Genomic DNA, 144,179 nt, shown 5'->3' with positions numbered 1-144,179 from the left:
AGCAGCCCCCACTGGCTCTTCATTCAGCTTCTCCACAAGGATTCTGGTCAGCAAGTAAGTATGTTTAATGTTTATGCTCCTGTATTGCCAAGCGAGAAAAAAATCTGTTGGAACTCGCTTCATTCATTTCTTTTAGAGCAAAATCCCGGGAATATCATCATTGCAGGTGACCTGAATGTCACCCTTGCTCTTGATGAGAAAAAGGGAGGCTCCATTGTCAGGGATCCTGCCAGAGAATGGGTTGAAGATATAATGTTGGGCTGGGACCTGGAGGACATTAAACCTTCTTCAGGTAAATTCACCTGGTCCAACAAAAGAATAGCCCCCAATCACATTGTTGCCCGTTTGGATAGATTCCTTGTCCACTCTTCTTTCCTAACTTGCGGTCTTATGGCAACCTCTAAAATTCTTCCAAATCTCACCTCTGATCATAAGCCCATTCTTCTCGAGCTTTCCCTGGATAGCAATCTAGGCCCCATTCCATTTCGGTTCAGCCCTCTTTGGATCCAGCAAGAAGGCTTTCAAGAGGTGGTCTCTGAATCTTGGAATAGGCCCGTCCATGGTTCTCCATTCTTTGTGTGGGAAGAGAAAATCAGGGTTCTAAAAAGAAACCTTAAAGATTGGGCTAAAAGACTGCAATCCCCCACAGCCAAAAGAAAAGAAACTCTAAACAGGCTCGCTGCTCATCAGTTAGATATGGAGCATAGTCCTGTTTCTCAAAGCCTGCTCCTAAAAGAAGTCGAGCTTCAAAAAGAGGTTCATAGATCTAGCAGGGAGGAGGAAGAATTTTGGCGACAGAAGTCTAGGAATCTTTGGCTGCAGTCCGGAGATAAGAACACCAGCTTCTTTCATAAGCAAGCCGAAGCCCGAAAGAATTTCAAATCAGTCTCAGAGATTCATTACCAAAATACTGTGATTAAGGATTTCGAAGGCATTAAGAGAGCTGCATATTCCTTCTATCAAGATCTTTATTCGGCTCCTGAAGAACCAGCTATTGATCCCCATTCCTATCCGATCGATTTAATTCCCAAATGCGTCCAGGATTCGGACAATGCCATGCTGACAGCTCCGATTAGTATGGAAGAGCTAAAGGATGTTCTGAACAGCATGGAGCCTGATAAAGCCCCAGGCCCAGATGGGTTCTCTGTCAGGTTTCTTTTGACTTGCTGGTCAACAATTAAAAAAGACCTATTGAGAATGGTCAGAAAATCCCAGAATTGTGTAAAGCTGGGCGGTGGCATCAACTCAGCCTTTCTCGCCTTGATCCCAAAAGAGAAAGGCGCCTCAGACTTCAGCAGATTTAGGCCAATATCCTTGTGCAATTCCAGTTATAAGTTGGTCTCCAAAATAATAGCCAACAGGCTTAAAAACATTTTGCCAGACATCATCCCTGAAAATCAAGGCGGATTCATAAAAGGAAGAAAGATATTGGACAACATTGTGCTGGTCCAAGAAGCAGTTCACTCTAGCTGCCAAAGAAAAGAGAAAGGTATGGTGATTAAGCTCGATCTGGCTAACGCATTTGATAGGGTGAGACATGAATTTTTGTTCGCTGTGATGAAGAAGCTAGGCTTCTCAACAGACTTCATAAACTGGGTGAAAGCCTGTATTGCCTCACCATGGATCGCGCCTTTGGTCAATGGCCGTTCTACTGACTTCTTCCAAGCTTCTAGGGGCCTGAGACAAGGATGTCCTTTGTCTCCGCTCCTATATGCTGTCCAGGCCTCGGTGCTTAGTTTCCAACTAGATCATAACCAGCAAAATCAAACTCTGCCTGGCCTCAGAACTACTCACAAGGTGAAAGACATTAATCATGCCCAGTTCGCCGACGACACCTTGCTGCTCGGAGGAGCCAGCATAATCTTTGCCAGACATTTCAAGAGGGAGCTGGACATTTACAGGGAGATCTCGGGCAGCAAAATCAATTATCGAAAATGCTCAATCTATGGCTGGAACTGCTCGATCAAAGAGCTGTCTGATATTGCAAGACTTTTACAAATGGATGGAATTCGAAACTGGGAGTCATTTAAATACCTCGGGATCCCAATCTTCAAATCTAAGCCTAAAGTTGCTCACTGGCTGCCTCTTCTCGATAAGATAAAGAATAGAATTCATGCTTGGGGTGCCTCTTGGCTGAATAATGCAGGGAAAGTCACCCTTATGGAATCGGTCCTAATAAGTATGCCCCTATACCAAAACTCTATTCTCCTTGCCCCCAAAACCTTTCTCAACAAATTGGACAGCCTGTTGAGAAGATTTCTGTGGGAAGGTGGGAATAACAATGATAGAAGGATCCATTTAGTGAACTGGGAAACTCTCAAGAGACCATTTCTGGAAGGAGGCCTCCATCTGCGTAACTTGGCTGCCCAAAATCTTGCTTTGGGATCCAAGATTCTGTGGAATTTAGTCTCTGGAAATACTAGCTGGAGTAAAAGAGTCATTTGGAAGAAATACTTCCAAGGGCAGCGCTTGAGATGCCTGGATAAGCCTCCAAGAATTCTAAAAGGATCTCCGATCTTCAATCTTTGCAATGCTGCTAGGGAGCAATTCAGCCATTACCTTTATTGGATCCCTGGTAATGGAAGAAAAATCAAAATCTGGGATGATTCGATCTTGGGTGACCAACCAATGAACCATGTGGAAGGTCTTGCAAACATCAAAGATTGGCTTCAGTCTTGCAATCTGCACACATTGTGGGATATTTCGAATTGGAAGGAAGCTCCTGATAGAACCTGGGATGGTTGGAACCTGGGGGAGGTCCCCATTATGCGGCAGGGGGAAGCTTCTACACTATTAGATCTGCTCCAAGGTAAATCTCCGTCAAAGGCCACTGCTAAAGACAAAAGAGGTTGGGGATCCATCTCTGGCCATTACACTGTTTCCGAAGGTTATAAAAGAACTATGGCTGTCCCATATGCTCCACCCAATCCAGCCCAATGGAAATTTATATGGGATTTCCCATCTCTTCCCAAAATCGACTTTTTCTGTTGGACCGTTGCACACCAAAGCATTCTTACCAGAGATAACTTGCGAAGACGAGGGATGGAAGGACCTTCCAGATGTCCTCTCTGCTGGTCTGATGAAGAAACTATCAATCACCTGTTCCTGCTCTGCCCCTTTGCTCAAGAAGTCTGGAGGGGAGTTCTGCTGTTAGATCCAGCTAACCTTGATTTTCCAGACAATACCCCTGCCCTGTTCAGAAATTGGGCCAGCTTATCTCCATTCTGCCTTAAAAATAAAAGTCTTCTTAAAACCAGTTGGATGTGGATCCCTAAATTCATTTGCTGGAAACTGTGGTTGGAAAGGAATAACAGAATTTTTCGAGAAGAAAGTTGCACTGCTATAAGAGTTATCTCAAAAATAAAAGCTTTACTGGGCGAGGCTTTGGAAGCCAATACTTCCTCAAGGAACGAAATGAGTCTGATCAAAGAGGAGGAGCAATGGTTCAAAGATCTGGTTCCAAATCTAAAAGAAAAGCCCCGTCCTCCTGTTTCCGTCCATGCCAACTGGGAGATAAGGCTGGAAGAACTAGAGTTCATCAAGTGGAGATCGGCCCTGGATGATCATTGTTTATTCTTCGACGGGGCCTCTAAAGGAAACCCTGGGGTTGCTGGCACTGGTGGAGTTCTACTAAGTCCTGGAGGTTCTCCGGAACTGAGATTCCATTGGGGACTGGGAATTGAAACCAACAACAGAGCGGAGGCTCTTCCACTGTGGCAGGGGCTGACTCTGGCGATTAACAGAAATATCCTTTCGCTCTCTGTCTTTGGAGATTCAAGACTTATCATCCAGGCAATGCTACACCCTAAGACCTCCCATCAGGTTCATTTAGCCACCATTATCAGAAAAATCTGGCTATTACTGCCCAAATTCAATAAAATCTCCTTCTTTCATATTTTAAGGAACCTCAATTCTCAAGCTGATATGGAGGCCAATCTTGGCTCCCTCTGTTCTCGGAGATCCCTGGTGGTCAACTCAACTGAATCTTCTTGTTCCATCCCTTAATATTCCTGTTGATCGATCCTCCTATCCTTCTTGATCTAAGGGCTTCCTATTCCCCCCTCATTCCTGCTCTTCGGGACCTCTTCTCAAATCAAACTAAGTAATCCGATGATTTCAAGCCTGATATCAGCTTCCGTTTTATTGACCTCTGTTTCCTGTTGAGTTCCTGCTTTCCAAGAGCCCTCAAAGGACCCTCAAGGGCGCATCTCAGTTTCAGACTCGATCTTCACTCCATTCTCATTCCTGAAGGCAGTGATCAGCACAAACAGAGCTTCGCACTCCCGGAAAGCAGCATCCACTGTACTACGCAAAAACTTGTGTTGGAGCCTCCCGCTGCAGAAGCAATCTCTCCAAAGCGTGGTCATTTAGGTTCCTAAGCCACTCTATAGCATTGATGCTCTTTGGCACAACAAGATCCGGCTCCGTAGGAAGTCCTCTGGAACTGTGCGTTGTTCCAACTACTCCAACAGCCAACTCTACGAGATCCCATGTCAATGCCGAAGAAGCTCAATTATCTGACTCCGAACACCGGATGGACCTGCAAATCTCCGGATTAGAGGCGATCAATCCTAATCTCATCAAGACTTCCCCAGATCTCTGTCTCTGACTTCGCAGAACTGTAAAAGCACGCGGTAGCTTGTTTGCCGCCCAAATAAAACTAACCGTTACTGTTGCAAAAAAAAAAAACAAAGTCAATGGGACATTACTATGCAACAGATGTACAATGAATTTTAGGTGATTATCCTCAGCAAACCCACATAATCAAGCTTCAATTTTATCACTATTCAACAAAAAACCTACAAACTGATATAGACTTCTAAATAAGGATTTTTAATTTAGAGGTCCAAAATCCAAAATCAGGAGTGTTAAAACAACGAATGGACAGGTCCAAAAATTGAACAACACTTGTTCAAGCTATAAATTTGTAACCTCTGTAGGTTTTAACCCCGTACAGAAATTACTTGCATACGAATTCTAAAACACAGAAAATAAACAATGCTAGATCAGAACACATAAAACACATATACATAGAGATTTTCCCCTGGATCCCAAAACCAGGACTACCAGCTTGATTTTTCATTATTTTCCTTTCAATGTTACAATACATATTTATACATACCGAAGCATCTAATACCATGGACCGAAAACCATCGCATCCAATACCATGGATCGAAAAACCATCGCGTCCAAAAAAACATGTGCGAAAATCATGCAGAAAACCATAGGTGGGTTCGCCCAACCTAACATAGGGTCCAAAACCAAAATTTTCCAAGGCGTTGCCCCGAACCCCATAAAGTGGGGTTACGGGTGCCCCTCAAACCCCCTGTGACCTCCCCCCCTCTAACCGCCAGTCAACTACGTGGGCTAGCCGTGGAAAGAATATAACACAACCCAACAACCTCCCCTCCCACATTTACCGAATTTCATTAGCCTGTTAAGGTAAACATGAGACGAAGAGTTACTATGACATGACCCAACCTCCAAGCTTCAGTTATGGAAGTGGGGATGACAACTAACAACTCACAGTAATTCCTTAAGGCTTACAGGATACTCAGGAACCAAAGAACCACCCCAAGTGACTAACCATAAGTTGGGGCTACTTTTCAGTGACCTAGACTCCCAACTACACCCTTAACACTACCTGCAAGTAGTTGAAGGCCTCCAAGTTCACCTACAAGCTTTTCTCCATGCGGTTGTGACCTAAATTTCTCAGTTCAATGATTGTGGTCCCGAGATCTGAGCCACAATTCCAACCAGCCTCCAGACCGCTTCCCAGAACTTCATGAGACTTCTCAGAATGATAAATAACATAATGATGATACTAAACATACAAAACTTGAACAAGAACATGACCTAACTAGGCGTAACTATGATAATCATTTTGTTAAACATATAGCGAATTTGTAAGCTACAGGTCATGAATGCATATCTGATCATAGGAGTCTGAAACTTATCTAAGAATCACCAAGAAGATCTAATTCCCTCTCGTAATAATTGCAATAACATTTGTTGGTCCATGCATTCATCAACCATTCACACATTCATCAAAACATATCAAGGGCCATAACTAATATACATCACATAACTAGCATGTAACGCATAGAAACAACGGCAACTCAGCCATAATATCGCAAACATAACCACTACAAATATACATGAATCACAATAGAATAATAGCTCTTATTAACATATGAAAATACCAACCAAGTCAGGACTTCCATGTACCACTCAACCATAGATTGGGTTAAACCAAATATCTCTTTCAACTAATCACCCACGCGCCATATTCCAAGCATGAATGCAGGATCTTATGGAATAAACCAAAACAAAACCAAACTAGGGCTTCCATAGACCAAACCACCTTAAACCTCAACCACAATGATTCCACCTCCACGGTTGGACATCACTAACACCAATTAGATTAGTCTCTACCTAATTTGTTCAGGGCTCCAGGAACTAGTAACTCAACCCACAACCTTCCAGGGCTCCAAAGTGTTTGTCCAACTGAGATCCAGGGACTAGTAACTCAACTCACCAAGGGCTCCATAGCGTTTGTCCCAACCTAGGCTCCAAGACTAGTAACTCAACCCAAGTTGTTCCAGGGCTTCCAAAGCGTTTTTTCCAACCCACAACCATAAGGAATTAGGAGCACCAACTAGAAAAATATCAAGTGGAAAAAACCCACAACACCATGGTTATCTAAGAAATGGAAAGGAAAAGATAAAACCATTGTCAATCCAAGAAAATCACCATGCCAATGACAACACATAACCAAAAAATCACATGCATATACCATGCATCCATAAACCAACAAGGAAATCATATATGCAACCTGTTACCTCCAAAGCAACCCAGTTGTAGTTGTTGATCCACCTGTTCCCTTGCACTTTCCTTTTGCCTTCTTTCTCCAATCCGAGTAAAAACTAGAGTGCTCCAAGAATGCTCTAAGTGTGCAAGAGTGTGAGAGAATGAAAGAATAGAAGAGAGCTCCACCCAAAAACTATCAAAAGGCTAGAAACTGATCTACAGAAGCCTTTTTATCATTAATGTCTCTATTCTCTTCACTTTCCTTCATTTTTCCTTCAATTTCCCTCTCATGCAAATATGTGTCTCTTCACTTTCCTTTTCTCCTATTTTCCTTTATTTTATAAATAAAATGCCAATTATTGCCACTTTGCCTTTGCCAATTTCCATATCCATTAATTAATCACCAGTGATACCTATCACCATGTTTTACCCGACATTATGCTTGGAATACATGTCCTATGACCTTGGTCTTATTTTTATTTACATAGGAAATCAACCAGGGGCTATAAAAACCCCTCCCCCTTACGGAACACTATCCTTGGCGTTCAATGGCTCTGCGGCTTCACACTCTGCGGCTTTTCACATCAGGCTGAGATCTACGGCTTCACGCTATTCAGCGGCAGCGGCTGCGGCTTCACGCTCTGCACCTCAGGTTGAGATCTGCGAGTGATGAGTGACTGGTTCTGCAGGGTATTTCCACTAATGTGAATCCTCTCTACCATTTGTGTGAGTGATCGACGCGCGTACTTTGCTTCATTGCGTGATCCATCGCCCTGCTTGGGTATTTCGCGGAGCACAAAGATCGTTGGATCGGCGAAGAATGATTCAGAGACAACACGTTGTCCCTTTGGCGGCCTGCTCCTGAGAATTACAGTGGAGATTTTCAGAGTTGTGAACGGCTTGTGGGCATCCCCGATCCATTAAGTAGGCATCTGGTTCTTAATAATTTTGATCTGCACTCGTTGTTTAGGTGAGATATGGTTAGCCATAGGCATCTGAAATTTTGAGTGAATAAGTTTGTTTGCACATTTTGTGTTCTAGATCTAATCTTTTGCGGCTAGATCTAGATCTAGGCGGATAAGTTCTAGATCTAATCTTCTGCAGCTAGATATAGATCTAATCTTATCTTCTGCCTTATTTATTTGTGGCTGGGGTCTACGAGCAAGTAAAATATGGCTCTCATCTTCGCGAAAATAGCTGCTGGCTCATCCGCTTCTGGAGGGCAAGCTCCTGCCCATATCGTCAATGAAGCCCCAACGCCAACTGTCCAGGTGGTCCAAGCCTCGCTCGATGAGGCTTTGAAGTTTTTCGAAAGTGCCCTAATCTACCGGTTCAATGGTTTTTGGCTGCGGCTGACAGCTCTCCACAATTGGATCTCAAAGGTATGGAAGCTTGTCATTTCTGATGAAATTAATATCGACCCCTGTGCTAGGGGTTTCTTTATAGTAGATTTTGAAAATCCTGAAAGCAGACAATGTATTCTAGACTCCGGCCCTTGGTTTTGGGAAAAATCAGGCCTATTCATGAAACCATGGAACCCATCATTCGATCCCTCTACAGCAGTCATAACCTCAGCACCAGTTTGGGTGAGATTGCCAAGCCTACCCTTGCATCTCTGGAATCTCTCCTCGCTAAAAGCCATTGGAAATGCAATTGGAAAATTTTACTGTAGGTGCCCAGAAACAGAGGAATATGCCAGAACCACCTATGCACGCATTTGTGTGGAAATGGAATTCAGCGTTGGATTCCCAGCTGAAATAAACCTAACAAAGTAAAGACTATGTGTGGAACCAGAAACTCGATTATGAAAGTGTCCTCTTCAGATGTCGATCTTGCTTTGAGACGGGCCATCTAGCCAAAAATTGCCCAAAAACCTCCCAGAAAAATTCTACTAGAAAAAACCACCACAAATCTACATGGTGGGAAGGAGCACAAAAAGAACACTACATTGTCATCAAAGAATAATACTCTGGAGAAAACTCTGAATCACAAGAAATCAGGTAAGAAAGAAACAACTCTTAAGACAAGCAGGGAGAAAGCCCCACCCAACAAATCAACAGCTATGAGGATTCGGATACCGCACAAAATAAATCTTCATTTAATTGCAAAGCAGATCTCCTAGACCAAACTTCTTCTCCGACTATCTTCAGAAGGATGAACACAATAGATCACGAAGCTAAGACACCAATGTCCCAAGAACCAGAAGAGATGAAGGAGATGCAAGATAAAGGAAGTTGGAAGACTGTAGAGAAAAAAAAGAAAGCTACAGCACCAATCTCGCCAAGAAATATGAGGAGCCAGATAATTAAAAACTAAGAAAATTGTAGGTCCGATAGACCAATTTGGTCTCAGTGGACGTTAACCACCACCATCATCATAAACTAGAAAAACACATGTTTCCCATGGAGCTTTATAACACAGCTCAATGCAACTCGTACCATACCACTAAAACCATGACCATCATACCATGAAGACCATACCCCTTATTGGAGCTTTATAACACATCTCGATGCAGTATTTACAACATACATATGCATATGTAGAGACATAACCAAAACACAACATTAAACACATATATAAGAATACATTCGCTCAACCAACAAATAAAGAAGGGTACATATCCCGCATCTTATCAACTATCTACCATGTAGCTTCATCGGGCCTAAAGTGCTTCCACTGCACTTTAACTTGCTTGATTACTCATTTCCAGAGCATGAGCATCTTTCACTGCAAAATGCACTGAGGTTTCGGCTAAAATTCTCCTTCCGGTACCACCTGTAATACAAACCAGTCAATCACATGATCAACATCCTTCGTGGATTTTTTAAGCAATGAAACATGGAAAACATCTTGGACTTTCACTATCTGAGGTAGTGCAGGTTGGTAGGCCACTGGTCTAATCCTCTAAAGGATCTCGAAAGGCCCGCAATACTGAGGTACCATCTTTGCACATGATCCAACCCTCAAGGAGCTCCTCCTGGGCTTGATGTGCAAGTACATGTGCTCCCCAACCTGAAACTCCTTAAATTCTCTATGCTAATCCACATAACTCTTCTGCATGCCTCATGTTGCCTTCAAATTCATTTTTATAACTTGCATTTCCTGTTTCATCTTAGAAAACATATCCAGTCCAATTAATACCATGTTCATTGGATCACTCTAACTGATGGGAGTATTACAACTCTACCCATAAAGTACCTCAAATGAACTCATCCTCAAGGACTCTTGATACCCATTATTAAGCAAACTCTACTAGTGGATGATGCTCTTCCCACTTCCTCTGTTGGTGCATAACATACATCCTCAACATTTCCTCAAGAATCTTGTTAACCCTCTCTATTTGTCCATATGTCTGCAGATGATAAGTTGTACTAGAAGCTAACTCTGTCCCCAAACCTGCAAAAAAATCTTTCTGAAACCTGGAAGTGAACTCGACATCTCTCTCTGACACAATATTTATAGGAATACCATGTAACCTCACTATCTCCCTGATGGAAATTTGATCTATGTCACTAGTTGAGTTCGTGGACTTAAATACAATGAAATGAACTACCTTGGTCAACCTACGAACCACAACCATGATGGAATCATGTTGTCTAGATGTCTTCGGAAAACTTGTGATGAAATACATGGAAATGACCTCCCATTTCCACTCAAGAATCAGAATCGGATGCAATAAACCACCTGGATGCTTACACTCATCTTTTACCTGTTGACAATCCAAACGTTTTGCAACATACTCGGTCACCTCTTTCTTCAAGTTCACCCATTGATAAAGCTTCTTAACTGTTGTCAACGTCTTTTGATATCCCGGGTGCCATGAATATGGCTTGACCTGAAATTCCCCCAAGATAAGGTTCTTGAGCTCGTCGTTGTCTGACACATAGATCTTGTCCCTAAATCTGACCAAACCATCGATCGTGAGATGATAATCCACATCTTAATCACTTGTGCCCTGTTGCTGTAACATGGGCTTAAGCTGCTGGTACATGTTATCCTCTTATCTTGCCTGTGAGATCTGCTCCTGTAAGTTTGTCCCATATGAACTCATAATTGCAATGTAATTTTCATGTACTCTTCTAATAAGAGCATCTTCAACCATATTCTTCTTTCACTTAATGTACTTGATCTCAAAGTCAAACTCACTGAGCGTAGCCAACCAACAAGCTCATCTGACTTTTAGATTAGGTTGGTCAAATAAGTACTTCAACCCACTATGATCACTCGTCAAAATGAACCTCCTTCCAAGAATATAATGCCTCCACATCTTCAATGCATGACTAAATGCTACCAAATCAAGATCATGAGTCACATAATTATGCTCGTGCTCATTCAGCTTCTTTGACTCATAACATACAACTTGTCCATCCTACATCATAACTCCACCAAGTCCTCTTTTACAAGCATATGTACATACCACAAACTCTTTATCTGGAACTGTGATCTTTAAAAATGGAGCATTTGTAAGTAACTACTTCATCTGCTCAAAATTAGCCGCACATTCCTCTCTCCATTCAAATTTCTTTCCTTTCCTCTACAAAGATGTAATAGGATAGGAAATCTGTGAGAATTTCCTGATGAACCACCTATAATAACCTACTAATCCTATGAACTATCTGACCTCATCCACATTCCTAGGAGTTTCCCACTCCACGGTAACTCTGATTTTTTCTGGGTCCACTGCTATACCTTCCTTGAAAGCCACATGCCCCAAATAGTGAACTTCTGTCTAAAAGAAATTGTACTTACTAAGTTTGGCATACAATTTATGCTCTCTTAGAAATCACAACATTGCTTCTAGATGTTCTATATGCTCTTCCTCATTCTTAGAATATATCAATATGTCATCAATGAATACTATCACAAACTTGTCGAGATAGGGACGGAACACACTACTCATCAAACACATGAAAGTAGTTGAAGCATTAGTCAAACCAAAAGGAACCACAACAAATTCATAATGCCCATACCTGGTCGAGAAAGTAGTCTTGTAGATGTCCTCTTCTTTGTTGAGTACCTGATGATACCATGATCTCAAATCAATCTTCGAAAACATTGTTTCTCCCTTCAACTGATAGAACAAGTCATCAACCCACAACAAAGGGTACTTATTATTAATCATCACCTTGTTCAACTGCATGTAATCAATATACAACCTGAGAGTACCATCCTTCTTCACAAACAATACTGGTGCACCCCAAGGTGACACAATTGGCCGAATGTATCCCTTGTCAAGCATTTCCTTAAGTTGCAACTTCAATTCCACCAACTATGGAGTGCTCATTGTGTACAGTGCCTTCAATGTTGGTGTTTCTCCCAACATCAACTCAATATAAAAGTCCTCTTCCCTATGAGGTAGTAACTCTGAGACCCCTACTGGAAATACATCCCAAAATTGCTGCAAAACCGGATACCTCTTCAAGACTTCAACATCCTCAACATTCTTCCCTTTGTCACTGGAAATATGAACTATAAAAAATACACATGATTTTATGCTACTATGCTTTGCCTACATAGTTGTAACCATTCTCACTGATGTAGGCTTCTTCTTACCCCGCAAGATTCTCTTGTCTCCATCATCATCCAAACACTCATTAGCGTTATCATATCAATCTACTTTAGTCCTGTGTATGTACAACAATCCATACCCAACAACATATTGTATGATCCCAATGGATGCACATTTAGATGCATTAATGTATACATACCACTCAACTCAAATGCACAAGATCTCACCCAATGATGAACTATTTTCTTAGTACCTGTAGCCAACTGCACCAATCAAGACTTTGCATGCACTTCTTTATTAAAGCAACACTTATCCACTAGGTCAGGACTAATATAACTATATTTAGATCCATGGTCAATCAAAATATAAATAACTTAATCACAAATCTTACCTTCCATCTCAATAAAATATGCTTGATGATCAACTTGCCTATTATCCAATGTTGCATAAGTCCGAGGAACACTCTGTCTAACATCCCCAAATTTTTGTGCTTCCTGAGCACTGTAAATATGTGGTCTGCCACCCTGATGTTGTGGGCAATCTCTCTTGCGATGATCCTTGCCACAAGTCCAACACTGCAAAGGCTTCCTTCCATCACTTTTGTTCTTCTCCTCAGACTGTAATCCCTGTCCTATGTCAGTTGCATTAAACTTCTTGTGCAAAACTACATTCTCCTTGTCATATGTATCCTAAGGTTTTCCTCTCTTCTTAGCCCACTTTCCTTTATTCTTCTCATTACCTTTCTGTTGACAGTCCTCGACACGCCAACATTCAGGTGATCTCCCTGATATGAAGTCCCAACTATACTTCACACCGTTTGAGGTAGGAGTCCGAGTATTGGGTGGTAATGTTATGCCATGACTGTGAAAATGCGTAGAGTGAAGTATGGTAACTTTGGGTCAGATAAAGTGTGTGACCCTACGGAAAGTCAAGTGTGACGCATGAAGGTTCCAACACATGAAGTGAAAAGGAAGTGCGTCCATTGGAAGCCTGTAATAGTACACAGCTTGAAAGGAACACATGAGCATAATGACATCACAAGCTAAGATGCGAAAGAGTCCACAAGTTAATACAACAACACACATTCAACAAGATTCATACAAATGAAAATGAAATAGTTCATAAGAATAAGCGTAAGTTAAATAACATGCATTGCAAATACAACAAGAATAGTCCTAATATATTCATAACATATGCATGAAAGCATGCCAGCTTTTATTTTATTATAAGTGAAAATTCAATTCATACATACACTATTGATAGACCATTAGCCCCAATAGTGGAACATTAAGGTCAAGAACACATGCTCCTCCAAAGAAGTATACTTGCTCTATGCTACTGAGAAGCCAAGGCTCTTCACAATACTCCTAAGCTCCTTTTAAGCCTAAGCCTATCCAAAATCTTGGCTCCCAAAATCCCTTTACATGAGTTATGAGGTTCTATTTATAACAAGAGGGGGTGACTCTTCAACTTCCCTTTGTCACCTTTAGACTATCTTAACGACCCTTCAACTTCTTTACAAAATAATTCATTGCATTACATCATGACTCTTCAAATTCCAATATTGACACTTGGAATTTCACTTACAACGTAATTACAAATAATCTTACATTTTACACTTGTACCCATATAAGATAAAATAGGGCAGAGACAACTTGACATCCCAACAAGACAAAACATTGTGATATTTGAGTTTGGGCAAACTCTAGCTCAATAACTTCCAGTTAATGCTTCATGGTCACATATTGGTGCCAAGCTTGTTACTGTGTGATAACATCCCCAAACTACGTAATGGTGTCTGGCTAGAATAGGAATCTTGCCTCAATGGCATATGGGTACAGTGATTTGGAACCAGTTTCAACCTCCTTCTGAAGCATGAGAAAAATTGTTCTAATTTAGACAGGACCACCGATGTAGTTCTGCATGTTCTATCTATTCAGCTCCAAATCTTCCTTGGTGGCCATCTGTCTTAGCTTCTCCAAGTACTCTTCGATCCTCTGCCTGACTTGGTTCCTGGGTTTAGCTTCGGTGAGCGAACCAACTTATGGGATCTTGTGTGCATTCACCAAGACATCCAAACTGTTGTATAATTGTACATATGAGGCTTGAATACTACCAATGAAAGACGCAAGTTGCTAGTTGTTCTAAATAAACATTTGAACCTTCACTTTCTCTAGCTCTGCCTGTGGCTTCATTTTATTTCCCAAATTAAGTGGTGCCCCTTTGTATCGCATTGTCCATTCATGTGTGGATGTGATGACAACTTGTATATTCATGATATTTTTGACGAAGTATTTTCTCTGTTATTGCAAGCCATGCAAGCAGAAAAATTCTTTATGTGTGATAATGAGCTCCTCATAGAGGTCCCGCATGGTCTCTCCAAGTGTTGATACTTCAACAAGTATCGTTTTTCTCATCTCCTCCAGGTGGACCCATGCGGAAGCTACATTTTGTGCTGTTGTGTGGAGTTGTTCTGCCTATTGCCTAGCAACATGTAAATACTGTGCAATTTTCTTATTCCCGACCATCAAATACTGAGTGTTTGATATTGTTGCACCTGTGAAGGCCAAGTTGGCTTCAACAATGGCATTTAGATTCTTCCTGGTGTCCGCCACTATCACCTTTTCTCTAATGAATGCAGGCGATGCGAGGCCATCCATAAAATGATTTCTTCGTGTTTTCACAATGTTATTTTGTAATTCATCATATGACAGATTGTGCAAGCCCATTATCAGATCATAATCAAGAGGAAAAATGTCCCCTTCCTCGATTAGATATAATTCTACCACTGGAGGTGGTGGAGACTAAACTGTGACCTACGGTGCGCTTGGCATCAAGTCGACATCTTCATTTTGCAGCTCCAATTCCACCTCCATGTCATCGATCTCAATCAGTTCTTCGATTTTTTGATCAAGCTGCTTGTCCTGCATCTATTTGCACTTCTCCTCTGCTGCCGGCAAGTTCTATTCCTGCTCTTCAGCTCACTTTTACGTTATTTCTACTGCTATTGTGCATTTCCTTTCTTCTTCTTCCTGCTTCTTCTTCTCTTCCTCCATTATGATGTTTTATGCTTCTCTCCTCCCTCGTTCTACTTTTTGCAACCTTTGTTTCCCCTTTGCCTCACTTACTAAAGCCACTTTCATAACAACAAGATTTTCTTTCATCTTGCGCCTTCTTTCCTTCCCTAGATTGTAAGATGATGACACCTACACAAGGGAAGGTTGGATATCTGCATGCAATCATTTATAATCCCAACTACTGAACACTGATGTAAACCGGTCGGTCCTATAGACCTTCTTTGAAGATCCTTTTCTGAAAAGATTCCTTAACATTGTGCCATGTTAGATCTGAATCCTTTTCTACAAACAGTTGAGTGTCTGCATACACCAAAAAGTCCACTGGAGTTTGCTCAACTTCTTCCTCGGTACTGCTCTCAGTGGTATCTTTTGAACCATCTCTCTTGGGTGCCATGGTAACAATGATTGCTGGAGAGAAGTGCTCAACAACTGTGGTACCTATGGGACAGAAAAGGAACTCATGGAAAGCAAACATTAGTTTTTGCAAATCTAACTTCAAAGCATGATCAAGAAGAAACAAGGAAACTAGTGAGAGTGATTGCGTAGTTTCCATGAACAGGTGAGGGGGTCTGGCTATGGGAACTGTGCATTGTGCGGTTCCAGTATCCAAGGGTGCAGCACGAGGCTTGAGACTACGCAAAGCATAGTTCAGCCTGGGAAGAGACTGGGAGAGACTGCGCATTGCACAGTCTCAGTGGCCAAGGGTAGCAGACTAAGCCCTGAAACTGCATAGTCCACAGTTGAGCCAACTTTTACTACGCACAGTGCCGTCTCATAGGCCAAGCTCTCAGTTTGAGCCTTAGTATTACGTAGTGACTAGCTGGGCAAGGTGAAAACTGGCCAAGGAAAGTGTAGATATGCCTGGTGAAGGTGTGGAAAACAAGCATATCTAAGTGATGATGTGAGATTGAGTGCATATTGTACTAAGTATAGATGAATCAATGTAGATCAAGAGAAGAACTGAACAAACAAAAGGAAATTCAAGTACGTGAGGAGAGTCGCTGCAATAGCGACCGGCGGTGCAAAAATAAGAAAACAGATGTGACACTTGTGAAAGGCAAACGACAATTCATAAAAACACTTCTACAGACTAAAATAAGTTGAAACGCCAACAACCATCAAGAGAAACAAGAAAAACAACACTTGCACAAGTGAAACGACAAAAAGTGACAGAAAAAACAACAAAAGGTGATAAAAGCAAAACTCACCCAGAAAAGCGACGACAAATCCATCGAAGGTTCCTTGATCAGCCTTTTATTTTTTTCTATTCTTTCCATGCACACTGTCAGGAAAGATTGCACAATTCTAGGGAACTGGGCAATTTTTCGGCTTAGTGCACTGTGCAGTTTCTGAGCTCAGTGAGGGATTGCGCAGTATTTGAGCTCAAGGCTCACGGTCAGCATTAGGGGAGTTTTGAGGTCTAAAATGGGCCTCCTAAGGAAATTATAAAATAATAGTGGAAATAATAAAATAATATAAGATTACATCATCAAATTTTAGAGGGAAAAAAAGAGAAAACTATTTTTTCAACTTGTATTTTCAACATATCTCCCTATGGATTTACTCAAATTTCGAGTGGTAACACTCGTTGGATGGAAAATTTGATTCCTCATGCAAGGAGTACCCATGTTGCATACTTTTGATGGACCCTACTACACGAAAAATGATAAATACATGAAAAACATGATTGCAATCACGTTTTGTCATGTATTTCTCATTTTTCATGTAGTAGGGTTCATCATAAGTATGCAACATGGGTATTCCTTGCATGAGGAATCAAATTTTTCATCCAACGAATACTCCCGCTCAGAATTTGAGCAAAATCTTAGGGAGATAAGTTGAAAATAAGAGTTGAAAAAGTAGTTTGATTATTTTCTTATTTTTTAATCTTTTTACTTTTTTACTCCAAAAATGATGAATCGTCCCCCATGGTTGACATCATCATCTTGAATCCTATTTGTTCTTATAAAGTTTATTTTGGTTGTACATTTTTCTTAGGAGGCCCATTTTAGACCTCAAAAATCCCCTAATGGTTTGAACTGTGTAATTCCAATCATCAAAGGTTCACTGCCCTCAAGAATTGTGTAGTTTCTGGAGGCAAGCCAAGAATTGTTGTGTGACCAAGTGAGGAGTTTAGATTGTGAATTAGAAAGATCAACTAAGTGTAAAAAGAGCAGACAAAAGCACAAATTAAAAAGATAAGTTTCAGTCAAATCACGGGTACTTGACAACAGTACAAGGTAATCTCCTATGGATAATAAGGAAGGCCCCAAAATCGAAGCATAGGCAATATTTTGGAGGGTGGTTGTAGTGGCTATAAAACTAGAGACGCACTAGTAGAACTCTAGCTCTTTGTATGGTTCTTGTCTCATCCAAAACATGTCTAACTCTTCTGAAAGTATTGTTCAGTTCATTGATTGTCACAACTTTTTCACTTAACTTGAGTTAAAGATAAAGTCCCTACCATTCTCTTCATCTGTAGCACACATACCAAGCCAAGTTAGACTAAGTTTTTTCAATTGGGGATGAGGAGCATATAAATGCACAAGCAAAAGAAAATTCCAGTCTTAGTTTCCATCTTTGGTGTTGCTCTGCTGCTAGCACGCTTGGACAGTACCCCGACGGAGTCACTTCAAGAACACAAGCATTTCTACACTGCCAGTGAGCCTGGACAGTACTTCGACTAAGTTGCTTTCTTCACCTCTTTGCGTAGGAAGCCTTTCTCTTCTTTTGCCCTTTATTTAATTTTTCTTTTTTATTTTTTCAAATAACTGTCCATATGAACTTATTTATTTTGTGGGGGAAGAAGAGGGATCCCGACTTATTGAGAGCAGAAGAGGTTGTCCCTTCAGAGAAGGATCTTTATATACACCTCTAACATACTTGTTAAGGTTTTACTCCCCTCCTTACTCTACTCAACTTAGTTAACAAAGATTAACCAAAAATAGAAGACCGATTAGAGTAGGCAGTAATAGTTAAAAGTGAAAGCATCATGATTTCAACGTGACTTTCTCCGGAAGGAACATATTTTCCATCAGAGTATCATCGACTAAAAGAAATGCAAGATGCCCATAAAGATATGGAATAGACAGATAACCTGTAATATCCCTTCCCTTAATAATACATAATAAATAATAATATAATAATATAATAATAAAGAATAAATAATAAAAATAATAAATAATACAAATAAATAATAATAATATAAATAATAAATAATAAATCACTTAATAATAAATAATAAAAATAATAAATCATAAATAATAAATGAATTTAGAAATAAATAAAAATAAAAATAGTAATAACTATACTAAAACTCTAAATCAGAATAAATAGAAATAAAACAAGAAAACTATCAAAAAGAAGGAAATAAAACAAGAAAGCTAAAAAATCAAAAGAAAAGAAATAAAACAAGAAAGCTAAAAATCAAAAGAAAGTTGCATGTAGACACATGGAGTGTGTGCATGTGGTTCCCCTTCCAATGTTGTTCTATTTAATAGATGGCGAGGAAGATGAGAGGCATTCCTGCATTCCATCTTTCCGAGATTCTGTCTTTCATTCTCTTGGGAGAATGGTATACTAAGACCTAGGAGTCACTGGCAGTAGAACATTGATTGAGGGCTCGGGGGTGGCCAGTGGTAGCAAGACGTTGCACAATTGAGCCTACGGTTGGGTGGAGAGTCGTCCCCAAAACCTTGTTGCAGTAAGCCTACTTCTACCACAGGTAAGTGCCACTCTGATTTAAATTTAATGCTAATTAGGACAGTTAATTAGATATTTATTTTTGGTCTGTTACATATGGTATCAGAGCAGTTTCAACTCTGTGTGACCTTTAAGTAAAACTTTTGAGAAAAATATTAGATTAATTTTTCCAATTATTTTGTTGTGATGATTAAGAAAAAAATCAGTGAAACTAAATTTAGGAGAAATAAATACACATTTAACATTCATGCAAAGATTAATTTCTTATCTTTTTCCTTAAATGCTCTGTTTCTGCATATAAAGGAAATTAAAGGAAAGATTATTTAGAATGGATCGAGCATTAAGAATGATTACTTACCATTTTAAGTAGATTTCTATTGGATGCATGCGGTGATTCTTTTCAAGCGCTATTTTTAATCATATATAAAATCGTAGTTTTCAGTATTTTCTTCGCATCTTTTCTTTTTCTTTTTGCCCAGGGAATTTTATCTCTCGCATGCGAATTTTATCTCTCTTACTGCTAAATTTCTCTTATACCCGGTAATTACTAATAATGCATAAAATCCCATAGATATTATATCCCCTTGGTTGTCCAGCACAATATGTTGTAGGGGTAATCTTGATCACCCAACACTACTTAATGAACAAAATTTACCTAAGAAGAGGAAGGTCACAATTTCGGGACAGAAATGACTGAAACATATGCTATTCAGATATGATAGTTGAGAAAAAGTCAAGTTCTCGATAATGAACAAAATTTACCTAACAAAAGGCAGGTCACAATTTCTGGATAGACAGATAACTCAAATATATGCTATTCAGATATGATGTAAAATATTCAAGTTCTGGATTTTAGCTAGCTTCTCAACACTGAAGAGGGTGAAGAGTCGAAGACTAGGGAAGGAACGGGGATTCATCATTTTTACAAGTAACCATAATGCCATATTTGTATAAGATCTTTGTACAACAGGCATATGGAGATAACTATTTACACAAGGGACCTTCATTATTCCCCGATTTCTAGAGAAGCATCCATCATACCTTGATTTTAACCCATCATCATTAAGGAAGCTAACATAATATGTACCTTGAAAAATTAATAAGAAACACATACACTATACACTATGAGGTGATGCTAATTTCATAAATGAAGATCAAGGAAGTTCACACCTTATACAAATACAAAAATGCACGCTTAGCGGTTTCATTTACTTTGAATGATTGACATACAATTTGTGTTGCTTGATGTAGTCAATCACAGTGTCTGGTGTCAAGTACTTCACTGACAGTCCTCTGGTCAAGTTTTGCCTGTATCAAAAATAAATTACCAAGACGTGCTGTTGAGCTGGGACATATCAAGAACAAACATGAAACTTTTATTTTAACTTCAAGCATAAAAGAAAAATTGAAGTAGTTGGTCTTTCCTTCAGAACTTGGGCATACCATGAGCAAAATTTGCAGCAATATGCGTGTCCCTCTCAAAACAAATCTCTGATAGTGTTCAACTTAACCAACTCTTTAGATTTTTTGACTAAGAGGTACATATTATACCTTAAATTATATGCACAGAAAACTTAACCCCTATGGACATGGTTCATGCTTAAAAAGGGAATCGATATTATGGTAAATATCAAATGGTGATGTGAGAAAACTTCTAGTGAATGGCCTTAATAATGCACAAACTTTAAAAGAGAAGAAAGGATGCAGGGGCTGGAACATCTCCTCTACTTGCCTTAGTTACTTATGGTTGTCTAATATATAATTGTTCATGCATCATGATTTTATTATGCTTGGTTTTGTTCATATTGTTCAATGCCCAGATGGGACTTGGAACTTTGTTACTTTTATAGTTTTGTGTATAGGCTCTGCTTTGTCACCATGCCTCGTAACTGTTTGGAAGATCACCAATCAGTCATGGTGGTCATATTGTGACTGTTTGGATCTGACAGGTAGATTAAGCATAAAATAAGACTTAAATAGGGATGACCTCTTGTATGTGCGTTATTTGGTTAAGAAAAATATGTATAGTGATCATGGAATTTTAACTTGATATTGATGATTTAAATGATTATACAAATGGTAATATCTTAACAATGAATTTCACCAGAATTTCCTTGGGGAAGGAAGAAATATGACGAGAGATTAAGACTCAAGATGATGAGGCTCATTTAGATAATTATACCTATGGTGTAAATGGTCAACTTCTTAGTTGAAAGAAGTGGAAATGATTATTGAAAAACTAATTGGCGTCTTGATGAAAACATCACACTAATAACATTGATGAGATAACATAAGTCCTAGAAGGATGTTGAATAATCTTAGTTCATAGTTGAATGTTTGTAAAGTAAATGAAATTCATTTTTCTAATGAATCATGATAAGAATGCTTATAGAGTATTATTCTATATTTGATAAGTATTGAGATGTTTCTCATATTGATGATGTTTCATGCCCACATGGTTCATATTTATATACTGGTTACAATAGTGATGATGTATACTTATGATGAGGCATTATGATGTTATGTAAAGGAAAATTGACATATTCATTTACTACGTGATGATAGGTATTTAATGTTGAAAACTCATGATGGATATGATATGCATAACGTGGCATAGGAATTATGATACTATAATATGAGGTTTATTGACATGTGGTTCATTTATTATGTGAAGTCATGATATATTTTTATTGCAAATATGTTGATGTTATAACTTATGATGGTATTTCATGAGGTGAAGCAGGCGATACTTCCGTAAAAATTTATGACATGCATGAGCATGTAGTTCGTTATTATTCATAATGTTATGATTAACAATGATGAATGATACATGACGACATGCAAGACTTGGCATGTGGATTATTTTCTATGATACTATGATGGTAGATCTAATGCATTGGTTGCATGTTGAGGTGTGATGATTCACAGGACTCCACAAATGGGCCGAGAAGGCCGGTTTATTTGATGATCTTGTGCGAGCCCATACGCACGAGGGAGAATAAGTAACACCATATGGGCTGGGGACAAACTCAATCAACACTACATATGCCAGTGGTTCCTTTGTCTTGTGTATAGCTCTTGATGGACAGCTCTAGAAGAGCTATGGGACCATCTTGAGGAGGCCAAGTGCCTGATGTTCTAGGCTTGGTGCCTGTTATTGGATTGGGATGCCGAAGTCTGGAAGGGTTGTATAAGACTTCGATGCCTGGGGCTGTGCGCCTTAGTAGTTGTGGAGGGAGTGGGCCAGCCTTGCCAGATGCCCGGGGTCATTGAGTACCGGACCGGATGCCTGCCTTGGGGCAGATGAGGTCTGAGTCAGGCGCGAGCCTTAGGGCCAGCCTTGGACTAGGATACAGACTGGTTCAGGCTTAGCCTGGTGCCGAAAGTGGGAAAAAGGACAGAGATTCCTTGAGATTTCCCGGGGTGTTGGGGACTTTCGATGCCTGCTGGTTATACTAGTTCAGCAGAGGGTGTTGGAAACAGGAAGTAAATAAAATAATAAATAATAAAAACAATACATAATACATAATTCAACATAACTTCGGGATGAAGTTCCTTAAAGGGGGAGAGTATGTAATATCCCTTCCCTTAATAATACATAATAAATAATAATATAATAATAAATAATACAAATAAATAATAATAATATAAATAATAAATAATAAATCACTTAATAATAAATAATAAAAATAATAAATCATAAATAATAAATGAATTTAAAAATAAATAAAAATAAAAATAGTAATAACTATACTAAAACTCTAAATCAGAATAAATAGAAATAAAACAAGAAAACTATCAAAAAGAAGGAAATAAAACAAGAAAGCTAAAAAATCAAAAGAAAAGTAAAGAAATAAAACAAGAAAGCTAAAAAATCAAAAGAAAGTTGCATGTAGACACATGGAGTGTGTGCATGTGGTTCCCCTTCCAATGTTGTTCTATTTAATAGATGGTGAGGAAGATGAGAGGCATTCTTGCATTCCATCTTTCCGAGATTCTGTCTTTCATTCTCTTGGGAGAATGGTATACTAAGACCTAGGAGTCACTAGCAGTAGAACGTTGATTGAGGGCTCGGGGGTGGCCAGTGGTAGCAAGACGTTGCACAATTGAGCCTACGGTTGGGTGGAGAGTCGTCCCCAAAACCTTGTTGCGGTAAGCCTACTTCTACCACAGGTAAGTGCCACTCTGATTTAAATTTAATGCTAATTAGGACAGTTAATTAGATATTTATTTTTGGTCTGTTACATAACCAAAAGTTGATAGCAATACAACTTCCTCTTGGACTTCACCCTACTTCCCTGAGAAGCCAAACACGGTTTCATGCAGAAGCTATCCTATGACTGAAAGAAAACAAACATAAGAAATGTGAGGAGCAAAAAGTAAAATAAAGCAAATCAAATAAATAAAAAATAAAAGCGAACAACTATTCCTACTTCTAATCTAATAGTGAATAGGCCATACTCACATGAATTGATACTTCCAATGCAGCCACTGGCGCATTGGCTAGCCTACGTGCATGAGGGAACGCATGTCAGGAAAGCTATACAAGCATAACAATAAATAAAAAAGACAGGAATATGCAAACCAAAATGTTCGAAGTTTGGAAGTACACGCAAAAAAGTAAGAACAAAACGCACATGGAAGACATTATGCCAGGGAATGGTGGTGTTTAGACATACTACAACCTGAAAACATGCAAGAACAAACTTTCGAACTACGAAAATGGGCGAACATAAAGAAAGAAGAAAATTTCCGTTTTGCAACCATGTTCTCCACGTATGACTCCTCCAATGATTAAGCAATCGGATTGTGTGATAAAGTTGAAGGATGCGAAAATTATAAAGCAGATTGATTTTCAATATGTGCGACAGAGTAATGAAAAGCCTAGAAAGATTCAACACATTTCTTATCGCAGTGGATCTGACCTCAAGACTATGAAAACCTCACATAACCATCAGCTCAGGTTGAATTGCCTCGACAGCTTGGGAAGTTCCAGTTCACCAGAAGATGGACCATTGAAGACCGGTGGCTTAGAAAGATCGACAGTGGAAAAGTCAGAATCGTGATCAAATGAATCAATGAAAAGACCACGAAAACTATGATCAAAAGGTTGAAGATTACAAAGAGAGGCATCCTCATGATTTGAAGAAATGTAAAGAGGAGATGGTGGAAAATGAGAAATTTCACCCTTCATATTCCTAGAAAGATGAGATGAGAGATTGGAACGATCAGGGAAAACAGATTTGTCTTCTCCGACTTCGGATGAAAAAATAACTTTCCACGTGTTCTGAGAATGATCATAAATTGATTCTTCATAATATTTGATAGGGATGACAAGACCATGGAAGATGTCAGGATAATGAGGGAGAGGCGTGCAAGGAGAATCGTCATCCTTCATCACATATTCTTGTTCAACTATGGGCTCCCACACATAGTCATTGTAAAAGATATCGCAAGTTGGATGCTCAACGCTAACTGCATCGACATATTGATCCTCATCAACGTCAAAAGAAGGATTCAAAACAAGTGAACATAACAACTCATCATCTGAAGGATCAAGGGAACCAAAGGATGGAGGATGAGGAGATAACACTTCATCGTAACCATCAAATTCGCAGTCCAAAACTATGATGAAATTCTGAGTATGTGGGGTGGGAGAAGATGGTTGTATATCAACGAATGAATTCTCAACTTCTCCCACCTCAACCTGTGGAACTAGAGTTGTTTGATGAGAAGGGGAAGAAGGGTCACTTTGAACAACAACTTCATCCGTCAAAGATTTAGAAGCTCTAATAGCAAGGTATGTTGGGAGAGGCTCGAAATATCCAAGCTTGTGCGTATTTTCTTAATTTAACAAGATATAGGAATTTGTCAACCAATAAAGACTAATCAACATCATCTTCTGTAAATTCAAAGTACAAATGAATAAACGACCATGAAAATCCTGAACAGATTCATCATGTGATTTTCAAAAATTTGAAATTTTATCGCACAAAGTTTTATGATCATACATATCAAAGGCATGAAACAATGTTGTGACAAGGTGTTCGAAAGAGTGTATAGAGTCATTAGGCAATGTGTTACACCATTCTCGTACATGCTCTTTGAACATGAGAATGAACAACATACAACCAACATCCTCACAATGGATGTTGTGCTTTGTGTAGAAATCAAGAAAATGTGTGGTGTGCTCAAATAAGCTTGTTTCAACATCGCCACTAAATTTCAAATTGGACAAGTCATCAATAATTCTCACCAACACTTTCAGATTTGTGTATCTAGAAAAACATGTTGGGGTTATGATTTGGGGAGAATTCATTAAATGAGTGCAAAAATTCAAAATAGACTTCAAGGGCTCAAATTGTCATCTGTCCCTCCTAGAGCCATAAATTTTGACAGTGTTGGACCTGCCAACATTCAGGGGTTCTCCCCGGTATGAATTCCCAACTAGACCTCACACCATCTGGGGTAGGAGCCACATAATTGGGTGGTAATTTTATGCTTTGACTGTGAAAACACACAAAGGGAAGTACGTAACTTTGGGTGAGAGCAAGTGTGTGACCCTGCAAGAAGTCAAGTGTGATGCATGAAGGTTCCAACACATGAAGGGAAAAGGAAGTGCACCCCTTGAAAGCCTGTAATATTCTTGAAAGGAACACATGAGCGTTATGACATCACAAGCTAAGATGCGGAATAGTCCACAAGTTAAAGTGATGAATTAATACAACAACACACATTTAACAAGATTCATACAAATGCAAATGAAATAGTTCATAAGCATAAGCGTAAGTTAAATAACATACATTGCAAATACAACAAGAATAGTCCTACTATATTCACAACATATGCATGAAAGTGTGTCGGCTCTGGTTTTATTGTAAGTGAAAGTTCCATTCATACATACACCATTTTCACAATACTCCCAATCTCCATATAAGCCTAAGCCTAGCCAAAATCTTGGCTCCTTATGACCTTTACATGAGTAATGAGGTTCTATTTATAACAAGATGGGGTGACTCTTCAACTCCGCTTTGTGACATTTGGGCTACCCTCTTGACTCTTGAAATTTTTTACAAAATGACTCATTACATTATATCATGACTCTTCATATTCCAATATTTACACTTGGAATTTCACTTACAACATTATTATAAATAATATTACATTTTACACTTGTACCCATATAAGACAAAATAGGGTAGAGACAACTTAACAGCCCAACAAGAAAAAACACTATGATGCTTAAGTTTGTGGAAACTCTAGCTCAATTCCACTAGATGATTCTTGGTCACATATTGGTGCCAAGCTCGGTACTGTGAGATAACATCCCCAAACTACATAATGGTGTCTGTATGGAAGTGGACTCTTGCCTCCATGGCATATAGGTACAATGATATGGAACCAATTTCAACCTCCTTCTGAAGCATGAGCAACAATGTTTTAATTTAGACAGGACAACTGATGTAGTTCTACATGTTCTGTCTGTTCACTCCAAATCTTCCTTCATGGCCATCTGTCTCAGCTACTCCAAGTAATCTTTGATCCCCTTCCTGACCTGGTTCCTAGGTTTAGCTTCAGTGAGGGAACCAACTAATGGGATTTTGTGTGCATTAACTTAGACATCCAATCTATTGTATAACCATACGTATGAGACCTAAATACTACTAATGAAAGAGGCAAGTTGCCTATTGTTCTGAATCAACATTCGAACCTTTTTCTTCAGCTCTACCTAGGGCTCCATTTTCTTTCCCAAGTTAAGTGGTGCCCCTTTGTATCTCATTGTCCATTTGTCCATTCATGCACAGGTGTGATAGAAGCTTATATATTCCTAATAGTTTTGATGAATTCTTTGCTCCGATGCTGCAAGCAATGCAAGTGGACAACTGCCTTATGTACGTTAATGAGCTCCTCATAGAGGTCCTGCATGGTCTCTCCAAGTGTTAATACTTCAGGAAGTATTGTTGTTCTCATCTCCTCCAAGTGGACCCGTGCGAAAGCTACATTCTATGTCGTTGGGCAGAGTTGTTCTGCCTCTTGCTTGGTAGCCTGTAAATCCTGTGCCAATTGCTTATTCCCGTCCATCAAATACTGAGTGTTTGATCTTGCTACACCTACAAAGGCCAAGTTGGCTTCGGCAATGGCATTTGGATTCTTCCTGGTGTCTGCCTCTATCACCTTTTCTATACTGAATGCAAATGATGCTAGGTCATCCGGAAAATGCTTTCTCCATGTTTGCATAACCTTCTTATGTATTTCATCATATGACACATTGTACAAGCCCATTACCAGATCATCATCAAGAGGAACAATTTTCCCTTCCTCGGTTGGAGCTAACTCTACTGCTGCAGGTGGTGGATATTGAACTGTGACCTATGGTGCACTTGGCATGAGGTCGACATCTTCATTCTGCGACTCCAATTCTACCTCCATTTCGTCGATCTCAATAAGTTCTTCAATCTGTTGATCAAGCTCCTTGTCCTCCATCTGTTTGATCTTCTCCTCTATTGTTGGTCGATTCTATTCCTACTCTTCAACTTGCTTCTACATTGTTTCTACTGCTATTTTGAATTGCCTTTATTCTTCCTCCTGCTTTTGCTTCTCTTCCTCCATTCTACTCTATTCTACTTCTCTATTCCTTCGTTATGCTTTCTAGAACCTCTTTGCCTCACTTGCTAAAGCCGCTTTCATAACAACATGATCTGATTTCATCTTGTGACTTCTTTCCTTCCCTGGACTGTAAGCTGATGACATATGCACATGGGAAGGATGGATACCTGCATGAAATCCTGTGTAATCCCTACTACTGAACATGTAAACATGTCGGTCCTTTAGATCTTCTTTCAAACTCATTGTTGAAAATATTCCTTAACTTTGTGCCATATTATATCTGAATCTTTTTCTACAAACAATTGAGTGTCTGCATACACTGGAAAGTCCATTGACATTTGCTAAACTGCTTCCCCAGTACTACTCTCAGTGGTATATTTTGAAGAATCTCTCTTGGGTGCCATGGTAACAATGACTTCTAGAGAGAAGTGCTCAACAATGGTGGTACTTGTGGGATAGAAAAGGCACTCATGGCAAGCAAACATTAAATTTTGCAAATCTAACTTCAAAGCATGATCAAGCAGCCAACTGGGAAACTAGTGAGAGTGATTCTATAGTTTCCATGAACAGGTGAGGGGGATTGGCTATGGGCACTAAGCATTGCATAGTTCCAATAGCCAAGGGTGTAGTTTGAGGCTTGACACTGCACAATGCACAATTCTTCCTGGGCAGACAATGGGAGAGACTGCGTAATGTGGTCAAGGGTAGCAGACTGAGCCCTGGAACTGCATAGTGTGCATTTGAGATATCCTATATTGCACAATCTCAAAGGCCAAGCTCTCAACTTGAGCCTTAGGATTTCTTAGTACCCAGTTGGGCAAGGTGAAAATTGGTCAAGGAAAGTGCAGATATGCTCGGTGAAGGTGTGGGAAACAAGCATATTTAAGTGATGATTTGAGCTTGAGTGTGTATCTGACTAAGTATAGATGAATCAATGTGAATCAAGTGTAGAAATGAACAAACAGAAGGAAAATAAAGTGTCTAAGGAGAGTCACCGCAACGACGACCATCGGTGCAAAAATAAGAAAATCGATGCGACACTTGTGAAAGGAAAACGACAACTTATAACAACACTTTTATAGGTTAAAATAAGTTGAAACATCAGATTCCATTAAGAGAAACAAAAAAAATAACACTCTCACAAGCCAAATGACAACAAGCGACAAGAAAATTTGGCAAAAGGTGATAAAAGCAAAACTCACTTGGAAAAATGACGACAACTCCACTGAAGGTTCCTTGGTCTCCTTGGGAATTCTAGAGCTCCAAGAACGAATGCGCAAATGATATTTTGATGCGATGATAAACTAGATTTGTGCAAATTATGGTATATGCCGTGCATACTAAAATCAAGGAAAAAGTGATAGTGGAAACTTCTAAAAATACTTATGTGCCACCTTCTGAAAACTAATAATCGATCCCTATCTTCTAGGGATGATTTTTCGCTTCTAACTTTTTATTTTTCTAGAAATTTTCCATGCCAACTGTCAGGAAAGATTGAGCAATTCTGGGGAACTGGGAAACTTTTTGGCTCAATGCACTGCATGTTGGGTTGTGTTATATTCTTTCCATGACTAGCCCAAATAGTTAACCAGGGGCTTAGAAGGGGGGCGAAGCCCCCCTCCCTCCCCCCCCCCCCCCTCGTTGCGTCAATTACGTAGCAGGGGGGGTCACAGGGGGTTTGAGGGATGTAGGTAACCCCACTCTATGGGGTTCAGGGCAGTGCCTTAGAAAATTTTGTTTTTGGACCCTATATTAGGTTGGGCAGACCTACCTATGGTTTTGTGCATGATTTTTCGCACATGGTTTTGGATGCGATGGCTTTCAGTCCATGGTATTGGATGCTTCAGCATGTATAAATATGTATTGTAACATTGAAAGGAACATAATGAAAAATCAAGCTGGTAGTCCTGGTTTTGGGATCCAAGGGAAAATCTTTGTGTATATGTGTTTTATGTGTTATGCTCTCGCATTTTTTATTTTCTGTGTTTTTAGAATTCGTATGTAGGTAATTTTTGTATGGGGTTAAAACCTACATTTGGTATCAGAGCTAGGTTTGGCTTCAAGGGGACGTCTTTGTTGTTGAGGGGTTTCGCTGGGCCTGTGGTAGACCCTGTTCAGTGGGAGATCTACGGGATCGATTCTGGTGGTGAAAAAAGATGGCAAGCAGTGGAAAGATAGAGATCGATAAATTTAATGGTCAAAGTTTTCAGTTGTGGAAACTCAAGATGGAGGATCTGTTGGTGGATAAAGATCAATGGATCGTGGTATATCCGAGTACTAAACCAACGGGAGTGTCTGATGAAGAATGGAAGAAGTTGGATCGGAAGGCAAAGAGCACAATACGATTGTGTGTCTCAGATTCAGTATTGTTGAATGTATTAGGGGAAGCTACGACGAAGGCTTTGTGGGATAAGTTAGGGACTTTGTACCAATCTATGTCTCTGGTGAATAAACTATTTCTACGAAAAAAGCTATATAACCTGAGGATGAAAGATGGAGACTCGATGACAAAGCATCTGAACGCATTTAATACTGTGGTAAGTCAGTTATTATCTATTGATATTAAAATTTCAGATAAAGATAAGTGCATCAGTTTGTTGTGTTCTCTACCAGATTCATGGGATAGTTTGGTTATTTTAATAGGTAGCAATGCACTTGCCTTGCAATTTGATGAAATAGTCTCATCCTTGCTAACGGAGGAGATGAGACGGAAAAATATGGAGAGCCAGAATGGTGATGCCTTGTCTATACGAGAATGGTCCCAGAAAAAAAAACAAAAATAAGTCATCGAGTGGGAGAACTAAATCTAGAAGGAGATCTAAATCTCCAGGAAAACCTGTAAAGGTGGTTTGTTGGAAATGCAGAAAGGAAGGGCACTACAAAAGGGACTGTAAATCTAAAGCTCCTGATAAAGGAAAGGGATCTGATGATGCTCCTTCTGCAGAGGGGAAAACCACCTCAGATGACGGCGGGGATGTGTACTTGGCTTCCTCAAGTACACATGTAGATCATGAGGCATGGTTGATTGACTCAGGTGCATCCTTTCACTTCACTCCCCATAGAGAGTGGTTTTGCGAGTATGAGAAATACGATGGTGGTGATGTCTTCTTAGGGGATGATAGGAAGGTTGGAATCATTGGTCGTGGAAAAGTAAAGTTGAAGTTGCAAGGTGGAAGGATTAGAACACTTCCAGGTGTTCTGCATATTCCTGCATTGGCTGGAAGTCTGATTTCTATAAGCAAGTTGGATGATGCAGGTGTAAAAATAGTGTTCAAGAAGGATACCTGCAAGATGGTTCGGGGAGCACTGGTATTGATGCGGGGAGTTCAGATTGGAACCTTGTGCACGCTATAAGGTAGCACTGTTGTTGATGGGTGCAACAACTCTGTGGTTCCTGAAAGTGGAGCAGAAAATCTAGTGGTCTTTGGAGAGAAGACCATGTTGTGGCAACAAAGGCTTGGACATATTGGAGAGAAGGGCCTTCGAATACTTCATGGTAAAGGTATTAGTCATAACTCTCTGGATTTTGATTTCTGTGAAAATTGTGTATATGGGAAGCAGAATCGAGTGAGTTTCCCCTCTGGTGGTAAGAGGGCAAAACAGATATTAGAACTTGTGCACAGTGATGTGTTTGGACCTGTGAAGGTTCCATCACTGGGTAAGTCTGTGTACTATGTATCATTTATAGATGACTTCTCAAGGAATACATGGATATATTTCCTTAAGAAGAAATCTGAAGTCTTTGACAGGTTTAAAGAATTTAAGGCTCTGGTGGAAAACTAGACAGAGAAGAAGATAAAGGTGCTAAGGTCAGATAACGGTGGAAAGTTTTGCAGCAAGGAATTTGAAGAATTCTGTAAGAAGTATGGTACAGCACGACAGAAGACTACTCCATACACACCTCAGCAAAATGGAGTTGCAGAAAGAATGAACAAGACGTTGATGGAAAGGGCAAGAAGCATGCTCAGTGGTGCCGGGTTAGGACAGGAATTCTGGGCAGAGGCGGTGGAGACAACATGTTACCTGGTCAACAGATCACCTTCATCAGCGTTGGAGGATAAGACTCCACAAGATGTCTGGACTAGTAAGAAACCCTCTCTTTCACATATGAGGGTATTTGGATGTGATGCATATGTACATGTTCCAAAGGAGAAAAGAACCAAGTTGGATAGTAAATCTGAAAAGTGCATCTTTATTGGGTATAAGGATGGTTTAGAGGGTTATAAGCTTTGGAACCCAATAACACAGAAGGTTTTGTATAGCTGATATGTGGCGTTCAGAGAGGTGAAAGATGTTATTAAACATGAAGTCCAACCATAGGAAGCTGAGAAGATAGAGTTTCAGCTTAAGTAGGAAGAATCAGAACCTACAACAAAAGAGGAATTAGAAGATGAAGAGCCACAAACTCCGGGTGTGAGAAGATCAGTTCGAGAGAGAAGGCAGCCAGAAAGGTATAGTCCATCTGCTTTCTATTCAAATTTTGCTTTATCTATTATTGATGATGATCCCAGAACTGTGAAGGAAGCAGTAGATTCAAAGGATGGAAAACTCTGGAAAGAGGCCATGGTTGATGAAATGGCATCTTTGCACAAAAATGAGGCTTGGGATCTGGTGGAGTTGCCGACTGGAAGGAAACCCATTGGCAGCAAATGAGTGTTCAAGAAGAAGACAAATGCAAAAGGAAAGATGGAGAAATATAAAGCTCGGTTGGTAGCAAAAGGTTATTCCTAGGTGCCAGGAATTGATTTGGTGATATTTTTTCTCATGTTGCCAAGGTAGTTTCTATTAGATTATTCTTATATGTTGTTGTTGCTTTTGATTTTGAAGTAGAACAGATGGATGTGAAGACAATATTTCTTCACGGGGGTCTAGAAGAAGAGATCTACATGAAGAAACCTAAAGGCTTTGTGGTGAAGGGTAAGAAAGAACTGGTATGCAAATTAAAGAAGTCTCTGTATGGGTTAAAAAGTCACCAAGGATGTGGTATCAGAAATTTGATACATTTATACGGGGACTTGGCTTTGTTGGAAATAATACTGGGGGGGGGGGGGGGGGGGGGGGGGGTGAATGAGTATTATCAACTCAATAAAACTTTTTCATTTCCCTATTAAGATTCATATACACTACTTCAGTTAAGGATACCCGCGTATATACACGACTGTGTTTAATGAAACTAGCGTACATACAGTAATCTTATGATTCAGTTAGTTTATCTTCAGTGAATGCATCAGAACATTATTAACCATATTAATAGTAAACGGGAGCAGTATAACAGAACAGATCATCACACATGAGCCACACACATGAACACCATGATATAAGGTGGAAACCCAATGTGGGTGAAAACCACCTGCCGCAATTCGTCTCTATCTTCCTTTAATAAGAAACTTCTTTTTACAATAGTACTGGTGCAGTCTTATACCAGTACGCAGGCTTCTACCTGTAGAAGGCTACAACCTTCTTAGCTCTTGTACTAGCTAATCAATTTACTACCACGTAGGCGTCGGCCTACTGAAGGCTCCAACCTTCACTCGTTTTCCAGCCTCTCCTAGAGGGGAGCTACAATCCCCTTGGCTCTTGTACTGGCCGATATGTTTACTAGCACGTAGGCACCGCCCTACGATCTTCTTTCTTCCTCCAGGGACCACGTTTCATACATTTTCAGACTGGATACTCCTGAAGCACAACATCATAATCTGAATCACCACTTTCTGAATCACCCAATACTGAAACACTGAAATCCTGTCAACAACACAGTCACCAGAATAGACAACAGAACTCTGAACAATAACCAGATCATATCTCATAATGTATACGCTACTATGATGAACCAAACCCACGTACATATGCGCTTTTACCAAAGCCAACCCGCGTACAGATCTGCAAATTTTTACTCATAACATTGCAGTTGTTCCAAACATCAGTCATACCCAGATCATAACATTCATACAATAAACATGCGTCAATAGATCTAGTCTATCCATAATCAAACCATATAATGATAATCATTCCAAGCCTTAAGATCTCGATCCATCGTTCATCATCCTTCACATGAGTGCCTCCTTCGTTCAGATCAAGCAAGGCATCACCAACCCATAACCACCATCTAGATCTCACACTTCATCAGATATTCATCACACACACACACTTCCTATTGGCCTAATGATCTTCTCCTTATATAGGTTTAGGCTTCTCTCAATACCATGGTCTAAAACCATGTAGAACCAATACCTTGGACCCAATACCAGGGGTCGACACTTCGGACCAAATACCATGGACCAAATACCACAGACCAAAACCATGGTTTCCAACATGTACACGCCTTTCCTTCTGCGAACCTACGTGTGTACGTATACGTACATTTTGCTCCGCTAACCCGCGTGTATACGCACTTTCATCACGGTCAACCTGCATATATCTCTTTCTTGACCTGCTGCACTATGATTTGTCATCTGAGTGAGTTGCCATCAAGGACAATACTTGTATCATACCTCTGAGTAAGTTGCCATCAAGGACAACACTTGAATCATAATGCCAACAATCTCCCCCTTTGGACTTGATGGCAACAACCACACCAAGTCACTGTCCCCCTTTGACATCAAGGACAAAGGGCGGACTAAGATATTCTCTTCTTTATCTCCATCTGCTGTCCATACTCCCCCTGAGTACCTGTTGAAATCTTTGATTGGGCTCCCCCTTTGTATATGTCAAGTTGTATCAATCCATTCATGCTCCCCTTGAGCAGATGCAAGTTCAAAGACCAACAATCCATTCAAGACCATGATAGTCATTAGCCACTATCATACATCATATATGATCTGCACCATAAGCATCAGCATCCAAACCTGCAATACCATTCCTTTGATCAAACAGCAAGATGTATCTTTTAGCTTCATAAACTTCATCAACTATTTCTAACCATAATGCCAACAATGCATTATTTGAAGTATATGCTCCCCCTGAGCCTGTGCCAAGCATTACATATCATGACCGAACCATTTCTTGAGTCTGTTCTGCTGCCTTTTCTTCTGAACTCCATATACGTGACTCTGCGGCCTCTAACTCGCGTATATACGCGACTTGTCTTCATGAAATACGCATATGATATTTAGAACACAGAGGTTCCACATTTTCAGCTTCCTCTAAGTCTGTCATGTCTGTGTATTCTGCTATGCCACCTCTTTCTAGTTGTACTTCCTTTTTCTTCCATATCTTCAACTGTAATGATGTTTTCTTCTTTTGGTATGGTGCCCAAAATCTTCTCCTGCATTCCTTTGCTATGTGTCCCAACTTGTTACATGCATAACATCTTACATGTTTCATATTCCTTCTGTAGCAATCAACAGCTTTGTGACCAAACATATTGCAAGAAAAACAATATCCCTTAAAGTACCTGGAACGTGATGATCTTTCTGTGTGATGGTCTTGAACCATTCTTCTTCTGCATCTAGCTGCAACATGTCCAAGATTATGACATACATAACATTCAACATTATTCATCGGAGGAGTAAAAGATTTTCTTTGAAGAATTTCTTTCCTTGGCTGTTGATGGGGTTGTCCTCTCATCTCCTTGTTGATTATTTTAGATTTTACATTAGAGTTCCTTGCCTCTCCTTGTGAGCTAGATTCATCTTCAATAGATTCATAAAAACCAAGGCCAGTTTTGATAGCAGGAGATCGTTGACTACTAAGAATATCATCCAAAATCTTAGTACTATCTTGAAATCGCAATAGTTTATCCTTTTCTTCTAATTTACTTTTCAAAATATTTACCTCAACCTGATGATGTTCTTCCTTTTCCAGACATTGCTTCTTCAAAATTTCTTCAGACTTTCTTCCTTCTTCCACTTGCTGCCTTAGTTTGAGAATCTCATTTTCTTGCTCTTCATTCAGCACCTGCAGCATTTGTCGTACTCTGGAGGCGCATTCCAACTGAGCTTTTAAGCTGATAATTTCTTTTTTGAGGGTACTCTCCCTTTTTCTAGGTAGTTCTTCTTGATCTATTATTTTATCTGATGCTTCATTTGCTTGTCCATCTTCAATCTGAGGTGATTCAGAATCTAAATACTTACTTCCACTCATCGACAGACTGTCATTGTTCTTTTGAGTTGTCTTCTTCTTTTGACGCGCTTTCTTTCCCATTGTTCTACGGATCTCCTTCAAGCGATCAAGCTTCTACCAAAGGACCTGCTCTGATACCAATTGTTGGAAATAATACTGAGAGGGGGGGTGAATCAGTATTATCAACTCAATAAAACTTTTTCATTTCCCTATTAAGATTCACATACGCTACTTTAGTTAAGGATACCCGCGTATATACGTGACTGTGTTAAATGAAACTAGCGTACATACATTAATCTTATGATTCAGTTAGTTTATCTTCAGTGAATGCATCAGAACATTATTAACCATATTAACAGTAAACAGGAGCAGTATAACAGAACAGATCATCACACATAAGCCACACACATGAACACCATGATATAAGGTGGAAACCCAATGTGGGTGAAAACCACCTGCTGCAATTCGTCTCTATCTTCCTTTAATAAGAAACTTCTTTTTACAATAGTATTGGTGCAGTCTTATACCAGTACGCAGGCTTCTACCTGCAGAAGGCTACAACCTTCTTAGCTCTTGTACTAGTTGATCCATTTACTAGCACGTAGGCGCCGGCCTACTGAAGGCTCCAACCTTCACTCGTTTTCCAGCCTCTCCTAGAGGGGAGCTACAACCCCCTTGGCTCTTGTACTGGCCGATATGTTTACCAGTACGTAGGCATCGGCCTACGATCTTCTTTCTTCCTCCAGGGACCACGTTTCATACATTTTCAGACTGGATACTCCTGAAGCACAACATCATAATCTGAATCACCACTTTCTGAATCACCCAATACTGAAACACTAAAATCTTGTCAACAACACAGTCACCAAAATAGACAACAGAACTCTGAACAATAACCAGATCATATCTCATAATGTATACGCTACTATGGTGAACCAAACCCGCATACATACGCGCTTTTCCCAAAGCCAACCCGCGTACAGATCTGCAAATTTTTACTCATAACATTGCAGCTGTTCCAAACATCGGTCATACCCAAATCATAACATTCATACAATAAACATGCGTCAATAGATCTAGTCTATCCATAATCAAACCATATAATGATAATCATTCCAAGCCTTAAGATCCCGATCCATCGTTCATCATCCTTCACATGAGTGCCTCCTTGGTTCAGATCAAGCAAGGCATCACCAACCCATAACCAGCATCTAGATCTCACACTTCATCAGATATTCATCACACACACACACTTCCTCTTGGCCTAATGATCTTCTCCTTATATAGGTTTAGGCTTCTCTCAATACCATGGTCCAAAACCATGTAGAACCAATACCTTGGACCCAATACCAGGGGTCGACACTTCGGACCAAATACCATGGACCAATACCAAAATACCATGGACCAAAACCATGGTTTCCGACATGTACACACCATTCCTTCTGCGAACCTGCGTGTGTACGTATACGCGCATTTTGCTCTGCTAACCCGTGTGTATATGCACTTTCATCACGGTCAACCTGTGTATATCTCTTTCTTGACCTGCTGCACTATGATTTGTCATCTGAGTGAGTTTCCATCAAGGACAATACTTGTATCATACCTCTGAGTAAGTTGCCATCAAGGACAACACTTGAATCATAATGCCAACAGGCTTCACCAGAAGCAACGCAGATCACTTTGTGTATTTTAAATTAATTGGTGACCGTGTTATCTATCTGGTCTTGTATGTGGATGATATGTTGATGGTTGGAAATGACAAAGAAATTATCCAGGATTTGAATACCCAATTGTCCTCCAAATTCGACTTGAAAGATCTTGGTGCTGCAAACTATATGTTGGGCATGGAAATTAAAAGAGACCAGGCAAAGAGGAAGCTCTGGTTAAACCAGAGTAAGTATGTCGAGACATTACTGCAAAGGTTTAATATGCAAGATAGTAAACCGATGAAGGTTCATATTCCTGTAGGTGTGAGGTTATATGTTGAACAGTGTCCCAAGACACAAGAAGAGGAAGAGGACATGTCCCGTGTTCCATATACAAGTGCAATCGGTAGCCTGATGTATGTGATGGTATGTACTAGACCAGACATTGCACATGCAGTGGGAGTATTGAGCAGGCTTATGTCAAAACCAAGGAAGGAGCATTGGACATCAGTGAAGCGGGTCTTGAGGTATTTGCGTGGCACTAGTGATTATGGTTTGTGCTACCAAGGAAGACCAGGATTAGATAGAGTGTTGGATATTCGTGGCTTTGTTGATGCAGACTGGGCTAGAGATCTGATTCAAAGAAGATCTACAAGTGGGTATGTGTTTAACTTATTTGGAGGTGCAGTTAGTTGGATGAGTAAGAAACAATCTGTAGTGGCACTATCAACCACAAAGGCATAATACATGGTAGCCACTCATGCAAGCAAGGAAGCAGTTTGGTTGCAGAGATTGTGTTCACGTATGGGGTTAGTACGGGGAGCTATAAGGATAGATTGTGACAGCCAAAGTGCAATTTTCTTGGCAGAGAACCCTGCATATCATTCAAAGAGAAAGCACATTGATGTTCAGTATCACTTTATGATGGATATGATAGAAGACAAAAAGGTGTTGCTGGTAAAGGTGGACACTTTAAAGAATACTGCGGATGCATTGAAAAAATATATGAGCTCTGAGAAGTTCTCTTGGTGTGGAGGAACAATGGGCGTTGCAAGGCTGGATAAATGACTAAGCTCTCTTGTGGCCCCCTGTGGAAAGAAAACAACAAGTGGGAGAATGTTGGATTGCGTTATATTCTTTCCACGACTAGCCCATGTAGTTAACGGGGGGTTATAAGGGGGGTTGAGCCCCCCCCTTCGTTGCGCTGATTGTGTAGCAGGGGGGGTCACAGGGGGTTTGAGGGCTGCAGTTAACCCCACTCTATGGGGTCTAGGGCAGCACCCCAGAAAAATTTGTTTTTGGACCCTATATTAGGTTGGGCAGAACTACCTACGGTTTGGTGCATGATTTTTCGCACATGGTTTTGGACCCGATGGTTTTCTGTCCATGGTATTGGATGCTTCGGCATGTATAAATATGTATTGTAACATTGAAAGGAACATAATGAAAAATCAAGTTGGTAGACCCGGTTTTGGGATCCAAGGGAAAATCTCTGTGTCTATGTGTTTTATGTGTTATGCTCTCACATTGTTTATTTTCTGTGTTTTTAGAATTCGTATGTAGGTAATTTCTGTACGGGGTTAAAACCTACACTACACAGTTTCTAAGCTCAATGAGGGATTGCAAAGTTTTTGGGCTCAGTGTTGGGATGCCTTGCATGACTCCATAATTTCTAAGCTCGTGGATGACTGCCAATATAAACTACGCAACTCCAATCATCAAGGCTGATTTCCCTCATGGATTGCAAAGTTTCTGGAGGCAAGCCCAGAACTCCTGTGTGACCAAGTCAAGAGGTTAGTTTGTGACTTAGAAAGATTAGATAAGTGTAAAATGAGCAAAAACAAGCACAAATGAAAAATATAAGTCTCATTTAAATCACGAGTACTTGACAATATTACAAGATAAGCTCCTGTGGATAGCAATGAAGGCTCCAAAATCGAAGAATAAGAAAAATATTGGAGGGTGGTTGTAGCTGCTACAACACTGGAGACACATTGGTAGAACTCTAGCTTTCTATATGGATCTTGTCTCATGCAAAACAGGTCTAACTCTTCAGGATGTATTGTTTAGTTCATTAATTGTCGCAACCTCTTTACTTACCTTGAGTTATAGATATAGTACCTACCATTCTCTTCATCGAAAACACACATACCAAGCCAAGTCAAACTAATTTTTTTTTATTGGGGATGAGGAGTATATACATGCACAAGTAAAAGAAAATGTCAGAGACTTAGTTTTCATCTTTGGTGTTGCTCCACTACCAACATGCCTGGATAGTATCCCGGTAGAGTCACTTTAGCAACACAAGCATTACTCTGCTACCAGCGAACCTGGACAGTACCCCGGCGAAGTTGCTTGCTTCACCTCTCTTTGTAGGAAGCTTTTCTCTTCTTTCACCTTTTATTTCATTTTTCATTTTTACTTGTTCAAAGAACTGTGCATAGGCAATTATTTATTTCATAGGGACGAAAAAGGAATCCTGACTTATTGAGAGTAGAAGAGGTTATTCCTTTAGAGAAGGTTGTTTATATACACCTCTAACATACTTATTAAGGTTTTCCTCCTCTACTTACTCTACTTGACTTAGATGAAAAGGATTAACCGAAAATAGAAGACCGATTAGAGTAGGTGGTACTAGTTAAAAGTGTGAGCATCGTGATTTCACTGTGACTTTCTCCGAAAGGACTGTATTTTCCATCAGAGTATCATCGACTAAAATAAATGCAAGATTCACATAAACAAAGGGAATAGACATATAACGTTGATAGCAGTACAACTTCCTCTTGGACTTCACCCTACTTGTCTGAGAAGCCAAACACGATTTCATGCAGAAGTTATCCTATGACTGAAAGAAAATAAACAAAAGAAAAGTGTGGAGTGGAAAGTAAAAGAAAGAAAATAAAAGAAACAAACAATAAAAGAGAAAAATGATTCCTACTCCTAAGATAACAATGAATAGGCCAGACTCACGTGAAATGATACTTCCAATGCAGCCACTGGCGCATTGGTTGGCCTACGTACACGATGGAATGCATGTCAAGAAAGATATACAAGCATAACAATAAACAAAAATGATAGGACAATGCAAACCAAAACATTTGAAGTTTGGAAGTACACACAGAAAAGTAAGAACGAAACGTGCATGGAAGACATGTTGTTGAGGCATGGTGGTGTGTAGACACACTGCGACCTTAAGACATGCAAGAACAAACTTTCGAACTGTAGAAACATGCGAACATAAAGAAAGGAGAAAATTATTGTTTTGCAACTGTGCTCGTCACATATGACTCATCCAATGATTGAGCAATCGGATCTTGTGATACAGATGGAAGATGTGAAAATTGTAAAGCAGATTGATTTTTAATATGTGTGACAGAGTGATGAGGAGCCTAGAAGGATTCAACACATTTTTTAGCGGAAGTGGAATTGACCTCAAGACTACGAAAACCTGACATAACCATCAACTCGGGCTGAAGTGCCTCGACAATTTAGGGAAGTTCCAATTCACCAGAATATGGATCATAGAAGACCAGTGGCTTAGAAAGATCGACAGTGGAAAAATCAGAATCGTGATCAAATGAATCGAAGAAAATATCATGAAATCCATGATCAGAAAGTTCAATATTACAAACAGAGTCATCCTCATGATTTGATGAATCGTAAAGAGGGGATGATGGAAAATGAGAAATTCTGCCCTCTATATTCCTAGAAAGATGAAATGAGAGATTGGAAAGATCAGGGAAAACAGATTTGTCCCTCTCAGACTTCGGATGAAACATTGACATACCACGTGTTCCTAGAATAATTGAAAACTGATTCTTCAGAATATTTGATAGGGATGATAGGACCATGGAAGATGTTAGGATAATGAGGGAGAGATGCGGAAGGAGAAGAATAATCCTTCATCAAAGATTCTTATTCAGCTATGGGCTCCCACACACACACGTAGTCATCGTAAATGATATTGCAAGTTGGTTTCTCAACACTAACTCCATCCACAACTTGATCCTCATGAACATCAAAAGAAGGATTAAAAACAAGTGAACACAACAACTCATCATCTGGAGCATCAAGGGAACCAAAGGATGGAGGACGCGGAGATTACACTTCATCGTAACCATCAAATTCGTAATCCAAACCTGCGTTGAAATTTTGAATATGTGGGGTGGGAGAAGATGGTGGTAGATCAAAGGATGAATTCTCAACTTCTCCAACCTCAACCTACAGAACTAGAGTTGTTTGATGAGAAGGGGACAAAGGGTCACTTGGAACAACAACTTCATCCGTCGTAGATTTAGAAGCTCTAATACTGAGGTATGTTGGAAGAGGTTCGAAAGATTCAAGCTCATGCGGATTTTCTGAAATGTGAACAGGATACATCAACCAAGAAAGACCAATCAAGGTAATCTTCTGGAAATTCAAAGCATAAATGAATAAAAACCATCATGAAAATCCTTAACAGATTCATCAGGTGCTTTTCACAATTTCAAAATTTTCTTGCACAAAGGTTTACAATCATACATATCAAAGGTACGAAACAACACTATGACAAGATGTTTGAAAGAGTGTATAGAGTCATTGGGCAATGTGTTACACCATTCTCATACCCGCCCTTCGAATGTGAGAATGAAAAATGTACAACCAACATCCTCACAATGGATGTTGTGCTTTGTGTAAAAATTAAGAAAATGTGCGGTGTGATCAATTAAGGTTGTTTCATCGTTGCCATTAAATTTCAAATTGGACATGTCAACAATAATTCTCGCCGGCATTTTCAGATTTGTGTCTCTAGAAAAACATGTTGGGGTTATGATTTGGTGGGAAGTCCTAAAATGAGTGCAAAAATTCAAAATAGACTTCAAGGTATCAACTTGTCATCTGACCCTCCATCTAGCGCCAGAAATGTTGACAGTATTGAACCTACCAACATTCAGGGGATCTCCCAGATAGGAAGTCTCAACTAAACCTCACACTGTTTGGGGTAGGAGTCCTGCAAGTGGACCGTAATGTTATGACTTGACTGCAAAAATGCGCAGAATGAAGTACGGTAACTTTGGTTGAGAGCAAGTGTGTGACCCTACGAAAAGTCAAGTGCAATGCATGAATGTTCCAACACATGAAGGGAAAAGGAAGTGTGCCCCTTGGAATCCTGTAATAGCACGCAACTTGAAAGGAACACACAAGCGTAATGAAATCATAAGATAAGATATGAAATAGTCCACAAGTTAAAGTGATGAATTAATACAACACACTCCCTCCCTTCTTTTCACTTAATCTAACCCCTCCATTTCTAACCATGCTTTCTCTCACTCAATGCCTTCCATTTTTTAAATAATCACTAACCCTAATTTTAATTTTAATTTTAATCTTAATCTGAAATTTAATCTAAATTAATTCTAATCAAAATAAAAATATTATTTTTATAATTATTAAGAATTATTAATAACTATCAATTTTAAATTTACTTACAAGTAAGAAATTTGTTAAAACTAATTAATAACTTATCATTAAAACTTTAAATAAATAACCTTTCATTTTAATAAGTATTAATACTTATCATTCCTAATAAGTATTAATAGCCATAATAATGTATTATCAATATTGTATATTTAATTAAAACAAATATTGTAAAAAAGTTTGTATAATTATCATTTAGTAAGAAATTAAAATATTATTAATTTATTTCATATTACTTGAACCTAACTTTCTCTCTCCTTCCTGAGGTCTTGTCGGCTACCCATCATTCTCGTTCTATCACTGTCTCATACCTTTATTTATACACTCCATCGAGATCTGTCTTATACACTTATTGATCTATCCTGATGATGAGCCACGATGGATGGTTCGAAACGTTGATTCAAACAATATTGATGCGATGAATATGGAAGATAACTCTACACATAATACAACACACATTTAACAATATTCATACAAATACAAACATAATAGTTCATAAGCATAAGTGTAAGTTAAATAACATACATTGAAAATACAACAAGAATAGTCCTAATATAGTCACGACATATGCATGAAAGTGTGTCAGCTCTGATTTTATTATAAGTGAAAGTTCCATTCATACATACACCATTGATGGACCACTAGCCCCAATAGTGGAACATCAAAGTAAAGAACACCTGCTCCTCCAAAAAAGTATACTCGCTCTACACTATGGAGAAGCAAAGGTTCTTCACAATAATCCCAAGCTCCTTCTAAGACTAAGCCTAGCCAAATTCTTGGCTCTGAAAAGCCCTTTACATGAGTTATGGGGTGACTCTTTAACTCCGCTTTGTGACCTTTGTAATACCCTCATGACTCTTCAACTTATTTACAAAATGACTCATTACATTATATCATGACTCTTCATGTTCCAATATTGACACTTGGAATTTCACTTACAACATAATTACAAATAATATTACATTTTACACTTGTACCCATATACGAAAAAATAAGGTAGAGATAACTTGACAACCCAACAAGACAAAACACTATGATGCTTGAGTTTGGGGAAACTATAGCTCAATAAATTCCACTTGATGCTTCTTGGTCACATATTGGTGCAAAGATCGGTATTGTGCGATAACATCCAAAAATTGTGTAATGGTGTCTGGCTGGAAGCGAACTCTTCCCTCCATGGCATCTGGGTACAATGATTTGGAACCAGTTTCAACCTCCTTCTGAAGCATGAGCAACATTGTTCTAATTTGCACAGGACCACCGATGTAGTTCTACATGTTCTATCTGTTCAACTCATAATCTTCCTTAGTGTCCATCTATATCAGCTTTTCCAAGTACTCTTCGATCCCCTCCCTGACTTGGTTCTTGGGTTTAGCTTTGGTGATTGAACCAACTAATGGGATCTTGTGTGCATTCATCAAGACATCCAAATTGTTGTATAATCATACATATGAGGCCTGAATACCACCAATAAAAGAGGCAAGCTACGTGTAGTTCTAAATAAACACTCGAACCTTCATTTTTTCCAACTCTTCTCGTGGCTCCATTTTCTTTCCCAAGTTAAGCGGTGCCCCTTTGTATCACATTGTCCATTCATGCGCAGATGTGATGGCAACTTGTATATTTCTAAGAGTTTTGATGAAGTCTCTTCTGCACTGTTGCGATCCATGCAAGCGGACAACTACCTTATGTACGGTAATGAGCTCCTCATAGAGGTCTTGCATGGTCTCTCCAAGTGTTGATACTTCAACAAGTATTGTTGTTCTCATCTCCTCCAAGTGGACCCGTGAGGAAGCTACATTTTGTGTTACCGCGCAAAGCTGTTTTGCCTATTGCCTGGCAGCCTGTAAATCCTGTGCCAATTTCTTATTCCTGACCATCAAATACTAAGTGTTTGATCTTGTTTCACATGCGAAGGCCAAGCTGGCTTCGGCAATGGAATTTTGATTCTTCCTGGTGTCCGCCATTATCACCTTTTTCTCTAATGAATGTAGGAGATGCGAGGCCATCCCGAAAATGCTTTCTTCGTGTTTGCACAATCTTATTTTTTATTTCATCATACGATAGATTGTACAAGCCCATTACCGGATCATCATCAAGAGGAAAATTTTCTACTTCCTCGGTTGGAGCTAACTCTGCTGCTAGAGGTGGTGGAGACTGAACTGTGACTTGCAATGCGCTTGGCATCTGGTCGACATCTTGATTATACGACTCCAATTCTACCTCCATGTCATCGATCTCAATTAGTTCTTCAATCTGTTTATCAAGCTCCTTGTCATGCATTTGTTCACTCTTCTCCTATGCTACTGTCCAATTCTATTCTTGCTCTTCATATTGCTTCTACGTTATTTTTATTGCTATTGCACATTACCTTTCTTCTTCTTCCTCCTTTTTTCTCTGTTGTGCTTCTCTCTTCCTTAGTTTTGCTTTCTACAACCTTTTTTTCCTCTTTGCCTAACTTACTAAAGTCGCTTTCATAACAACATGATACACTTTCATCTTGCGACTTCTTTCCTTCCCTGGACTGTAAGCTGATGACATCTGCACATGGGAAGGTTGGATACCTGCATGCAATCCTGTGTAATCCTGATTGCTGAACACTAATGTAAACTTTTTGGTCCTCTAGATCTTCTTTGAAGCTCCTTGCTGAAAATATTTCTTAACCTTGTGCCATGTTAGATCTAAATGTTTTTCTACAAATAGTTGAGTGTTCGCATACACTAGCAAGTCCACTGGCGTTTTCTCAAATACTTCCCCATCACTTCTCTCATTGGTATCTTTTGAAGTGGCTCTCCTGGGTGCCACGGTAACAATGACTGTTGGAGAGAAGGGCTCAACAATTGTGGTAGCTATGGGACAAAAAAGGCACTCATGGCAAGCAAACATTAGCTTTTGCAAATATAACTTCAAAGCATGATGAAGCAACAAACTAGACAACGAGTGCGAGTGATAATGCAATTTCCATGAACAGGTGAGGGGGACTGGCTATGGGCATTGCGCAGTTCCAGTAGTCAAAGGTGCATCCTCGAGCTTGAGATTGCGCAATACGTAGTTCAACCTAGGCAGAGACTTGGAGAGACTGTGCATTACGAAGTCTTAGTGGCCAAGGGTAGAAGACTGAGCCCTGGAACTGTGCAATGCGTAGTTGGGCCAACCTGTATTACACACTACGCAGTCTTAAGGGCTAATCTCTCAGCTTGATCCTTATGATTTTGCAGTTCCCAACTGGGCAAGGTGAAAATTGGCCAAGGGAAGTGCAGATCTACCCGATTAAGGTGTGGGAAACACGTAGATCTAAGTGATCATGTGAGATTGAGTGTGAATCACACTAAGTATAGATGAATAAAAGTGAATCAAGTGCAGAACTGAACAAACTAAAGGAAAATCAAGTATGTGAGGAGATTCGTCGCAACGACGACCATTGGTGCAAAAACAAGAAAACTGATGTGATACTTGTGAAAGGAAAACAACAACTTACAACAACACTTCTGCATGCTAAAATAAGTTGAAGCTCCAAAAACCATGAAGAGAAATAAACAAAACAATAGTCACACAAGTGAAACAACAAAAAGTGACAAAAGGTGATAAAATCAAAACTCACCCGGAAAAGCGACGACAACTCCGCTGAAGGTTCCTTGATCTTCTTGGGAATGTTAGAGGTCCAAGATAGAATGCACAAATGAGCTCTAGAGGCGTCAATTAACTAGATTTGAGAAAATTAGGGTTTATGACGCGCATGCCTAAAATCAAGGAAAAAGCGTCACTTGGCAGAAACTTCTAAAAACAACGATGTACCACCTTTGGGAAACTAATAATGAATCCCTATTTTCCAAGCATGATTTTTCATTGTTATATTTTTATTTTTTGCTTTTTGGGAATACTTTCCATGCACACTGCCGAGAAATATTGCACAATTTTGGGGAGCCGGGAAACTTTCCGGGTCAGTGCATTGTGAGGTTTCTAAGCTCAATGAGGGATTGCATAATTTCTGGGTTTCCTTCCATGACTGCGCAGTTTATGAGGTCAAGGCTGAATGCCAATCTGAACTGCGCAATTCCAATCATCAAGGTTAATTGCCCTCAAGGATTGCGCAGTTTCTGGAGGCAAGCCCAGAATTGTTGTGTGACTAAGTCAAGAGATTAGCTTGTGACTGAGAAAGATCAACTAAGTGTAAAATGAGCAAACACAAGCACAAATGAAACATATAAGTCTCAGTCAAATAATGAGTACTTGACAATAGTAAAAGATAAGCACCTGTGAATAGGAGGGAAGGCTCCAAAATCGAAGCATAGGAAAAATTTTGGAGGGTGGTTGTAGCCGCTACAACATTGGAGACACACTGGTAGAACTCCAGCTCTCTGTATGGATCTTTTCTCATGCAAAACAGGTCCAACTCTTCCAGAAGTATTGTTCAATTCATTGATTGTCAGAGTTTCTTCATTTATATTGAGTGAACGATATAATCCTTACCTTTCTCTTCATTTGAAACACACATACCAAGCCAAGTCAGACTGAGTTGTTTTGATTGGGGATGAGGAGTATATAAATGAAAAAGTAAAAGAAAATGTCAGAGTCTTAGTTTTCATCTCTGGTGTTGCTCCACTGCCAGAAGACCTGGACAATACCCCGACAGAGTCACTTCAGGAACACAAGCATTGTTCATTTTTCAATTTTTTTTTCATTTTTATTTGTTCAAAGAATTGTGCATAGGCACTTATTTATTTCATGGGGGTGCAAGAGGGATCCTGACTTATTAAGAGCAGAAGAGGTTGTCCATTCAAAGAAGGATGTTTATATACACCTCTGACATACTTGTTAAGGTTTTCCTCCCCTCCTTACTCTACTTGACTTAACTGACAAGGATTAACCGAAAATAGAAAACCAATTAGAGTAGGCAATACTAGTTAAAAGTTCAAGCATCGCGATTTCACTCTAACTTTCTCCAAAATGAACGTAATTTCAATTAGAGTATCATCGACTAAAAGAAATGCAAGATTCACATAAAGAGAGGGAATAGACAGATAACCAAGCGTTGATAGCAGTACAACTTCCTCTTGGACTTCACCTTGCTTTTCTGAGAAGCCAAACACAATTTCATGCAGAAGCTATCCTATGACTAAAAGAAAACAAATAGAAGAAAAGTGCGGGGCAAAAATTAAAAGAAAGCAGATCAAAGAAAAAAAAAAACGAACAATTAGTCCTACTCCTAACCTAACGGTGAATATGGCAGACTCATGTGAAATGATACTTCCAATGCAGCCATCGGTGCATTGGCTGGCCTACGTACGCGAGGGAATGCATGTCAAGAAATATATACAAGCATAAAAAAAAACAAAAAAAACACGACAATGCAAATCAAAATGTTTAAAGTTTGGAAGTAAATGCAGAAAAGTAAGAACGAAACACGCATGGAAGACATTTTGCGGAGGCATGGTGGTGTCTAGACACACCGCAACCTAAAGACATGTAAGTAAAAACTTTCGAATTGCGAAAATGGGTGAACATAAAGAAAGAAGAAAATTTTCACTTTGCAACCGTGCTCACCAGGCATGACTCCTCCAATGATTGAATGATTGGGTTGCGTGATACAAATGGAGGATGCAAAAATTGTAAAGCAGATTGATTTTCAATATGTGTGAAAAAGTGATGAGGAGCCTGGAAAGATTCAACACATTTCTGATAGGAAGTGGATATGACCTCAAGACTATGAGAACCTGAAATAACCATCAGCTCGGGCTAAAGTACCTTGATATCTTGTGGAAGTTGCAGTTCACCAGAAGATGGATCATCAAAGACTGGTGGCTTAGAAATATTGACAGTGGAAAAATAAGAATTGCGGCCAAATGAATCAATGAAAATATCACGACAGCCACGATAAAAAAAGTTCAATATTACAAACAGAGGCATCCTCATGATATGACACATCTTAAAGAGGGGATGATGGAAAATGAGAAATTTCACCCTCTATATTCCTAGAAAGATGATATGAAAGATTGAAAAGATCAGGGAAAGCAAATTTGTCCTCTTCGACTTCGGATGAAAAACTGACATTCCATGTGTTCTAAGAATGATTGGAAAATGATTTTTGAGAAGATTTGACAGGGATGACATGACTGTGGAAGATGTCAGGATAATGAGGGAGAGGTGTGGAAGGAGAAGAATCATCCTTCATCATAGATTCTTGTTCAACTATGGGCTCCCACACATAGTCATCGTAAATGATATCGCAAGTTGGTTGCTCAACACTAACTCCATCCACAACTTGTTCCTCATGAAGATCAAAACAAGGATTCAAAACAAGTGAACACAAAAACTCATCATCCGGAGGATCAAGGGAACCAAATGATGGAGGATGAGGAGATAACACTTCTTTGCAACCATCATATTCACAGTCGAAACATGCACAGAAATTCAGAGCATGTGGGGTGGGAGAAGACGGTGGTAGATCAATAAATGAATTCTCAACTTCTCCAACCTCAACTTCATAACTAGAGCTATTTTATGAGACAGAGGGTCACTTGTAACAACGACTTCATCTATCACAAATTTAGAAGCTCTAATACCAAGGTATGTTATGAGAGGTTCGAAAGATTCAAGCTCGTGCGGATTTTCTGAAATGTGAACAAGATATAAGAATCTGAACCAAGGAAGACCAACCAACAACATCTTTTGGAAATTCAAAGTAGAAATGAATAAAACAATCGTGAAAATCCTGAACATATTCATTAGGTGCTTTTGACAAATTCAAAGTTTTCTTGCACAGAGTTTTACAATCATACATATCAAAGGCATGAAACAACTATGTGACAAGGTGTTTGAAAGAGTGTATAGAGTCATTAGGCAATGTGTTACACCATTCTCATACGCGCCCTTTGAACGTGAGAATGAACAACCTACAACCAACATCCTCACAATGGATGTTGTGCTTTGTGCAAAAATTTAAAAATGTGCAATGTGCTTGAATAAGGTTGTTTCACCCTCACCATTGAATTTCAAATTGGACAAGTCATTAATAATTCTCGCCAACACTTTCATATTTGTGTGTCTAGAAAAACATGTCGGTTTTATGATTTGGGGGGAAGTCCTAAAATGAGTGTAGAAATTCAAAATAGACTTCAAGGGCTCATCTTGTCATCTGACCCTCCTTCTAGCGCCATACATGTTGAAAGTGCTAGACCCGCCAACATTCAAGGGATCTCCTCGATATGAAGTCTCAACTAGACCTCACATTGATTGGGGTAGGAGTCCTAGAAGTGGGTGGTAATATTATGCCTTGGCTGCGAAAACACGCAGAGTGAAGTATGGTAATTTTAGGTGAGAGTAAGTGTGTGACCCTACGGAAATCAAGTGCGATGCATGAAGGTTCCAACATATGAAGGGAAAAGGAAGTTCGCCCCTCGGAAGCCTGTAACAGTATGCAGCTTGAAAGAAACAGACGAGCGTAATGAAATCACAAGCTAAGATGCGAAATAGTCCACAAGTTAAAGTGATGAATTAATACAATAACACACATTCAACAAGATTCATACAAATGTAAATGAAATAGTTCATAAGCATAAACATAAGTTAAATAACATACATTGCAAATACAACAAGAATAGTCCTACTATATTCACAATGCATGAAAGTGTGTCAGCTCTGATTTTATTATAAGTAAAAGTTTCATTCATACATACATCATTGAGAAACCACTAGCCCCAATAGTGGAACATTAAAGTCAAGAACACCTGCTCCTCCAAAGAAGTATACTCGCTCTGTGCAACGGAGAAGCCAAGGATCTTCACAATACTCCCAAGCTCCTTCTAAGCCTAATCCTATCCCATAGCTTATCTCCCAAAAGCCCTTTACATGAGTTATGAGGTTCTATTTATAACAAGAGGGGGTGACTCTTCAACTCCCCTTTATGACCTTTGGACTACCCTCATGAGTCTTCAACTTCTTTACAAAATAACTCATTACATTACATAATGACCCTTCATATTCCAATATTTACATTTGGAATTTCACTTACAACATAATTACAAATAATATTACATTTTACACCTGTACCCATATAAGACAAAATATGGTAGAGACAACTTGACAGACCAACATGACAAAATACTATGATGCTTGAGTTTGGGGAAACTCTATCTCAACAACTTCCACTTGATGCTTTTTGGTCAAATATTGGTGTCAAGTTCGGCACTATGCGACAACATCCCCAAATTGTGTAATGGTGTTTAGCTGGAAGCAGACTCTTGCCTCCATGGCATCTGGGTACAATGATTTGAAACTAGTTTCAACCTCCTTCTAAAGCATGAGCAACATTGTTCTAATTTGGATAGGACCACATATGTAGTTCTACATGTTCTGTCTGTTCAACTCCAAATCTTCCTTGGTGCCCATCTGTCTCAGCTGTTCCAAGTACTCTTTGATTCACTACCTAACTCGGTTCCTGGGTTTAGCTTCAGTGAGCGAACCAACTGATGGGATATTGTGTGCATTCACTAAGACATCCAAACTGTTGTATAACCATACATATGAGGCCTGAATACTACCAATGAAAGAGGCAAGCTTCCTATTGTTCTGAATCAACATTCGAACCTTCTCTTTCTCCAGTTGTGCCTGTGGCTTCATTTTCTTTCCCAAGTTAAGCGGTGCCCCTTTGTATCACATTGTCCATTCATGCATAGATGTGGTGACAACTTGTATATTCTTGATAGTTTTGACAAAGTCTTTGCTTTGCTACTGTAAGCCATGCAAGCAGACAACTACCTTATGTATGGTAATGAGCTCCTCATAGAGGTCCCACATGGTCTCTCCAAGTGTTGATAATTCAACAATTATCATTGTTTTCATATTCTTCAAGTGGACCCGTGTGGAAACTACATTCTGTATCGCTGCATGGAGTTGTTCTGCCTCTTGCCTAGCAGCCTATAAATCCTGTGCCAATTGCTTATTCTCAACCATCAAATATTGAGTGTTTGATCTTGCTGCACATGCGAAGGCCAAGTTGGCTTTGACAATGGAATTTGGATTCTTCTTGGTGTCCGCCACTATGACCTTTTCTTTAATGAATGCAGGTGATGTGAGGCCATCTGAAAAATGCTTTCTTCGTGTTTGCACAATCTTCTTTTTCATCATACGACAGATTGTACAAGCCCATTACTAGATCATCATCAAGAGGAACAATTTCCCCTTCCTCGGTTGGAGCTAACTCTACTGCTGGAGGTGGTGGATACTAAAGTAAGACTTATGGTGTGCTTGGCATCAGGTTGACATATTCATTCTACGACTTCAGTTCTACCTCCATGTCATTGATCTCAATTAGTTCTTCAATCTGTTGATCAAGCTCCTTGTCCTGCATTTGTTTGCTCTTCTCCTCTGTTGTTGGTCAGTTCTATTCTTGCTCTTCAGCTTGCTTCTGCATTGTTTCTACTGCTATTGCGCATTGCCTTTCTTCTTCTTCCTGCTTCTTCTTCTCTTCCTCCATTCTACTCCGTTGTGCTTCTCTCTTCCTTTGTTCTGATTTTTGCAACCTCTATTTCCTCTTTGCCTCACTTACTAAATTCGCTTTCATAACAACAGGATCCGCTTTAATCTTGCAGTTTCTGGACTGTAAGCTGATGACATCTACACATGGGATGGCTAGATACCTACATTCAATCTTCTGTAATCCCGATTGCTAAACACTGATGTAAACATGTCGGTCCTCTAGATCTTCTTTGAATCTCCTTGCTGCAAATCTTCTTTAACCTTGTGGCAAGTTAGATTTGAATCCTTTTCTACAAACAATTGAGTGTTCGCATACACAGGCAAGTCCACTGGAATTTGCTCAACTGCTTTCGCAGTGCTGCTCTCAGTGGTATCTTTTGAAGCAGCTCTCTTGGGTGCCATGGTAGCAATTACTACTGGTGAGAAGTGCTCAACAACTGTGGTGCTTGTGGGACAGAAAATGAACTCATGGCAATCAAACATTAGCTTTTTCAAATCTAACTTCAAAGCATGAACAAGCAGCAAATCGGGTAACTACTGAGAGTGATTGCACAATTTCCATGAACAGGTGAGGGGGACTGGCTGTGGGCACTGCGCATTATGCAGTTCCAATAGCCAAGGGTGTAGCTTGAGGCTTGAGACTGCACAATGCGCAATTCAGTGTAGGCAGAGATTGGGAGAGGTTTCACATTGTGTAGTTTAGCCTAGGCAGACACTGGGAGAGGTTGCACATTGCGAAGTCTTAGTGTTTGAGCGTAGTAGACTGAGCTCTGGCATTGCACAGTGCTCAGTTGGGCCAGCCTGTACTACGCATTGCATAGTATTAGAGGCCAAGCTCTCAACTTAAGCCTTAGGATTGCGAAGTACCTAGCTGGGCAAGGTGAAAAATTGCCAAGGTAAGTGCAGATATTCCCTATGAAGGTGTGGGAAACAAGAAAATCTAAGTGATTATGTGAGATTGAGTGTGGATCTGACTAAGTATAGATGAATCAATGTGAATCAAGTGCAGAACTGAACAAATGGAAGGAAAATCAAGTATATGAGGAGAGTCGACATAATGGCGGCCATGGGTGCAAAAATAAGAAAACAATGTGACACTTCTAAAAAACAAATGACAAATTAGAACAACACTTTCATAGGCTAAAATAAGTTTAAACGCCGACAACCATGAAGAGAAACAAGCAACACAACACTTAGACAAGTGAAACGACCAAAAGCGATAGGAAAAGCGGCAAAAGGTGATAAAATCAAAACTCACCCGGAAAAACAATGACAACTCCACTGAAGGTTCCTTGATCTCCTTTGGAATCCTAGAGCTCCAAGATCGAATGCAAAAATGAGCTCTAGAGGCGTCGATTAACTAGATTTAAGCAAATTAAATTTTATGACGCGCATGCCTAAAATCAAGGAAAAAGTGACACTTGGCAGAAACTTCTAAAAATAGCGATGTGCCAGCTTCAAGTAACTAATAATAAATCCTTATTTTCTAGGGATGTTTTTCTCTTTTAGATTTTTATTTTTTTATTTTTTGGAAAACTTTTCATGCACACTACCGGGAAAGATTGTACAATTCTGGGGAACTTGGCAACTTTCCGGCTCAGTGCACTGCGCAGTTTCTGAGCTCAGTGAGGGATTGCACTATTTATGGGTTGCCTTCCATGACTAAACAATTTTTGAGCTCAAGGCTAACTGCCAGTTTGAACTGTGTAATTCCAATCATCAAGGTTGACTGCCCTAAAATATTGCACAGTTTCTGGAGGCAAGCCCAGAATTGCTGTGAGACCAAGTCAGGAGGTTAGCTTTTGACTGAGAAAGATCAGCTAAGTGTAAAACAAGCAAACACAAGCACAAATGAAAATGATAAGTCTCAGTAAAATCACGAGTACTTGAAATTAGTATAAGATAAGCTCATGTGGATATGAAAGGAGGCTCTAAAATCGAAGCATATGCAAAATTTTGGAGAGTGGTTTTAGCTGCTACAACACTGGTGACACATTGGTAGAACTCCAGCTCTTTGTATGGATCTTGTCTCATGCAAAACAAGTCTAACTCTTCCGGAAGTATTATTCAGTTCATTGATTGTCGCAGCTTCTTCACTTAACTTGAGTTAAAGATATAGTCCCTACCATTCTCTTCATCGGAAACACACATGCCAAGCCAAGTCAGACTCGGTTGTTTCGATTGGGAATGACAAGTATATAAATGCAATAGTAAAAGAAATTTTCATAGTCTTAGTTTTCATCTCTAGTGTTTCTCTACTCAGTTCAGTGCTTGGGGTCACGAGATCTGAGCCACAATTCCAAGCCAGCCTCTAGACCCTTGCCCAGAACTTCTTGAGACTTCTCAGAATGATAAATAACATAAGGACGATGCTAAACATAAAAAACTTAAACAAGAAATTGACCTAACTAAGCCTAACCATGAAAACCATTTTTTCAAACATATGGCGAACATGTAAGCTACAAGTCATGAATGCATATCTGATCACAAGAGACTGAAACATATCTAAGAATCACTAAGAAGGTCTAATGCCCTCCCATAATAGTCACATTAGCATTTGTTAGTCCATTCATTCATCAACCATTCATGCATCCATGAAAACATATCAAGAGCCATAACTAATATACATCACATAACCAATGAATAACCAACATAGAAACCATGGCAACTCATCCATAATATTGCCAACATAATCACTAAAAATATACATGAATCACAATAAAAGAATAACTCTTATTAGCATATGAAAATACCAACCAAGTCAAGGACTTCCATGTACCACCAGACCATAGATTGGGTTGAACTAAATCTCTCTTTCAGTCAATCACCATCGCACCATATTCCAAGCATGAAAGTGGGATATCATGGAGTAAACCAAAACAAAACCAAACCAGGGTTTCTAGAGGCCAAACCACCTCAACCCTCAACCATAATGATTCCACCTCCACGGTCGTACATCACTAACACAAACCAGATTGGTCTCTACCTGAGCTGTCTAGGGCTCCAGGAATTAGTAACTCAATCCACAACCTCTCAAGGCTCTAGATCATATGTCTAACCTGGCTACATGAACTAGTAACTCAACCCACCAAGGGTTCAAGAGCATTTGTCCCAACCTAGGCTCTAGGACTAATAACTTAACCCAAGTTGTTCCATGGCTTCCAGAGCATTTGTTCCAACCCACAACCATAAGGAATTATGAGCACCAACTAGAAAACAATCAAGTGGAAAAAACCCACAACACCATGGCTATCCAGGAAATGGCAAGGCAAGGCTAAAACCACTGTCAATCCAGACAAATCTCTATGCCAATGACAACACATAACCATAAATTCACATGCATATACCATGCATCCATAAATCAACAAGGAAATCATGCATGCAACATGTTACCTACAAACCAACCCTGTTGTAGTTGTTGATCCACCTATTCCCTTGCACTTTCCTGCTTTCCTTTTGCCTTGTTTCTCCAATCCAAGTGAAAACTAGATTGCTCCAAGCATGCTCCAAGAATGCTATAAGTGTGCAAGGGTGTGAGAGAATGAGAGAATAGAGGACAACTCCACCCAAAAACTGTTAAAAGGCTAGAAACTGATCCTCATAATCCTTTTTTTATCATTAATGTCTCTATTTTCTTTTCTTTCCTTCAATTTCCCTCTCATGAAAATCAATGTTTCTTCACCTTCTTTTTCTCCTATTATCTTTTATTTCATAAATAAAATGTCAGTTATTGTCATTTTGCCTTTGCCAATTTCCATAGCCATTAATTAATCACTAGTGATACCCATCACTATGTTTTACCCAACATTAGAATATGTGTCCCATGACCTTAGTCTTATTTTTATTATAAAAAAATCATTTCCACATTTGAAAAAACGTTCGTGATTGTTGAAATCCCAAGGTTGAAGTTGAGAGCCCATGCCCCAACATTTTTTAATGGCAAATCTAACCTTTGACACTAACATACATCCAAGGGTTGTCTTTGCAAATCAATGAAAGCGGCTTTTCCATGGTCTACTTATTGACTTGGGTAACAAAAACCGTGCGCACAACCATAAGTTGGCTTCAATGCACGGTATGGGTATTTTGATCGGTTAAAGGGAAAATGGTATGAGCTAAAGAAGAGGGGGATTGACGAGAGGGAAAGAAGGTAGAAAGAGAGCCGGCAGGGCAGTTTGCCATGCGTGACGTGGATTGATTTTGAAAAACCTGAAGGAACTCTGTTATAGGGCTCTGTATTCAATATCTTCCTGTAGGTCCTCTGCGAGCAACGGGAGGGAAACATGGCAGAGTCAAAGCAGGACGACGATGCAGTGCTTATCGAATTCTTGTCTTCTTTGATGGATTACACTCCCACCGTACTGCTCGTCTTTCCCAATTACGTTTACCACATGCTCATCTCTTTTAAATTTATAATGGAATCAAATAACGAGTTTCATCTTTTTTTTAATCGCAGATCCCAGATGAGTTAGCAGAATACTACCTCAGCAAGAGTGGCTTTCAATGCCCCGACGTAAGAATGTAATAATCTTTTCCTTCCACTTTCTGTTCAAATTTTGATTTACGATTGAGTCCTTGAGATTCGAAACTACTGCCTCTAGTTAATAAATTGCAGTCATTAGTATTTCGAATATCAGCTGATAACAAAACCCTTGTTTATTTTTTTCAATGGAAAGAAGTTTATGTGACACTTTTCTATACTCATACTCTAATTGGCGTCCAATTTGTCAAACCTTTGCTTTAAGCGGATTATTGTCCACAATAATGGCTACAGGCACGCCTGGTCCAAAGATAAAATAGTTCGGTCAAAATGACGAAAATTACCAATGGCATGTTTGCTCAGTGGTGAAGACAATGATTGCCAAGTCATTCACCAAGGTTCAATTCTCCCAGAGGTGATAATAATCAGTTGGGCTAGGAGCAAGTGTGGGGATAATGTCAACATAAGAATTCCCTATCACGGCAGCTCAGCAGAAGGAAAGTGCTTTTGATTAGTAGTTGGTCCTTAGGCCCGTATCGCTGGTGAAGACAGCTAAATTCTTGTGGTGCCTGCCATGTTCAAGGCAATTGTAATTCATATGGGATTTAAAGAAAGCACTTTCAGAATAAGAGAAATTCAGGAAAACGTTACAAAGATTCATGGACCAATGAGCAAGAGAGGAAAATTTCGCAATGGTTTATAACTTCACGGAGCAGTGAGCTTAGAACTTTGTAAAAGCCAGACGACTTCTACCAACTGGGCGTAGGTGGATTGGTGATGTATATTAGTGACTAGTGAGGTATATGGAGCGTTTATCCGTTCATCAAATTCCATTGTCACAGTTGTTTTTCTCACCTGTATCTAGGGCAATTGTAATGCATCTCAGAAGCATATTACTGTCTAAATGTGCACACATCAGCGAGAGAAATTTTTTTTTTTTTCTTGGAGCAATGAACTTAGAACCTCGATAAAAGATAGATGGCTTCTGCCGAGGGGCATTGGTTCACATGTGAGGTCTATGAGTGTTGAACCGTCCACTATTGTTTCATTCTCATCATGGTATGTTGCAATTGCATGGTAAAAATTTCAAAAAAGATAAAGTCGGGTCCATGTGACTAAAAGTAGTAGAAGGGATACTGGCATTAGTGAGTGCCTAAAGCATCACACGAAGAAAAAATTAGACTTATGAAAGAACAAATAACGAAATGACAAATAGAGAGGTAAACCATAAAGAATGAAGTAGAGAAACCCTAAAAATGAAGTAGATATTAATCCCGTGCAAGTGAAACGATGATGGCACCTTGGGAAAAATGACCCATTTCCAAATTCCAGAGTCAAGGATATGGTCGAAGGGCCCATTTTGGTATAACTGCTGATTGCCTACTTCCTAGTTTCCTTTGTTCATTAAGAGGGCAGTTAATGAAGGGTTATCTTCTTTTTTGTGTCTCTTATGGAGATGCACCTCAGTTTTAAGTGTTCCCCATAGTAAGAGATCAGAGGATGCTATCGCTGCTTCTATAGGGGCTCAGGGCGCTCCCTTTCAACTTTATTTTAGTACTAGGACCAGAGATTCTTAGCCGTGTTGAAGAAGTCTCATACAGTTCCTCAAGAGATGGTAGCTATACCTAGGAGTAAGCATTTGAAAAATACCCTCAATATCAAGTAAGATCATCATCTTAGGTAAAATAATCGTAAGAGTATCATAGTGGGCCCTATTTATAATGTGAAAGGCAGTAAAGTACTTCACGCAAGCATTATCTTCAAATTTCTTCCTGGCTAATGATTTGTAAACAAGTTACTATGCATAGATATGGTAGGGTTACCAAAAGGCCTTATATGGGAGGAACTATTCCTAGGTTGACCTATCAATCAGTAGGTGCAATTGGTCACTAATATGGTAGGGATTTACTTCATGGAGGATGGCACAATCTTTGTACCAACTATGAAATTCCATCATCCTTGAGCATTATAATGTGAAGAGGGCACAATTGTGGGACTTGAGTCACCCCTCAACTCAACCTATTTTTACCACCCCTCTTGTGTGCCTTTTTCTTCATTGATTTTCTTTTTCTTGTATAGCTTCAGTTGGAACATTTCATTTATGCATCATTAACCCTTTAAAGATGGAGTGGTTTAGTGCTCATCGAGTTTGGGATATTTATAGTTCATTTCATTTTGATAGCTCGTGTGTTAGCCAGGAATGGGGTGAGGGCTAAAGAGGGGGGTAGAGCTCAGGCTATCCTTTGGTACTTTTACTTTATTGTAGTAATATTACACATTGTTCCCTGTTCTAAATTGTATCGTGTGTTAATCTTTGTTGTTGTGTGCAACTTTTCCAATCTATATGTTGGATTTGGGTTGCAAGTCATTGAGTTGATGTAATAACATTCTTTGTCACTCCATTACTAACATTGTTGATGGTTTTGGTGTCATGCCTTGGGGGCTATCTTTGGTTTGTGGTTGTTATTGATGTGATGTTATTGGCTATCTTGTTATAGTTGCATATCCCTATATTGGGATTATTGTTGTAAAATCTAGTAGGACCCGTGCAGGGTTGTTGATTTTTAAGAAGTCTTTTCTACTAATAACTTCTTTTGATGAATTAATTTGATCTTATTGCACATTCTTAAACATGCCTTCATCATTAAATAAATTATACAAAAGACATCATCAAAACGATAATAGTAGGACCATGAAGAAGCAACCAAAACAAAGAACACAAGATATTACCTTGGGAAAACCCACCATGGGGAAAAACCTAGCCAACCTTTTCCTTAGAGAATCAATGCAACAAGAGATACATCAAAGTCAACTGGTCAACTAGATGACCAACCTCCAAAGACTAAGTCAACCCTCCACCATTATGTCCAAAGAAGGTCGGCAACAAAGTTAAGAGCCTGTCCTCTAAGTTCGCTCTAGAACTTGTACTCTTGTAGTAATATACATCAGAGCTACGTCCTCCATTTCAGCTCCCAAAAGCACATAGAGGTTTATCACAAAAGATAAGGTCACAAGAGAGTTGAAGTGCAACCTCTTGTTACTGCCTCAGAACTCAGATTGTTTCACATAATTTGTGCCTTAGGTCTGCGCATGAAATCACTGAACTTTCGCACTTCTCCATAGAGAGATATGCCTGAAATTTTTGCATTGCTCCACAGAGTGATGAGCCTCATAATTTGCGTAGTGTTCCATAGATAAGTACCCTCAGACCTCAGATTCGCATTGTTATAGCCTCAGATTCACATTCAACAGAGAGAATTCGAGCCTCAATACGTGCATGAGAAGCCACAAAACATATGCCTCAGGAACCTGGATTCTTGGCCCTTTACTTCTGAAATTAGCCTCAGGGTCTTGATCCCCTTTGCCTCAGACACAAACCACAGATGTGAGCCAGAGAAATTCACATATGCGAGGCACAAAAAACCAATGATGCGAGCCACAAGAAAACCAATCTGCAACCTCAGAGATATACCATATGCTGCCTCAAATTAAATTCAAATTATGTGATTGAGGGAGACGAATAGGCTCTATTTATAGTTGTTGGTCCATGCGAAGGGGCACATCTGTTGGGTAGACTGACTTGACATTTTGAGGGCCGACTTGTTCTTTATGGAGGTAAAATTCAAATTCAAGAATTTCATTTTTCCTGCTCTTTGATGAGCTTTTCTTTTGGATACAAAATAAATCTTTTTCTTGCAAGCATGAAGAACATGCTTCATATAAATTTTCTTTTGCAAATATAATTCACATTTCAATATTACAAATATAAAATAATATTATGAAGACTAACCATAGCTACAAAATTCAACAAGGGCCTCACTAGGTGAGGGGCTAGACCTTATGGCAACAATGAGGAAGGGTTGCCACCATCACCCCTACAACCTTCCTCTTGCTTTTTAGTGGGATTTCAACCACAAGGGAGGCTTCCCTAAATCATCTATAAGATATTCCAATACTAGGGTTTATGGTGACTTGTTTTTCAAAGTACAAGGATGGATAAAGGGCTTGGCAAGGCCAAAGATGACCGAGATGTTCAAAGTTAGGGTTCAAACACTCTAGGGTTAGACCTATAAGATGGTTGCTATAAGTTAGGGTTTGAATAATCTTCAATATTGGGGCATGCAATAACATATAGTAGTCTAAGAAAAACCCTACAAATGATCTTCAACAATAAAGGAGCAAGGTTTCCAATAGAGATTGGGGTTGAACTCAAGCAATTAGGTTTAGGGTTGTTAGATGTGTATAAACAACAAGAAAAGAGGTGACGCTAGCCCTTCTAGCGCATGCAAGGCAATCTACAATGCTATATGTTGCTTGTGTATGGCGTATATAGATTATCCTACAATTTAGAGCCACCTTCAAGCAACAAAACATCTTTTTTACACACAAATCTACCTCTAAACCCTAGTGGCTACGCTAGCCATCTAGGAGAGAGAAAATTAGAAGGGTTTTGTTTAGTTTGGAGGTGATCAACACACTTGTAGACCAACGTCTTATCCTTCAAGGGCTAATGGAGTCTTAATGGAACAAAATTCTAAGGAAGGACAATGGAGTAAGGGGGATGCTCTAGGGCTTCCACTTCTAAAACCCTAGTTATTATTCGTGCGAGGGGAAAAATTAAATTATAATGTCTACACATTAAGAGTTTCCATATAGGCTTTGTAGAAGACAATTTTACTGATAGTTATGAAGCAAAGCTTCAACAAAGATGAAACCCCACTTTAAACATGAAAGCATGCAAAATATCAATCACATGCAATAAAACTTACAAAATCTTCCACAATAGTACTTCCTTCAATCCTAGAATAATGTCTCCATGCAAATGTCTCATTCAAGGGCAAGTCGCATCCAAAAAAGATCACTTTATGCCCAAGTAGTGAAAGATAAGCTAGTTCACACTCTCTTTTGGATAGGCTGAATTCAATGTGTGTAATGATGAAAAGAGAAGTGAGGGGAAGGCTTTATTTATATGAGTCTTCTCCAACTGACTTCATAAATAAAATAACTAGGAAGTCCTTTTAACAAGTTCACTTTAAGTGTCACACAAGAAAGAGGTCACAATCCAACTTCACAGGTCAAAAACTCAACAAATATGCCATAAAAGCTCACGTGTGGGAATGAATGCTTCGAAAGTATAACACCACTCTCCAGATGAGCACAATAAACCACCAAAAGGTGAGATGAGGGATAATGAGTGGTCCATAATACATCTTACCGAAATGTGTCTATAGGATCATGCGCAAGCCATCCAAGTCACTCCATGCCAACACGTTAGGTTTAAGGTGCCCTATGTCACCCTCAAAAGAGGAAAAGGGGTGACATGGCACTAAATAACTCAAGCCTTGGGACTCCAAGGTGATGTACAATCCCGCGTCATCTGAAGGATGACAATCATCATCTAGGCTCTGGAACAAGTGATACCCGTCAAGTAGTGTCATGGCAAGCTTGGGGGTATCTTGGGTCGATGCGGCACATCATCAATATCTCCAACACTCTAAGCATTATGGGCTTAATGTTTTAGCATCTAGGTGACTCTCAGGGTGTCCAACATCATATGAAGTCACCAAAAGGCCCAATGCTTTGGGTAGGCAACGTTGCACCATGAAAGTCAATCTCTCTCTACACTGGATAGTATGGCCTTTGCTACTTTGCTGAGGAGGTGGGGCAATTGCGTTAAGAAGCCTTTGTTGCTGCTATCTGAATCACCTGATAAAATCTCTTAAAGATCAAGTGAAAATCAACCATCATTAGGTAATAAAATATAGATGCATCATAGTGGACCATGCTTAATGTTAGGGGCACAACCAATACTTCACACAAAGATCACCTTCAAATATCTAACTGGACTAAGTCCCATATAAGTGTTCCCTCTCTTATGTTTAATGTTAGGGATGGCTAGATGGATAACCCTATTACGTGTTTCTAGCCCCTGAAAAGACAGATCCTAGGTTAACCCATCGATCCGTAAGTGTAAGTGAATCTGGTGGTAATGGAATGGGCATAACTTTAGGGCAAGGTGCCATAGCCAAGTGACTGGCTGTTGGTGGTCCAACATCTTGAGTGTATAGTTGTAAGGAGGGAGCAATTGTGAAGGCATGAGTTACCCCTTTTCTCGGCACGCTTTTTCCACCCCTCTAGTGCACCTTTTACTTCTTTAGGATAGTGCTTTGATATGGGTGCTCTAAGGAGCCCAAGCTTGCGTTTGCGAGATTTGTCATTTAGTACTTGTTAATGATGAGGCAATTTATCGCTCATCAGGGTTGGGACAATACAAGAGTTCCTTTGTATGGATGGAGTGTCAAGTGCTCTAGGAACCGGTTGATGGCTAATGAGGGGGGTAGAGATCATGGTAGGATTTTGGCCATGCGTAAATTTTTGTTCCAACCAACCTTTGCATTTTATCTTTTTCTTTCATTGGGTATTTCTTCGCTTTTATCTTTCTTTTAGTTGCATCAACCTCTAGGGCAATGTTTTCTAGCCTAGATCCAAGGATGAGGATGAGAGGGTGCCAATCCCCTTGACCAATGACCACTGACCTGAAGAATGGATATGGAATAGAGGGAATGATGGAAAATGGTATGTCTAGAATATTATGAGTACGTTACTTCAATTAGAGGTTCCCTAGTAATGTCCTTCCTATAACCCTACGACCTTAGAGGAGGTCCCATTGTACTAGGATCAAAGACTAACCTCCTAGGTGAAGTGAGGGAACAAGGATACGGTGAAGATTGGTAAATCATTCAGATCGCCCCTTGATTCATATTAGTATGCCCCCATAAAATTAAGCAAAAGCACATGATTACAAAATGGTTAAAGTACTTGTTGATGGATGACCCACCTTGCTTCAAGAAGAAATGCCTTATGGGAGAAGGAAATATGATCGGAGCAAAATGTGGAGGGTCTATGGCATTATGTCACATGCTAATCAATAGGGTTGTTGGCTGGTTGTCCATGGAGGATGTGACAACATCCCATTTCACTTTGGTACTAACACTTGCCAACAATTTTAGTGCTATGCCTTATGGGCTATCTTTGGTTTGTGGTTGTTATCTATGTGATGTTACAAGTTTTCTTGCTACAATGGCATATCCCCATGTTGAGATTTTGTTCCATATTAATACTCCTCTTCTAAATATTTGTTTATGTTGTGAGTAATCCTATATTCATAACTAGTGTGAGATGGAGATGGTTTATGATGCATTAGTTGCACCAAAAGATTTGCCAATTCGGATGCTAGTGTTAGGGTCAAAGTCCCCATGTTGATGTGATAACATCCTCCCTCATTTCAATACCAACATAACTGGTGGTCTCAATGACATGCTTTGTGGTGAGATGTGGTGGTTATCTATGTGATGTTCCAAGCTATCTTTCTAGAGTGGCGTATCCCTAATTTGGGATTTCGTTTCACATGAGCACTCTTCTCAACCAAACATTCTTCTTCATAATTCAGGCTCCAATATTATGAAAGTGAACCTATCATTCTTGCTTATGGCAATTATTTGCTTAGCTATTCAATTGGATGAGCCCTTTTTTAGTATATTTATTTAAATTTGTTTATTTGGAAGTTGATGTTGGACATTGGGTTTAGCGCTTCTCGTGTGTTTTGCGACATGGACTAACCGCCTCTTGTGGTCCTAACTCTGGGGATTGTAGCGAAGACTAATGCCTACGGGTTTTGGTTTAACGATAATCGTGATTCCAACAATTGGTATCAGAGCAGGTCCCTGTACAATCAGTCTAACCGTTGAAGGGAGATCATGGAGTGCACCAAGAATGGAGTTCCTTTGTTCAATGGGCAAAACTATGCACTATGGAGTGGAAGGATGCAAGTATATATACTTGCACAAGGATATGATATTTGGGAAATAGTCAAACAAGGCTATGATGCAAAAACCTCTCTTCCAATAGATGAAAAAGGTAAGAAACTTGTCGAATATGATGCTAAAGCCAAGAATTCCATTATGAGTGGACTCATTCAATATGTCTACGGTAATGTGTTTGGTTGTAAAATAACTAAAGAACTTTGGGGCAAGCTTCAAAACATATATGAAGGAGACTCAAAGGTCAAAGAAGCAAAACTTCATATTTATAGAGCTCAATTTGAACAACTGAAGATGAAAGAAGACGAAAACATTGCAATTTACTTTCAACGAGTGGATGAAGTCACAAATTCCTTGGAAGCACTAGGAGAACCAACGGATTAAAAGGTTATTGTACAAAAGGTCTTGAGATCTCTTCCAGCAAGATTTAATCCTAAAGTTTTCGTCTTAGAAGATAGATCAAACTTAAACAACCTTAGTATGGATGAGCTACACGAGATTCTTACAACTGATGAAATGAGGATTGAACATGAAGATGGTCCATCTAAGCTAGAAGCAACATTCACAACATCCAAGAAGACTAGAGAGGATAAAATTAAACAACCTTAGTATGGACGAGCTACACGAGATCCTTACAGTTGATGAAATGAGGATTGAACATGAAGATGGTCCATCTAAGCTAGAAGCAACATTCACAACATCCAAGAAGACTGGAGAGGTTAAACAGGAATCAAGACCAAGCTCCAGTTGCTGCCAAGAAGAAGAATACTTAGATGAAGAAATTGCTAATTTTGTGAGAAAGATGAAAAGGGGAACAAGTAAGTTCAAAGGTAAACTTCCATTAATATGTTTCAATTGTAGTGAGATTGGTCACTTTGCAGCTAAATGTTCTCGTAAGGACTTTGGTAACAAAGATGAAGCACCTAGGCAAGGGAAGAAGGGTCAAAGAAGATTTAATAAGCAAGGTAAAAGGAAAGGCTTTAAGAAAAGTTTTTTCTCTAAAGAAGGCAACTTATCATCTAAAGAAGAAAGCAACAATGACAAAGAAAATGACACAGGAAGAGTGCTATTCATGGCTAGGGACAACAGGAAGGAAACTCCAGAAGAAGAAGAAGGAGATGAAGAAATGAACAAGATTGAATTTCAAAACGAAATGGTCAGAGTTATAAAGGAGCTTAAGGTTGAAAAAGGAAACATCAAATCCTTGGAAGCCAAACTGAAAGATGTAAAAGAACATGCCAGAAGTCTCAATAAGGAGAATGAAGAATCAAAAGAGATCATCATCAGCCTTAAAGTTGAAGACTCACTCAGAAGAGAACATGAAGAAAGTAACAAAGTGAAGATTTAGAAGCAGAGATAGTCTACCTATGAATGGAAGCACGAAAAGGAAATGTCCAACAAATCTTTGCAAGCAGCTCTAGGGCATTTGATGAGCTCATCAACAATCAAATGCCAAATCAAAATGAAGGACAAAATAAGATTAAAAATGTTGCGGCTCCAAGAAATAATGTTGAAGGATTCAACGACAAAGATCTACAAGAGGCCGTACCTTCTACAAGAAAGAATGAATACAAAAGATCTCCTAGACAAGATAATTCATCCAGGTATGCTAATTTGTTTAATGGTTATTGTTTTTCATGTACTAACTTTGGACATATGGCTAGGGATTGTAAAGCTTATGACAGGTACAATTATCAAGGGCATTATCAAAACCCTAGAAGTAAGGTTGCAGGAATTCGAGACAGATACTTCAATAATTTTGTTAGTCGAAAGCATATTTCTGTCACTCCATCATTCAGAACAAATGTTGAACGCTACAAATGCCATAACTATGGACATATAACACACAATCGCAGGTACAAGAAGGAATCCTTCATGATGGACAACCCTAATATCTGGTACAGGAAAAGAAAACAAATGCAAGAAGACAAAGCAAATGAGAAAGTCTCAACACTAATGCTTTCGGGTTTTGTAAAGGCAAAATATCATGAGGAATCAACAAGTACGTTAGACGATGACAAGATTTAGGATGACCCAACCGAAGAGCTAGTTCATACATTATTTTAAAAATTCAGCACGATATTGCCTTGAATATTGAAGAGGGGGAGTCTATCCAACAATAGTTGCATGACTAAAGAACTATCATTGACAGGTTGACAAGTGGCAGATATGAAGAAGCATTATAGGTAGTTTTAGTGTAGCAGTTTTGGTAGGCAAAGTTGATCCATATTGACAGGTAGAATCACCAGTGGCAATCCATATGAAGGATAACATGACAAGGGGAGATAGATTATTCTAGCAAGAATTGATCAAGGCATTTTGAAGCAGATAAGTAGCTTGAAGGAAGATAAAGGAAAGCATTTTGTTAGGGGGAGCACAAGTAGGTTATAGGTCCACAAAATCAGGAAGATTGTTAGGGAGAGTCACCCTTTGCCATAGATGTCAAAGGGGGAGAGAAATCAAGAGAAGAAGATCGAGGCATGAAGCCAGGGGAAGCAGTGATTGTAGGGGGAGTACATGTGTTGCCACAAATGACAAAGGGGGAGATTGTTGAATGGTTTTGTCATTGATGTCAACATCCATTAATGAACACTCTTAAGATTTGTTTGGATTGCATTAGTTGGAAGCTCCAATGTAGGAATTTACAGGGTAAGTTCCTCAGACAGAACAACGAAGGACACCGCTCACAAACAGATCATAGATAAATACACCAGTATTGTTGACGTGGTTAAAACCCTCAAAGAGGGAAACAATCCACAGCCTGAGCCAACGCGGCCACTTCAGGCAATTTATTAATAAAAGAATGAAAATTTACATAAGCTTCTCTCATGAATGGTTACCCTACAAATGACCCTCCATGCTCTTTAAATAGAGATCATGGACCAATCGGGTGTTAAGCCACGGATCAAGTGTTGGTAATACCGAGGAGAGAATGAACCGTCGGATCACTACATATCGTGACCATCGAATTGTAAGTTACAAAAGTACATAGTAAAGAAACACACTTTACCTAACTCTACACTAGACCAAGTTATACTTAACTATTTCCTATGTGTCGGAATATCCTAACATCCCCCCTTAAGAACAACTTGGGATAGGATTGAAGGATGTACAAATATGACACAATAGAAGGAAGGAGTCATTAGAGCTTATCGCCCCTTAGTGACAACTTCCTGAACTCCAACCATAAATTGAAGTTTAGTAAACTTCGCCTCTGTGAGAGCCTTTTTAAAGATGTCTGCAACTTGATCATCTGTTGAACAATATTGCACTTCAAGAACATGGTCGTGAATGAGCTTTCTGATGAAGTGCATCTGTAGTTCAATGTGTTTGTTGCGTTGATGTTGGACGGGATCTTTGCATAGTTGAATGGCACTTTGATTATCACACCAAAGTGTAGTCGGATGCTGTTGCTGAAAGCCAAACTCTGACAGGATCTGACGAAGCCACAGGGCTTCCTTACTAGCTTCTACGGCACCACGATACTTTGCTTCTGCTGAAGAAAGAGAAATGGCACTTTGTTTCTTGCAAGCCCATGTAATAGGTCCTAAACCAAGAGTGAACACATAACCTGCAGTAGACTTTCGATCATCAGTGTCACCAGCCCAATCAGAATCAGTGAAACCAACCAATAGAGGAGATGCTTCTGCACTGTAATGAATCCCAAACTGAACTATACCTTGAACATAACGAAGTATTCTTTTAGCTGATTTCCAATGACTTTCATGTGGGTTTTGCATAAACCGAGCAATAAGGCCAACAACAAAGGAAAGGTTAGGACGAGTATGGGTCAGATACAAAAGTTTTCCTACAAGTTGATGGTATAAGGTAGCATCAACTTCAGGGGAAGTACAAGTGACTGAAAGTTTGGCTCCAGACTGAAAGGGAGAAGGGGCTGGCTTACAGTCTTCCATGTGAAAATGGTGTAGAAGATCACAGGCGTACTTGGACTGGGAAAGGGAAACACCTTCCTTGGATTGCAAGACTTGAAGACCAAGAAAATAATGCAAGTGTCCTAAGTCTTTCATTTCAAACTTCTTTTTAAGGCTGGACTTCACATGGTTTATAAGGTTGAAATCACTACCAGTAAGGATAAGATCATCAACATAAAGAACAAGAATGATAAGTGACTTGCCCACTTTCTTGGTGTAGACAGTATTGTCAAAATGACACCTAGAAAAGCCAGTTTCTAAAAGAAAGCAATCCATTTTGGCATACCAAGCCGAGGAGCTTGCTTGAGACCATAAAGGGATTTTTTAAGCCGACATACAAGGCTGGAGTTTGTTTGTATAAAGCCAATAGGTTGTTCCATATAGATTTCTTCATGCAAGTCCCCATGCAAGAAGGCAGATTTAACATCCATCTGATGGACTTCCCATTTGAAAGAGGCAGCAAGGGAAAGAATAAGGTGGATAGAGTTCATTTTGGCAACAGGGGAGAAGGTTTCAGTAGAGTCAATGCCTTCAACTTGTGAAAAACACTTAGCAATAAGATGAGCTTTATGTTTATCAACTTTTCCATCTGGTCCATACTTGGTTTTGTAAACCCATTTGCATCTAACAAGTTTTCGTCCCTTTGGTAGAGGAACAAGATCCCATGTATCGTTTGCCAATAATGAACGATATTCTTCATTCATAGCTGCGTCCCAATTTGGATGGCCTGAAGCTTCTGCAAAGGTGTCAGGATCATAATTCGCTGAAGCTTGAGCCAGTGAAGAAGAGGCTCTATTGAACTGTGAACGTGTACGTCGCTGATCTGTAGGAGCACTGATAAGAGCGCCTGCTGCATCCCGAGTAGCATGGACCCATTTTGGACGCTGAGGAGCTGAAGGAGGATCTTGAGAAGGTGGGGGAGGATTGTCATCCTCGCTTTCATCACCTAAAGAAGAAATATTTTCAAAAGTAGAAGAGATAGAGAGAGGTGGCACATCCGCCAAACTAGGCTCGTAGGTTGATATATTTTCAGCAAACTTTACATCTCTTCTAATGATAACATTTTTGGACTTAAGTGGAATAAGTCTATATCCTTTGACATCTTCAGAATATCTAACAAAAATACATTTTTCACTCTTAGGTTCTAAAGCTTTATGTTTCTCATCTGGAATATGGGCCCATGCTTCATTTCCAAAAACATGAAAGTGACTTACATTTGGTTTAATTGAGCTCCATGCTTCTTCTGGAGTGATATTCTTTAAAACCTTAGTAGGAGTGCGATTTATTATGTAATTTGCACAGTTAATTGCTTCTACCCAAAAATTAAGACTAAGTCCTTTAGATTGAAGCATACAATTAGCCATTTCCTTTAAGGTGCGATTTTTCCTTTCAGCTACACCATTTTGTTGTGGAGTATATGGAAAAGTTTGTTGCATTTCAATTCCATTCTCAGTGCAAAAGTTGATGAATTTGTTGTTAACATATTCTCCACCATTATCAGATCTTAGCTTAAGAATTTGATGTCCAGATTGTTTTTCAACAAAGGCCTTAAAGGCCAAGAACATGTTAAATACTTCACTCTTGAGTTTTAAGAAGTATACCCAAGTGCGTCTGGAGAAATCATCAATGAAAGTTAAGAAATACTTGTAGCCAGAGAATGAAGCAACTGGAAGTGGACCACATAAATCACTATGCACCAGCTGTAAAGGGGCTGAGGCGTGCCAAGAGGCACGTTTTTCAAAACTATCCCGATGATGTTTTCCGAGTACACATCCGGAACAAACACCATCTCTGCAAGATACCATTGGAAGACCTGTCACCATATTTTCTTTACATAGATTCTGAAGGGAGCGATAGTTCAAGTGACCAAACTGCTCATGCCAAAGTTTGCTCACTTCATCATCATGAGCAACAAATACCGAGGGAAGATTTGATCATCCAAAGTTGTTAAACTTATACAACCTTGTAGAATCATCAGCAATGCCAGTAGCTAAAATCTGTCTAGGATCTCTTAGGTCCTTAATTACAACATCGTGAGGTGAAAATTCAACGATTTCATCACCAACATATATATTTTTGGTGTTACAATCATTTAAAGAAGAAAACATGGCTTTGTTTTTGGCCATGTTATAAGAAGCTCCAGAATCAATGAGCCACTCATGAGAATTAGAAGAAGAAGATACATTTAGTGCATATCCAGACCGAGATGTTTGACAACCACATGTAGAAAGTGCTATTCCTGAAGATGAAGATGAAGTTGAAGTTGAAGAGTGCTCCAAATGGATGTTATGCTTTTTCATTGCTGCTTCCAAGGCTTCCATCTTCTTAAAGCATTTGGATTCTAAGTGGCCATCTCGATTACAAAAGTGGCAATGTCTATCAATCTTCTTCCCTTTGTTTTTATTTGCCTTATCATTTTGTTGAAATGATTTTTCATTTTGAGGCTGAAATTGCTTAGGACCCTTGTTTGGTTTAGGACCATTCTTTTTAGGATACGGCTTCTTAGGATTCTTTGAATTTGGTTGCTGCTGGGCGGCTAAGACTTTCTTAGAAGAGTTTCCAAGATTAAGAAGACCAAGGTGTAAGAGTTTTTCTTGTTCTCTTATTAAAGAATCACAAAAGGAATCAAAGGAAGGGGACTTGTAGTCTTGTCCTTGAGAAATGAAGGCTTCTCTTGTAGAATGGAAGGTGGAAACAAACACAAAGTAGGCTGGTCCCAACTTAGTAAGAATGTAATAGATAAGGTTGCCATCTTCTTTCTTAACCTTAACACCTTCCAAGAGAAGTCTAAGGGTCTTGAACTTGGACAGAAAATCTTCAATGGAAGAAAAATTATTCAACTCATTTTCGAGTTGATGGGCTCTAAGTTCATTTTTAATTCCAAAAACTTTAGTGATCTGTTTCATTGCTTCATTAGGAGCATCAAGTTCTGTGATATGGAATCTAAGGTCTGGAGAAATAGACATCCCTATCAACCCATGTGCTTGATCTTGCCTATTTTCCCATTTGGCTGCCTTATCTTCATCTTTCGGTTTGGTTTCTTGGCCTGAGGCTATTCTGTAAGGACCTTTACTTCTAGGTAAATCCACAATGTAGGACCACCATTGGAAGTAGTTGGTGCTATCAAGAATAACTTGGCATGGACTTTCCATTTTAACAAAAACTGAAGCTGTAGATGCTGAAAATAAGTGTTCCAATGGAAAGATCTCGAAAAAATAGGTTGATTAAAAAAAACGGCTCTCCAGATGTAATCTAGAAACTGCCCAGCACCTGTTTTTGGACTGCCTATTTGCCAAGGAGGTGTGGGGGCTTCTACTCCAAGATTTTCAGATCTCTATCCCTCAACAAATCTCTGTTCCGGATCTTTTTGCGTCATGGAGTACCTACTACCCCCGAAGTATCCCTCCTAAGTCCTTCTGGCGCAAAGTATGGATAGCGCTTCCCAAATTTGTTTGCTGGCAGCTGTGGTTAGCTCGAAATCAGCAGATTTTCAATGATACGCAGCACTCTCCGACTCAAGTAGCAGCAAAAGCTAAGGCTCTTCTCTTGGAAGCGGCTCAGCAACAGTATTTCAAAGAAGACCCTTTGCTCAGGCCGGAAGAAAAGAGGTGGCTGGCCCTTGAGCCACATCCCCGAAAGTACCTCCTTACACCCCTGAAAGCAAATCTGGAATGGAGAAAAAGAGAGCCAGATGACATCTTTCAAAGCTGGTGGAGGGCCCAAAAACTAACTACCATATTCTTTGATGGGGCGTCCAAAGGGAACCCCGGAGCCGTAGGTGCTGGTGGGATCATCTACTCCTCGGAAGGGTCCTTTAGTGATTCTTTTGCCTGGGGCCTTGGTCTGAAAACAAACAATCAAGCGGAGATTCTTGGGCTGCTCAAAGCTTGCCTTATTGCCAGAGAGAAAGGTGCTAAAGATATCCAAGTCTTCGGAGACTCAGAAATTTTAATCAAAAAACTAATCAAGGAGGATTTTTTCAACAATGCTGGACTCAACAAAATCATGGACAGATTAAAGAGAGTCCTTCTAGGCTTTGATTCGTACAAGTTTTATCACATCCTCAGAAATTCCAACAAGGAAGCAGATCGGATGGCGAATTTAGGTTGCACTCTCATGAAAGGGATCTTAATTGTAAATGGGGAAAGCTTTTTCCAAAATTCGTGAAACTGCCACATTCCAAAGGCAGCAAAAGAAGGATTACAGCCATGTACGCGGGGTCGCTACGGCAAAGACCCACTCTTCTTTTAGCATATAAATAAAATTCATAACCGTTTTAGTTTAAAAAAAAATAAAAAAAATAAAAACACCGGCTCTGAAAACGACTTCCGGATGAAGAAGTTATGGCTTTTTGAAGAAAAGTTGTTGAAGATGGCGATGAAGTGTGGGAATGTGCGGAAATGAATGATAATGTTATATTTAAAAAAATCCGCCCCCTTTCCAAACTTAATCTAATTAGCTCAACAAAAAGAAAGACTTGAACTCAAGACCTCTATTCTCATAAAGTAGCTGTGGACCAAGTGAGCTAGATTTAATAGGTTAGTAATTTTTGGAAAAGAGGAAGGGGTTTTTTTTTTTTTTTAGTCATTCAAGCTTTGGGGTGCATGCTTACTTGAGAAAGCTCTTTTTTGCCTACAAAACAAAAAACAAAAAACCCAACACGGACATACAAAAGAAAAACAAACCTTACGGCTTCAAGTTAGCTTTAGCCGGAAACCAAATATTTTCCTCAATGTTTCTGATTTTCCGAGATCACACTAAGGCAGGGCGGAAAAGAGCATATGCATGAGAAAAATCCTTCGTTTCTGTTTCTGATTTGCCCAGATTGCACAGAGTCGCGGGGCAAAGAGCATACGCAGAAATGAAAGGTATAGATTCGGTAATAAAAAAAACAAAGAGCTAAATAAACCGAAATAAACATAGAGAAAATAACTAAAAACTGCAAATAAACACTGTATACCTTCAGATCTTAAAAATGACGTAGCTAGGGCTATCAGAAACCTTTTCGCGTGAAACGAAAGGGGTTCCTCACTAGAACAGATGCTCCTAACACAATAGAGCAGTCCTCTTGGCCCGAAAGCAGTCAGAAACAATAGATCTAGGAAACGACAGTCGCATGCAGTTCTACCGGCTTCAGATTTGGATCACCAACAGATGCGGTCCTCAACTTGGCTTTGATACCATGTAGGAATTTACAGGGTAAGTTCCTCAGACAGAACACCAAAGGACACCGCTCACAAATAGATCATAGATCAATACACCAGTATTATTGACGTGGTTAAAACCCTCAAAGAGGGAAATAGTCCACAACCTGAGCCAACGCGGCCACTTCAGGCAATTTATTAATAAAAGAATGAAAATTTACATAAGCTTCTCTCATGAATGGTTACCTTACAAATGACCCTCCATGCTCTTTAAATAGAGATCATGGACCAATCGGGTGTTAAGCCATGGATCAAGTGTCGGTAATACTGAGGAGAAAATGAACCGTCGGAACACTACATATCGTGACTGTCAGATTGTAAGTTACAAAAGTACATAGTAAAGAAACACACTTTACCTAACTCTACACTAGACCAAGTTATACTTAACTATTTCCTATGTGTCGGAATATCCTAACATCCAATCGAAGGATGGCTGGAAACCCTCGTAGCCCCGCATTCTTCATGGTTTTTGAAGATGTAGAACAGTAAAATTGACCTCAAGATCATCATTATTAGATTTTCTTAGTCAAGTTGATCCCAGTGGTATGTGGCATGCCACGAGATGCCTCACAATTTGTGAGAAATGCTCAATCAAAGTTGAAGACCCAGCTTGTGGTCCAAAACCCGTAAAGGGTTGCTGAGGTGGCATCATAATGTTGGTTGAATGATGTGGAATTTCCAATGGTGTGATGATGTGATTGGAGAGGTACTTGTCATAAGATAAAGAAAGGGGATATGGTCAAAGATTAAAGACAAATTCTATACGAACTAAACTTTATTTTTGGGATAAAAAATATATTTATCAACACAATTAATGATGGACCCTTTGCACTAGTTCAAATTTATTTTTTAAAATTATTTGAGAGGGAAATTACTTTTTAAATTATTTGAGAAGGAAATTTTGAATTTCCTTGATGTCGGCCTAACCCTTCAATAAGCCTACTCGACCTTTATAAAAACCTAGTGCGAGTGCTCCTACAATATGCGTTTTAGTGTTATCTCTTCTGAAATATTTAGCCCCGTGGAGCAGATGCAGATCTAACAAAAGGCAGTGGTTTTGATTTCGGGCTTTTGGGCGACATCTTAATTTGGTTCATGGTTTTCGCTGAACAAGTATGTTATCTTTGCAGGTGAACTTTAGAAGGTCGATCTTGGCATACTAAAGCTGATCATGAAGCAACCTACCCTAAGGTCTCTGAACCTTTGAAGTTGGATTTTGTCACACATTAGCCATGATTTGAACTTCTGTTTATTCATCCCTGCACTAGGATATCAATTGAAGGTGAATCAAACACAATTAATATGAAATTGTTTCTCTGTGGAAGAATGTCGAAGAGGTAGATTGTGAACTATCTTTGGGGTTTCACTATTTTGGTTGGCAAGGGTTTCAATTTATTCAAGATAATTGCTTGTACTGGAGGAAGGGTTCTGTGTGTAGGTTCCTAGCCCTAAAACTCTACGGTCTAATCAGTCATTCTTTGTGGCCTTGCATCTGAAGATACTGAGTTCTGTGGGTTGTGGATTTGTACATTTTCTTGATTAAAGTTTGGAAGGATACTTCCATGACCAACAAAGGATATTGAAGGATATTCATTTCCTTTGTGGCATATCTTTTTGGAAATTTTTGAGTTACTTTGATTGTTGTTACTACTGGTTATATTGCACCTTGCTAGCATAATTCCGAACATTCTTCTGGAAACAAGTTGTAAGGACAAAGAGTCATCTCCAGTTGTGAAGGCAACAACACACATGGGTTGTCTTTGTCAAATTTGTTGAAGCACATTATAGATAACAAGAATGCTTGGGTAACCAGAAGAGATGCTCACATCCTTAGCTAGATTGGAAGTGATTATGTGTTGAATTTGATGCTGGAACGAATGACCTGTAGCGTATGACATGTTTTGAATTTGATGCCGGAACAAATACATGTAACATATGACCTGTGTTGAATTCGATTCTGGAACAAAGGGCCTGTAGCGTATTGTAATGTCCATTGAATGAGGCAATGAGTGTGGACCATAGTATTAAAAACTGGCTGGTTTGAACCGGAAACCGATTAAACCGGCAAGTTCATTGGCCAAACCAATCGAATCGGTCAATAAACCTGATTAACCACCCTTCCTTGTCATTTTTTTAGACAAACTGGGCATGAACCAACCAATTTATGACAAAATCGACCGATTTTTCCATAAATTGGCTGGTTCCGTCATAAATCGATCAGTTTTTCCATAAATTGGCTGGTTCCGTCATAAACTGATTGGTTTATTGCCAGGTTGGCCACAGACCCACCATACACATTCTTGGAGGCTTATGAGGTGGCTTGGAGGGAAAATAAAGTTGTTTCCCTCCAAAACAACCCTCCAAGCCAATAAAAGGAGGTCTCCCCTCTCATTTGCCTCACACATCTCATTTGGAGTTTTTGTGAGCTTGGAGAGTGTTGAGTTTTTGCTGGAGTAGTGGAACAACAGAGAGTTTGAGCTAAGTAGTAGCCTTCCATGTGTCCAAAAGCCAAGGATACTGCATGGGCTTATTGTTATATGTTGACACCTAATCCGAAACGGATGAGGTGAAGCCGGACAGTCATCTAGAAGATGAACTGATCCGTTTTGTAAATGTATAAATAATAATAGTCTAATGAATAAAATCATCCAGTTGTTTCTTGCGCTCATTAATTTCTGAGCTAACCTGCCCTGACATGGTATCAAAGCACAGGTCCCAGAAATAGCTCCTGCCTCTGCCAGGTTTCTACTGCCTCATGAAACCTACCTCTGTCCTCAGACTGCGTGCTTCTGGCGGTGATCTGAGCGCCTCTGGCCCCTGGCGTTGATGCGTGGAATGCGCTGTTGAATACTGCGTTGAATACTGAGGTATCGTTTTGAAAACTGAGGTATCATTTTTTTGTGGCATAGACTGCGTTTTTTTGGACTGTGAAGTCTGCGTTATATTGAAGAAACGCTGCGTATAGAAGTAAGCCTGCGCTGTGGACTGCGTTTTTTATTAGTAGCTATGTTTCTATTTGGCTTCTTGATTTCCCTGGGGATTTTGTACTATTTCTCTTCATTTGGATTCATTGAAAACTGAGATTGGGAGACTACAACTCGAAATGTTGCAATAATATCAATGGCTACAACTGTTGTCGAATCTCTTCCGGTAACAGTAACAAGGTTCTTGGATGTCAACATTTCGGTTCCTTCAATATGCATACTGGTTGGGCTCTGCCTTTTTCATTGATTTGATTGTGATAAGAAGCGTTCATTTATTTTATTCATATTTTACGGATGGACGTTTATAACCGTTCAAATCAAACTTCATGCGGAACCTGTTTGAAGACTGAAATGGTGACTGCGTTTTTTATTGACTGCATTTCTTATTGAAGACTCTCGGCATGGGTGGGATTTGATCCCCTAGCCTAGTGCTTTTTCCCATATAATGTAATCATTTTCGAGTGATGAATTCAAGTCTGTATGAGAGCAATGGGCTCTCGATACATGTTCTCTGTTATGGTATGATAGATTTGGTGAAAGAAGTGATGGTGTGTGGGACTTGATGTCGCGCGTGTGAGCTGCATGAGTGTGTGCGAGCTGCTGTGCATGTGAGGTGATTTATTTGAGTTTTGTGGATGAAACATTGTCCATTGATAAAGCTGTGTGAGTTGATCTATGTGAAGGAGAAACACTGTGAAGTCTAGTGCCGAGCTTGTGTAATGGTGACTGCCGTTTTTATTGAAGACTCTTGGTATGGTGACAACGTTTTCATGTGATATATTGATATATGTAAGCAGTCATATATATATGAGCGCCATTTTCTTTGTTGAACAGTGATATATGTAAGCAGTGAGCGCCCTCGTTTTGTTAAACAGTGATATATATGTGAGCAGTGATATATATATGCTATGGAATGTTAGAAGAAAAATAAAATGCATAAGGCTATCATATAAGGATTTTTTTTTCTCTCTCAACAGAAGTGTTTTTGGCAGAGATATATTTTTTTTTTACAGAATGCATAAGGCTATGACATAAGATTTTTTTCTCAGCAGAAGTCTTGCTGTGGCATAAGAATTTTTTTTTCTCCAGCAGAAGTCTTTTATCAACAGAAGTTTTTTTTTTAGCAGAGATATTTTTACAGAATGCATTCAATCATTTCAATGGTCGGAATAGTTCTCACTGGCAAGGAGAACTATTCTGAATGGTCTCGGATGGTAAAACACACCCTCATCTACAATGAGCTGTGGAAAGGTGTGTGTGTCGGAGAAGAAGACAGAGACCCTGTGCAGCCCACATCAGACAAAGAACTCACCATTTGGGAAAACAAGAACAGCAAAGCCTTTGCATTGATCGCAGCATCCGTAAGTGAGGAAGTAAGTCGTCATATTTCATCCTATTCCACTGCCTTTGAAGCTTTACAAAAGCTGAAAGAACTCTATGATACACATTCTGCACTTGAAGTTGTTCAGCTCATGATTAAACTCTTCACTCTTGAACTGAAAAATAATGATCCTCTTACTCTTGCATCTGAAATAAAGTCTATAGTGCATGATATTAAATCCACTAAAGTTGAGCTGGATATCTCTCTTATTGCCTTTCTCAAAGCACTCTATCCTACCTACTCTAACTATCTTGAGTCTTTACAAGCAAATGGAAATCTTAAAGATATAATCTTTGACACTCTTGTGAAAAAGTTTGCTGAAAGAGAGAAAGCCTTTGGAAAGAAAACAGTCCCTGAATCTTCTGAAGAGACTATTTGCCTTGCTCATAAAGAAAAGCATCCTGCTCAAGATTCTACAAGAGGAAGAGGTGGACGAAGAGGAAGAGGAAGATACTTCAGAGGTAGGGGGGGCAGACATCCTCAAGCAGAAAAGGCAGATCTGCATTGCATTCGCTGCAAACGAAATGGATCACATGATGCTTCTACATGCAAGCTACCATGGGACAAGGTTGAGCAGAGAAGAAATCAGCAGAAAGGTAAAACTGATGACACAGACAAAGGTAAAGCACCTGAATCCGCTCACTATATTGAGGCACAATGTAACATTGGAGTAAATGAAGATTTGTTTAATGCTTCACTTGCTTCTTCGCAAAATGACTGGTTGCTTGATTCAGGAGCAACCTGTCATATGACTCATAGGAGAGATTTCTTTGAAGATTTCACTGACAATGTTGATGGAGCAGTATACTTTGCAGATCAGTCAAAAATCAAGCCATCAGGGCTTGGCACAATCAGGCTTAAACTGCCTGGTCTTCCAGACTTTCTTCTGGATCATGTTCTATATCTCCCACAGCTGAAGAGAAACTTGCTGTCCCTGGTCCACATCCGCCAGCAAGGTCACTCCATTCACATGTTTGATGGCAAGCTTGAGGTAAGAAAGGCATCTGACCACTCACTTGTCATGAGGGGTATAGAAGAAGAAAGACTCCTTAAACTGCAAGGAACCTCTGCTCATGCACAACATTTCTCATATATTTCTCATCATGAAGAAGGTGCACTTCCATCAAGTTTATTATGGCATGCTAGATTTGGACATTTAAACTATGATAGTCTCCGCTTGCTGAAGAAAAATGGTGTTGCTGGTTTGCCTACAATTCCTAGAAAACATAAACAATGTGATGCTTGCATTCTAGGAAAGCATAGCAAACAGTCTTTTCATGATTCACATTCAAGAGCACATAGGAAGCTTGAACTTATTCATTCAGATTTATGTGGTCCAATGCCTGTTTCTTCTGCAAATGGAAATAAATATATCATGACATTTATTGATGATTACACCAGAATGTGTTGGGTTTACTTATTGAAGAACAAATCTGATGCTTTTCAAACATTCAAGAATTTTCATAAGTGGATTGAAAATGATGCACAATCTCATATTGGGTCTATTCGCACTGATAATGGAAAAGAATATACATCAAATGAATTTGAACACTATCTTCGCCAACATGGGATTAAACATCAAACAACTGTGCCTTATAATCCTCAACAGAATGGTGTAGCTGAAAGAATGAACAGAACAATTTTGAATATGGTACGATCCATGCTTTTCTTCAAAAATGTAAAGACAATGTTTTGGGCTGATGCTGTTCTCTGTGCTGCATATATAAAGAATAGATGTCCATCTAGTGCTATAAGAAACAAGACTCCTTATGAATTGTGGTATGGACATGTTCCTTCGGTAAAACATCTCAGGATATTTGGTTCCACCTGTTATGCTTTAATACCAAAGGTACATAGAAACAAACTTGGTGCTAGAAGTCGTAAGTGTATCTTCCTGGGGTATTCAAACACATCTAAAGCATACCTCCTTTATGATGAAGTAAATAAAAAGTTTGTTTTATTTAGAGATGTCATCTTTCTTGAATCATCCAAATCTGACAGTGTTGTTGAGCGGCAACTTGATCGCTTGGATAGATTCACAAAACCGAAATCATTTCAAGAGTTTGATAATCAGATTCCACATCTTGAAGGGGGGATTCCTATACTAGATCAACATGTGGAATCTTCTTCTGAAGAACAATCTCCCCTGCATGACACTCCAACAACGGATGATGCTTTAAGTGATGTAATTGATAGAATTGGGAGACTCAATCTTGATTCAGACCCAACTTAATCAACAGAACAGCCTGGACCATCTCAGAAAGGTCCCCCAAAGTGGCTGACAAAGACACTTGAAAGTGTTCATCCTGATGAAATTGGAAAAACAGGAACCAGAAATTCAAACTGACAAGATGGAGGTGATGTAGATAACTCTAATTCACCTGTTGATATGGATGTTACTTATGATTGTGAATTGAACTTGTCTACAGATTTTGAACCAACTTCCTTCAAAGAAGCTGCTTCTCATGATGAATGGAAAGAAGCGATGCAGAAGGAGTATGATGCCCTCATAAAGAATGGCACTTGGAAGCTGGTTGATCCTCCATTTGGAACCAAACCAATTGGCTGCAAGTGGGTCTACAAGAACAAGTACAAAGCTGATGGCTCACTTGACAAGCACAAAGCTAGGCTTGTGGCAAAAGGTTTTGCACAGAAGGAAGGGGTCGATTATGAGGAAACTTTTGCTCCCACAGCAAAATGGGCCACCATCCGGACACTCTTTGCACTAGCTGCTCAGAACGGTTGGAAAGTCCATCAAATGGATGTAAAAACTGCATTCCTGAATGGAGATCTAAAAGAGAATGTTTTTATGTCCCAGCCTGAAGGATTTGCTGTGAAAGGACATGAACACAAAGTATGCAAACTTGTGAAGTCCTTGTATGGCCTCAAACAAGCACCACGAGCCTGGTATGAAAAACTAACTGAGCATCTTCTGAAACTCAACTTCAAACATTTTGATCTTGATGATGCAACTTTATTTGTCAAGAAAGTTGGCAAAACAGTTGTATATCTTGTGGTATATGTAGATGATCTTTTAATGACAGGGAACAATGAAAGCTATATTGCATCCATAAAGAAAGAATTAGGAAGATTTTTTGAAATGACTGATTTGGGTTATGTTCATTACTATCTTGGCATTGAAGTAACCCAACATCCAAAGTCCATATTTCTTTCTCAAAAGAAATACATTGGAGATTTGTTAAACAGATTTGGCATGACAGAGTGCAATCCCCTTTCTACTCCAATGGAACAAAACTTGAAGCTCACATCTATTGAAGGAAAGGAATTTGAGGATGCAACAAAGTATAGACAGCTTGTAGGAAGTCTCATCTACCTCACTACTACCAGACCAGACATTTCATTTGCTGTTGGAATCCTCTCCAGGTTTATGCAAAAGCCTTGTGAGGGACATTGGTCTGCTGCAAAAAGAGTTCTAAGGTACTTGAAGGGAACTCAAGACCTTGGAATCAAGTATACACAGGTGGACGACTTCAACTTGATTGGATACTCTGATTCAGACTTCGATGGAGACAACGAAACTGGGGTATCTACTTCAGGATATGCTATGAGTCTTGGATCGGGAGATGTCTCCTGGAGATCACGCAAACAATCAGTACCAACAGATTCCACAACAGAAGCAGAATACGTGGCAGCAGCTGAAGCAACGAAAGAAATTGTGTGGCTCAGGAAAATTCTTGAAGATTTGCAAGTAAAACAAATACAATCTACTCCACTCATGATTGATAACACCTCTGCAATAAAGTTGGCCAAGAACCCAAAGTTCCATGATCGTACTAAGCACATCAATACTAAATATCATCTGATCCGACATCATGTTGAGGCCAAAACAATCCATCTCCGTCATTGTTCCACAAACGAGCAAATTGCAGACATCTTCACCAAAGCGCTTGGAAGAGAAAAGCTTGAAAGATTCAGAACGATGCTTGGACTCACCAACATCCCTTCAGATTAAGGGGGGGAATGTTGACACCTAATCCGAAACGGATGAGGTGAAGCCGGACAGTCATCTAGAAGATGAACTGATCCGTTTTGTAAATGTATAAATAATAATAGTCTAATGAATAAAATCATCCAGTTGTTTCTTGCGCTCATTAATTTCTGAGCTAACCTGGCCTGACATTATATGATTGATGGCAAAATGATCTACAAATATTGCCAAAAATCTATTGAATGAGGGGGTATTAACAGGTTCAAGCAACAGCTGGCTGGGATAAGAGGCCATGTAAAGCCATGTGGAGCACCAAATGAAGTAATAGGGCAGAATACCTTCAGAAGTTTGAGACTCAAGTCACTGAACCAACAAAGAAGTTTGTGACTCAAGCAATTGCAAAGCTTGGGAGTCGAGACTCAACCAATTGAATTTGATCATGATGAGAAGTTTCAAGAGATAATGTTGATCACTAATATCATATATGTAGACTTGTAGTAGGCGAATGGCCGCATAGCTTGTAGGCTTTGGTTTTGGACTCTAGAGGCCATTTATAGCCTCATTGATTGTATATTTTGTCGTTGATATGTATTGCACTCGGTGCCATTTTGATATACTCACCTTTATATGGTATATATATGAGAAAACTTTGCATATTTTGTGTCTATTGGTTTGGAATCATGGTTTTAAATCTTAAAAATAGTTTTTTTCATTAAAAATGAATTATTTTATGTGCTTTTTTAAAACCAGTTCATTGAGATCTAAACAGTCCCGGTTTATTAAGTGAACCGGTCCGGTTACCTGTTCCGGTTTTGAATATTATGGTGTGGACCGATATATGCAATTGAATGCTACCAATATTGTTGCCATTCTCAAGCCGCAAATGAATTCAAAGCACAATTTAATATGTGAATGATTCACTTGGCCATATGATAGTTGGTTCCTCTCTGCCAACAAACCACATGATATTAACACCATAATAGTCTCAACTTGCATTGAAGTCAATTTGAACCTTGGATACGAATAATGTGAATGCAATCAATTAGGAATGCATATAATCTAGAGGGCCCACTTGGTAAGATAAATATATCATTTTATACTTTACTTATAAATGTTTATGTTGTCGCATAAATAACAGTTGTGGAAGGTTGATGACAAAATTTGGCAAGTCATTTGGAAGGTGCCTAAAAAGAATCAAATTGTCGAATATTTAATTCAATACATAGATATATTGGTTAATTAAGTCATTATTAATTCAAATTAAAATCTAGAAGAAGCGTGGCAACTGTGGCTTAGAGATAGATCTTGTTGAAGTGACTATAGTGACCCTAGACGGGTTATGACAATGTGATGTATGGTAGTTCTAGAGCAGAGGATTTAATGTCTTGAGTAGCATTGGTAGAGTTGATTATGACAGGGTACTTGGTAGAGTTTGGTCTGGTATAGTAGCAACAATGTTGCGCAACGAAAAATTTTGATATTGAGTTTGAACAGGATGAATTGATTAGTAGCTAGGGTTTCATGTGAAGATTGAGCAGAAGCAGAGTTATTTGTTGACAAGTTGTGCATTGGTTATTGAGTTTGAGTAGAGTTGAGCAATGAGGCCGCCAGGGTTTGACAGTGATATAAAGAAGCAGTGAAGATTATATTGTAGTTCTTTGGTATTTGATTCAGAGCACGGTGGATCTAGTTTGAAAATTGTGAAACTCTGCTGGCTGATTAGGGTGGTTGGGTGGTGCAAGGTAAGAGAGTGGAGTCTCCTTCAGGTTGGAGCCTGAGAACACTTCAGGGTGGCAAGGTGGTGCTAGGGCAGGTTGGAGCTTGTATAGGGTGTTGAAGCGTCCTTCTGGTAAATAGGGCGTTGGAGCATCCTTCAAGTTGGAGCCTGTAAACCAAGGTGTTGGAGCATCCTCCCTGTTGCAGTTGGTAAACAGGGCGTTGGAGCATCCTCCCTGTTGCAGTTGGTAAACAGGCTGTTGGAGCATCCTCCCTTTTGCAGTTGGTAAACAGGGCCTTGGAGCGTCCTACATGTTGGAGCCTGTAAATTAGGGGATTGGAACGTCCTATAGTTGGAACTGAAAACTTGATGTAAATCTTTTAAAGACAAAGATTAAGAATCATTCGGTGTTTTTTGTGCTGGAGGGGTTTCCACTTAAAAATCTTTGTGTCTATTGTGTCTATTGTCTCTATTGTTATGCATTGTTGAATGGTGTTGGTGAATGTTTATGTATATCCGTTGCTAATAATAATCAATGCTCTGTGAAGTTAAAAATATACTAATTGATAAGGAATACTGTTTCACCTCCCTCTCAATATTTCTGACAATTGGTATCAGAGCGAGAGGTCTCGAGTTCGAAACTCACCTGGCTCGCGCTGGGGGGAGATTGTTGGGCATTGGGTTTAGCGCCCCCCGTGTGTTTCCCGTCATCGACTAACTGCTTCTCGTGGATCCTAACTCTAGTGATTGTAGCAGAGACTAACGCCTGCGGGTTTTGGTCTAATGAAAATCGTGATTCCAATAATTGAGAAGTCTTCTTTAACTATGAATGCCACCCAATCTTCACTATAGCAAATGATTGATGACATTCTCGACTACAAACTTTGTCTATCATTGGTTATTGGTGTTGGAATATTTCACCAATACTGAGCGGGGGGTAGGGTGTGAATCAATATTGGGCAGCGCTTTAACAATTTTAATCATATTATGCAAACATTAAACAATTAACAACACCATTCAACAATGCATAACATCATAAATAACACACTGGAGATTTTCTAGGTGGAAACCCTTCCGGGAGAAAAACCACCGAAGGCTTTTTATTATTTTTAATATATGTCTTAAAAATTACATCAAGAGGAAGCTCCAACTTCCAAGATTCTCCAACAACGACTGGAAGGAGGCTCCAACCCCCTGGTTTTGTCAGCTTTAACTGTAAGGGTTCGCCAATACTCTGGTTTTACTAGCTCCAACTGGAAGGATGCTCCAACAACCTACTAGCTTCAATCTGCTGCCCTAGCACCACCCTGCCACCTTGAAGTGTTCTCAGGATCCAACCTGAAGGAGACTTCAATCTTTGCCTTGCTCCACATTTACACCCTTAAAATAAGATAGATTTGTTGTAGATTATTTGCCACTGTGCTTGTCACAGTCATCATTGCACTATCACTGCTGCCATTACATTGCTGCACTGTCACTGCCTCTGCTTCTGCCCAACTGCCACTATACTATTGTTAATGCTATGACCAATGAGATAGCTCTCCTCAATATTGCCCCTTTTTACAAAATCATGTCACTGCTAGTTTTTGCCCACATGCATAATCCAATGTGCCACAAATATGTCCTGTACTCAACGACTGCTGCTTTAGGAAACACAAAATCATAAAACAACAAGCCAATTACCTCTTTGCAATACAAACCCCAGCTCAGCATTTCCGCTCAACACATTCCACTGCTCATCAATAGTATCAAAGCCCTAGCAACATCATAAACTCTCACCAGAAGCGTATGAAGCAATACATCAACTCCATACATAACTCTGATCTCAACCTGTAGAACAAACTTTGTCCAATCCCTGACATTACTTTTGCTTAGCAATACAAATCAATACTTTGACCTTTCTGCACTACAATGTGAAAACCGTGATAGTACATGGCAGCAACATACAAAAACGATAACCGTGATAGTACTCAGCCATACAAATGTTTTCTGACCAACCCTGGTTCAAGACAAAGAAGCAACTCAAGGCAATACAGGACTCAGCCATACAAATGTTTTCTGACCAACCCTGGTTCAAGACAAAGAAGCAACTCAAGGCAATACACTGACAATACTAGGCTCAACAATGCTTGCACATATACATTAATAGTGTCATACTGTGGTCATGGCATAGCCAACACAATGGCATCAAGTATTAATAACCATCAATATGTGCTAAACACTAAATACACAAGTCTGAGTCTAATCCTTCTTTAAGTATACTGTCATTCTTAATAGCTTCAGCAATAAACTCTTGCCATACTCAATCTCAGTGACAACATTAATAACCCTGTGCAAAATAACAATAGTACTCCTGAATTGTCTTAGTAAGTCATCACTCAACTCTAGTAGCTTAAAGACAAGAGTAAAGAGTATAAGCAGTATGCACTCAATCACTTCACTGATTAAGATAGAATGGCAACAACTTTTGATAAACAATCTTCTTTCAACACAGTTATTACTTTGTCAATGCAGGTATCAGACCAATAAAACAGATAACTTCAACAAGAGGTAGTCATCATTAACCCTATCACAAATTCAAACATCTATTCATTATGGCAACGATTTTGTCCTGAGCATTGACACATCATACAGATTGTCAGTCCGAATTTTAATAACTATAGTAATCAGTCAATGTAAGAATCTTCTAGATAGTATTCTCCCTACAGTTTGATAATCACCAGGTCAACTTGGTCTTAACAATCCTTCTCTGTGTTGGAAAATGTAACTAGGTTCAATCTTCATAATTTTGATTTTATGTATTTGATGTAAAGAGAAAAATAAAAAATATTATTATTATTTTATAGCATGGGTTTCATGCTCAAGGTCAATTTATTTATAGGTCAAGCACCCATTGTGTGCTTCTAGGGTTTGTCATAGAGTCAAGAAGTCAATAGAGTCATTGTCATATATAAAAGACCCATTGGGCATCTTGTAACAAGTCAAAATAATTTATTTGAATCAAAATTGTATTAAAAGACCCTCCGAGATCAAGGCTGCCTACAAGAGATCAAGTTGGCGTCATGAAGCCAATATGTACCCTTGGGAAGCCTATATATAAGAGGCATTTGACCTCATTTGGAAGACACATCCAAGACATGCGAAGAAGCAAGAAAAGAAGTTGGATCTTAAGAATAAGAAGTCCTAAAGGCAAGCGAAGTTCAAGAAAGAAGCTGGAATCAAAGTTTTTTGGTCTTTATCTCTCTCTCATGTGCAACGAAATTCTGAAGCTGCTAGGTTGAAATTGTGAAGCTGCATCAAGGTCGAAGCTGTGAAGTTGCATCAAGGTCAAAGCTATGAAGCTGCTAGACCAAAGTTGCAAAAAATGTTGTTGGGGGTTGAAGTTGCTAAAGAAGTTGATGGAAGGTCGAAGTTTGTTGATGTAAGCTGTGTAAGGAAAGATCATCAAGAAGAAAGGTTGACTTGATCTTGGAGGGGTCTTTGGTTTTGGAATTCGTCATTTGAAGATTTTATAATAAGAGAAGAATTCTTGTGGGTTTTCCTCTCAAAGGGAGAGGCTTTGGCCCTGGCTAGCAGCCTACATTTTGTGTCCTCTTGTCTCATTGATCTTCACAAGTTTGGTAATTGTTTGATGATAAAGAACACTATAATAATCAAGTAAAGAAGAAGCTAACTACAAGTACATCAATCTGAAGTTAAGAACATCACAAGCAATTATCAAAGCAAAGAGAAATCTCCCTAATCTAGCTACCCTATATTTCTCAACATGGTATCAGATCTAAGGCGACAACAACAGGGAGAGGCAACTTGAAGATCACTCTATTGAAGAAGGATACATAAGGACTGAGCACTAGGAGATCATCAAGGATAACTAAAGAGCATCAAAGAAGACTAGTTTACACATCATCTTAAAGGAAGAAATTCTCGAAAGGAGAAAGAAGACCTCAAGGATCCCACCTCCACTCAAAGGTTCTACATTACATCCAAAGGAAGCAAGAAAGAGCACTCCATAATCAAAGGAATCAACGCAATAAGGCCATATCCCTCTCTTGAAAAAAAAGCATTGTCATCTTTGAAGAAGGAAGACATCATCAAGGAAGCAATCATCATCAAAGAAGCATCTTCACTTGACAAGTATTCTATATTTTATGTCTCAATCTACAATGAATTCTTTCTGTAAGGAGAACAACAAACTTGTTGGGACATCAAATTACCTTGCATGGAACAAGAGAATAGATTTGATCCTGTTAGAAAATGAAGTTAGTGAAGATGTCACGGGCTCAATCGCCAAACCTTCTCAAAAGCAATCTCAAGAACTATCAAAGTATATGAATGGAGAAGTAAGAGCTCAAAGAATCCTTAGAGTCAATCATGGATTCCCTCATTCCATATGTAGCAAAGTTGAAGACAATGAAAGAGATCTATGAAAAATTGATGGAATTGTTCTCTGTAAGTACTGCAGGAGAAATTATATCGTTAAGAAGTGAACTATACAAGATGAAGGTATCAAAGGAAGAAGGGATAGCCTCATACCTTATAAGGGTATCTCAAATAAGAGATCAACTACAAGAGCTAGGAGAAGTAATGTCTGATCGAGAAATGACCATCATTGTGCTCAACGCACTACCCAGTGAATGGGGCAACTTTGTATCAAGTATCTATGGAAAGAAGCAAACTAATCCATTCAATGATCTATGGTCATTATGCAAAATTGAAGAAACCAGGCTGAGGGCAAAGAAGAAACCAGACTGAAGGCAAAGAACAACGTCGGATCAAGTGAATAAACTCAAGCATATGTAGCTATGGCAAGGAAGAAAGGGAAATCTCAGAAAATATTTCAAAAGAAAATTGATATGTCTAAGATTCAATGCTATGAATGTAATGAATATGGGCATTTTAAAAGAAATTGTCCTAAACTCAAGAAGGACAACAAGAAGAGAAAGGAAAGAAATGAAGCCCATGTCACCAAAGAAGTAGAAGAACTAGAAAAGAAAAAGACAAAGAAGGAAGAGGTGAAAGACCTTTACTATGATTGAGATAACATCATATACTTAGTTCTTTTCAGTTTGTAGAAGATAGAAGTCATGATGGAAAGCATCACAAGTATGATAGGATGCATTGTAACAGTGATTGAGATGACGTCATCATAGAGGCTTGAAAGGATAATCGAAGTAGAAGTCTATATGGTCTAAGCAGTCATGATACATGATAGAAAGGAAGTAGCTCATGGCATCTTCGTTGGAAGCATATAAGGATAACTGGAGTAACAGGTTGAATGATTGAAGCAATTCATCTAGCAAAACAGGAAGATAACAGTCTATCACACCTCATCATTAGGAAATAAGCATTTGCAGAATGAGGATCATTAAGATCCTCCATTGGAATCTTTGTTAAAAGGTTCACATCTACTTAGAAGAAGCAAGTGTCTTGCAGATAGTCTACATTCCACCTTGTGTGGGATCCACAGTTTAGAAGGATGAAGATATTGTGACAAAAAGGTGCAACAAGTCAAGCAAGGAAAGGATGCTAGATGACCACTTGAAGGAAGAGGTATGTATATATTTGGTAATAGATAAATAAAGTCATGTCATCATATAGTTGCAGATAGAATGGTTGAATACTCTATCTCATGAGCATGATGAAAGAAGAAGAAACTCTTCCATAAGAATGATACATGAAGGCATGTAGACAATGTGCCTTGAACTCTTCTACATATTGACATGATATGACCTCATAAAGAATATGAGGTGGTTGGAAACTATGGTTCCTATGATGAAGGAACTATGTATAGAAGATCCTGAGGAAGCAATATGTGAAGAAAGATGAAAGAAGAGTTCGTGAAAGATGTATCTATAGTCACGTAAGATAAGATAAATGATCAACATTTGATATCAAGAAGGATTAGCTATGACATCTCCATGAAGAAGGTATGAAGACCCTAATATGTATGTTGGAAAAGGAGAACCTTGGTAATGTATGTCTTGGAGATGGATTCATATAGTATGCGAAAGGATGTTGATGTTGCAAGAAACAAATGTCATGACAAAGGGCCATCATAAAGAGGTAATGTTCATTTGATGTTCTTTTTTTATTTTTGAAAGAAAGCATCTATTTGGGTTGTAATAGGGCTATCGAAAGAGGGTTATAAGAGTTCATCTACAACTAAGATGGGATGGAAGATCCTGAAATTATGATGACTTGGAAGAGGTAGTAGTATGAAGGATAGGTAGACGATGACTAAGAAAGTCACTTCCCAATGAAGAGAAGGATGACATGACTATTGGTTCAACACTATGTTTTGTTGAAGGGAATTGATGGAAATGGCTAAAGCCCTACGAAGAAGTTCTAGAAGAAGATGGCTCCTTGATGAAGAAATTGAAGTTCATCCATGACATAATGCAAAAAGGAGGAGCTCTACAAGTAGTTGATACTACCATGATCTCCACCGAGAGTAGATAGCTGCTATTGGTAACAAGTCTGTAGTCAAGAGGGAGCTCGGGTATATTCCTTTTATAGGAATGAGTAGATCCTCCCTAGTTGAGAGGGAGAGATAGACACATCGTTCTTGTCTTCATGTCGTGAAGAAAGAATGGAGGATTGGGTGAGCATCCGAATTCCGATACTCTATGAGGATGAGGTAGGGCATCCAATAGGCAAGAGTAGTCGAAGAGGAAATTCCACGAGGATGTGTAAATCCAAGATGGGAATGGTCCTGAAAGGACATACCTTAAACATTCGGATGGGGTATGTCCCTTGAGAGACAATGATAAAGGTGTCTATAAATCATTTGTCTCCCCAACGTTGTGCTCTAATCTTGTGGAGAGAGAGTTCTTAGTCAAGGCCTTGCTATGTGACAATGCCGGCTGATATGATGAGATGCATTGATATAAGTTGATAAGATAACTTATGAGATGGCTTACCAATCCGACTCTTCTGATGAGAATTCTTCAATATGAGAATATCAATGTACCTCATATGTATTATGAATACTATTGATTTTAGGTAGCATCGGATGTGCTCTAGCTTCGAAATTTTGTGGATGGGCTAGAATACATGATATCTCCAAGACCCAGAACTCGTTTGGAGAAATTCCACCCAGATTGTGAGTTATTAAAATAATTAATATTTTTAATGGGGTTCCTAAGTCTAAACTTAGAAAAATAAAAATATTAATGGGTATTAATAAAAATATGGGTGAGAAGCTTCTAAGAGGCGAGGATCAAGTATGTTTTAATCTTAGCCTTTGATTAGGGACTTAATCTCGACCGTTGATTCATCAACAGGAAAAGTATAAGAGGAGGCTTGAGGGTCAGTTGGAGATACACCATATTGATCAGTCAGTTCAATTTTTTTGTGGTGTGGTTTGCTGAAAAAATCGAACAGGCGCTTTGAGTTGCAGTAGAGGGGTAGGGATAATTGGGGTTGGAGGATCTTCTTCGGGACCTCGAATACTCAACAGAGAGAGGCAGAGATACGCTAGAGGAGGCAACGTAGACCAAGGGAGGCTGACGCTAGGCTAGGAGGGCCCACACATTGCTTGATGCAGGGGAAGAGCTCCCCTCCTGCAGAAGTCCAAATTCAGCTGGGGAGTAGTAGGATCAGCCGAGAACGCTGACGTTAGAGCTCCAGGAGGTAGAGGAGGCAGCACAGAGTTGACACAGTGTCTGAGAGTGCTCCACGCAGCTGCTGGGAAGGGGCAACACAGTTGTAGCCGAGGATAGTCAGTCCAGTTGCCAGATTGGAGGGATTTTGCTGGGTGAAGTGAGGTAATCTCACCTAGGCATCTGCCAGTATATTTTTGTTGATTTGGGGTAGCATCGGATGTGCTCTAGCCATGAAAATTGGTGGAGAGGCTAAAGCACATGAGATCTCCAAGACCCAGAAATGGTTTGGGAGATATTAAAATAATTAATACTTTTAATGGAGTTCCTAAGTCTAAACTTAGGAAAAATAAAATATTAATGGGTATTAATATAAAACTGGGTTAGAAGGTTCCAAAAGTCATGGATCAAGCCAAATCTAATCTTAGTCGTTGATTAGAGATTTAATCTCGGCCGTTGAAGGACCAATGAGAAAAGTATAAGAAGAGGCTTGAGGGTTAGTTGGAGATACACCAGAGTGATCAGTCATTCATTTTGCTAGAGCGGGGTTGTTAAGCAAACTTGAATCAGTGATCAATAGCGAGGGGTAGTGAGTACGAGGTAGAGAGGTAGAGACAATACTGGGAGACCAGCGCAGAAGCAAAGGGAGCGAGAGCAGCAACCAATCCAGGCTACGCAAAGCCTAGTATAGACAACATAGAGGGCTAGAGGGACTCCGTCATACACACAGAGGCTATTGGAGTGACGCAGAGGGTCCCAGAGGCTGCGTAGTGCCTCAGAGGGCTGATGCAGAGGACCCTGGGGTTGACGCAGGTCAGCAGAGGGTTGACGCAGAGGCCAGAAGGGCTAGCGCTAAGCTTTAGTTGTGCCGGAGAGGGTTTCGTGGGACAGGTTTTCTGAATACCTGTTTCCGAATATAGAGGTATTGCTGCCTTGTATTTTTCTTTGTCGGGTGAGTCGGTTAGGCACCCAGTTGTACTCAGATAGACTACATAATAATATAACCCTCTGAATAGTTGCACCGGTTTTCCGGCATTGGGTATTTCCGGGGACATTTGCCCAAAAACAACGGTGTCACTTGTGGGCTTGTTTTATTTCAGTTGATGATCTGTAGATGTTGTGACTGTATTGTGTTTATTTCGGTATTTAAATGTATTAAATAACTTGTTCGCATTTAAACAAGTAGAAGAAATAGACCAACATAATACAGATTAATTTTCTAACGGTTAGACTTAGAAAATTCAACAATTTTATCTCTGTAATTGGATAGCCGAGAGGACATCTAGAGTTGTATTTACAACTACTGCTAAATAATAGAAAACCCTCATATATGTTGCACCGGTTTCCTTGCATTGGGTTTTTTCGGGGACGTGTTGTCCAACAATAACGGTGTCCCTTGTGTGTTTGGCTCATATTTGTTTCAGTTTATGATTTGTATGTCAGTGTAGTCTGCAGTAGTGTTTTTCATCTCTGTTTATAAATTAAATAACTTGTTGAATGTAATAACAAGTAGGAGATGATAAACCAGTGATTGCAGTGGGATTTCTGATGTGTAGATTCATAAATTTTCACAACTACCTCCCTAGTTAAGAGGGATTGTAGTAGGATTTCTGATGTGTAGATTCATAAATTTTCACAAATATCTCCCTAGATAAGAGGGAGTAATGGAAAATGTAACTAGGTTCGCTCATCATAATCTTGATTTTAATTATTTGATGTAGAGAGAAAAAGAAATTATAACATTTGTTTCAAGCTCAAGGTCAATTTATTTATAGGTCAAGCATCGATTATGTGCTTTTAGGGGTTGTCATAGAGTCAAGAAGTCAATAGAGCCAATGTCATAGATAAAAGACCCCATTGGGAATCTTGTAACAAGTCAAAAGAATATATTTTAGTCAAAATTGTGTCAAAAGACCCTCCCAAATCAAGGCGGCCTACAAGAGATCAAGTCCTCCTCATGAAGTCAATTTGTACCCCTGGGAAGCCTATATTTAGGAAGCATTCAACCCCATTTGAAAGACACAACTAAGACATGCGAAGAAGCAAGAAAAAAAGTTTGATCTGATGAATAAGAAGTCCTAAAGGCAAGCAAAGTTCAAGAAGGAAGCTGGGATCAAAGTTTTTTGGTCTCTCTCTCTCTCTCTCACATGTGCAATGAAATTTTGAAGCTGCTAGGGCGAAAATGTGAAGCTACATCAAGGTCGAAGTTGTGACGCTGTATCAAGGTCGAAGGTCATAGGTCTCGAAATTCTTTATTTGAAGATTGTATAAGAAGAGAAGAATTCTTGTGGGTTTTCCTCTTAAGGGGGGAGGTTTTGGTCTTGGCTAGCAGTCTACATTTTGTGCCCTCTTGTCTCATTGATATTCATAAGTTTGGTAGTTGTTTGATGATAAAGAAAACTATAATAATCAAATAAAGAAGAATCTAACTACAAGTACATCAAATTGAAGTTAAGAACATCACAAGCGGTTATCAAAGTAAAGAGAAATCACCCTAATCTAGTTGTCCTTGATTTCTCAACATTTTGTCCCCTGAAACTCAACCCAAACAATTCTCTTTTTGTGGCCTATACAGGGTTAACTTGACCCTTGAAAGCCTTTGGTTAGTGTTGATTTGTGGTAGCATCGGATGTGCTCTAGCCACGAAATTTGGTGGAGAGGTTGGGGCACATGAGATCTCCAATATCCAGAAAGTGTTTGGGTAGATTCCAAGCAGTTCAGGAGATATTAAAATAATTAATATTTTTAATATGGACCCTAAGTCTAAACTTAGGGAAATTAAAATATTAATGTGGATTAATATGAAACTGTGTTAGAATGGTCCAAAAGACAGGGATCAAGCCAGATCTAATCTTAGCCGTTGATTAGGGACTTAATCTCGGCCGTTGATATGTCAGCGAGAAAAGTATAAGAAGGGGCTTGAGGGTCACTTGGAGATTACACTAGATGATTAGTCATTCTATTCTCTAGAGCGGAGTTTGCTAAGAGAGATAGAATTAGTGATCGAAGAGGCAGCTGAGGGGCATTGAGTATAGAGAGACAGAGAGGCAGAGATAGTGCCGAGAGAGCAGCAGAACAACCAGAGAAAGTGACGCAGGAGCAGCGAGTGCTCACGCAGGGCCACGCAGAGGCAGCCAAGTGCTGCGCAGAGCACCAGAGAGGCCAGCGTAGCTGACGCAGGGGGTCAGAGAGCTAACGCAGGGCCTCCTGGGATTGACGCAAGCCAATATAGGCTGACACAGGGCCAACGCTGGGCTAGGTGAGGTTAACGCAGTCCAGATAGGTAGACGCTGGGGTTTCTGGGGCAGATTTGAGTTGAGGAGCTGCCAGAAGGATTATCCGGGGTTTTGAGCTAAGAGATTTGTCTCAAATTGAGAGGTATTACTGTTAAGGAAATTCTCTGTTGGGTAGGCCAGTTTCAGCACCTAGATTGTACTCTGATATTGCTTAATAAGAAAACCCTCAGATAGCTGCACCAGTTTTCCTGCATTGGGTTTTTCCAGGGACATTGGTCCAAAAATAATGGTGTCATATGGTGTGATTGTTTATGTTTCTTTTAGTCGCTGATATGTAATATGTTGAGCATGCACTAGTGTTTATTTTTAGTATTTACATTGTAAATAACTTGTGAAGTAACTGAACAAGTAGGTAGGAATAAATCAGTTAAAGTGCATGGAGGGTTTCTAACTAAGTAAACTTAGAAACTTCAACATGGTATCAGAGCATGATTGCAAATCACAGGAAGACTGAGGACATCAGCCGAGTGGGGAAATAACAGCAGAAAACAACTGCCTTGAGGTGACAGAAGCTGTTTCTAGCAGAGCAACAACAAGGGAAGGGTGACATAGTGCCTGTGTCATCAAGGGTGAGCTGAAAAGAGGCAGCGCAAAAGCTAAGGAAGGCAAAGGAGCCTCACGCAGAAGCTGGGAGGGCTGACGTAGTTGGTTGAGGAGGCGGGGTTGCTGGTGCCGGGATTACGCAGAGCCTAGAAGCTCTCACCTTCAGGTTGCTGGGGTTTAGAAGGCTGTGGAAATATTGCAGAGTGGAGTTGGTGAGGTTCTGTAGTTAGAACAATCCCTGACAGAGCAAGGCTAGTGGAGTTGCTATCGAGGGTTTCTAGCTGAGGAACCCGTATTAGTGGTGCGGTTGCACAAGACAATCAAAGTAGGGGGCATCTCGACAGTAGCAGAAGGATTTCCAGGAGGGAAATCGGGACTCAGAGGGAGTCCAGAAGAGAACTTCCAGACGGGAAGTAGAGACTCGGAGGAGTCGAACAGAAAACTTCCAGGAGGGAAGTCAAAGAGCATCGTGGCATTACACGGAGTAAGAGACCAGGACAGGTTCGACGGAGCATCAAACTGCGCAGTCTGGGAGGCCAAAATCTTATTCGTACTTGACAAAAATCGTGTCCAACACTTCGCCTTGAGGATGATAGCTATTCCAGTTGACCCAACGGATAATGACAAGTACGAGGAGGCGATGGCGAGGGCCAAGGGCATCATCCTTGACGGGGTCAAGGATCATGTAGTACCACATATTGCCGAGAAGAAAATGACACAGGAGATGTGGGAGGCTGTAAAGACATTGTACCAGCATAGTTCTATGCAGAGAAGGATGTTACTTGAGAACCAGATGAGGTCATATCAGATGAAGAAGGGAGATTTGATCGACACCTTTCTCCGTGGACTAAATGAGATTTGAGATCAGTTGACTTCCATAGGGGCCACATCGGATCAAGAGTTGATGGTGAGGACAACCCTGAATGTTGTCTCAGAGGACTGGGAGGTATTTGTCCATAATATGATGGGCAGAGGGACCCTTCCACCTTGGGATGAGATGTGGGCGGCTCTCCTCCAAGAGGAGATCAGACGGTAGTTAGAGGTAGGAAGCAGTAGTAACAGGACTCGTGTCAAGAAAGAGGAGGAGGAAGATGTTGCCCTAGCATCTGAGGGAAAGCAAGAAAAACAGAAGAAGAAAGATCTCTCCAAGATCAAGTGCTTCCACTGTGGGGAGCTGGGTCATTATGCGACCCAGTGTCTAAGGAAGAAGAGTAAGGGAGAGTCTTCCGAGACTAAGGCAGCACCAACAAGGGCAGAGAAGGAAGTGGAGACAGACGATGACTGTGCCATGAGTGCACACGCACCACTTGAGTGGAAGTGGGGAGACATCGAGCTGTAGTCAGATGGACTATAGGCGATGAGGGGTAGGATCCTCGAGGTACCCAGCCTCTTGGCTTAGGCCTTGCTACGGGAGCCCCGAAGAGGAGTAGCAGGACTGGCTGATGTGGGTAGAGACAGATGCGGATGGAGCGACAGAGAGAGCTACAGTGCAGGATTCCCAGGACAACACAGAGCTAGCAGGCTGCAACAATGCGAGAAGCACAGGAGTGTTGCACCAGTGCAGGATGGCATAGAGAGGTGTGCAACGGTGTGAGATGTAGAGAGTTGTTGTAGTAGCGCAAAGGTCAGAGGGAGCACTTGTCAGCGACAGAGGGAGCTTCAGCATCAGTGGGTGTCTCTAGCCCGACAAGGAGGTCAGAGTTGGGAGATCAGTTACTTACTTCTCACTAACTAAGTTGCAGTGCAGCAATGGGCAGCATGATGCAACATGATGAGAGGAGGTGCAGTGCAGATGCAACAGTGGCAGTGACAGAACCATGGGCAGCAGCACGGATGCAGAGGGAGCTTTGGTACGGATGCAGCAGTGGCAGTGGTAGAGCCATGGGCAGCAGTACAGCATACAGCAGTGTAGAGGATGTTGAGCAGGGAGGCTTGGCATCAGCACAGGGACCGATGCTAGATGATCAGAGTAATACATAGTGAGAAGTATTGCTAGACCACAATCCACGCTAAGAGGGAGTGTTGATTTGTGGTAGCATCAGATGTGCTCTAGCCACGAAATTTGGTGGAGAGGTTGGGGCACACGAGATCTCCAATACCCAGAAAGGGTTTGGGCAGATTCTAAGCAGTTCAGGGGATATTAAAATATTTAATATTTATAATATGGACCCTAAGTCTAAATTTAGGGAATTTAAAATATTAATGTGGATTAATATGAAACTGTGTTAGAATGGTCCAAAAGACAAGGATCAAGCTAGATCTAATCTTAGCTGTTGATTAGGGACTTAATCTCGGCCATTGATATGTTAGCGAGAAAAGTATAAGAAGGGGCTTGAGGGTCACTTGGAGATTACACTAGATGATCAGGCATTCTATTTTCTAGAGCAGGGTTTGCTAAAAGAGATAGAATTAGTGATTGGAGAGGCAACTGAGGGGTATTGAGTACAGAGAGACAGAGAGGCAGAGATAGTGTCGGGAGAGCAGCAGAGCAACGAGAGAAAGTGACACAAGAGCAGCCAGTGCTCACGCAGGGCCACGCAAAGGCGGCCAAGTGCTGTGCAGAGCACCAGAGAGGCTAGCGTAGCTGACGCAGGGCCTCCTGGGGTTGACGCAGGCCAATATAGGTTGACACAGGGCCAGCGCTGGCTAGGTGAGGCTGACACAGTCCAGATAGGTAGACGCTGGGGTTTCTGGGGTAGATTTGAGCTGAGGAGCTGTCGAAAGGATTATCCGGGTTTCAGCTAGGGGATTTGTCTCAAATTTAGAGGTATTATTGCTAAGGAAATTCTTTGTTGGGTAGGCTGTTTCGGCACCCAGATTGTACTCTGATATTGCTTAATAAGAAAACCCTCAGATAGTTGCATTGGTTTTTCTGCATTGGGTTTTTCCGGGGACATTGGTCCAAAAATAATGGTGTCATATGTTGTGATTGTTTCTGTTTCTTTCAGTTGCTGATCTGTAATATGTTGAGCATGCACTAGTGTTTATTTTCGGTATTTACATTGTAAATAACTTGTTAAGTAACTGAACAAGTAGGTAGGAATAAATTAGTTAAAGTGCATGGAGGGTTTCTAACTAAGTAAACTTCGAAACTTCAACAGTTAGAACTTTGAACAACCCTTAAAGGCCCCGCCTGTGGTCAATTCGACTTGCTTCCACAAGCCGAATTTCAACCTTCTCTATGGCCCTAATTTGGCCTTACTGTGGCTCTTCTGTGTTCTGGAACATGCCCTTATTGTGGCCCAAACAAACACAATTTAGGCCTCTGTCTCCCCTTCTCCTGCGGCTAGAATAGGGTTGAATTCGATCCCTCTTCACAACTCCAAATTCGGCCTTAGATCAACATCAAAATCTCGGATTTAGCACAATGAATAGCCACAAGAACACAAAATGAAAAGAACAACCAAAAGCCGTTTGAGTACTCGACCTCCTTCATCTCTGTGTGACTCCTCTTGGTCTCAGAAATCTTAGAGAGAATGCTTAAGATAATGTGTGAGAAATTGTTTCTTTTGGACGGAAACCAAGTGCCCTATATAGACAAGACGAAGGGGCAAGAAAGGGGTGGTTGACTTGCCCTAAAACCCCTCAAAATAACGAGCTGACTTGAACTCCAATAAAAAGTTGAAATTACAAATTCAATTTTTTATTGTGCCGTCTTTAATCCTTCTTGACACCATTTTTCAAAATATAAAAATTCCTTTCTGAAGGCTGACTTGATGAATACATTTTAACAACTAAGATCCATAAACATTATTTATTTTTATGAATTGTCTTATGCCAAATTTAGACCAAGACGCCATTCAGATTTGGGCACCATCACCACACTTTCAGTGCTTCAACTTTGATAATGCATATCTGCTCAACCGTGAGGAGTTATGTGGCATGCCACCTACTAAAAGAAGCAACATGATGGATACTATCAGCCTATGATGGTCTTGCTTGCAAGTTCACTGACTTCCAATTCATTTTCCTCAACAAGAGCGAGGCATCTGGACTAGGGCTTCCTTTCCTTCTATTCTAGGGCTTCTTGTGCATTGGTTATTGTAATCCAATGACGTTTATTAAAATCGTTCAAAGATTGACTTGACATCAATGACAACACCATTCAATAATTGGCTAGGTTTTACAGGCCCACAAGGGTTCAACATGTCAAACTAGGGGAATATCACCACCCTTGCTTTACCATCCAGCCAAGCTCTCATTGATAATAAATTGAATTTATTTATTTATCTATATGTTATATGATCAAAATTGACACTTTATATGATTTTGAAAGAGATCTCTTCTCCTGAAGGCTGAAACTCAATTTAATTTGGACCCGAGTATAATTAACTTTGTAGGGCATTTTAGAAGATTTGAAAGACTTAATAAGTCAATTGAATCTAAAGGTTCTTGGTAGTTGAAACTTTCTAGACCAAGCTCATCATGGAATAAGGTTATTTTTTGTAAGAACAAATTGGAATGCTATCTTTTCTTGAACTCATAACCATTTACGTGAATAGGAGATGTTCGTGGCCAAAACTCATAACGATCTCCACCAGTGAATTATTTTCAATTGTGACTTGATGATGGCAGGATAAGTCCATGCATACTATAGACCCATGCACCCAACCAACTAGTAAACCACGAGTGCCAAGTAATGCTGAAGATCTTGTCTTGGGATTTGAGTAGTCTTTTTTTTGTCACCATGCAAATAGCTTTACTCGATGTGAAGTTAGTATAGGAAAATATTTGATCAAAATTATAAGTAACATTCGATATATATATATATAAATGTTATATGTAATTTTCTATTTTACAACACTACGTGAGCTATCTACTGCATGGTTGGATCACCAAGAGTTAAATAAGGTTCAACTTTGGAAGGTAATATGAGTATAGAAAGGTGAAATGAAATGAATCAATGGTGAGTATGGATCTCTGTTTAAAGGTGTCAACAACTCCACTTGAAGATGACTTTTCGGATCCTTACTTGAGGATGGCTTAGCCATGGTTTCTTAGAGGTTAGAGTTATAATAATTGTTTTTGTGCAGCTGGTTTGAAGCTACATGGCTTGAGGGTGTGTTGTATATATGTGTTTAGAGCAAGCTGGTGTCTTGGATTCATGGTGGCCAGGGTTCTGTTGACATTTAGAGTTCCTCAAGGTAACTTGTGGGATTATAAATGGCCTTTTGGGATCAATCAATTGATTGGTTTGAATATTTTTTATTATATAAAAATACTTGAAGTATTCATTTATTGTTCGTGCATACTTTCAAGATTGCTACAAATCTAGTTGATGTCTATTTATTCAAGATTACTATAGAGGAAAAGAAATGAACATTCATTCTGTACCATCACCGGAATTTTGGCATGCTTATGTCTTTTGCCTATTATGGTATTGATCTGTATATTTTGCTGATCTGGTCATTTTTGGCAGAAAATATTCATGTTCTAACATATGCTATTTCTTTGTAAGCTACCATTTATTGTGCAGGCATTTTCATGGAACTAATCTATTAGATGCTTGGTGTTTGGCAGAATTCGGATGGTATCAATAGCTACACAGAAATTTATAGCAGAGATTGCAAGTGATGCTTTTCAGTATGTTTCTAGAAGATCCTTGTGATTTTTCTTTGTATTTTGATTTTAGGAACACACTACCTTTGCATGTAATTCTAAAATGCAAGTTGTAGCATATAGATTAAAAGGTGAAATTTTTCTTGATAAAATGCTCTGGAGTAGATAGAATCTTGCCAATTGTATTCATTTTTTTTTCTGAAGTTTTTTTCATGAAAAAGTTTGTTGTTTGGCGTGTCTGATGTATATTTCTGCTATCTTCATTCAAAATGTCTGAATAGAATATTTCAATTGTCTGCTAATACTGTTTTTTTTTCAATGATGGAGTTTAGTAAAAACCTGGTGGCATATTCTTTTCTTTGTCATAATTTTTATTTTTCGGTTCCTCCCTTGATGGTTTCTTCTTAATTTCTTCCTCAGTGCTGGAAGGGCACATCGATGGTTGTTCTTAAAAGGATGTTTTGCAAGGATAAATATGATGTAAACAGTGTTGGAAAGATTAAAAGTTAATTCAGAAAATACAAAGGATGTCCTTGGAAATTCTGAATTATAACGATACTTGCTCTGCCTAATGGTCAACAACAATTCATTATCTATAACATTAATACTGCACATGGATGTGGGTCACACAAAAAGCTTTGGAAAATGACACAAGATTGCGATATGATCACATGAGCATAAAATTAAGGAGGAAGGATTGTTACCTGAAAGCTTGTGAATAAGTAAAGTCACTTGTCTTCAGGTAATCCAACAAGCTAATTTTGGCCGTCAATCTTAGCTTAGGAAAGTTATAAATTGAGCCTAAAGTAAGGAGCTAACACGCAAGAACAACAAAAGATTGAGAGAGGCTTCTTAGTGAGTGTGTGCTGGGCCCGAGAGAGTGCAGAAAGGCTGGTGATCAGTTTTGTATTTTCTCAGTTGGGCCATTATCCTAGGACAAGAGCCCAAGTAAGTTCTGTGATTAATTTATTAATGAAGAACTGTTGATTGGGTAGAAATCTGTTTATGTGTATGTGATTCAGATCGAGTAATTTTGCTTCCGCTAAATATTTTGGTTAGGAATCTGGTTGTGTATTTGTTTAGTAATTATTTGCTTGGAATTAAAAACTGGGTGTTGGGTCTGGGTAAATTCTAACACAGGAAACCCCAACTCCAAGGAAAACCTGCAATGCTGTATGTGTTTTATATTTCTTTTGCAACAAAAGATTTTCTTCTGAGAATTACAACAAGGGAGAAACTTCCCTTTTATCACAGAAATATAACTGATCAATTCTCCAAGATAAATCAATCTAATCATTTCCACCAGTGTTGCACACATCGCGATCGGGATTTAATCGGCGCCGGGAAAAAAGCGGAAAAAATCGTTAAAATCGGAAAAAAGCGGAAAAAAATCGTTTGGCACAAAAATATTCATTTTTTTTCAATTTTTTTAATATCTAAACCATCTACAACATAAAATAAATACATTGACACATAAATATGATAAAAAAACTAATATATAAGATGTTTAATATCATTTCTAGCGCTAAAATCACACATAACATTGAATCATGTCCTGAATAGTAAGTCCTGAGTCCCAAGTCCAACTCAGCCTCAAAATATCAACAAAAAATATGATAATGTATCTCATCATGTCATAATGTCATATACAATAAAATGAAAGTCTAATCCTATTGATTTCCTCTGCCCCTCTTGCGAGAAAATGGCACAACTTTCTCTTTCCCTCTAGATGTAGAAGCTGGTGCCTGTGGTGGTGGAAATGGCAGTGGAGTCTGACGTGCTCTAGAAGCTGAAGAACTAGTAGTAGCAGCTACAGGAGGCCGAGGTGGACGGAGACCACGTCCTCTGGTAGTGGTAGCCCGGGTAGCCCGGGTAGGCGGTGTCACCTCCTCCTCCTGCTCCTCCAACTCCTCCTCCTCCTGCTCCTGCTCCTGCTCCTCCTCCTCCTCCTCCTCCTCCCCCTCCTCCTCCCCATCATCCTGCACTAACCAATCCTCAGTGGGATCCATGAGAGGCCTCTCGGTCTCAACCCTCCATTCAGCAGTGGTGTCAATCCCATCCAATGAGATGGCTTCCGTATCAGGTGTCTTCTCTAGTTGTTTCACCCACAATCGAAGATTGTAGTAGACATAGACCATGTCATTAAGTCTATGGGACTCCAACCTGTACAAAGTTCATGAAATAATAAATTAATAATTAATAATTAATATTATAAAAAAAATATTGTTTAAAACTTTAATGAATTCAAAAATTTATTTGGAAATTTGCAATATTTTAAATGTTTAAGTGTTAACCTATTGCGCTTCTTGTTGTGTATTTTTTCAAATACACTCCAATTGCGCTCACATCCCGAGGAGCTGCATGTTTGGCTGAGGATGCGTACGGCAAGATTTTGCAAAAGGGGTACTCTGCCACCATACATCTTCCACCATGCGTCTACAACAAAATTACAAATAAAATTTTAAATAAACATAAGAAAAAAATGGAATTTGAAGAAACAATGAAATTTGAAACAAAGTTACAAAGTACAAACTAAAAAATACCTGGCATTTTAACCGTCCTATCAATGACAGCCATCTCAAAGCCAAATGTGCCACCTGACAACTTATATTGCTCAATTTGTCTAGAGATCTCCATACGTTCTTCTGAAGATCTCACCATCTTCTGGACACAGGTTAATAATCCTTCCACGACCTCAACATCAAAATTAAACCCACATGCATAAGAAAATGCAGGGTTCAGGAAAAGCCCCGCAGCATGAATTGGACAATGGAGTGTGTTGTTCCATCGCTCATCAATGACCTTCCATAGAAGGAGTTGTCTCTGGAACCCATCATCTCCCTTGTCATCATAGTAGGACCGAATGGCTTCTTTGGCCCTGTCCATGGCTTCATACAAATAGCCCATTGCGGGCTTCTCACCATCAACCAACCGAAGAACCTTTACCAAAGGTTCTGTAACAACGCACACCTCCTGCACTCCCGCCCAGAAGTCTTCCTGGTATGAAACTAGTCTGCAGACAGCCTCTGCTTCTGGTTTGCGGCTCATTGACGAAGCACGCCACTCCTCTGAAAGAAACATTCTCTTCAAATCCCACATAGAATTCACGAGGGATTGAAGAGATATGAAACTCGTCGCAAACCGTGTAATGGCGGGGCGCACCAACTCTTTGTTGTTGGTGAATCTTCTCATCAAGCTAAGCACAGATGTGTGATTGTAAATAAATTTTGTGATGCTTTTTGATGAGTCAACAACCTCTTTGACAAAGGGAATTTTCCCAATGTCCTCTAACATCAAATCAATACAATGGGCAGCACAAGGTGTCCAAAATAAAGCAGGATGCCTGTCCATAAGCATTCTACCAGCAGCAACATAATTTGCAGCATTGTCCGTTATGACTTGGACAACATTTTCTGCACCCACCTCCAAAATAAACACATCCAGCAAATCACATAAAGTTCTTGCATCTTTGATTTGATGAGTTGCATCAACAGATTTGATAAACATAGTCCCCTTGGGACAACTAACCAAGAAGTTTATAAGGGTTCTCCCCTTTTGGTCAGTCCAACCATCTGACGTAACAGTGCATCCTGTTTGTGCCCATGATGCCCTAAAATCCTCCAATCTTTGGGTGCAGTCACGCTTTTCATCTTGAAGAAGCCGGCCTCTGAAATCATGAAGAGAAGGGAGTTTGTACCCCGGGCCAACACTGGCAATAGCATCAACAGTAGGTTGGAAAAATGGATTATTCCTTATAATGCTGAAAGGAATATCACTCCAGAGGAGAAATTTTGTCATCAACTTGTCAGATTTTTCTTTTTCAGTTCTTTTTAGCATTGAACCAATAGTTGGTTGTGAACCAGGTGTGGTTCGAGGAACAAAATATGATGATGCAGCTACCGGATTGACTGACGCTGCAGTAGAACCTGTGCCACTTGGCCCACTTCCGTCAGCTGACCTTTTTAGTTGCCTTTTGAGTTCTTCTTTGGCGTCTCTAGTGTGCTCTAATTCTCCCAATGCTCTCATGGCTTTTTGGATAATTTCAGCATTTGTCTTTAGACAGGGCCCCACATCACGTCCAGGGATTTGTGCAAGGTGGAACTTCAACCTGTACACCCCCCGAATATTTCCTTTCCACACAACTTGCAATACAAGTTTTGTCTATCATTCGGAGTTTTAGGGTCACCATATTCCCAGAAAGGATCCAATTTCCTTGGCATGTTTGTTTTTGAATTTTGAATTTGCAAACCTATGGAAAAATAAGGATTAGGAAATAGGAATTTAGGATTACATAAATGATAATACAAATTACAATTTAGCATTTGCAAAATTACAAGCTAATTATTTCCAAAATCCCAATTTCTAAACCCAAGTTACCCAACCAAATGCCAAAAAACAATGAAAATTCAAAAAAAATAAACAATGTTTAAAAAAAATGAGAAAATAAAAATAACAAATTGGTTCTTATAGTCATAACAAATTACCCATCCCAAATCAATGAAAAATTTCAAAAAATTCTTTAAAAACAATGAAAACCAAAGTTTTTATAGAAGCAAAACCAAAAAAAATTAATCTACATACCTCTTTTATGGACAAATTGGTGATCTAGGCTTGGATTCCTCTTAAAAACGCTTCGATTCGCTCCCAAATCCGACGGAAACCCTTCAGCTCCTCTCCCTCACCTCTTCTCCTCCTCCTCCGCGCGCAAACAGCAAAATGACATAATAAAAATCGATTTTGCATATAAAAAGAGCGCTGCCCCCGTGCCCTGCGATTTTTTGGGTAAAAATCGCGATTTTTTCGAAAAAAATCGCGATATTTTCAAAAACTCGCGATTTTTTCGAAAAAAATCGCGATATTTTCAAAAACTCGCGATTTTTTCGATAAAAATCGTTATAAAAAAAAGTGGCGATTTTTATGCATAAAAATCGCGATTTGAATCGGGTAAATGAAAAAATCGCGCTTTTTCGATAAAATCGCGATTTTATCGCGATTTTAACAACACTGATTTCCACCTCTATTTGCCAAAAAGTTGCTTGAATTTGCCTGTTTGCTTGCACGTGTGAGTGCGAATGCTCTCCTCTAGCCCACACTTGTGAACTGGAGATGCGCATCTGGTCTTGGGGTTCAAGTAATTCGGCCTTTACTTGATATCAATCTCGCCTGGAAGCTGAACCTCTGCCAACTGCTGAACTCTCGGCTCTTCCTTCACTGCGCTCTCACAGACTTATCTGACTTGCCACCAACTCGCTCTATTTGCTCTTATAATTTCGATCTCAACCCTAATCTCCTTCTCAATGACTGAGATTAAATCATGATCAATGGTTGAGATTAAATCATAAGTTAACTTAGGAACTTTTACATTTTCCTAAGTCTAACTCTAGGAAATAGTTAAATAAATTAATATTCAGCTGAAGTGGTAGTCTTCTGCGTTCTTATGCTAGTCTTAGCAATTAGACAAGCAAAACACTTTTTCTCTACTCCAATCAACACTTTGTACTTAGTACTTTTCACAATTCCCCTTACATGTTCATCTCATGCATGTAAATTTTGCATACCCAAACTTATGAATTGTTTGTCAATGTCACCATAATAGGTCTGAATGAAGAAAAGAAAAATCATGCAATCCTTAGTCAAGTAAAATAATAGGGTAAGAGGTAAAGAGAAAAGAAAATAAAAGAAAGTTGTTGCTACCAAAATAAAAAGTCCACCCTTGAAGTCCTAGAGTTGAATGCTTATCAAAGTAAAAAGTGACTTGAAAAAATTAATGAAAAATAACATAAGGGAGAAGAAAATGTGCTGAAGTAGTGGGATATTGAATAAAAAAAGACCTCCTCTCAAATGTTTGCAATAAATTATATGAAGATTGCTGGTCTAAAAATTACTAGTCAGACTAAAGAGAAACTTAGTACCTCACTTCATGATTTTGAAGGCTATTTTATAAGTTTCCCTAGTTCCGTTCCACAATTTACATCACCCTTACCCATCTCAAACCGAGAGACTTAGGAGGATACCTTATGTCCTACCTTGAAGACACATGTAAAGGGGATAAGGTTCTACCACCATGGTTTGCTTAAGCAAACTAGTAAGATTTGCTATTGTTAACTTTTCTAATGCGGATTATCCATGTTTTGGTGTCTTACATCTTGTTTGGAGTTTGATTCATCATGATAGGTTGGGGCACTATACATCAGAGTTCATGCTTTTTACTTCAGGGTTTGTGCACATTGCCATGGGATCCATGAGAGCATGGATGACACATCACCATCGGGTGTCCACATCATCCAATTGCACACTTGTTAGCATATGGAACATGCATGAGCCACTTGGAGGAATAGTGTCACATGTGTGGGTGGTTAAAGGTGGTTAGAACACAATTATTGAGGTTGAATGGCTTTAAGTGCAATTATCTTTTGATTGAGTGGCCAGAGTTTTGCTAGGTCAACACCACTAGATGCACATTGGCCATGGGATTTTTTAATTTGGGTCATAATAGAAAATTGAGTAAAAATTGACCAAGTTATGTTGTTACAAGAATTGTTGTGTGAAAATTATCATGCATTTTGACCACTTGACATCCACAACTGTGGAATTTGACCATAAGATTGGAGTAGCGCACTAGTTTGACTAGATCAAAGAGGAATTTAGGAGTTTATTAAAAAACCACTTGTAACAAGCACATGGTATTGTAAAGCACAATGTATTGAATGATAGTTTTGATGCACCTCTTTTGTAAGAGAGGTTGCTTTAACTCATTTTTTCTCATTGGAGAATAAAGCTAATTAACATTTCTACTGTTTTCCTTGAACATCTTCTATTTTCTTGTGAGTGATGGTTCATAATCCTTAAGAAAAAATTATAATGCTATAACATTCGAAGTGGCCAAAGTTATTGTGAAGAAGCTTAAGCTAAAAAGGTACGAGCTTCTATTTTTTTCACTTTACCAAATATTTTTTTTATCTATAGATGCAAATGTATTTAGGAGGAATACCCTTGAGGTTTTGTTTTATTACATAAATATTTGCTAAGGGTGGAGAGGTTGGAATGTGTTATATGGATCTCAAAAGACCATTTCCAAGCCTTGGACAATGGAAAATATCGATTTCCAGCAAGTTGGAAATTGTATTTTTGTGATCTTGGGATAAAATCCCATTGGATACTATGATGAGGAAATTTCTAGCAATGAATATTCAATAGAAACAACTGAAAAAACTTATATTTTTGAATCTATATCGATAAATCAACAATGAAATTATTATTATTAGAGTTTGAATGCAAGATCCCAACAAAATACTTACTTTGTATTTAAAAAAAGTATCGATATTTTGTAACAACCACTTGAATGCTTAGTTCTACAAGATAATACTTGATATAGAGGGTAAAATGTGCAGAAAATGTCCCAAATTTATTGTATCGAAACCTTGCTAGAATAATTTTCAATTTTAACGTTCCAAGGAAAATAGAGTTGTATGAAATAAAACTTGAAAAGCAAGTAAAATAACGTAAATTAACATAAAAATTGAAAATTTTGATTTTTTTGAATAAGATGGTTATTGCAAATTCTTACCTTGAGCCCAAGTAACTTACCCAAATAACTTACTTCAAGAGATGGGTTGTGAAACACACTCCTCTCTATGTCGGTCTTGCACTTAATCAAGAAAGTAGGATTGGTCTACAAGAGAAATCACCCCCCACTTGTGACTTAAGATACTCTCCACTTTTTGGACTTATTACAACAAAATCTAGCAATCCTAGTGCAACACCTCACTAGATAGCGTAGATCTTATGGAAACAAGAGATCAATCGCCACTGTCACGTCAATGGCTTCTCTTTGGCTATATAATGGTGGATATTATCCCTACAAAAGATCACCGACTAGGAATACAACTGAGAAGGGCTTAATGGTGATGCAAGGTCTAATAGTTGAAGGAAAAGGTACTGGCCAAGCCTTGAAACACTAAGATAAGAGTTGCTTAGAGTTCAAGTACACTATCCTAAGACCTTTAGGGCACATAATGGCATATAACAACTTTAGAAAATAACCTATAAGTGATAAGATCAAGTTGTCAGCCCCAATTTTGAGGTGAAAACATGCAATTAATGGTATATCTTTTACTTTTATGTTTATTAAATGCAACCCATTTCGATAGGGCAATAGCAAATGGACAATAAATTGCTATTAAATGCAGATTTAAGTTAACCCTAGCCCTAGTTATCATAAATGTAAGAGAGAAAGAAGAAATTAAATTTATCACAAGTTAGTCTAGTGTGTTCTCTCAGTTGGGTAATGGAGTAATGTTGGCGAGGTCAATGATAGGGGAACCTAAATGAGGTTGGTGGAGGAGAAAAAATTAAAATGCCTCTTTTAAAAACCTTGACAACTTTCTTCAAGTGGAGATTTAACGTCAACGGATGCATGAACCAAGTTCCCTTGATGTATTCTTGAGGGACTAATTTTGTGAAACATAAAGAAACCATATTTCATTAAAGATATTGCACTTTTTGATATGACACACAGAAACCCTAATTTTAGAAATTTGCATGCAAAATTGAAGAAAATCAACAGTCAGCTTACACCATTCACTCAAGAATCACTTCATTAATCCAAGACAAGTCTCTTCATGAAAACATATCCCTCCCAAGACATTTTGCTCCATCAAGATCACATTGTGTCCAAGCGAAAAGAACAAGAGAGCTAATGGGCACTTCTTAGGAGAGAGAGAAGTGTTATGTTGTGTGATGATTCCAAATGAAAGTTACTCCCCTCTATTTGTATGAGGGTGATTGATGAGCTGCGAAATTGACTCTCTTTTTGTCTATTAAACTATCTCTTCTTGCCCCAATTTTCCTTTCTTTTCCGTCCTCAGAACATTATATATGCTTTTTATTACATACATATGCTTATTATGTTCCTGATTTCCTTGTTTTAGTCTAGAATTGAGGAATGTTGAAGAAGTATCATAGTCTAGGTGTCATACATATATGTTTATGTTTAAAATTTGGTGTGTGTATAATAAAATGGTGGACTGACTTGTCGCTAAATAGTGTCAAAAGGTTCTCCCAAGTTACTTGTTTGACTATTGACATCCGGGTGGAACAATGACAATTTTGATCAAGAACGAAGGACACAATTTTGATCAAAGGATTGAGGACGTTATTCTTTTTGTCAAGAACCAAGGACCTTATTGTTATATCAAAGATCGAAGACTTTTACTATTACAATCAAAGACCACAAACCACAATTATTTTGAAGCCATGGGGGACATCCCTTTGAAGACAACTTGATAGTGCACGTTGGCACCGAGCATCACGTGCCAATGGGCCAATTTGCACAACACATATTCGGTTAACACCCACGAGCAACCATAAATTGTTACATGGATTAATACATTATGCATGTGGTATTTCTTAATACCCGACCAGGTCCTAACATCTCGGAAGCAGCGAAAAAATGCAGTTCCATGTTGAGCAAGAGCTCGAATCGAAATACTCATCTCAACTTACCGCACAAGCTTGTATAGTTGAATACATCTTTCATATTAATCACAAATCTAGAATATGCAACTGCTTTTTGTCTTTACGAACTAGAATTACTAGACTGCTATTCTTGTTCTTGTTTGGTCCACTGAAAAGAGTCGATCTGTGATCCAAAAGTTGAATGAAGACTCATGTGAGAATTATATATATGTATGCACTCTGTAGGGTAGAGTAGTGATAATTATATGAACTTTGTAACTGTTGTTTTCCTTCAATATAAATCATAATTTAAAGTTGTGTGTGTGAATTTCTTTGAGTTTGGTGATTATGCTCTGATGCGTTGCTGTGGATGAGTTCGAGACTAAACTTAAGCCTGTGCAAACAGTATAATAGTGTGAAGGCACGGGTCAACCTTAGGGAGGGTCCCAGTCAAGGTGCAATACTTCGCTAGTTTATTTCTCTATTTTTTTGTAAGTAGGGTTAATTTTTTGGTTATATTTGCAATAGCTTTCATGTGTTCAAATGGTTTTATATTTAGCTAATCTTAATTTGGTTTATTATAATCTCTAGTACAATAGTTGTTGTAGTAATCAACGTGTGATTTTATGTTCTTTTCTTCAAGTTCATATATTAGTAATTGTTTCAGATTGGGTTGATTTGGGGATGAGACTTGTAGTTAACCACTACAGTGCCAACTTGCTCTAAAGCAAATGCTGTGGAATCAGGTGCTATAGAATTGCTAGGATTCGAGTTCATGTGGTGACTTGGATGCATGAGGTGCAACTTAGCTAAGTAGCGAGCTATCCTTAAGCCAACTCTTCCATCTGAGTCTGTGTTCTTATGAGTTTATTTATTAGGTCATTAAGAACAATGCGAGGAGCTTGCCTCTTGTGTATATTGCACAGAGTGCCTCGCAATCTTACAAAACCCTGTTTGACAAATTAAATGAACTGTGTAGCCTAAATCCCTATTGAAATAAGAAACATATAAATGCACTATCAGTGACGAAACAAATTTTCATTAATTTACAAGTAAAAGCCCTAAAAGGTTTACTTGAGTGTTCAACTAGGCCTAAAGGTTACAAGTCGAACTTAAGATAGCTTCAAAACATTATACATGCACCAAAATCCCAGAGTCATGTGGGAATAAATGCTCTCCATGATAATGCCATCCTCTCAAGATGGACAATCTCCATCAAACAAGTGATAAAGAGGCTCATGAGTGATTCTCAGTGCAATAAATCATCAAAGTGCATGGGTATATCTCCAAATAACTCCTCTTTTAGCATGACGTTATCTCCAAGAAGGTCTGTGTCATCCTTCTAGGGCACATGGGGGTGACATGGAAAGCTTTGAGGCAAATGTTGGCACATGGGCATGATGTACTAGCCCTTCCAATTCATCTCAGTGATAACCATCGTCGTCTGGGCTCTAGAAGGGAACGCCCATCAAAGAGGGTCAAGGTTAGCTTGGGGGTGTTTAGGGTCCATCTGGGTACATCATCAAACAATCCAATGCCTTGGCTTCTTGGTACAACATTTTAGCATTTGGAGGTGTACTAATGGGCATACAACCACGTGGAGTCTCATCATGGTCCAACCTCCATCTCATGAGGGGAACAATGGAGCTACAAGGTCATGCTTTCTCTCAACAATGGACATCCTCTGGAAGGTGTTGGATATGTGTCAAATCTTCCTTGAAAGGATCTCTGCTGCACGAGTGATGAACCACTTGAAACATACCCTCAAGATCAAGTGTGATCAACATTATTAGGGATACAAATCATTAAAGTATCATGGGCCATATTCAATGTGATGGCATTGTTATCATTGATGGCAAAGGAACAACAAGGCAAAGAAGCAACAAAAGAGCAACAAAGTTGTGATGGCAAAGGAGCAGTAAAGGAACAACATTAGCAACAAGGTATGTTGCAGTGATGTTTGACATGAAGAGGTTATGTTGCATGTTGCTGATGCTTGATGAGAATGCAATACAAACATGTGATGCAAAGGGTGATGACAAAGGAGCAACAGGAGCAACAAGGCATGCTTATTATGTTTTGATGGCTTGGCAGAACAAAGGAGCAACAAATACCATGGCACAATTGTGAAAAGAGGTGCATTGAGTTATGCTTAGATATATGTTGTGATGATGATTGATGCTTGCGTATGTTTTGTGTAAGGCTGATTTGAAGACTGGTTTGTTTGAGGAGATTTTTGTGATGTTAGGCAAAGGCATGAAGTTGTAATGTAAAGGAGGTGATTAACATGCCTATGTTGATGCATGTATTGGAGGTGAATGAGAACAACTTGTTGGAGCTTGCTTTCATATGGGTGTCATTGAGGGCATGGTTTTCTTGGTGCTCTTGCATTATTATTGAACTATATCAATGCATGCTATTTAAATATGTTGAAATTTATGTTGAAGAATATGAATGCATGTCATTTGAATATGATGAAATTCTTTTTATGTATTTTAATATTCAAGAGTTTAAATAACTTTGGAATTGAAGAGACACCTTTGGAATGCAAAGAGACAAGTTTTTCCATTTCAGATTCGTGTGTGTGGAATATTAACAACCATCAAAGTTCAATTATAAAATTGCGTGTGGTTGGAGTGTTGGGAATCACGATTGTCATTAGACCAAAACCCGCAGGTGGTAGTTAACGATCGCATCGCTAGAGATAAGAATTCCACGAGAGGTAGTTAGTCCATGTCGCGAAACACACGAGGAGCGTTGGTTTATCCAATGTCCAACAATCTCCCCTCCAACGCGAGTCGGGTGTGTATCGAACTCGTGACCTACGCTCTGATACCATTTGTTGGGAATCACGATTGCCGTTAGACCAAAACCCGTAGGTGTTAGTCAACGATCGCATTGCCAGAGATAAGGATCCACGAGAGGCGGTTAGTCTATGTCGCGAAACACACAAGCAATTGTGGAGAGTTAGAGAATGTGAGAGCTGATTGAGTTATGCATTAGTTACCTAGCACATATAGAGCAGATGTAATGCAGATTTGAGTAGAAGAAGAAGCAAAATCAGAGATGGAGGTATGCAGAGTTATAGACCAAGTAAACCAACGTATTGTTATCATTTTGTACGAGGGGATTGGGGTCTCCTTTCTAGTTGTAGGTTGATGAATAACAGGTTGGAGCCTGTTGAGGTAGGAGCCTCCTGTGGGATGTAGCTTGCAGAAAACTTATGGGAGTTGGAGCTTCTTTGCATGTTGTAACTTGCAGAAAATTGAGGTGGTAGCCTCTTGTAGGTTGGACCCTACATAAAATCAAATGTAATAAGGGAGTAGGAGCTTGCCTTTGTATCACAATAATAACAAAGTCATGGTTTTCTCCCTTTATGGGTTTCCATTGATATTTGGTGTCCATATGTGTTGATGTTATGTGCTTATGTGATGTTTTGATTTACTTATTACTTGTTGTTCACATATAAAAGCTGTTGTTCATTATGTGTTGAGATGCTCATTTAATGTTTCAGTTAGTCAGTCAAAAGGAAAGAATTTTAGTGTCCATGAATGTACTAAACTGATTCGTTCCCCTGCTCATTGTAGTCAAGTTTTGATCAATTGGAATTAGAGCTAGTTCCTTCTGTGTAAGCCTAACAATTGGAAGGTAGATCTGGTTAAGTCATGGACTATCAAAGTGTATCTGCGCTAAGCAATGTTGCATTAATCGTTATCGGGATAATATCGGCGCGAGGAAAAAATCGTAATTATCGGGAAATAATCGGAAATAATCGGGAAAAAATCGTTTGGTACAAAAATATTCATTTTTTCAATTTTTTTTAATATCTAAACCATCTACAACATAAAATAAATACATTGACACATAAACATGATAAAAAAACTAATATATAAGATGTTTAATATCATTTCTAGTGCTAAAATCACACATAACATTGAATCATGTCCTGAATAGTAAATCCTGACTCCTGAGTCCCAACTCAGCGTCAAAATATCAACCAAAAATATAATAATGTATCTCATCATGTCATAATGTCATATACAATAACATGAAGAAAATAACTAAAGTCTAATCTTATTGATTTCCTCTGTCCCTCTTGCGAGAAAATGCCACAACTTTCCCTTTCCCTCTAGATGTAGATGCTGGTGCTGGTGGAGTTGGCAGTGGAGTCTGCTATGCTCTAGAAGCTGAAGAACTAGAAGTAGGAGCTATAGGAGGTAGACCACGTCCTCTACTGGTGGCAGGGATAGCCTGGGCAGGTGGTGTCACTTGGAAACATTACAATCTCCCAATCCTGAAATCCTGAAAAACTGTTAAGTCTGTTGGATTTTGAATGAAATTTAAAATTCTACTTTCTCCATATGAAATCCAGTGAGGCCGAAACCACTCTCAAACATCCTGAGTCATTTCATGGTAATGTTAAAAATTTAAGTAAAAGGATGAAAATGAATATTAAGGAGAATGTCACTTTTACTTTGAGAATTTAACATTACCATGAATAACATATCAATACTAGGGCCTAGACTTGATCATTGAGCTGCCCCACTAAAAAATTATTTGTTTCTTTCAAAAAGAATTGCATTTCAAACATTTAGCATCCCTTAAAAAACCAAAAAAAAACATTATAAAATCTTGCTGCCGGAGACCCCCACGATAATTTCGATTGTTATCGCGATAAATTCGAGATAATTTCATAAAAATTGTCTAAAGAAAATTTCTGGCGATAATTTCCTATAATAATCGCAATAAAATCAGCGTATCGAAAAAATTGCGATAATTTCAATTTATCGCGATTTTCACAACACTGGTGCTAAGTGCAACAAACTTTCATGAATGCAGAGAGAAGGTAAAATTTGAACTGATAGCTTATGGACCTAGTGTATGGAATCTAGTATGTTAAGGATATTGTAGAGACTCCCCCTCTTGTTGATTTGGGGAAGTATCAGATGTGCTCTAGCCATGAAATTTGGTGGAGAGGTTGGGGCACATGAGATCTCCAATACCCAGAAAGGGTTTGGGCATATTCTAAACAGTTCAGGAGATATTAAAATAATTAATATTTTTAATGGAGTCCTTAAGTCTAAACTTAGGGAAAATAAAATATTAATGTGTATTAATATGAAATAGTGTTAGAATGGTCCAAAAGACATGGATCAAGCCAGATCTAGTCTTAGCCGTTGATTAGGGACTTAATCTCGGCCGTTGATTTGTCAACGAGAAAAGTATAAGAGGAGGCTTGAGGGTCACTTGGAGAACACACTGAGGGAGACCAGTCAATTCAATTTCTGGAGCGGGGTTTGCTGAGAAATTGAGCCAGTGGTCTGGAGAGCAGTTAGGAGGCATCAAGTATGGAACATAGAGACGGGAGATCAGCACAGAGGCAGAAGAGGCAGATGCAAGGGCCAGAGGGAGCCACGCAGAGGCAGCAAAGGTCAGTAGGGCCTATGCCAGGTTCAGTAGAAGTGCTGGAGAATTTGTCTATTTGTGGGTAAGCTGGTTTGGCACCCTGTTGTACTAGATAATTGTTGAGTAATAAAATCCTCCCTTGCTGCACCGGTTTTCTCACATTGGGTTTTTTTCGGGGACATTAGTTCAAAATAACTGTGTCAATGTGTTGATTCTTGTGCATATGTTTGTTTCTGTATTATGGTGTGATATCTACAACAATATTTATTTTAATGTTTGTTGAAGTAATTTCATGAATAACTTATGGTGAAATAAGTAGGAAAAGTAAATCAGTTGCTGCAGTGATAGAATTTTCACATGGTATCAGAGCAAGTAATCAGAGACAGAAAGGGAAAATCAGTTATGGGTCGAGACCACGATGCAGAGGCATCTACCTCAGGGGACTCACGCAGATTTTCAGAAGATTGCACAAGAGAGAGATTTCGATTTCTCTATGTTGGCTTCCAGGTTGGAAGAAGAAGTGGCGTGCATGACTAGTGCTACATCATCAGAAGTATGGTATATAGACAGTGGAGCCTCGTGGCATATGACGAGAATTAGGGAGTGTTTCTCAGAATATCGAGAAGAGAAGATGAACTTTCAGATCACCATGGGGAACAAGGCAAAGTGTACTCCAGTAGGAAAGGGTACCATAGTTTTTCAGACAGAATCGAGAGAGCGGTTCCGTGCCACAAATGTGCTGCACGTACCAAGATTGGGGATGAACTTACTTTCCGTGTCACAACTACAACGCAAGGGCTATGACGTCTACTTCATCAAGGAAAAGGTATACGTCAAACACCCGAGATGGAAAAAGAAAGTGCAGATTGAAATCAAAAGTAATCGGCTGTATAGATTACAACTAGAATCTCCAATGGCACTATTAGGCAATCATGGGGACAAGGACTTCAACAAACTATGGCACAGAAGGATGGGTCACTTGCACCATGGAGCTTTGAGAATTCTCAGGAGCACTGTAACAGGAGTTCCGGATCTGAGTATGGAACGAGATGATGTATGCAGAGGATGCGTTCTAGGGAAGTATGCCAAGGCAACATTTCCTAGAAGCAAACACAGGGCCAAGAGTGTACTAGGATTGATACACTCAAATATCTGTGAACATATGTCTGTCAAAGCTCTCAGTGGTGCCGAGTATTTCCTTACCTTCATTGATGACCACTCGAGCAGAACTTGGATCTATTTTCTGAAAACCAAGGATGAGGTTTTCAGTCGATTCAAGTAATTCAAGGCTCTAGTGGAGAATCTGACTGGTAAGAAAATAAAAGTCTTGTGCTCAGATAATGGTGGAGAGTATGTCGATAAGGACTTCACTGATTATTGTGCTAAGGAGGGTATCAGAAGAGAGTGGACAACTCCCTACAATCCGAAGCAGAATGGGGTGGTGGAAAGGAAAAATAGAACCATTGTAGAGGCAGCTAGGGCCATGCTGTATGATCAGGATATGCCAAAATTCCTATGGGCGGAAGCATGCAACACAACTGTCTACGTTCAGAACAGGGCTCCTCATTGGGCATTGGGCAAGATTACTCCAAAAAAAGTCTTCACTGGGAAGACGCCTGAAGTCAGTCATTTCAGGATATTTGGGAGTTTAACATATTGCCGCATACTCGAAGAAAAGAGGAAGACGCTGGATCAGACTGTAGAAAAGGGGTATCTGGTGGGATATAGCGAGAATGCTAAGGCATACAAAATCTATTTTCTAGGGAGCAGGAAGGTAGTAGTACGTCGATATGTAAAGTTCATGGAGGACATAGCTTTCAAAAGATCTCGCGAAATGCCTTCCGAGGAGCAGTCAAAAGAGGATCCGTTGGTCATGCCTCTTCAACCAACGGAAGTGAAGAATCCTTCCTCAGGTTAGGAAGATTCTCAGGATGAGGAGGAGGAGTGAACAAAAGCACCTGCTGGCAGAGGAAGAACTAGCAGAGAACTTCGTCAGATTCTGCGTGATGCAGAGAACTTCATTGGTGAGCCAAGGAACAGTAATAGGGAGCGAAAATAGCTAGACAGGTATAAGGCTTTATAGCTCAGGGTGGGGAGCCTGCCAGATTCAAGGAGGTAGCTCAGCATCAGGTCTGGCTAGATGCGATGGTGGAGGAGTATAACTCCATAATGGTGAACGATGTCTGGGAGGTGGTGTCAAGGTCTCAAGACAGATCTGTGGTAGGTTCAATATGGATCTACAAGATCAAATATGTTGCGGACAACAGCATTGAGAAATACAAGGCCAGGTTTGTGGCTAAGGCGTATGCTCAAAAGGAAGGGATTGACTATGAGGAAACCTTCGCCCTGGTAGCTAGGTATAAATCTATTAGGACTGTGATATCTCTTGCAGCCCAGATGGGATGGGAGATCCATTAGATGGATGTCAAGAGGACATTTCTGAACGGGGTAATAGAAGAAGAGGTATACATTGAAAAACCAGAGGGCTTTGAAACTCATAAGAAGAAGTCTCATGTATGCAGACTGAAGAAAACCTTGTATGGGCTGAAGCAGGCACTGAGAGCGTGGTATGGTTGAATAGATGGCTACTTGTACAAGATGGGGTTTGTCAAGAGCGACGCGAATCCGAATCTCTACTATCTGGTCGTAGAGAACGAGCCACTTATCTTAGTATTATATGTGGATGATCTCTTTCTGATAGGATCATCCAGACTCATAGAGGACTGCAAGAAGAATCTAGCCACAGTGTTCGATATGAAGGATCTGGGACGAATGCACTACTTCCTAGGGTTGGAAGTTTGGTAGCAGAAAAGAGATATCTTCCTTGGGCAAGGTAGGTATGCTACAGAGATCCTGAAAAGGTTTGGGATGGGAGACTGTAGACCTATGGCTACGCCAATGATCACCAACTGGAAGAAGATTGATGCATCAGAAGACAAGGATGTCGATCCCACCCTATACCGACAGCTTATAGGGTCCCTGATGTATTTGGTTAATACCAAGCCAGATATTTGCTACTTTGTCAACACCCTCAGTCAGTTCATCGTGGAACCAAAGAGGGCACACTGGGCAGCAACCAAACACGTTCTCAGGTATTTACAGGGAACAATTGATTATGGGCTCTTATACACCAAGGGGAAGGATATTAGGTTGAGTGGATTTACTGATGCAGGTTAGGCAGGAAGTTCAGTAGATCGGAAAAGTACCTCTGGTTACTGTTTCAACATTGGATCAGGAATGACCTCCTGGTGCAATAGGAAATAGAAGTCCGTGGCTCTGAGCTCATCTGAGGCAGAATATATGGCAGCAAGCACAACTTCGTGTGAGGCCATATGGCTTAGAAAATTGCTGGTGAACCTATTCAAAAGAAACATGGAGGCGACCAAGATCATGTGTAATAATCAGAGTTGCATCAAACTCTCTGAGAATCCAGTGTTTCATGATAGGTCGAAGCATATTGATATTCGGTGTCACTTTGTCAGAGACTATATCCAACGAGAAGCTGTACAGTTGAGCTACACTCCTACAGGAGAACAAGTGGCAGATATCCTCACCAAGGCCCTTGGAAAGTCAAAATTTGACTACTTCAAGGAAAAGATGGGGATGGTAAAGAACCCCTTTCAGAAGTAGTGTGTTAGCAGCACGAATGAAGAGGGAGTTGCAGTGCAGATGCAGTGTTGGGAGAAAGGACCAGCAGTAGCACAGATGCAGAGGGAGTTGCAGTGCGGATGCAATGTTGGGAGAAAGGACTAGCAGCAGCACAAATGCAGAGGGAGTTGTCGTACAAATGCAGCAGTGGCAATAGCAGAGTCATGGGCAACAGTACAGGATGCAACAATGCAGAGGATGTTGGGCAGGGAGGCTTAACATCAGCACAGGGACTGATGCCGGATGATCAGGGTGATACTCAGTGAGGAGTATTACTAGAGCACAGTCCTCGCTAAGAGGGAGTGTTGATTTGGGGTAGCATCGGATGTGCTCTAGCCACGAAATTTGGTGGAGAGGTTGGGGCACATGAGATCTCCAATACCTAGAAAGGGTTTGGGCAGATTCTAAACAATTCAGGAGATATTAAAATAATTAATATTTTTAATGGAGTCCCTAAGTCTAAACTTAGGGAAAATAAAATATTAATGTGTATTAATATGAAACTGTGTTAGAATGGTCCAAAAGACATGGATCAAGCCAGATCTAATCTTAGCCGTTGATTAGGGACTTAATCTCGGCCGTTGATTTGTCAACGAGAAAAGCATAAGAGGAGGCTTGAGGGTCACTTGGAGAACACATTGAGGGAGACCTGTCAATTCAATTTCTGGAGCAGGGTTTGCCGAGAAATTGAACCAGTGGTCTGGAGAGCAGTCAAGAAGCATCAAGTATGGAACAAAGAGACGGGAGATCAGTGCAGAGGCAGAAGAGGCAAATGCAGGGGCCAGAGGAAGCCACGTCGAGGCAGCAGAGGTCAGTAGGGCCTATGCCAGGTTCAGTAGAAGTGCTGGAGTCTATCTGCGGGTAAGCCAGTTTGGCACCCTGTTGTACTAGATAATTGCTGAATAATAAAATCCTCCCTTGCTGCACCTGTTTTCCCACGTTGGGTTTTTCCGGGGACATTAGTCCAAAATAATTGTGTCAATGTGTTGATTCTTGTGCATATGTTTGTTTCTGTAATACGGTGTGATATCTGCAGCAATATTTATTTTAATGTTTGTTGAAGTAATTTCATGAATAACTTATGGGGAAATAAGTAGGAAAAATAAATCAGTTGCTGTAGTGATAGAATTTTCACACCTCTAAGCAAGAAAACATTGGAATTCTCAGGCAAAATGTGTAATGTATAATAACCTTCAAAATAAGGATCTTGAGACAGTTATATATTTAAATTCTGCAAAAGAAATTTGGGAAAGGTTATAGCTCCTTCATGAAGGAGACACTAGTAGCAACATTGTCGCAAAGGAGAAGAAAACGAGAAGGAAGAAAAAGTCCCGTCAAAAGGAAAGTGTTCAATCAAATGAGGCCTATTCTGCTACTGTAATTGAATCTGATTCTCATGAATAAAGTTTAGTTGAAGAATAATCCAAGCTTGACATAGCCTTGGCTTGGCTGAAACAAAATGATTGAATAATGAGAGCAGAGACTATGAGAAACCGTTGCAGATATGTGATGAAAGAGAACATAAATTGAAGGAGGAAACTATTAGCCTAAGGACAACTTGAAGAGGCAAGGAGAATAGAAGAGGTGATGAGCAATCGATTGAAGGAGAGAGGCCTACAATGTGAAAGATTAGAGGCTGAGATAATTGAAAATAGTAAGACTATGTAAAAAGCTAGAAGAGGAGATATTCTACATGAAGAACTCAAAAGAAAAGTGTAGTAGATCAAATGAAGCCTTGAAAAGACCTATAGGAGAAGAAGCCAACAACAATATGATTGGTAAAGAAACAAACAAAGGCAAGCAACAAATCAAAATGGAAAGAATAAATTGAAGAAAATGTCCTTTGCAAGAAGGTCATTTCTTCCTGGAGATGAGTTGAACAAATTTGGAAGATCCCAAAGGAGATTCTTTGCTTCTGTGAAAGATATCAAGTGTTTTTCCTGCCATGAACCTGGACATGTAGCAACGAAATGTAAGGGAAAACAAATCATAACTAATCAGCAGAAGATGTAACAAACAAGAAGGCTCCCTCAAGCAAGAAAACAAAGAAGACAATCATTCACCAGCTACACAAATCATTTCTATGGTTATTGTTATTTATGCAATGGATTTGGACATAAAGCTCTTGAATGCAAAATGTATTCAAAGAAGAACATGAACTCAAGAAGAAACAAACCATTTCCTCCAATTCTTTGCCAAACAAGGTGTTATTTATGTAGCAACCTTGGCCACAAAGTCGAAGATTGCAAGTTGCCCGATACTCTAAAGAAATCTAAACAGGTGATGGAAGCCAATCAAATCAGACCAAACAATGAGTCAAAAAGAAATGCAGACAAAAGAAGGTATCCAACTAAGGTATGGGAAAAGAAGAAAAAGTAGCAACCTATGACTTCAGTGACATAATGAAGTCAACATGGACTCGGGGGAAGCTGCTCGTGAAAGAAATAAAGAATCTCGTTAATGGCAGTGTTAGAGAAGCAATATCTCATGGGGAGAGCAACCCCAATAGTTCCTTGACAGTATAGTACACGTGTTGGAGTCTCTGCATAAGACTTTAATTAAAAAGATGACACTGATCAGTGTTATACAAAAAAGGAAAGTTGTTATGACAGAAAAGGAACTTAATAAAATCTAAGACTAGGAATCGAAAAAGGAGTTTTTTTTGGTGTGATTAGTATAGCTGCAATCATAAACTCAAGATAATATTGGACAACTTATGTACATGGAGGAAAAGAGTTCAGCTATTGAAGTTTTAAAACTGACATACATGAGTATGCCAGTTTATTTGTCATCTAATAAATCCATAAGAAGAGCAATTTTCATTGGTTAATGTCAGCAATGTCAAACCAGCACAATAATGGGAGCAAACAATTCTTCAGTTAGGTTTTAAGTATGACAAGTTGCTAATGGAGGAAAGTGCATAGATTTTGGAGATAGAGACATTCATACCCATGTTGTTACAAGGATAATAAAATGGGCATGTTTCATATTGATTAGTGATCATCATCAGTCACCATCAATAGTTAAGAACATGGCTTTTGAGAGGTACAAATACAATGACACTATTCCCTATGATGGAGTCATTGCGCAATGTAGAACAAGGCCAAGTTAATCAAAGCTTTACAACTAGAGATATGGGTAGTTAGATGATCTGTCAAATGTTAACATATGTTTCGTATTGCAAATGCAATTATCTGCTATGAATATCCTGAAACAATATGAAGTTGGTATTATCAATGGAAGATGGTATCACTCTACATTCTATTGCCTCTGCTATGCAATATCTTATGATTCACGCCAATCCAAACTTATGAAGATTTGGCCTTGCTCTATGTTGGTTCTCAGATTGTTCCGGTAGCAGAGAACAACCTAAGAACACATTCACTAAGAATTCTAAGAATCTTCCCGCTTCAGGTGACAAGGGCTGGCGTCCCTCCACCTCAAGGGGTATTCCCTGTTCTAATGTATAATTATAAGGATTTTCTATTTAAGCAAATAAATAAGGCTAGATTAATGATAAAATAGTGTTTTAAGGAAAACAAAGTTTTAGGGAAAGAAAGGTGGGAAGCACACACTGTAGGAGACTTATTAAAATAAAATATCATATATGACAAAATGAGGTTAAATAATATATCTTAATTCACACATGACATGAGGGTTAGTAAGAATTAAAATAAAAATAAAAAGGATGCTAGAACAAACTGGGTTAAATGTATCTAATTGTAATATGTAGCTAAAATATTTTTTTCCCGCAGAACAAAATCCATAAGTTTATTACCAGATTCAGTAAAGAAGTTACATTGCAGATACACTGGGGTTTATTTCAAAAAACGATAATCAGACGAAAACAAAGATCCTTTAGACTTTAGAAAAAAGAAGACTGACAGTTTGAGAATAACAAGAAGCAGTATCTAGGCATAAATCGTATCGTCACAAAAGCAGAAAACAACAACAAAACCATAGACGTTATGAATGGAAATACCCTCAATCCCTGCAGATAATGTATGCTGTTTAAAAATCTTGCCCAAAACAAAAAACTGGTATGCTGCAACAATCACCAGTCTGAGAGAAATTAACATATTTGAAACTATGGACATAGGAGCGAAAGCCCTCCATAGATACGATATATCTTTGCCGCATCTGAGAATTAAAAGGCAAAACCATTTCCATCCTGAGAGAAGCAAGAAAGGCCACCCTGTGGCCCTATACAGGCTGGTCTATATAGGGGTGGTGATAAAAGCGGTACTCTTCTGTGTTGCTGTGTTCGACCACCAACAAGAGGCCTAAATCCAGACTTAATCCTGTTTTAGATAAGAACCCGCGAGTTGATTCTGCTTCCTATAAATATGAGAACGAGAGAAAACATGAAACATGGCCAGAGTAGGCAAAAGATAAATGTCCCTGCATGCCTGAGTTTTGTTCTTCCAATTGACAGTTAATTTTGAGTCCCCATAGACTTGTAAAGAACTACAACCCTTTTCTAGAGCATATAGGAGAAGAGATTTGCATGCCATCAGGTCTGTCTTTTTATTTGTGCCAATACCGAATCCCATGGAGATATGGAAGGAATGGGTTTCAGTTAAGAACAAAACTGTCCCACAACTCACGTTAATTTTCTCTTGTGCAACTCCATCAAAATAACCCCATGGAATAGAAATATCATGCTGTTCCTGGATGATAATTCTGGGGATGGCTTCATCTTTAGATTTAGGAAAATGACTTAAGATGGCCAACCCCTCCCCAACAACTTGGACAGGAGAGCAGAGTTGGTCCCTGAAGATTTCCCAGTTCCTGGCCATCCAAATGCCCAAATAAGGATTAAAGGAAGATCTCTAATCAAATGAGTGCTTTGGTCATATTTTGAAGCCCTCCAAGCCACCTCGATAGTCTCCCCTGCTGACAACCGGATCTGCCCAGATGCTTGCTATATAAATTGGCAAATGCTTCTGGAGAAAATGCAATCCATAAACAAATGCTTTGAGGATTCCCCATTTTGCTTACAAAATGTGCACCAGCCCAACAGTGTAATATATCTGTGCTGCATCACTTCCCAAGCAGGAGCTTTATTATTTAGGACACACCACAAGCAATTTGGATTTTGGAGGACACTTAACTTTCCACAATGCCTTCCACCACCCAGATTCCTCCCTGTAACCTTGCTCTGACAACAATAAAATGTAACTACCTTTAGGGGAGTACACACCACTCCGGGCTGCTGCCCACACCAATTCAACCTCCCTTTCTGAAATTTTGATATGGACAGCTTTGAGAGCTTCTATATATCAGAACCAAATCTTTGCCTGCTGGCCTCTTAACTTCAGAGCCTCTGCCAAAAACCACCCTTGCTTCCTTATAGTAGTGGACCCCGGATTAGCGATTTGGGCCAGGCTGGAAAAACCATGATCCCGCAGATGCTTTATGATTGCTTGAGGAAAGCAGAAGCCATCTCTACTCCTTGGCCAGGGATCTTGGCCCATCCACACCTTTGAACCATTCTTGACTCTCCAAGCTAATCTGGTATCAATCAGACCAAAGGAATTTAAAACTGCTCTCCAAATGTTAGAAGATTTGGCTCTTTTCTTTACTAGTCGCCTAATCCAATCCTCCAAAGGGCTTGGTGCTATATATTTCTGATAAACCACCGAAGTCCAAAGGTTCTAGCAAGAAATCAATCGCCAACCACATTTTGCCGCAAGGGATTTTGAAAACATAAAAATGTTTTTTAAACCCCACCCTCCCATTGCTTTCAGAACAGGTAAATGTTCCCATTTTACCCAAGGGAGGACCGCTAGCTCACTCTGGCTAGCTTAGAGGAATTTGAAGCATATACACCTAGCTTTTTCCAAAATGCATTTTGGGATCCAAGCCAGTGACATCCAATATACCGGGATTATTTCCAACACCAATTTTACCAAAACTAATCTTTTGGCTCTGCAAAGCCATCTGTGACTCCAAACTTTAAGTGTTTTCTCCAATTTGGCTAAGAGCCAGGACCAGTTCTCTTTGGTGTATTGATTTGGTTTTAGATGAAATCCTAGGTACTTAAATCCTTCATCCAGCTGGGCTGGGCCAAAGGAAAGAAAGGATCTCAAAATCTGAATCTCATCTTCCTCTAGATATGCACAAACAATGCAAGATTTTTGGTCATTTTTCACCATTGCCGTTGCTGTTCCGAATAATCTGAGAATACTTGCTAGAGTCTCCACATTTGTCCTATTCCCATTACAAAAAATAAGCACGTCGTCGACAAAATGGTATGTAATTGCCTGACCTTGAGTGATCTGAATACCAGCAAAGCACCCCCTTCTAGATGCATCTGCGATTAATCTATTGAGACCTTCTGCCACAACAGGAACAAGAGAGGGGAAGGAGGGCACCCCTGCCTTAATACTCTTTTAGCTTGGAAAAAACTGGAGGCTGAACCGTTTATGAGAATTGCAAAAGACATAGTTTGCAGGTAGCTCAGGATCGAGATCATTGTTTCCCAATTGAAACCAACTTGTGTAAGTAGCAACTGTATATACATCCAACTAGCTCTGTCATATGCCTTTGACAAATCTACCTTGATAACTGCTCCTATCGCCTTGTGAGTCTGTCTCCCATCCAAAAAATTGAATTGTTCACTGGAAATAGCTTTGGACAGGATAGGCTTAATTCTTAATGCAATAGTATTGGCGATGACCTTGTAAATGCTATTGCACAAGGAAATGGGCCGAAAGTCTGACATATTCCTGGGATTGTCCGATTTTAGAATCAAAGCAATAAAAGTAGAGTTAAATGTCGAAAATATTTTGCCTTCCTGCCTTGATTCCTTGACTACTTGCAGATGATCCCTTCCTAAGATGTCGAAAAGACTAGAGAAAAATTCAACCCCATATCCGTCCGACCTTGGACTTTTGTCTTTTTTGAAAGACCAGTGCACCGCCTTCAATTCTTCCACGGAAGCTTCCTCCTAGAGAGCCTGATTTTCTTCCTCCTCAACGAAACTTGGAAAAGACAGGGCAACATGAAGAGCCTCTGCAATGGAGGACCTTGGGGCTCTTTAAATAAGGATTCAAAATGAGCCTTCCCCAAGGCTACAAACTCATTGAACCTTGATATTCCCTGCTTTCGTCATTAACCAAGCTCCAAATGGTGTTTTGAATTTTCCAGCCCTACGCAAAGGCTCAATTTTTTTTTTGTGTTTTCATCCCCATTTTCCAGCCATAAGGCACGACTCTTCAACCTTCATGTTGCTTCCCTAATCGCCAATAAGGATTTCATTCTTCCTTCTAGTCTGAAGACTAGATTGCTTGTTACAAAATCATTAAAACCTTCACCCCCTGACTGGGCTACTTCCTGTAGCTGCTTCTCCAACTTCTGAATTTCTTGCTTCTCCTTTTTTTGACGCTGGACATTCCGGTCTTTTATTACCTTCTTTAATTTCTTCAAATTTGCAGCAAATTTCATCGAAGTTGAGATGTTCGAGCCAATGTTGCACGAAATGCCACCCTTCCCAAGTTTCCAAACCAATATTTATCTCTCTATACCATAAATGTTAGAAAATGTAGCAAAAAAAGCTCAAAACCTCGTCTGTCCCATATGGATCCATGTGGGATCCATCTTGCGAATCTGCGGTTCGGAAAACCAGCACCGCGGATTGGACCGACAAAGATGGTTATTGGAAATTCGGAATCGTGCCAACTCGATCCGTGGTTCCGGATTTCCGAACTAGGATCCGCGGTGGATCATGTGCGGATCCATATGGATCTTGAGTGGATCCGAAGGTAGACGAGGATTCCATAGGGTTCTAATTTTTTTTTAAAGTTTTTCTTTGACGTAAGTTGTGTCGGGGATCATCAGACACTCCCAAGGTGCTCCCTTGGATTTCGTATGGAGAAAATAGAATTTGATATCCTATTCAAAATTCAACAGATTGAACAATTTTCAGGAATTCAAAATCAATTGGATTTTGGCATTTCATTAGATTATATCATGTATGAGGGTATGTGATTGGCATGTAATTAAGAGCACCAAGCCGTCTATGCACCCTAGTGTTGGTGGTGTTAATTGTTGAACTCTTTTTGTCATGCCCTTAGCAAAAAATTACCTTTCAATCAAGTCAAAATCATCGATCAAGCTTGTTAATATTTTTCTACCATATTTTAAGATTTGGATCAGGTAGTTTGATCAAAATTGGGCAATGTTGACTAATATCCCAAGACAATTGAGGTAGAGGCAAAGGCTAAACAAGAGGAGAAGAATCTAGATTCTAGATGGTTAATACTCGAATAATTAATCATTAATGTACATTGGATTCCATATCTATCTTGATTAATGTACAAATATGCATGTTTCCATATCTTCTACAACTAATTTGGTATTTTGGATGGTTTTTTAAATATAAATGCAAAAAAATATATATTTATAGGAGACGCTTCGCTTCCTAGTTTTTTGGGAAATGATGCTTCCGTGTCCAAAAAACGTCCTTGCTTCTTGCAACATTGGTCCGAGCCAACTGCGAAATTATTCCATTGAATTATGATAAGATTGATAAACTCCTTATCATGAAGCTATTGGGAGTTCATCTTAATTGGGGCCACTGGCTTAAGAACAACATTCTTGATCTCCAGGAAAATTGGGGAGTGATCTGAATCACCTCTGTTGCCCACCCATCGTCTAATGGGGGGGGGGGGGAGAATGACTCAAATCCTCTGAAATGAAAAAGTGATCCAATGTCCTAGCCACTCTTTCCTCCCCACCCTCCTATTCCTCCAGGTGGCTTGGAGCTTGACATGCTCTATATCAATGAGTTTTGACGAGCTTAGTTGATGCAGAAAGTACTATGGCTGGTCTAGCCCTTTGGCCCCATGATTCCGCACTCCCACTAGAAAAATTCAGATCTCCTCCTACTATCAACTTTTGCCTCTCACTGAAAGAACTATCAAAAAAATTGTCCCAAAATCTAATCTTGTCTTGATAGGGACCATAAAGATTGATCAAAGAAAAATAGTCATCAAGTTCTAGTGAAAACAATTCTACTCCAATACTTCCTTCGAGGTTGCAAGAGTTCCTAACCTTTATGGATCTCTCACTCCATCCCAAGGCTAGACCCCTAGAACTCCCCACGACAATTATACCCAGAAAGGTCCAACCCTTCAAAGGGGACTCCAGGATTTTACATATCACAAAACCTTCCCCAACAGTTTCTTGTAAGAATAGAAAATCAAGATTGTTTAGTTCCACTAGCTTTGAGGGGCATGCAATCCCCTAAAATTTAAGGACAAAATATTCATTAGGTAAACTCTTCCAGGTGTTTTGAGCCTCTAAGCGCCCTTATAATGGATTGTTGTTTACCTGCAGCCAGTTCCTCCTTAGCTTGATTCTTCGCTCTAGATAAAAAAGGTCACCTACCCATACCTCTATTTCTTGTCTAGACTAAAGGGACCTTCCCCAGCCCTATGTTGTAACGGCTACAACCACCCTCTAAAATTTTGCCTTAGCTTCGTTTTGGAGCCTCCCTACCAACCATCCTTAGCAGCATGTCTTGCATTGCCCAAGGACATAGGCTTCAACTAAGTTTCAATGGCTTACTAGCCTGTGTTGGTCAACTTGTTTGCCTCCCACCCACATGCTATCATTTCAGACTTAGTCAATTTTCTGGCTGAGATGCTCACCTAGAAAATTGCACAATTCTGGAGGGGAACCAGCCTTCCCTCCAGAAATTGCACAATCCAGTTGGGCTACCTGCTGGGCTCTAGAAATGCGCAATCTAGCCAGGTAGCCTTCCCTCTGAAAACTGCGCAATCCAGCCCAACACTGGGCTTCAGCTCAGAAATTGCGCAATTCTGACTGACAACTAGGGCTTCAGTCCAAAAATTGCGCAATGCATGAGGGACAACTAGTCTTGCTCAGCCCAGAAATTGTGCAAATTTCATCCCCAGGCTTGCAGACTATTGCATGTGCTTTCAGGTTGACCGGTTCCCCCCAGAACTGAGCAATCCTGATTTACATGCATGGGCTGCTTTTCTCGAAAAGCAAAAAGCAAAAAGTAAAAAGAAACAAAACATCCCTAGATTTTAGGGATCTATTTTTAGCAGCTGGAGGTTACATGCAAAGATCGTTTTAGAAACTTCCCACCAAGTGTCGCTTTTTCCTAGATTTGTGGCATGCGTGTCATAAGCCTCATCCTTATCAAACTTATTTATTTGACGCTACAGAGCTCATTCCTCACATCGATCTTGGAGCTCTGACATCCCACATCGCATCTAGGAGTCTTCGGCACATTCAACTCAACTTTTTTCAGGTAAGTCTGCTTTTCATGTCTTTTGCTGCTTTTTTTTCGCTTTTTGTATTTCGCTTTGTACGAATGCTGTTTGCTTGATTTTGTTGAATGCCTGCTGTCGTTTTAAGGTATGATAACTTGTAGAAGCACCGTTTCAAGTTTTTGACTGCATCTCACTGTTGTTGCATGATTGACATTGTTTCTAGACTGACGGTTGCCGTTGCGATGACTCGCTTCACACACATGCTTGTTTTCTCATTTTCTGAATCTTGCACTCACTGTTTGCATGCATGATCATTCACTCTTGTTTACACTTAGTTTCGCCATGCATTCAGAACTTTTCATGTTTTTAGTCGCTCGTCGGTGGGTCTAGGCTGCCTTGGCTTGGACCTTGTTTTGCCAGGCTAGCAATGCGCATTTCTAAGAGTGAAGGCTCTGCCTTCCCTCCAGAAACTGCGCAAATCTGGCCCAGCACTGGCCTCCAGGCTTGCTTTGCGCAATTCTGGGAGGCAGTGCCTTGCTGACCCCAGAAATTGCGCAATGCAGTTTGTGGGTTTGCATGTCATTGCTGACTGAAATTGCACATTGCGCAGTTTCAGTCCTCAGCAGGCCAGGCTGGACTGTGCATTATGCAATTCCAGCAGTTAGTCAGCCTCCTGACAGCTCGGACTATGCCTTGCGTAGTTTTGGTAGTCAGTCTCCCAGCCTCCTGGTGAAAATTGCGCAATCTTCCTAGTCAGTCACCCAGGTATGTTGCATGTCAGTCCTCAAAGTTGTTTTGGTTTTCAACTGACAGATTTATTGCCATGAGTGTTGCTATGTCTCCAGGTATCATAGGTGTTCGTCCGTCTCTCAGCAGTACAGGCTCAATGGCCTCCAAGAGAGCAGGGTCAAAGGACATCGTCGAAAGTGCAACTGGAGATGCAGTGAACAACTGTCTATGAGCTTACCTATTTATGAAGACACCAAGCTGTACATAGACAAAGATATCAAGATGAAATGGCAGGACATCAACGATACATTCTTAGGAACATTTGAGGAAAATCTGGAAGACCGCAAGGTCTATGTCAACATTCACAAGTTTTTCTTGTATCAGATTGCATGCAGGTATCCCGCGTTTCCATGCGCGGACATGATCCACTGGATTGTCTCGCACATTGATCCTGAGACAATGATGTTGAGAAGTGCCAATGGAACACAGCTTGCTACCTTCAGGGTGAAGGACTTCCAGGAGATGTATCACTTGCCACAGTTGGTGATCACAATGGAGAAACCCTTCAGCAGTGCAAACTCAAGAGATATCTTGAAGAGCTGGGCGAAAGAGCCAGCTAAGTTTAGGACAACGCCCAACTAGGTTTACAAGACAAAGATACTGCTGAAGCCATATCAGTACTTGGTCATCTTTGCATGCCACTTATACGACCAAGACAGCACAAAGACCTTTCTGCAGAGTTGGGTGATTGCGTTGGACCAACTGGCCAACGAAGGAAGAGCTTGCAATTGGTCTGACATGCTAGTTCTCAGGTTGAAGGAACAGGTGATAGAAGCCCGTCATCCACCCAAGGGTCAGCAATCGGAGATATACATGTCCGCTTATATACTGGATGCAGTCTGTGCCCGTTAGCAGTTCGCAGGCTTGGGTTGGGCATGGACACTTTTGGAAACCTCTGTGCACACTTATTGCAGATTGTTCTCAAATGCAGCTTCCGCGGAGTTATCATACAGTTGTTAGACCACTTTGTCACCCTAGTGTACAAAATGATATTTGAACAGGATCCACCTTACATGTCGCAGGCGACGATGGAGGCATTGATCGACATAGCAGATTGGTATGCCTCACCCCTTGGCACCTTCATACGGATGTACAATGTGGAGAAGGCTTCGCATGTTTTACTGAAGTTTTCCATGGACAAGCTCGTCATGCAAGAGGTGTCATATCACATCTTGACAGGGTTGTTAGCGAGACTGCACAGGAAGAAGAAGGCACCTTGGCTTGCTCTTCCTTTGCGGATCGGGTTGTATGAGATACAAAATCTCAAGCATGCTGAGGCCGAGACAGAGGAGTTCAAAAGATTCACCTTCGGCACCAGAAGTTTCAATTTGTATGACCCGCATTGCTTGGTGAAGGACCACTGTGCGAGAGTGCAATTTCCTTGGATCCACAGGGCATGTCATTGGCTTGAGGAAGACCCATGGAGATACTGTTATCACTCCTCTAGGCTCAATGAAGGGAAGCAGCATCTCAGAGGGCATCATCATTAGCAGCAGCAGAGGGAAGCAAACTTGCATGTGACAAAGGCAAGAGAAAGGTTGTTGACAGTGCAAAGGCAGAACAAAGCCACAAGTTCAAAGTAGATCCACTTGTGATGAAAGCAACTTTGGAGATTGAGGTTAAGAGGCGACAACACGACACGAGGATCGCGCAAAGGCTAAGAGAGAAATAGAGGATGGAAGAAATAGAAAGGAGTTGCAGGAGTTGAAGCAGCAACTCTAGGAAGTACAGGAGTTGCGCAGAAGAGAGAAGGAAGCGCAGCGGGAACAAGTACAACAGGGGGCGCAACATGCACAGATTGATGAAACTGCGCCCATATAGGTTATAGACTCATCCGAGTAGTTGGCACAGAGCAGACAGGGTGAGCAGTCACAGGAGCAGGACTTAGCTCAAGAGATTGAACAAATGATAGAGCAGATGGACACGCATATAGTTCGGCCAAAGTCCAATCAAGATATTGACCTCATGCCTCAGAAGCAAGAGGTCACCCCACCAGCTTCACTAAATCCGGAAGTAGAGCAAGTCTCAAGCAATCGAGGAGACACAAAGATCCTTAAAAACAATCTGGAGGTGGAGATGTGCAACATATATTTCGACGAGTCACAACACAGAGTTGTGCAGTCGCGCAGAGTGCCCACTCCGGATGTTCACATATCTCTTGTGTAGTTTGAAGAACGAGTGATTGTATTCGATGTGCGCAAGCATCCAACAACATTGGCCGATGCTACCAGAGCATATGCTGAAGCCACCAGCTCGAGTGTTCGATTCTTGATAGCAGAGAACAAGCGCATGGCTAGGGAGTTACAAGCAAAGCAGGGAGAACATGTTACATCATCCGCTAGAGTAGAGTTGAAGAGAGCGATACTGGATGAAGTATCGTCCCTCGAGACAGTCATGCGGATGTTGTATTCCAGATTTGTCATTGTGCATAAGTCAGTTGTCCATCTCAACGGTTGGCAACAGCGCTGTGCTAGGAGAGCACACATCTTGTCAAATCTGCATATTGCTATCGATCACATGCAAACATGGACAATGAGGTACAAAGGAGCCCCATTGCACTTGCCAAAGATGATGAAGCAAAAGGCGGTAGAGTTGAAAGCATGCATCCGGAGTTAGATTCAGAACTATGAGGAACTCCCGCAGCTCATCACCAGTTTGCAGGCTTCACATGCATGGGTGTTCAGAAGCATGGATGTCATTGTGCGCATGCACATGATCCCATCTATTGGCACACTCACCGAGGCGAAGTCAAAGAACCAAGTCCGACTGGAGTTGGACATGTACTTTGATGAGTTGATGCGTGTAGCCACCATCACAAACTTGGAGATCAGTGCAGACACTGTGCATCATTATGTTGCTGGTCCAGCTGCACTCAAGACTATGATTCGCATGTTATCAAATGAGTTGGACATAGGTGCGAAATCAGTGTACCCGGATGCAATGGAGGCAAGAGTGCGCTTTCAACAGGTTGTCACCATCGAGCACGTAGACACCATAACGGACTACCAAGCTTGGCATCAGTTGCCACTGTCGATCATCGCGAGGATGTCGAAGAGTTGGTCTTCCCACAACTGTCTGAGTTTTAGTGATATCTTGCATGACTTGCTCAGGCCTATTTTGTCTCACATGGGTACATGTGCAAGATTGTAATGTAACATCTTGTAAAAGTGAAAGACCAAGTGTCGATAGTAGAATGTAACAATCATTTAGTAGTTGAAGAGTCATGAGGGTAGGAGAAGAGTCACAAAGGCGAATGTTAAGGGTCACCCCACCCTTTGCTATTTATAGAACCTCATAACTTATTGTACAGGCTTTTGGGAGCCAAGCTTCCTATAGGTGTATCTTAGAGAAAGATTTGAGTGTATTGTAACGAGCCTTGGCTTCTCATAGTGCAGAGCTAATATATCTCTTTGGAGGAGCAGGCGATAGTGACTGTAACGTTTCGTTGTCGGGACTAGTGGTTGGTCATAGTTGTATGTATGATGTGATCTTTCACTTTCTTGATATAATAGAGCCAACACATTTCATGCACATGTTGTTATTGTATTTCAGCTAGCTTGGTTTCTCTAATGATATATGTAGTCGCTGTTTACGCATGTATGTATGGAATTTTCTATATATGTTTGTATGAATCTTATCGATATTTGCTGTTGGTTTAACCATCACTTTGGATCGTTGGCTAACCTTCTTTCTAGCTAGTGATGTATCTCTCTCGTGTGTTCCCTTTCAAGCTGCGTGCTGTCATAGGTTTCTAAGGGGTGCACTCATACCCCCCGTTACGTGTGTTAGAGCCTCTCATGCACCTTCCTTGACTTGCTGCATATGTCACACCCTTGCTACCAACAAGGACATCTTACTCACCTCTGCGCGCAACCGCGGTCAAGGCAATATCGTACTACCCACTACTGGGACTCCTACACCAAACAATCTGAGGTCTAGTTGGGACTTCTTACCAGGGAGATCCCTTGACATGTTGGTAGCAACACCCCCTGATAAGCCTTTTGCATGGGAAATTACGCTCTTGGACCAAAGGTTATATCGACCATCTCCCCTTTGAGAGGACTCTGAAGAGCTCCTAGAGGAGGAAATCACTAGGGAGGGGAAGAAGTGATAGACTAAGCAATTTCACAAACATCCAGAGTCAAACTCGGCGTAGGCTTCCCTACTCTTTGGGACTTTGAATTGTCAATACATGTCCCAAATTTTGAAGACACCGAAATCAAAATCTCAGGCATTACAAAAATAACATCAGAGGAAACTGATACAGAAGTAACAAGAAGGGTGTTATCTTGTCCAATAGAACAAGAGATGCCATCGTGCAAGATTGGAAAGCATTGAGGCCTAGGGGAGCTCCTTCGCGCTGTGATTGTTGACCCCAAAATCCTGGCGTTAACCTCTCCTCGTTTCAAAACCGTTGACGTCCCATGCCCCACTACATCAATTTCCACTGAAGATGCAAGACCCATTGATGCATTTCCTTTTGGGCCTTGGGGGGCCTTCACTGGCAGAGGGAGGGACACTTGTACACCCACCGAGTCTTGGATCAAAGGACTTGATCCGACTACGACCTCCGCTCCCGAGTCGGAGTCCTCTTCCTCCTTCGAAGATCTAATTGGAGTTATTGGCAAAGGGCAATTACTCACCAAATGACCGTAAGCATGGAACCTTTGACAACGAAACAAGATGCCTTCATAGTCCAAAGTCTAGACTATTTTCTCCTTGCCTTCTTCCCGCAAAATATAGAATGGATACAGTCTATTGATATTGACAAGGATACAAGCCAATGATTGCTCACCTGAAGTAAGATATGACTGATCATATTCCAGGAAGTCACCCAAGTAATTGAAATGTCCCTGGAAATCACCTCATGCCAATATTCCAATAGAAGACCAGGAAGGCAGACCCAAATTGGCATTTTGTTTGATTTTTCTCTCTGTGCATCGAAACCTGGATGCCATAATTTGAACTGAACTGGTGAATGGAAAATCTGCCAATGGACTTTGTGAATGTTGGCAGCGTCCTCCTTGTTTGAAAATGAGAATCAAATCCAACCTTTGGCCAATTGACGAATCTGAACGTCCCCCCTACATTTTGGCTTGATTTTCTTTGCTACCCACTTCTTGAGATTTTTTGGCCCGATCCTCTTCCCTCAGATTTTCCCAACCACAGTTTGTTCTCCCAATTCTTTGACTAGTGCCATTTTTATGTCTTTGCCTAACCTCAGGTTAACATGAATGCCTTCCGCCCGCTGCTTACAAATGTTTTTACTTTGTGTCCGCGAAATTTGTTCTATCTAAAGATCTAGTATAGATCTCAAGGGATTAGACGAAATTCCAACTGCTCGCCCTTTAGCATGCATCTCGTATCCTACAGATCACAAACCCCTAGATTGCTCTAGAAACCCTCCAGTCGTTGCTACTCCAGAACCACTTAGACCTCCAACACTTCCTTGTCTGAAAACAGGGATTTCAATAGACCCGCCATAGAACTCGAAAGACGACCCCGGAAAGATTCCCGAAGAATATCTCTAAGGGAAGCAAAAATTCCGTTTAGATTCAACTGCCCTGAGACGAAAGCGAAAGATCCGCCATCGGTACCGACTGAACAACCTCGACGAAAACAGGGAGAGATTCCAACCCCACCAAAAATATCATAATCGATTAGCTAGGAAGCTCCTGTACAAAATCTCGAAAGCCCTGTAGGCTGTAGCCTGGAGTGGATCCACTGCATTTAGCTCCACCGCTGTCTCTTGAATTGGGAGGTCAAAAGAAACAACAAATGACCCTTCCCCCACTTGGCCAGATCTTTGCTTATAGAGGCCAACAATTTTTCAAAATTGAGAAACAAGGAGAAAAAATTGAACCCTGAGGGATCTCACCTTGAGAAAAATATTGGGCTTCAGAGATTTGTAGAGGCATTGAGGAAACTGCACCTACAACTGTCAGCTGCTCAGGATTGCGTCGTGGTCCAGAAAAAACTGATGATGTCAGAAAACTTGATGGTATGGACCAAATGGAGGCATCGACATTTTCCTCGGGCTCATAATCCACAAGAATATCCTCGTATCCCTCCATGCTACCGGTAATCCTCCCAAAAAACCATCGAAAACAACAATTAGAACCCAAGAATTCAAGCTGACCCGCTACAATAACAAGTTAGGCTACTATATATTACTAGTAGACAAGGTCCATCCTTCCTCCTGCCACCATGTAAATGCGAACCAGCTTAGAGATCCTTTAGATCAAGTTTAGTGTGCAAGTAAACCCTAGATTACATGTATCATTTTGGAATTCAACCTGCAACAAATAAACTCAAATCTGATTTAAAACCCTTCAAATATCATGTATTCAAAGCATTTAAATCCTTTTATGTATTCAAGATTGCTGTAAAATCAAGTAAAATCAGCAATCTTGAATAGTTCTACCAGCAAATATTAATTCTAAACAAAGAAGAACACATACAAAGAAAATGGAATGAAAAGAATCATGATATTATTAATGAAAACTACACAGTCACAATGAGAAGAACCACTGCAACAAGTGCATTATGGCTTAAAAGTAATAAGTTTTCATCTCTAGCTGCCATTCTCTAATCTGCCCCCCCAATAAAAGGCCCCTAAAATGAGCCTTTACATCCTCTTTTAAATTGACAGGAGTTAGTTTTCCATTTAGTTCTCATAAGTTCCTCAAATAAAATTACATTAACTATTATTTGTTCTAAATGAAATATGTATTCCATCATTCAATTAACTTCTGCTCAAATCTTTAGTCAATGAATTACTAAAACACCCTCATAAGTTTCCTGCATAATAAAGGTGACATAAAACATTAGTTCTAATATAAAATATATAACGATAAATAAAAGTAAACGTATTTTCACCCTTTTATGAATCCCTCCCCAGAAAATTGTTTCTCATACCTTCATAAAATGAATTACTTGAGCTACATAAATAAATACTTTATGCTGCAAAAACTTATCCTCCAGATTTTTAATAGTTGTATTAAATCTGAAATCAAGTGCTGGAATCAATTTTGCCTCTATTTTAGACCATTAAAACAAATTCAAATCCTCTTCAGCATTCCTCTTCCTCATAAATTAATTTTTTTTTTTTTTTTTTTTTTGTGTGTAAGTAGGATATCGTCTAATGGTTCACAATAGAAATTATGGTTTTTAAAATTTCGTTTTAAACTTAAATGAAAATAAAATCTGAGTTAAAAATCAAATTTAAAATTCAATTACAAGCTGAGATTCTAATTATATAACTTTTAAATAAGTTTTGTTAAATTAAAATAATATATTTCTGAAATGAAATTGTAAATAATATATTACAAGTTTCAATATATATATATAAACTATAAATCAATTTAAATAACCTTTCGGGTTCCGTAGAATAGAGAGAAAATGTAGAGCAAGTGTGACCTGAAGCTATCTAATGGTTGCCATAGTTAGTGATGGATGGTTGTTACACTCTTCAGTTGTAGATGTAATGGTTGGTCAACATTTTCATTTGATCCGAACACCTCTTCGTCTAAGTCAAACTTGTGAAGCGGCGTTTTAAAAATTCGTTGGCATGTGTTAATTCTTTTAAACTTTAAGGAGGGACAAAACATAAGGGATAATGTATTTTATGTTTAAGTGTTAATATGTTTTATATTTGTTAAGCTAATTTGGATGCATATACAAACTTTGTTCGTTACATTGGTATGAGAGTCACGTTCTTCGATCCTGGCCTTTGGCCATCAACTCTCTGTCGGTTTTGTTATCATTGTTATCATAGACACTATTAAAGAGATTGAGATTTTGAGCCCTTTAGAAAGATAGTTACCTCTCAACCTTCATTTATAAACAAAGTCTTTTAAGGATGTGTTCCAAACTCGTTAATATGGTGTATAATAAGGACTTATAGATCCATATTCCATTCTAGTTATGATCATATAAGAATTGTGCAAGATGTAAAGAATTTCATCTTTATTCATTCTAAACCTAACAACATCAAAGTATATGTACTTAAAAAGGTTTATTTATATACATTAGTATTTTCAAAAGCAGAACTGTTCAAAGAAATCAAACAACCAGTGCAACCACGTGAAAATGTTGTCAATGGCAAACCTCCTGATTTTGGGCTTCATTTTGATCAATAATAATAATATATTTAATTGTTGAAAGAAGCAAGGGAGAAATTCTTTTACCAAACCTTCGTGTAATATGATCACGTTTGATTGAAAACAAGAAGAAACCCTTTTGAAATATTCACTCATCCATGTTTCAACGAAATCATGTAGCCTTGGGTGAAGATCTAATGGAAAGAATCTTGAAATATCAACAACCTGTTCATGAGAAGGATTTTTGTGTATCTCTATCTCATTGCTATCCTGTATTGCCACTGAAAATAGCAATAAAATTCAACAAATTAATAGCCATAAGGTCCATAGTATAATCTTCTTGTAGTAGAATATAGTCCTCATAAACAGGGTCCTTATTATGTAATGATGTTAAATCAGTTAAAGCATTATGTTAATAAGTTTATTTTCATGTAAAGAATCGAAATAACAAAATGATGGCGAATTTACACTTATAAATAAGTTGTCATTTAATTCAAGATGGTGAGGGGAAACCAAATTTTCATCTTCATATTTGTTGTATATGGGCGGTTTTGAAAAATCGACATGACTCTCATATACAACGGAATCAGAATCACTAAGAATATCACTACATGCCTTTTTGTTAGATGAAAAAAGATCTTCCGCTATTGATGATTCATCGACATAATCATAAATAATGTAATGCTGATACAGTTGTGGAAATAATTTCTTCTTCAATATCGTTGGTTTACAAACTTTATAAACACTATCATTAAGAGAATTAAATGAAGAAAAATCAGATTTATCATTAGTGGTTAAATTATCGGGCTATTTAAGTCCACTCAAACATTCATTCGGTAAACCAAGATCGGGTAAACATATTTCATTAGAATCATTAGATTCATCTTGCTGACATTCAACTTCATCATTAACACAAGATTCACTTTTCTTAAATTCTAAATCAGATTTATTACAAAGCTCATTTGAATGGCAACAATCTTCAAGAAGTAACTTAGAGGAATATATAATTCTATAATGTTCATAGAAAATTGTATGAAAATCTTTTAAAGATGAAATACCTCTTGGAGGAATCCTCCTATACCATTGACGCGCGTTACCCTCCAATAATATCATGAATAGTTTCATGAGTACGTCCTCATGATAAACCCCAATATTTGGAATGCAGTTGTGGAACTCTTTCAGGTGTTGTGTTGGATCATCATTCTCATCTTAATGAAAGCAGAGCAGGTAAGTACCCCGTTCATCTATATCTGGCATTTGATTCAGAGAACTTGGTATACTGCAAAAATAACTTGGTATACTGCAAAAATTAAGTGGAGCAAATTGTTAAGAAATAGAAGTACAGGAAAAAGTCATTCAAGTAATCAAGGAGTTGCCAGGTGAACAACAAAACAAACAAATATATACTTGAAATCTTTAAGGCATGTGCAACTGTGATCCTGTGCATTAGCAGGTCGCAGACTTAACCATTAAATTTAGTTATCAGGAAAATGAAATCTTGGAAATTCGATCCCCGACAACGGTGACAAAAGAATGTTGGTTCTTTGATTGTTCTGGTAATAGAGAACAACCTAGGAACATATTCATTGAGAATTCTAAGAATGCTTCTGCTTCGAGTGACGACGGCTGGTCTCCCTTCACCTCAAGGGGTATTCCTTGTTCTAATGCATAATTATAAAGATTTTCTATTTAAGCAAATAAATAAGGCCAGATTAATGATAAAAGATTGTTTTTAATAAAATAAAGTTTTAAGGAAAGAAAAGTGGTAGGCACACACTGTATGAGACTTATTAAAATAAAATACCATATATGACAAAATGAGGTTAAATAATATATCATCATTCACACATGACATGAGGTTTAATAAGAATAAAAATAAAATAAAAAGGAAGTTAAAACAAATTGGCTTAAATGTATCTAATTGAAATATGCAACTAAAATAATAAGACATCAAGTATTACTATTAATTCATCCTACAAAAACAATTAGAATCTTTAATCTAATAATTTTTAAATAATAAATATTGGAGAAAAAATTAAATCAAATTTATGTGTGAAAGATTAAAGAACATGATCAAGTCAAATTATTCCCAATCAATCATGTGTCAGTGAAATAAATACAATGAAGAACAACAATAAAATTAAAAGAGAAATGAAATAGAAAACTAGTTTTTATGGTATTCAAGTTTAATGTGCAAGTAAACCCTAGATAACATGTATCATTTTGGAATTCAATCTGCAACAAATAAACTCAAATCTGATTTAAAACCCCTTAAATATCATGTATTCAAAGCATTTAAATCATTTTATGTATTCAAGATTGTTGTAAAATCAAGTTAAATCAACAATCTTGAATAGTTCCACTGGTGAATATGGATTCTAAATAAAAAAACACAAACAAAGAAAATGAAATAAAAAGAATCATGATATTATTAAGGAAAATTTCACAGTTGCAATGACAAGAACCACTGCAGCAAGTGCATTATGGCTGTAAAATCATGTCTTTATCTCCAGTCTGGCATCATCTAATTTGTTCCCCCACAAAAAGGGCCCCTAAAATGAGCCTTTACATCCTCTTTTATATTTCTGGGAGTTAGTTTCCCATTTAGTTCTCATGACTTCCTCCATTAACTATTATTCATTCTAAATGAAATATGTATTCCATTATTTAATAAACTTGCGCTCAAATCTTAGTCAATGAATTATTAAAACACCCTCGTAAGTTTCCTGCATAATAAAAGAGACATGAAACATTAGTTCTAATATGAAATATATAACGATAAATAAAAGTAAACGTATACTCACCCTTTTATGAACTTCTCCCTAGGAAATTGTTTCTCAAACTTTTATAAAATGAATTACTTGAGTTACATAAATACTTTATGCTGCAAAAACTTATTTTCCAGATTTTTAAGAGTTGTATTAAATCTGAAATCGGGTGCTGGAATCAATTCTGCATCTATTTTAGACCATTAAAACATGTTCAAATCCTCTTCAGCTCTCCTCTTCCTCATAAATTAAATTTTCTGTGTAAGTAGGATACTGTCCAACGATTCACAATAGAAATTCCGGTTTTTTAAATTTCCTTTTAAACTTGAATGAAAATAAAATGTAATTTAAAAATCAAATTTAAAATTCAAATACAAGCTCAAATTCTAATTATATAACTTTTAAATAAATTTTGTTTAATCAATATAATATATTTCTGAAATGAAAATGTAAATAATATACACAAGTTTTAATATCAATTCTATATATATATATATATATATATATATATAAACCTAAATACATATATTAAACTTATAAAAACTATAAACCAATTTAAATAACCTTTCGGGACGCATAGAGGAGAGAAAATGTAGAGCAAGTGTGACCCGAAGCTATTTGACGGTTGCCACAGTTTAAATAACCTTTCGGGACCCATAGAGGAGAGAGAAAATGTAGAGCATGTGTGACCCGAAGCTATTTGACGGTTCTGATGTAGGATTTTAATTTAATTTAACTAGAAAAATTAATTAATTGACACTAGAGAGGATTAATTATTTGCTCCACCCTCAAATATCATAGCGATGGTGTTTAAGTATAAGGGACTAAGCACTAAAATATTTTTTACATCAATATATTACAATTAATTCAATCCTCAAAGGGGGAATACACCTTTACACAAACCCTCATTAATTAACTCAGTTCTGTGACAAAATATGATCTAGTATAGACCAAGTGTTTTTGTATGAAAATAATTTAGCGAAATGTGCTTAAATTATTCCCAAACACACTTTTACAAAGACTCATTATGACATTAAGACTCTCCTAAGACCTTGTCAAGAGATTGCACCCTAGCTTCGCGGTTTAAGCTGGAAGAAAAACTCTATCGATTATCCGTGTTTAGAAACACACATTATTTTGTGAGGTTAAAAACATCTTAGGATGAAAACCGTTGCCAAAATCAGAGGCTTACCTAGGTGTTGTTACATAAATAAACGGTCATGCTAGCATCATTTACAATATAACTTGCAAAAATTGGGTTTGCAATGATAACATTGTGCTGGATGATGACTTTGAACTCTAATTTTTTTTTCTTTATGTCTTTGCATTCTTCTTCCTTGCACTGTTGAAAAATGTGGTCAACATGGCCCCAACAATTTTTTCTTGGAGTTTTGCTTGCCTGATCTGTGGAGATTCCTTTCTTGGAAAGTGCACATTCGTTTTATAATATTTTTAACTTGGAGAGAGATTTATTTTTCTCTCATTTTTGTTTTTTGATTATTTTCTAGCTAGTTATTTTGCCATTTTTGCTAGAATAATAATAATAATAATAATTTGAGGGGATAGACATATTTTCAACCCTCAAAACGTGTCTAAATAGAAAGTTGAGGTGTAAAGGTCTAATTATGATTACTCTCACCCCCATCAACTTCTACAAACATTAGATTTTACATTTTACATCACAAATAATTATTAAAATCCTGACAAGTGGGAAATTTTAATAATTAGAATTAGACACTTAAACTTGACCAAATTTTGCAAGACTTTAGACGTGATTTAGTATAACATTATACATTAACTCTATACAAGACTCACTTAAGACTTCACCATCAAGCCCCACTCTAGTGTTGGGGTATGTTTGGGAGAAAAACTCAACCGATTATTTGCAGTAAAAAAACACAAATGATTAGTTGAGGGGAAAAAACTCGCTAGAGTGAAACGTTCAAGCAAAAATTCTTAAGCTTACCTAGATGTTTTACATGGCTCATAAGCATACTAGAATCATATTACATGATGGCCCACAGGGTTGCAGGATTTGGATTACAATATAACACTGGAAGTTGAATGATGATGATGGAATTTGAATGTCTGACTGCTCTAATCATGAAAAAATGTAATCTGCTATAGGCTAGTTGTCAGTTAGTGGTCAATAGGTTTCATCAACCTACATCGTCCAACTGCAATATCTTGTGGACATCAACGATAACAATAACCTTATCACATCATCACATCAAGTTGCATCGTCATCACCTACATCATGGGTTCCAAGGGATCCAAACCCTAGGGTTAGGGTTTCATCTTGCAACTAGGGTTTTTGCCACATCATCAACATTGAGGGCATCATCAAACTGCACTAGAGGTAGGGATTCATCCTAGGGCTTCATCATCATCTGCATCATCATCTTGCACCTACTTTTGCGCCTCATCCTACACCTGTTGCTCTTGCTACATTTGTTGCTTGACATCAATGACAAGATACTCAATAATAGGTAGACCCGTCAATCCATATGTGCATGTGATAATGATGGTGATGGCATGGGCAAGACTCCCAGGAAGATGGCCATAGCCATGCCACCAACTAGAGGGGGTCCAACATCTTTGAGTGCTATAATCAGAAGAGGGAGCAATTGTGGAGGCATGAGTTACCCCTTTCGTAGACCTACTCTTTCCACCAATCTGGTGCGCCCTTTGCTTTAGTAATTTATCTTTTTTAATTACATAACTTTTGAGACTAAGCTTGGTTTATGCTTTTCCAATACCCCTTGAAGCTGTAGCATTTTTTTGCTCATTAGGGTTGGGACATACAAGAGTTCCTTGATGATGTAGCATGAAATGATGAGGAACTGGGTGACGACTAATGAGGGGGTAGAGGTCATGCTAGGCTTTTTCCCTCGTGGTTACTAAGTCCCAACCATTTATTGCATTCTTCTTTTCTTGAGTTGTATCTTCAT

At 39.4% G+C, this 144,179-nt stretch overlaps 2 protein-coding genes across 2 annotated transcripts; one reads left to right on the top strand and one right to left on the bottom strand.

Moving 5' to 3' along the window:
- The first annotated feature begins 56,390 nt into the window (after positions 1-56,390).
- Positions 56,391-100,915, top strand: LOC149247082 (transcription initiation factor TFIID subunit 10-like). Its single transcript, XM_089455821.1, has 3 exons — positions 56,391-56,704; positions 56,803-56,867; positions 100,774-100,915. The coding sequence occupies exons 1-3, from the start codon at positions 56,630-56,632 to the stop codon at positions 100,859-100,861; spliced, it is 228 nt and encodes a 75-aa protein (XP_089311947.1). The 5' UTR covers positions 56,391-56,629; the 3' UTR covers positions 100,862-100,915.
- A 1,389-nt stretch (positions 100,916-102,304) lies between these two features.
- On the bottom strand, positions 102,305-103,312 carry LOC149247081 (uncharacterized). Its single transcript, XM_089455820.1, has 2 exons — positions 103,107-103,312; positions 102,305-102,975 (listed from the first exon to the last, which is right to left on the bottom strand). The coding sequence occupies exons 1-2, from the start codon at positions 103,232-103,234 to the stop codon at positions 102,483-102,485; spliced, it is 621 nt and encodes a 206-aa protein (XP_089311946.1). The 5' UTR covers positions 103,235-103,312; the 3' UTR covers positions 102,305-102,482.
- Positions 103,313-144,179: the final 40,867 nt, after the last annotated feature.

The sequence above is a fragment of the Pinus tabuliformis genome, chromosome 7 (assembly GCF_031772625.1).
Source record: "Pinus tabuliformis cultivar Carrire ecotype Pingquan chromosome 7, CPIR1, whole genome shotgun sequence".
Taxonomy (NCBI): Eukaryota; Viridiplantae; Streptophyta; class Pinopsida; order Pinales; family Pinaceae; genus Pinus; species Pinus tabuliformis.
This window is presented reverse-complemented; position numbering and strand designations above follow the sequence as displayed.

What these genes read in the sequence shown, in the direction of transcription:
- LOC149247082 (XM_089455821.1), top strand. Translation starts at nt 56,630, where the DNA reads ATGGCAGAGTCAAAGCAGGACGACGATGCAGTGCTTATCGAATTCTTG. An exon ending in TGATGGATTACACTCCCACC is followed by an intron (nt 56,705 to 56,802) that starts GTACTGCTCGTC and finishes TTTTAATCGCAG; the next exon opens with ATCCCAGATGAGTTAGCAGA. An exon ending in CAATGCCCCGACGTAAGAAT is followed by an intron (nt 56,868 to 100,773) that starts GTAATAATCTTT and finishes GGTGTTTGGCAG; the next exon opens with AATTCGGATGGTATCAATAG.
- LOC149247081 (XM_089455820.1), bottom strand. Translation starts at nt 103,234, where the DNA reads ATGTATGGTGGCAGAGTACCCCTTTTGCAAAATCTTGCCGTACGCATC. An exon ending in CACAACAAGAAGCGCAATAG is followed by an intron (nt 102,976 to 103,106) that starts GTTAACACTTAA and finishes AACTTTGTACAG; the next exon opens with GTTGGAGTCCCATAGACTTA.